A 144,179-nucleotide genomic window follows, 5' to 3' on the forward strand; every position below is an offset into this window, starting at 1 on the left:
GTGGAGGCCAATTCTGGATACACACATCCTTCCACAATGGGGACATAGGTTTCTGGGTGGGAGTTGATCATGGTGTGGATTTGCCAAGCATGCCTTCCTCTTAGCACGTTTCTCCCTTGCATCCTGAGTTTGAGTGTCTTCAAAGCCCATGACACCTTTGGTAAAGGCTGTTCTCCAACCAGAGCGCTCGCAGGCCAAAGTTTCCCAGTTGTCGGTGTTTATACTACTTTTTTAAAGATTTGCCTTGAGACAGTCTTTAAACCTCTTTTGTTGACCACCAGCATTACGCTTTCCATTTTTAAGTTTGGAATAGAGTTTGGAATAGAGTAGTTGCTTTGGAAGATGATAATCAGGCATCCGCACAACATGACCAGGCCAACAAAGTTGATGTTGAAGAATCATTGCTTCCATAGTGGTGATATTTGCTTCTTCCAGTACACTCATATTAGTTCGCCTGTCTTTCCGAGTGATGTGTAAAAATTTTTGGAGACACCATTGATGGAATCTTTCAAGGAGTTGGAGATGGCGTTTATAAGTGGTCCATGTTTCACAAACATACAGAATGCATTCCCTTCATTTGTGTGTGTGTTTAACCCATGTAAGATTTGCCTTGCAAAATTTGGAAAGGGCATAATCCAATGGGTAGCTGAATTGCAATCTATATATCGGTCCAGTACTGGCAAATTACATAAGATCATTTCAAAATGTGAACTGAATGAAGTTCTCCTTTATGTCTGTTCGTACATAAGTTTATCCACTGACAATAGGAAAACATGAATTCACTTCATGTTTAAAATGTTAAAATCTGAAGATAATTCTTAGAGCAGGCAACATATTCATAAGAGAATGATAACAGAGACTAAATATCAAGAAAATTGCTGTAGAAGTGCAAGTAGCTGTGTTGGGTGTTGTTTTTTATCTTCTCCAAAACAGTGGCGTAGCGTGGGGGTGCAGGGGGGGCCGGCCGCACCGGGCGCAACATGGGCGGGGGGCGCGCTCGCACTAGCAGCTCTCTGCCCCTACTAAAATCCACGGGTTAGGGAGCCCGCGCTCGCTCGGCTTGGCGAGGAGGTCGCGGAAGGGAGAGAGCGAAGCCTTCTGCCGCGGGCCAAAAAAGGAGAGGAAGCCGGGCGGGCGGGCTGGCTGGCGGGGGTCTGGCTGCGCCTGCTGTTGCCGTTGCCACTGCTGCCGGGCTTTGACAGCTTGGCGAAGCAGGGGGAGAGGAGCTTTGTGGTAATTGCGGCTCTCTCTCCACTGGCCTTCTGGGTAGTGAGCCGAGCCGAGCAGGGAATCTAGCGAGGGGGCGGGAAGAGACTTTCCCCCCTTTTTTCCACCTCGCCTGGTCAAAAAGGAGAGCGGAGTCTCCTCAGGGTGCCCTCAGGCAGGGCAGGGCAAGGCAAGCAGAGCGAGGAGGAGAGAGGGGGGAAGGGGGGGGAGCAGCCAGGAAACGCCGCGGTGTGGAGGGGGAATCAATTAAGGAGAGAAAGCGAAAAGCCTTGGAGAAAGGAAAAAAAGGAAAGAAAAGAGGCAGCTCCGGGAGAGTGTGGGGGAAAGAGAAGCCTCGCTACTGCTGCTGCTGCTTGGGAGAGTAAATTACTGTACTTGCCTTGCCCCGGGTTAGGGGGCGCAAATTACTTGCCTTGCCCCGGGTGCTGACAACCCACGCTACGCCGCTGCTCCAAAAGAAACTTCCCACTTAAAGTTTTAAAATGTTCTACTTGGGGGGTGTTTTTTTTTTAAAAAAAATCTTTTTTTGAATATGATTCCTTAAGATTATGAAAAGGAATATTTGATGGAAAATCAGTTGTGCATGGAAGAGGAACCTTTGTGGAGTGCTCTGTTTTACTACACAAACCATTTCTCTGGGGAGCTAGCGATGCTGAAAGAAATTGACAAGTCTGAAACAGACCAAAATGAAATAGACTAGACAGACAACCATTATTCATTCCAGAGTCACCTTTCTTTATTTATATCAAAGTCGGGCAGAGCAGTCTTAAGGTTGCAAAACAACCTGACGGGAAAGGTATAAAATTAAACATTAAGGTTCGTAGTCGTTTTCTCCTTTACTCTTTCATATCGAGAGTCTGAAACTGGAGATCTTTGTAAATTACTTATTGTTTATAGAGGGGGAGGAGGGAAGGAGTGCTTAAGCAGCATGCAAACTTGTTAGAAATGTCTAGCCCATTTCCTGAATACTCTCTTGGTGGAGAGAATGACATACACAACTTTGCAATTTATTCTTAATCCTTCTTGGAGCACATTTGAATGTGTGGCTTAATTTGAATTTCCATGCCACAGTTCTGCGATAATGCTCTGGCATTATGACAGAACCTCTCGTTGAATAATGAAAACATCTTCCGGCTTCAGACGGTCTTTCTCTTTTTCACGAAACAAGATGCATTTAACTCTGGCCCCATCTACATTACATTTAAAGCAGTATCATAATGCATTAAACTGTCTTGGTTTCCCCCTAAGAATCCTGGGAACTCTGGTTTGTTCAGAGTGTTGAGAGTTGTTAGGAGACCTCTACTAGCTTCAGACCACGATGATTCCCAGTGCGGTACAACAACCCATCTCTTCCCAGGGAACTCTGGGAATTGTAGTTCTCTGAGAGGAATAAGGGTCTCCTAGCAACTCACAGTACCCTTAACAAACTACTTTTTTATTTTGGGGCACAGCACTGGTACAAGATATAGTATTAGATGGGCCTTTTGTCTCATCCAGCATGGCTCTCCTTCTGTTCTTCTGTTCATTTTGTTATGTGTCTCTTCTTGCATTAATCAATGCAAAGCAAAGCTGCATTTTCCTGCATGAGCCATTTATTTTAAAATGTTCCAGAATTTCTTCTGTATCATAAGAGACGGGTTTTCTCTCTCACCTTCCTTCCTTCCCTCCCCCTCTCTCTAGGTTTTTTCAAGGAAACAGTTATGTCTTGAAAAATCAACAAACATTTATTATAGATTTCCTGAAAGCCTTCTTTGAGCTATCATGCAGCTCTGAACTTGACATGATGGGATTTTTATATGTGTCTAAAATGGTGAATAGAATAAGATAGAGATGGTGATTTGCAGAGAGCTACGTTTACATGAAAGAAAGCAGCCATAAATCCGGCATTCTATATCGTAGTGCTCCCTGTGACACTGGCTAAAGGAATGAGGCTACAAGCGATAATGATAACATAAGCCAAGAATGCTAGTTGTGGTCAAATGATTCACTCATCATCATTAGTTTCCATATGCAGAGCTTTAGGCCATTGTGTTCCCAGCTGGCAGCTACCAGCAACATCTGGGTTATTAACATTAGAATTGGCAATCTAGAGAATTGTTGTTTCTTCCATCACTTTCAGCTAATCCTGGGCTGAAATTAGAGCTCTTTGGAGTCCACCTGCAATAAACTCTTAACAGCTTCAAACATTTAAATGGTACAGGCTGTATAAGGTTGCATGAATAGGACATTTATTTATTTTTTAAGTGAAATGGCTTTTGAGTATTCTGGAAGCTGGCATTCTCCCCACCGGCAACTTACAGTACATTATTACATTCTTCAAAAGTGGATGTGAAGACACTTTGTGGAGGGATTGAGCAAAAGCAAGCACACAATAGTATTATCAGATGCAAATGCCCAAATCATCACATTTGGAAGACAAGTGGCTCTCTTTGCTTAAAAAAGGATAACTCTTCTGCTAGAAGTCAAGTAAGGGGTGGTTATGCTTCATCTCATAGGGCCAAACTAGTCATGACATCACAAAGTGTGTCTTTTGCATCTAACCTGCCTGTGGTGTTTTTGGTTTTTGATCAAAACCAGCAGAGGGACAGAGAGCTTTAACCCTTTCCTGAGGAAAACACCTCCTCTGAAACTGTGGAAGCAAATCTCTCATTTGGAATACCACAGAGGGACAGGCAGGCAGAGTGCAGATGCTGCCTTCAGGAGAGCAATATTCCTCAGGATTGAAAGAGTGGTTGAATTCCCTCTCTATGTCTGGTTGCCTGAGCCTGTGAATCATCAGCCCCTTTGCATTTTAAAACCAAACCTGCTTCCTATATGAGAGCAGGTGTTTGAGGTCATGAGTTAGTTTGGCCCATGGAACTGAATGCACACTTGCTTTCTCTGGCTTTTTGTTTATTTTATTGATTTTTTTAAAAACCATCCTGTTGGGGAACTGGGTTCAAATGCTTGATTCCCAGAAAGGAAGAGAGCAAGAGGAAACAGTCGCCTCTGAGACTACTTGGAATTCTGGTTTGGATGTTCCCATTCTTTCTCTCTTGCAGGTGGAAGCAAGAAGGAGGGGCTGAGTTCCTATCCTGTGAGGTTGTAAAGAAGATGAGAACTTAGCCCTCTTCCCCATCTTTAATAATAAATAAATAAATCATTTGGGGACCTGCACTGGGGGCTAGGGGTCCTTTCAGGAATTGGATTCACTGCCTCTTTTCCCATTGACATATCGGATCAAAAAGTTGTGTCTGTACATAGACACATACACTTGTCTCTGTGTTTGGTTTTTGCTACACCCCTGCACTGTGGCAGAAATACCTCCTTACAGTTCTAACAGGCTGGTGCTGAGCAATTTGAATTCAGTTCATTAGATTTCATAACAGGAGAAGGACTTTCTTTGCAAAGGAAAGAACGCAGCAGTCAATGATCATTAAATGCGTGTGGGTTTGTTTTTGATTGCTGAGAGAAAACTGTTATGATTGTGAGATGCATGCGCACCGGGGAGACTTTCAGCTGCCCTGTCAGCTGAAAACAAAGCAGTTTCCATAGCAAGGTCTGTGTCTTGGGAATAGGTTGTTGCCTAGGGAGAGTCCTGAGGGCCAGACAGAGAGTGCCAGAGGGCCTCAGGGTCCCCACCCCTGGGCTATGATAAGAGTGGCATTCTAAAGAAATTGCCTCATATCCAAAAGAAATTACAACTGAGCTGAATAAGGTACAGAAAAGTGAAACAACATGAACTCAGACCGTGCCAAAGAGGATGGAGTTTATTTATTCATTTATGGAATCATTGAATTATAGTCAGAAGGGACGCCGAGAGTCATCCAGACAAACCCCTGCAATGCAGGAATCACAGCTAAAGAATCACTGACAGATGCCCATCCAGCCTCCACTTAAAAACCTCCAGTGAAGGTCCACCACCTTCTGAGGTAGTCCATTATGTTATTTATTTCAAAGATTTCTAAACTGCTTTTCATTAAGAGCATAATATTACAGAGTAGAATATAATACAATAAACACAATATATTAAAACATGTTGTATAATTTTTTAAAAAAATTAAAACACAAAGAGCATCAAAATGCATGGATTTGCAGGGCAGCCATGTCTGTCTCTAGCAAGAAAAAGTTAACAAAGGACATGGGTGCAAAGATGCAATTTTAATTGGTGCCAAAAGCCCTCCAGAGCAGCACCTGTTGAACCTGAGAGGGGAGGGTCATCCACAACCAGAGAGCCATTACTGATAATGTCCTCTCATGTGCCATCACACAAGAAACACTTGATTGATGTGGCATAGTGAAAAGGATGTCCCCATCAGAACATAACAAAATGGAAGTACTTGTGGGAGCAGGCTATCCATCTAAAGCAGTGTTTCTCAAACTTGCGTCTCCAGCTGTTGTTGGACTACAACTCCCATCATTCCTGACCACTGATCCTGCTAGCTTGGGATGATGAGAGCTGTAGTCCAACAACAGCTGGAGACCCAAGTCTTGGAAACACTGATTTAAGGAGAAAAGACCAACAACCAAAGGACATGAAAACGTCATAAGGTAAAGGGACCCCTGACCATTAGGTCCAGTCGTGGCTGACTGTGGGGTTGCGGCGCTCATCTCACTGCTTTGGCCGAGGGAACTGGTGTACAGCTTCCATGTCATGTGGCCAGCATGACTAAGCCACTTCTGGCGAACCAGAGCAGCACACGGAAATGCCGTTTACCTTCCCGCCGGAGCGGTGCCTATTTATCTACTTGCACTTTGACGTGCTTTTGAACTGCTAGGTTGGCAGGAGCAGGGACTGAGCAACGGGAGCTCACCCCATCGCGGGGATTCGAACCACCGACGTTCTGATTGGCAAGTCCTAGGCTCTGTGGTTTAACCCACAGTGCCACCCGTGTCCCTTGAAAGCATCATAGACATTTATTAAATGATGAACAGTGTGGAAAAAGAGAAATTGTTAGCTTGAAGTGCTAGAACTTGAACTCAGAGCCATCCAATGCAACTAAAAATAAAGACCGTAGTGGGCCAGGAGATATCGCTCCTCACTCACCAATGCATCCCTAATTATATTGTACTTCTGAATGGATTTTAGTTGTAGGCCACCTTGGGGCCCAATCTTGGCCAAAAAGTAGGGTGTCAAAACCTGGAAATCATTAAAAACCCACTTATCAATCTCTCAGACACGTCCAATATTTACGCACAATGAAACACTGGCTCCCACTAGGCCAGTGTCATACTAATCAAATCCTAGCTGGCTTGTTGCTGGGAATAGACTGCATGCAGGCCAACTTTGCCAGCCTATCTCTGTTGACAATATTTGTGCTTCTGGGCATTTTTTTCACCAACTATTTATTTTTCTTTTCTTTTTTTTGTTATATTACCATATTTTCAAAAAGTAATAAATAATTAGCTAGATGATGTTTGTAACCCATTAATGTTACATGTGTATTTAGGCCCTTGGAGGGGGGGAAATATTTTTATTTCTTTGTTTGCTGTGGGTTTTCTTCAGTTGAATAATCCAATTGATATTCTGTAGTGACAAGAAGAATCTGTTCATCTGCTGGGTAATATGGAAACAAAGGCAGCTTTTTGTTAATTAGAGGGTTTTCTTTTTTTTCTTCTTTATTTGCTTCAGGGGAAAAACATGGTTTATGCAGTTGAAGTGGTAAAGGTGGAACTGTATTCTCTTTTGGAGCAGTGATTAAAGAAGGCATGCAAAAGGAGATGTTCTCTTACTGTCTATTCAATGGTATATACTTTAATAAATAATAAAATACTCAAATTTATCTCTCCAAACAGGATGGAGATATATATAATTTTTTATTAGTTTTTACAAAAAATTTCAAACGTAATTACATTTTCATAAAACAATATAATAAACACTTGGCTATATAAGCCTTAGACTTCCCTCCTCCCCGGCTGATGGTTTTCCAACTTATTCTCTAATACTGCATTTTCTTATGTTTTTATTACTTTTAGATCATAATCTTATATCATATTTTCTAAATTACACTTAATAATAAACAATGCTTTCAGCCTTACAAAGCTTCTTGTAACCCTATTAGCGATGTCAATTGTTTACAGTTGTCTTTCAAATATAACATAAATTTGTTCCAGTCTTTCAGGAATATCTGCACCTGTTGGTTCTGAATTTTCCCTGTCAATTTCACCAATTCGGCATAGTCCAGTAATTTCATCTGCCACTCTTCTTTTGTTGGTAGCTCTTCCTGCTTCCATCTTTGGGCTAATAACATTCTCGCTGCAGTTGTTGCATATAAAAACAATGTTCTATCTTGCTTATGTATTTCTCTACCTACAATACCAAATAGGAAGACTTCTGGGTTTTTTTTTAATAAACATATTTCAACATTTTTTAAAGTTCATTGTATATCATTTCCCAAAAGGCCTTCACTTCCTTACAAACCCACCACATACGATAAAAGGTACCATCGTTTCTTTACACTTCCATGTGAAGTGAAAGTCCAAACACGATTTTAAACCAAGAATAATAGCCAATTTATATTGAGCTTGAAATAGTTAACCATACAGCATCTTCAGACACCTATTGGCTTTCCTTTCCAGCTGAGGTGAGAGAACTGTGACCCTGGATGTTGTTGGACTCTCATCAGCACCAGTCAGCATAGCCAATAGGCAGGGGTGGTACAAGCTGTAGTCCAACAACATGTGGAGGACCACAGATTCCCCAATATGATATTGGTTCTCCTATGCCATGAATGTTATCAAAGCAATGCATAGTATTCAGTCCTACTTAGGGTAGGCCCATTCAAGTTAATGGACATGACTAAAGTATACTCATTAATTCCATTGAGTTTACTCTGAGTAGGACTTCATTGACTTCAACCCAATGTTCCTCAGCTTTCCGAGAGGGTCTAGTAGTGAACCAGTCATAATGCATGAAACACCCACACATAGATTTTTGACATCTCATGCAGTCAAGGTGTTCTAAAATTTGGAGCTGTGACCAACTAGTGGGACATGGTGCTTTACTGTCAGAAGTGCTGAGAGTTAAAACTGTAAAAAGGACAAGGAAGTTTTTGGCCACGCATTGGCTCTTATAAGGGGGAAGAAACTCTGTGGTGGAGCGCATGCTTAGCATCAGGGATGGGGAACCTCCAGATGTCGTTGGACTACAGTTCCTATCATCTTTGACTATGGATTAATGGGGACTGGAGTCCAACAATATCTGGAGAGCCATAGGTTCTCCACCTGCGCTTTATATGTTGGGTGTTCTAAATTCAATCCCTGCACCATCAGCATATGGACCATAGATGCTGCCTAGGCAGGTGCTGTCAACCAAAGGAGACGAAATTGGGATTGATAGACCAATTGCCTTGACTCAATACAATGTAGCTTCCATATGTTCAAATGGAGAAAATAATGGTGGAGTTCATGGCTGCCATCAATTGCACCTATACTGTGCCCTGCTACAGTGATTGATTGACCTGTTTATTTTCAGATGATATCACTCCATTGCCAAATCATCCCAAACAGGAACAAAGCAGAAATCAAGTACAACCAAGATGAGTAGTTTATTATACTTATGACTCTAGGGATTCCGATCAAAGATGTAGTGTGGAATTTAGACCAATAATATCTTTGTATTTCTTAATCCCCCCATTTGATGTTAACTGTAAAGTGACTCATATTAAAAGATCTGCAGAATGTTAGCAGAAGACATCTCAGTAATAGGTTGGAAATCTAAAGCAAATGAAGATCAATAATTCAATTAAATCTCTCACCATGGGGAACATGCATCATTTCTGCACTTTGCCTCTAAAAATTAATGATGGTTATATTAGCCCATGTAAATCAATGTAATGAGAGGGGCTCCTCCTTCCATTATGGTCAACTGGTCCCTGAAGTACCATTGCAAAAATCCCTTTTGGTTAGTATTACAAAAGGCACTAGATGTGCAAGAGTGGGAAGATGAGAATCAGAATGCAGTTATGGGGATCAGACTCCCAGGATTACTCCTAACACCAAGAAAAATCCCCATATGTTTGTATATTGTGTTTGCAAACAAGAACAGGGTGGTTTTAAAAGTGGGGTATATGTGTAAAATAATGTATTCTTAGCCACCCGGATATTGATCGCTCAACACTGTAAAGAAGAACAAATCCCAACTTAAAAAGATTGGCAACTTAAATTAATGGAATATGGTGAAATGGCTAAATTAACTGGAAGACTAAGAAATCAAAAAGACAACAAATATAAAAAAGAATGTAAAATGTTCATTGCATATTTACAAAAGCATTGTAAAAAGTTAATACAATAGCAGATTTTTAAAAAACACTTGTAATATTAAGGAGAAGGTTTAAAATTTAAAATAATTAAGGATAAAGAAATTATAGACGTGTATAATATAAGATACTATAAAAGAACCAGGGGAGGAAATGGAGGGGTTTGAGTAATCCCAAAATATGGATTGAATTTGGTGTGAAAATATTTTATTTTCCATTTTCTATTTTTATTATAAATGTATTTGTTTGTTATGGTTTATATGATGATCATGTTTAAATGTGAAAATTAATAAATTAAAAATTAAAAAAGTACTCTTTTTTGTGTGGGCCATGCAAAATAATTGTACTTAGAAACTGGATAAAGACAAATGTAAGATGGTGCTAATGACTGGAACATAGAAAGTAAGACCACTTCAAGTTCAGTTGCGTCTACTTTGACTGACAGTGCCTTTGTATAGTTTCAGGTAAAGAGAGGGCTTTTCCAGCTCATAATAATTGATCCTTTAAATGTTGTGGGGAAGCCAAACTGGGGATTCCAGGGATAGAATAAAAAAACTTATGGATACAAAGTACCGTAAGTGCTGTCATTACCACAATAAGCTTCCATCTTCATATAATTGAACTCATTCTGTTTACTACATCCATCACAGACAACCACCAGTAGAGGATCCATGGCTGCTCTCCTTATAACCATCAAAAGCAGCCAGGCTACAAAGCAATATCTTTAACTTCAGCTATTAATAATCAGCAATGGAAATTTGTATGATGTGTGTGAGAGAGGGAAAAAATCTTGATGTTCAGAGCTAAGTAAGCACACTTTGGTTTACAAAAAAAGAGCAAGTTTTCCCATTTTAACCAGACTTTTTTTGGGGATGAGATAGCAGAAAAAATACCCGAATCCTTGAAATTGAAATTTAGCATGGTCGTGGGATTTAATGTGCAGAACATTCATGTGCTAAAATTTGGGGAATTTCAGTGTGAAATTATAAAGTTGTGTCACTTTAGAAGATTTGTAGCAGAAATAAATGTTATCATTTATGCTGACAAAGTTTTTATTCAAGGAAAGAGAGTTGAACTTTGGTGTTAAACTAAATAGTGCTTGATTCCCTGAGGTATCCTGCTCAAATTGCTGATTGTATTAATTATGTGGTCATTAAAAAGAACAAAACAAAAGGAGCTTTAGGGTGCAACCTTATACTGAAGGGTTATAGCAAGGTTGGAGAACTCTTTTTGGCCTTAGTATATTAGCCAATATCTATTTATTACTAAACCAAATAAAATTTAGGCATAATCAATGGGAAATTAAACAGAGGTTGATTGGTTGGTAATAATAATAATACTAATAATAATAATATATGCTTCCCATCTAACTGGGTTGCCCCAGCCATTATGGGCATCTTCCAACACATTATAAAACCACAGCTTTAAAAAACCGCAGATTGAAAGCATTAATTACCGTACATTGATTTTGCTGTTCCCCATTTTTCAGTGATATATTAAATTTGCATTTTATCACTGTTGTGGCTGATATTTCAAATGTGTCTATAATTCACCGAATGGATGTCAGATGTAATAAAGCTAACCCCCAAATGCTTGATGTAAGTGGAGACATTTTATTTTAGGTGTATGTATTATCTGGTTTCATTGGCCTTCTTACCAATTTTCTGAGGTTTGTAAAATGGAATTTACATTTGATAAAGCTTTTCGCATGTATACACACACAGAGTGTACTTGCATTTGCTTTTGTACATGGGATTATTTTAATGGCATGGCTAAATACCCACTTCTCCATGGCACTAGCTTGAATTATTCATTTTGCGTGGACAGGCGGAGTCCCCAGATCCCGAGTGGTCCCCCCCGTCATGTGGAATAACGACTCTAGACAACGCGCTATGGGATTAAATTGGCCACAACTTTATTAAATTTCAAATGTGGGTAGACCTTGGCTCAGGCATTGGGCGTTCTCCCTCCCTAGTCCCCAGCCGGGGACCTAGGGAGCATCAGGGTTATCCAGTGTGTGTGGGGGGGATGGGCCGGCTCTGGAGAACATATGTTCAAGCAGAGATAGCCGCCCCCGTTACGCCGCCGCAGGGGAGAGCAATGACGACCTTTCGGCGTACGGCCAAAGCCTCCCTTCAAAAACCCCTTTAACGGGGAACCCTGGTATCGCCGCCGCAAAGAGGAAGATGGACTAAAGGATTCCGCCCAAGGCCTGATACCGCCAAAGTTGTGACGTTTTGCTACGGGAAAGGCGAAACCTGCCAATGCAGGGAAATTCCTTTCCGGCCCTTTAACAGCGACCTTATCGTAGCAGCGCCCGCATACCTGTGGAGAAAGGTTAACCTGCAAAACCTATGAAGAAAAGATAACCTGCAAAAGAAGGCATTAACTGAGGGTGGGTAGGGTGGGAGAAGCTCTGGAGCCAAGTGAGGACTAACAATTGAGATCCACCCTCTATTGTGTGGGCAGGTAATCCCTCCCCCTACCTGGCCTGGTTTCCCTGGCAACGCTTCCCCCAGGTGGGATTGGACAACTCACTGGGGTAGGCGGGGACCTCCAGGTATCCCACCTGAGGGAAGGCAAAGCCTATGCTGATGGGGCCACTCCAGATCCAGGGCTGCACGCGTCCCCGCAAAGGGCGCCCCCCGTTTTAAGTGGGGAGCGGTCATTGTAGGCAAACTTCACCCCACCTTTAAAAATGAGTGTGTAAGGCCCCTCATATTCCTGGAGTGTGCCACCTTACGCAGGCTTTTTGTTCGCTTATTTTGTTTATGTGTCTCCAAGGTAAACTGTTTACATGAGATTTTGCTCGGGGGTGGATTGGAGGTGATGTTAGCATAGAACCCATTAGGATGGCCAATTATGGTCCATTACTCATTTTTAGCACATACATTTTCTGACTTTTGAGCACAGAGGGTTTGTAAAAAGAGAATAAAAGCCTTCTGAATAGGTTCCTTGGTGGTACATTGTAAACTTCAATTATTTGTTCTCAGAAACTTTTCTTTAGTAGAAAGAAATGAAAATCTCTCTTAAATGGAATATGATTCAGACAGAAACCCCGACTAAAAAGGTCTTAAACATTTCCTCATTAATAACAGTAATCTGGGGTCCTAGAGTGCACTGTCACTTTAACATGTAGATTTCTTTCTCTCTCCCCCCCCCCCCATAGTCCTTCATTAGGCTGAAATTTCACATCTGCAACATGCTTTCATGAGAAGGAGGAAGAAATCATGCTGCTAACACAGAGCTGTTCCTCACAAAACAGCTGGAAGGCAGCCAGGAATTCAGCTGTAATGCTCAACCTTTACAACAACGATGGTTTTCAATAGAGATCGTGACCACTTTTAGCTTTCAAAATAGGTGAGACTTGACCAAGGGTGGGGAGCTTATGGCCTGCCAGATGTTGATGGGCAGCAATTCCCATCATCCCTGACCATTGCCCAGGCTGGCTGAGGGCAGACATCCTGCAACATCTGGAGGACTATGTCTGATGTACAGAAAGCCATGTTCACCTTAAACATGGCTCAACCGAAGAAGCAGTTGTTCCCATCATGTTGCATCTGGCTGAACTGCAACTAGCCTAGATCACATTGAACTTTGACTAAGGAGGGAGGGCACCAACAAATCACCCTAATTTGCCTTGTTATTCTGTCCACACACAGAGCCAAATCACACTCCTACTAACCACATTCTTGTTAGCAAGATGCCAAGCAGATTCTGCCCCAAATGGCAATGGCTAATAGGTCCTGGACTCCTGCATAGAAAGCTTTCACAGAATCCTAAAATTGTGGAGTTGGAAGGGACTCAGAGGACCATCCAGTCCAACCCCTTGCAACGCAGAAATCTCAACTAAAGCATCCGTGACAGATGGCCATCCAACCTCTGCTTTAAAACCTGCAATGAAAGAAAGTCCACCACCTTCTGAAGGAGTCTGTTCCAATGTCAAACTGTTCTTACTGTCATAAAGTTGTTCCTGACGTTTAGTCAGAATCTCCTTTCTTATAACCTGAATCCATTGGTTCAAGTGCTACCCTCCAGAGCAGGAAAAAACAAGCTTGCTCCATCTTCCATGTGACAGCCTTTTAGATATTTGATGATGACCATCATATTTCCTCTTAGTAACCTCTTTTCCAGGCTAAACATATGCAGATCCCTCAACTGTTCAACTGTTCTTCATAAGTCTTGGTTTCCGGACCCTTGATCATCTTGGATGCCCTCCTCTGCACATATTCCAGCTTGTCAACATCTTTCTTAAATTGTGGTGCCCAGAACTGGTCTGTGGCACCCAAGTGTAGTCTGACCAAGGCAGAATAGAGTGGTACTATTACTTCCCTTGATCTGGACACGATACTTATGTTGATGCAGCCTAGAATAGCAAATGTTTTGTTTTTTACTGCTACTGCTGCTGCATCACACTGTTAACCTATGTTAAGCTTGTAGTCTCCTAAGACCCTAGATCCTTTTCACATGTGCTACTGGTGAGCCAGGTCTCCACCATCCTATCATAGCTGTCAAGTGTCCCTTATTTGAAGGGACAGTCCCTTATCTCAGCGCCATGTCCCGCTGCTGTCCCTTATTGATATATGTCCCTTAAATGTCCCTTAAATGATGTCCCTTAAATTTCAAAGGAAGCAGCTCCTCTCCCTCCCTCCCTGCCGGCCAGGGAGGAGGGAGGCTCCAACTGTGTTGCTTGGCTGTGTTGCTCACCCAATAAGAAGTCTAAGAACAACTGGGGGGTGGAGCTTGCATGCCTTGTGTGTGGCTAGTTAATGCAAGCTGAGGGGGATTTTGAATACTGGACGCCATTTAGTTGCACGTGCTGCTGCAAACTTTGCAGTGCAAAGCCAGGCCGGGGAGCCATCTTAAGTTGAGGCTGCATAGGCCTTGTGGTGCATGTGATTCAGATTCTATTCTGTTGAACCTCTGGTTACAAGGTTGGTTGGACAGTGTTCTCGAAGCTACCAGCATGAGTTTAACCAGACTGCAGGAGGACAGGAAGACTGGAGTGCCTGGAACAGGTGAGGCTGCAGGTCCCTTATTTTGGCTGCTGGTCCCTTATTTTCAAGGCTTCTGGTCCCTTATTTTCAAATCTGTAAGTTGACAGCTATGCATCCTATATTTGTGCATAACATTTCATCTGCTGTTGATTAATTCAGTGTCAATTTCTCTTGAAATTTCAAGTCAATTATGTTTTCATTATTTTCAATAAATCAAGTACACATAAGCTTTATTTCCAGTTATCTCCAGTAGGCCAGAGACACTCATCCATCATAGCACATATTTCTCAACCTCTTGACTACTTACCTTGTGGTGATTTTGGGGGGGGGGGAAGTATCCCTTCTTTCTTTTTGCAATCTCAGGAACATTCATTGTCCTCACTACCTTTCATAGGCAATATAGAGGAGAACCAATTAACTACAAAGTGGCCACATTGCAGTATGTTCCAGATTACTCTTACTTTATTGAGTTAGCTGTTCCAGACAATTCCAGCTGCCACGCTTTATTAAGCCAAGCCCTTTTTGCAAAGGAGGGTTGGACTTCCAATGAAGGGCAACTTTTACATTAGCAGCATAAATGTGGGCAACCACAAAGATTAACTACATGGAGCATATACATGACTCTGCTTACTCTTCTTGAATCTGCCTTGTATGTAAATCCCAGTTTCAATCTCCAGCATTGCAAAGACTGGGAAAGACTTCCTGTCTGAAACTCCAGGAAACTACTGTCAATCACTGTATACAATACTAAGCTAGAGGAGCGAATGGTCTGACTCAGTATATGTTCCTAATTGTTTTGTCGACTGAAGGAAGGTCTGAATATTCACTGCCCGTTTACTGTCCCTTGTTATCTCAGTTTGCAAAGTCTAATAAACTCTGAGTCGAGGCTAGAAATCTCTGAAGACATCTGCCATTGTTTTAAATTTAGTCTTCCAACTCCCCTGCTACTGACTTTGTATATATTTTCACAAGTGGGCGAGCATGCCGTTTTCACTCACCAAAACAGCACAAGGTATCATCGACAAGAAGCCATCAGGCTGTAAGGCTGACCTTTTCTTATATTCCTGCAATGAAACTATTCATGGCTGAATGTCATTCTAGAGCATCACAGGGACTTCCTTCCATAAAAGAGTGTGTTGGTCATAAAAAGGGGGGGGGGGAGTCACAAACACACTCCATGGCCTGCAAGCATTCACAAAATCAACTCCTTACCTAAACCTTACAAAAATAAAAACCCTTCGGCTTAATCCCATACTCCCCTTTTCCACATGAGCTTCAATTTCTGGCTCCAGTGACAACCGGGAGGAAGGAGGAAGGGAGGTAGCAAGGGAGGGGACAGAGGACCTGGAACTTCCATTTAAAATGCAGACAAATCTGCCTTTTCTGCTTGATGGTCTGTAACATTTCCATGTAGTGCACTTTGTATGGCAGAATAGCTGCTAGTAATAGAATTCTCTCTCAGTGGAGGTTAATTACTTCTTGGCTGCAGCAAAATAAATTTGCTGTCAAGATCAGTGACAGGAATATGCCAGTGTCACTATTTTTACCTGTGGTTTTAATTCACTGTTAATTTCTGACACACACAAGTTTGTGTGTGTGTTTAGTGGACTGGTTTCCTAAATAGCCAGCCCTCCACTCTACCCACTAAAAGAATAGATCAGATAGACAGTAATGTAGAATGAAGACAGGTGCTAAAAGCACATTTGCCCCTCCCTTTCAAAAAGAAGATTAACAGCAGCAATTGGATATGTGTCTAACCTGAGATGAGTGCCACTGGGTTCAATGGGGCTTATGCCTAAGGAAGTAGGTCTGGGGTTTATTTACTTATTTATAGCACTTATACTCCTCCTATAATACCCACAACAACCTGGTAAGGTAGGGTGAGCTGAAGAGGCAGTGACTGACTCAAGGTCACCCCATTAGCTTCATGGCTTAGTGGGGATTTCAATCCTGGTCTCCCAAGTCCCAGCCTGACACTTTGAATAAGATTCAAAATAAAGTGTAGGAATAAATTGACAAGTTTCATGTCTGGGGAAAGCAAACCGCAGAGTTGCCTAAGGAGTCACTAGTTGGGCTCTTCTTATCATTCAGTGTATGTTGTGCTTTCTCCCATAGTATGTCTTCATGTCTGCTAATCTTTGCTGCCTTGATCTTAGCTAGCAGAGGAGGCCATTCATCACCATATTTCTGATTAAAGCTTGGAAGCCACAGCACTCTGCAGTGTACCTTGGAAGTTAGAGCTATGAAGAAAAAGCACTTTCTACTATTTTCTGGCTGCTTGTGGCTAATGTTCAGATAATTACCAGAGGAAGTGCTCTCCATTCTTTGACGGCCGAGTGCCGTGGTTCTGCTGGAGTTCCGGTCCTTCTCTCTACTCACATGTCACTTGGTCTGACTATGGATGGGCAGCCTTTTGGACCTGGGTCGCTTTGGCTTTTTAACATTCCATACCATGTCAGGCTTTCCTGGTGGCAATCTAGGCAAAAATCATGTTCTTAATGAAGATGCATTGTAGGGCGGCTTGTGCCCTGTTGTGAAAATACACAACAGTAAGATGTGGTTAGCCTCAACTGAAAACACAGCAGCGAGCGTTAAATGCCTCTGTGGACTTCATTCATTGCTATTTCATTGCAATCCTCCTGCATATAATGGCAACCCAAGGAAAATCAGCGCTATGGAGACACAGCCAAGAGACTCTTTTTAGTACAGTGGTACCTTGGTTTATGAACTTAATCCATTCCAGAAGTCCTTCTTAAAACAAAGTGTTCTTAAACCAAGGTGTGCTTTCCCATAGCAGCAGGGGACTCAATTTACACTCAACAGGAAGTGGAATACGTTCTGCTTCCAAGGCAAAGTTCACAAACCAAAATATCTACTTCCGGGTTCGCAGCATTCTTAATCCAAGTTGTTCATAAATTAAGATGTTCTTAAACCAAGGTACCAGTGTGTGTGTGTGTGTGTGTGTGTGTGTGTGTGTTGTATCACATGCCTCCGATCCCACAGAGCAGAGTTTCCCAAACTTGGGTCTCCAGCTATTTTAGAACTACAGCTCCCATCTTCCCTAGCTAGCAGGACCAGTGATCAGGGATTATGGAAACTGTGGTCCAAAAACAGCTGGAGACCCACGTTTGGGAAATTCTGCCATAGAGCATCACTGCATCAGGCATCAACATATTTTCTGGTGGTAATAATAGGAAGGAAGGAAAGAAAGAAAATGTGAAAGAAGTCCAAACTGTGCCTTGGAGCTTGAGCAACAGAAGCACCCCTTCTTCTCCCTGAAACCCTGAAAAATGTTGAACACACACCTGCAGAAACCCTCTATCTTCCATCTGGAGCAGTTGTCCACATTCAAGGATGCACTGCATCCAGGCAAAACACCCAAGGAAAGCACAAACTGGGACTACTAATGGCTATGGCCCAAGGAGGAGGAGTGTGGGTGGGAAGGGTCTGATCTGGGGAGTGTCCTAAGAGACCTGAGGCTTGAGGCCTCAGGTTCCCCATGTGTACATTAGAGCTTTGGGGTGCCTTCTGAGCAGTGAGATGGCCACTGGGCATTGCTGGGAGTGGGGAAGAATGACCCCCAAATGGTACAAAGGCACCTTCAGTGAGTTGAGGTCCAGAGTCATACCACTACTCAATTTGGGGTGATTTTCTCCCTCCACTGTAAACCCCCAATTCCCTATCTGGTGCTAGACAGGACAGTCCCCCAACTCCTTGGAGAAGTATTGAGAGGACTCAGAGAACTACAGCAGGAAGACAGTATTAGAAAGCCCATTCTCATGAACCTCATTCCGCTCATGGTCCACAGGATCCATATCACTGTTTTCTTAGAAATCTTGCAGAGTTAGTGCTACAGGCCCTTTAATAATAGACATGATATTGAAGCAGAAATTGTAAAAAAAATAAAATTAAAAAAATGGAAAAGGAATGTTGGGCAACTTTAAATCCATCTTTCAGTTTTAAGAGGAGGATCAGGCCCTGCATATTGCTGCTCCTTCATGAGGGACGCAAAGGAACAGGATCTTCCCAGTCTTGCATGGTGCTGCTTCATGGGGCAGGAAGAAGGAAAGATAGTTATCCAGTAGGTCCATTATTTTTGTGGTTTCTGCGTCTTCTGTCTCATGCCTGCCTCTCCTTCCTGCCTTTCACCCCACCCCCAGCCAGACCCAGATGGCTCTGTCCCTGAGCAAGCCAACATGCCCTTTAGCAGTCCAGAGCTGTTTCAACCAGACTTGAACAAGGCCTGGATCCCTCTAAATAGGCTCAGTTTGGCTTGGGATTTGGGCCTCAACCAAAATCAGTGCACAGCCTATGTTCTGACATCCCAGTAAGATGGGACACGTCACTGGACTCTTGATTCCCATCACTTCATTCTGGGATGATGCGGAAGTTGTAGTCCAACATTAGTGAGGGCACAAGGCACTGAACTTGCCACAAATGATCACTTACACATTCGCCAAGGACCAGTTCTAAACCGGACAGTTTTCCAGGAATGTGACACCACTTCTTCTCATGGCATTAGCTACTGATTGCAACATGTCATCACAACAACGTGCTTTCTGGTTTGGCATAAAGGCGATGAAGGCAATTACATTTTCAAGATGCTGGCATTTTTAGGTAAAACACCACCAACACCAATTGAAGAAGGTAATCAGGATTCTTGTTATAATGTAAAGTGGAAATATAAAGATGGGTTGATTATTTTGTGTTAGGACCAAGCGTTTCATTCTATCACCTGTCTTTTTTCATCACTTCCACTGTGATATTCTGGAATGGAGTGGCTGACATGTAATAGAAAGCTATGGAGGGAGCATTAATGCATTCTTTAGCTCAGGCAGTCCATGTTGTCTCAGAAGTAAATGAAAAGTCTCCCAATCTTTTCATTTACTTTGGAGACAACATGTTCTGAGAGGAAAGATTTTTGCCAGCTGTTTTAGTTTTAAATTACTGTGCCATGATTGGTTTCATTTCTAGGTCACCCATAGCAACCATAACTTGAAAGCATGAGATCAGTTCTGCTTTCATTTAGAAATCTTCCCAGTTTCCGCTTCAAACACTGTTTTATAAAGCTTCCCTCTCTGTAGTTCCTGCTTTGCAGTGTTTAGTCATCTGCTTTCCTCCTTGTATTTTAATAGTCTGTTGAAATTGTGGCTTGTCACAGTGACCTAAAGAAAATATAATACTTGACATCAGGAAATGTATAGCTGTGGGAAATTAAGTAGTTGGGAAGTTGGCTAGGACCGTTATGCTACATCTGGGCAATCAATGATGAAGAAACATTTTTATTTGTTCCTGCTGCTGTTGTTATTTTTGTACACTTTTATGCTGCTGTTTTCCTGACTTTATGTTTTATTTTTTACTTTTTATGGCATTCATTTTCTTTGTGGCATGCTGCTTTACATTTTTTTAAAAAAAATTAAGTAAATTATAGATACAATAAATTATATAAGTATATACAGTGGTACCTCAGGTTACAGACGCTTCAGGTTACAGACGCTTCAGGTTACAGACGCTTCAGGTTACAGACGCTCCAGGTTACAAACTCTGTTAACCTGGAAGTAGTATCTTGGGTTAAGAACTTTACCTCAGGATGAGAACAGAAATCGCATGGCGGCGGTGCGGTGGCAGCGGGAGGCCCCATTAGCTAAAGTGGTACCTCAGGTTAAGAACGGACCTCCAGAACAAATTAAGTCCTTAACCCGATGTACCACTGTAAATAGCAACTAGCTCAATGCACTACTAGTGGAAGCCAACATAAGGATTTCTGCTACCATAGCAGGACTCCTTCCCTGTTCTCCTACTGTGCCCACCCCAAATCTGCTCTGGGGGGTCGGGAGAACATCAGAACAGCATGAGGGATGAGGAAGAGAAAAAGTTGTTCTATTGGGTAAACAGAAATGCTTACACAGGTGGAATGATCTCCTCGGTGCCACAGTGGATACAACCCTAAATACATAAATAAAACAACATACAGTGGTACCTCGGGTTATATACGCTTCAGGTTACATACGCTTCAGGTTACAGGCTCCGCTAACCCAGAAATATTACCTCGGGTTAAGAACTTTGCTTCAGGATGAGAACAGAAATTGCATGGTGGCGGCGCAGCAGCAGTGGGAGGCCCCATTAGTTAAAGTGGTGCTTCAGGTTAAGAACAGTTTCAAGTTAAGAACGGACCTCCGGAACGAATTAAATACTTAACCCGAGGTACCACTGTACACAGAATTGGTAACTGTTTTGTTTCACCATTTGCCCCCTGTCAGTTAAGGGTAGGAGAGAGATTCTATCCATTTTAATGTGGACCCACCTAATATCCACTTCATGAAATACATGAACTGAAACCCAGCTGTCCTTCCAAATCTGCATTTTGCTCCCCCCCCAAAAAAAAAAACAACAACAACCCTGCCATAGTAGAAGCTGAGTAGTCAATCTGGAGTGGGGAAGAAGGGCTTTGCCTGCATAGAACGAATGAGCTCTCATTACTATTATAGCACCTTTACCAATGGGCAAAGGGTTATATTCTTATTTAATTTATCAGTGCTTTTTACAGATTGGAATCTAAAACTGGGAGCATAGTATGTTTCTTACCCAGTGAACTACCAACAAACATGCAGCATTCAGGAAGGAAACTTAATCATTTATCAATTAGTACAAAGGGATGCAGTGATCCAATATGCAAATACCCACATTTTTTAAAAAAATAAAATACCCCAGTACAGCTTTTATAAATCTAAGTTGAACCAGTCTTTACCAGTGAATAGTTCTGGGCAGGCAACAAAATCCCGGAACAGAGATTACTGCTGGCTGAAATTTTAGAATTATCCATTGCCTACTCTATAATTATGTTTGCTTTACTTTGGTATTACTTTGCATATACACTGAGAGCACTCACATCTCTAAATGGCATTTATTATTTCACACATACACACAAAAGCTTTTTTTTCTTGTTAAAGTTTCCATTGTGTTACAAATGCTGGAAACGTTTTCCAAAGTGTTTGCTGTGCAAAACTCTGCATGTGTTCTCTGAACGCTCCCAACTGGCTATGAATTTCCACGGTGTGACTGAACATGTCAAGGTCAGTGTCTGTCAAGTATAATTTGTTTCTTTATTGGAAACTTGAATGTGAGCTTCACTTTAATTGAGGATGTGCATTTCATGCAGCCTCCCCATCCAACAGGATGTAAAGCCGCTGTCACTTTGAGCCAAAGCAAGGAAGGTCTTCACAATAACATAAAACGGCCAATGTTCATTCGACTTCGACATAGCATTCACCATCACATCAGCAGCCGTAATAATACACCAAATCTCTTGAAAAAGCCTGTGTTGGCAATTACAGCAACCATGTATACCACAGTTCTATTGGTACTGTAAGAAGGCAGGAGGTCAGAAAACTTTAATATCATATATAGCATGTGGTGTGTGTGTGATTTTATGTATGTATATATACACAGAGAGAGAATGCGGGTGGCGCTGTGGGTTAAACCACAGAGCCTAGGGCTTGCCGATAAGAAGGTTGGCGGTTTGAATCCCCACAACGGGGTGAGCTCCCATTGCTCAGTCCCAGCTCCTGCCAACCTAGCAGTTCAAAAGCACGTCAAAGTGCAAGTAGATAAATAGGTACCACTCTGGTGGGAAGGTAAACGGTGTTTCCGTGCGCTGCTCTGGTTCTCCAGAAGCAGCTTAGTCATGCTGGCCACATGACCTGGAAGCTGTACCCCTTTACCTTTACCTATTCACACACACACACAGAGCAAAGGGATATAAATCCGACATCAGACCTGCACTTCTGTACATGTTGGCTAATTTATTTTGTATTGTATTAGTGCTTTCAATATTAACCCTACTTCAAGAGCTGGTCTAGACACATTTAAATCCCATTGAACTCACTGTTTGGAATAGACAGGTAATGGACACTTTCCAGAGAGCAGTACAGCCACGTCACTCCACATGCACAGTCTATCTGAGCTTCCTGGACCTACACAGGAACATAGGAAATTGCCTTATATTGAGTGAGAATATTGGTCCATCTAGCTTTAGTATTGGCTATGCTGATTGGCGATGATTCTACATGGTTTCAGATTTTGGGGACATTCCCAGTCCTACCTGGATATGCCAGGGATCAAACCTAAGACCTTCTACATGAGAAGGATGTGCTCTTCACAACTCAGCTGTAGCCTTTCCCAGACTTGGCATGATCTCTCCCCCCTCCCCAGTCAGTTCCAACTCCTACAGTTTCCTTTCCACACTGCTTAAGAAGATGCCTTTGGGGTGTTTCCAATTCTCACATGAACAAGCTGTTCACATTTGGGTACCTGGCAGGATGGAAAGAACTGAAAGCGGTTCAGAAGAGGACAGCAAAGATGGCCGGGAGGGGGGAAGAAGTCTTATGAGGAAAGGCAGAAGGAACTCAATATGTTTATCCTGAAGAGGACGAGGTAGGGCATGGCAGCACTCTTCAAATACAGTGGTACCTCGGGTTAAGTACTTAATTCGTTCCGGAGGTCCATTCTTAACCTGAAACTGTTCTTAACCTGAAGCACCACTTTAGCACGATTTCTGTTCTCATCCTGAAGCAAAGTTCTTAACCCGAGGAACTATTTCTGGGTTAGCGGAGTCTGTAACCTGAAACGTATGTAACCTGAAGCGTATGTAACCCAAGGTACCACTGTACCTGAAGGATCTCTCACATACAAAAGGACAAAGACTTGTATTCTCTGCTGCCATGGACTGGATCTGATAGCCTTAAATTTTGTTGAACTTTAGGAGAAACCTCTTAATGATAAGAGCTGTTTGACAATAGAACCAATTGTCTAAGAAGGTGGACTTTCCCTCCCTGGAAGTCTTTGAGAATGTACTAGTTCCAGATTGCCTGCATAAAACACAGGGTGCTCTGCATTGCCAATTATGATGTCAGGTGACATGTGGCCCATGGAAGGGGGAAAGATAAGGATCTGGCCCACCACCCAGATCCAGTTCTCCACCTATGGCCTACAATGACTTCTCTTACCCTGTGATTTCATATGGTGAATGACATTCTCATGGCACTCTAGCAGATGGACATTTGTGATCATCAAGCAGAATGAAGGTTTTATTAGAATCAAGTAAAATAAATAAATCTTGTGAAATAAATAAGATAGAATCCATTACACTTCCTATAAAAATAGAAGATCCTTGGACAGCCATGAATCGTTGCTTGCTAAATATAAATATGACGAGATTTGCACACATGTTACTACATTGAACAAGTTCTGTGCAAAAGGTGTTCTCCCTAACAGCTTGTTTGAGAGTGTGAGTTCTCTGACTGAATCATTTCATTCTGTCGTTCTTCCTCTTAAGTTCAACTGGAGGCCATTTACCCCATAAGGGAGGTTGAAATACACACCTTGAGAAGAGATATTCTAATTAAAGCAATGGAAAGATCAAAACGGAATCTGTGGCTTATGTGCCTATTTAATATTTAGTAGCTATGGCCACACATTTTCCCATTCTCATAGCATTTGGCACTGAGAAATGAAACATTAAGCTTTTCAATGCAATTTGAGTTTTTGCACAAAAGTAGCAGAATGGAAGAAACTCAAAGATGAGGCTGACGTGCCATTGCATGCTCATACAAATGTGGTTTTTTGTTTCTTTTCTTTTCCCTTTTTAAAAAATGACTTCTGAGCAGCACAAGCGCTAGCTGTAATTCATTGCCCATTGCCACTTTGTGTCACAACATTAAAGTCATTCCACTGTAGTTTCTCGGGCCCACAATGATTTTTCCAGCAACTTTGCATACGAAAAAGTATAACAAATCTGACAGGACATTTTGAAGACAAATGACTGCTTTGAACAGTTAAAAGAAAGTGAAAGAGCCTTATGCAAGGAAGCTATTCACAGCAAGTGAAGTAGTGGAATTTAAACTACTACAGGCTATTGAATCATTATAATGATGGATTGTCTGCTCTGACTACCAATAATATAACAATCTTCCTACCCAAAATAGTGTGCTTGCTATATTTAATCTATAGCTCTGACCAATGCCAATTATGAGCTCAGTTTAATTAATAGTAACGATCGACACCTCTCTGCTGCCCAAACAAGAAATTAAAACCAGACGTCATTTAAACAGTTGAAATCCTGGCCCTCTGCAAACATTTCAGATGATGCAGACATTGAGCATATGATAGTGTCTATGACCTTCAAGCATTGATCAGCTCTGTGAGAACAAAATGTGTGTTCATACATGTTGCGTGCATGTAAGGTCTCTCAGTCCCAGCACAACTGAGAAGACTTTCTGCAGGGTCTGCAATCATGCGTATGGAGCCTTTGCATATGTGATATATGCAAGTGCAGGAATGAAGCAAAACCGTAGTTTGTCAAAGCCAGAAAATGATTAACTAATAATAATAATAATAATAATAATAATAATAATAATAATATATTTATACTAAGGTTACGATATGTTCCTGTTCTCCAGGGACAGTCCCCAGATTTACAAATCAGTCCCCTGACAAAATCCATCCTCTTCAACTGAAGTTGAAAAGTGTCCCCGGATTCATTGAAAAAAAATCTGGTAACCTTAATTTATACCCCACCCATCTGGCTGGGTTTCCCCAGCCACTCTGGGCGGCTCCCAATGGAAAATTAAAAGCACAATAAAATGTCAAACATTAAAAACTTCCCTAAACAGGGCTGCCTTCAGATGTCTTCTGGAAGTCAGATACAGTAGTTGTTTATTTCCTTGACATCTGATGGGAGGGCATTCCACAGGGTGGGCGTCACTACTGAGAAGGCCCTCTGCCTAATTAAGATAATACTTAAAGCATTTTAAAGAAGTATGTCAAGGACCCAGGAGCTATTCTGGAGGCTTTCTGTCCTTTTCTTCAAGATGCACTTAAAAGGGGCTTCAGTGTCAAGCTCTTTTGCACCCTAGGCAAGGCTAACTGCTTGTACCAAACAGAATATTGCTAACTCTAATTTTCAAAAACAGATGCCTTGAAGAAGAAAAAAATGAAAAGCACAAACTTGATACTGCTAAATTTATTTTAAATTGCAAAACTAAGTAGTACAACGATTTTTGATTACCTCTCTCAAATACAGAAGAAAATGTTTTAGCACACAAATCATTTTGAATAATGTTGTGAATTGTGATGTTAAAATTTAAGTCTCTCTAGAGTTTCAATTCCAGGCACATCAACATCTCACTTTGTGTACCTTTTCCTTTGCAAATTTTGTCACCAATCCCTGTGCTGTGCTGTTGCTTCAGCATGCTCAATTGATATAGTTGCCAAGCCAACTGGTCTCTTCTGCAACATTGTTAAGTGTTTTTATATGGTTGAGCTTTAAGGACCTACCTTCACCACATGCCACTGACACTGGAAGTATGAAAAGGATCCTTAGAGCAACAACATTAGCCACATTCTCCAGGAGTTTTTGTTCCCCAAGTGAGGATTAACAAGTAAGATCCACCCTCTATTGTGTGGGCAGGTAATCCCTCCCCTTACCTGGCCTGGTTTCCCTGGCAACGCTTCCCCCAGGTGGGATTGGACAACTCACTGGGGTAGGCGGGGACCTCCAGGTATCCCACCTGAGGGAAGGCAAAGCCTATGCTGATGGGGCCACTCCAGATCCAGGGCTGCACGCGTCCACGCAAAAGGCGCCCCCCGTTTTAAGTGGGGAGCGGTCATTGTTGTAGTAAGAAGAGAAGTACTCCTTGTGGCGACATAGACTTTGAAAGTCTTCAGGATATTGCTATAAGTTCACAGCACAGATCTTCAGCATCGATATCTTTGTTTCCATCGTGCATCAATGATCTTTTTTTAAAAAAAATTCTTGCAGGTACATCTTAAGTACATCTTGAGTAGATTTTTTTGTTGATACTACACATATCATACAGGAAGCCAAATAAGGAATTATATTATTGTAGCTGTTGGAATCTCTCTTCAACAAATTGCATGGCCATATCTAAGACAGCATAGTGGAAACCTACTTTGAATTTGGGTTGTTTTTGTTTTGGATCCTGGCCTACATTTCAGCCATGCATCATTATGTACTTGATTTGAAACAAGCATTAAAGTAGATCAGAATGGACTTTGCAATCTTAGCATTCAGTCCACAAGGGGCATAGTGGCTTCTGAATAAGGAGGGGGGAGTGTTATAAGCATGAGGATTTTTATAAAAGCAAAGATCTTCTCTTCCCATGCTCTGAGCAAATGATTTCTTTGTTTCTGAGACTACCAAGATCAGTGGAATGATACACTTCTTATCTTGTAATGAATTCTAAGGAAGAACAGTCTCTGGCTCCTAAGGCAGACTTACCACTGTCAACATAGACTGCTTCTTTTGACAAGAACAAAATGACGAGCTCTTAAATAGCAGAACTGTTCTCACTGAGGAACCTTTTTATGCATACTTAGAAAACCTTCAAGGGCAGGAGGGGAGCCATATACCATAGTTAACCAGCGATACTGACATCTGTCTTTCAGAGAGAGCCAAGGGAGTCTTGAAAAGATCACAGTTGGCAAAAGTAACTGATTAAGATAAATCTATAAATTATATTGCTCGGTGTGTAAGCTTTCCTAAGATATACATCGCACACCATGTGCTTGGACAAGGAAATTAAAATAGCAGGGGAAAGAAGGGAAATGTGTACCTTTGGGGGAGGAACCCCCAGGTCTAAAACAAGACTAAACATAGCTGTTTGATTAAAAGGGAACAGTTTCCTTTGTAATAACGTTTTTGGCAATTAAAGTAAAATATGTGTGGTGCATATTTATGATGGAATGGGTCATTTCACTATTGGTGAAATCTGGTGGTCACCTTAAGTTTCAACACACTTGTACCACCATGAATATTTCACTTTGCAACAGAGTAGAGATGAGGAATCTTTGGCCCTCCAGATGTTGTTGGACTACAGCTCCCATTATTCCTGATTGCTGGCCATGCTGACTGGGGCTGATGGGAGTCAGTGTCCAACCGCATCTGGAGGCCTGCATTTACCTGACACAGAGAAATGCAAGGACTTTAAGAAAGGACAGGATAGAACACAGACTATTGATGTTATAAGCCTTGGCACACAGGATCTAGTGATGACTGATACCCTCATTTGTTCCTTTGCCTTTTTAGCTTCACCTGCTGACACATATATTTTATCTAGGAACAAGAAAAGGGTTTTGAATTTCTGGGAGCATGCCTCTGCAAAATCAACCCTCAAATCTATATCTGAAGCAGCTGTATTCAGACCAGGGCTCACTCTAGTGACACACACATCTGTGGTAGGTATGGGTACATCTATCAACTTCAGTTTCTTGCCATTTCCAATTCTACTGAGCTTAATTTTATTTCTTCATATTTGCAAACCAGTTTTGTTTTGTTTTTTAAAAAGGCCTCAAAAATTCCATATCATTTCAATGTGAATTACCCCAATGTGCACATTTTTGTATGCAATTTTGCCTAATCTACACATGTTTGCATGCATTTCCTCAGATATAATGCATTTAAATGTTATTTTCGGTACTATCTTTATGTTCCCCTAAAATGCACATTTTTTCCTGTTGTTGTTGTTGAAATGCATTTGCAAAATTCAAAGAACAAATTTTGAAGGATAGCCATGATTCCATTGTTTCAGGATCTATGAATTAGGTAAAAAGGTAAAGGTACCCCTGACCGTTAGGTCCAGTCACAGACGACCCTAGGGTTGCTTGCTCATCTCTCTCTATAGGCCAAGGGAGTCGCCGTTTGTCCGCAGACAGCTTCCAAGTCATGTGGCCAGCATGACTAAGCCGCTTCCAGAGCAGTGCACAGAAACACATTTACCTTCCCACCAGAGTGGTACCTATTTATCTACTTGCACTTGATGTGCTTTCGAACTGCTAGGTTGGCAGGAGCTGGAACCGAACAACAGGAGCTCACCCCATCACGGACATTTGAACCGCTGACTTTCCGCGTCCAGTAAGTTCATATTAAAACTCAAACTGTATGAACTTCCCCTCCCATTCCCAAATTGTGATCCCTGGGCCACATTCACATCATGCATTTCAAGCACCATGATATCGCTTTAAAAAGTCATGGTTTCCTCCAAAGAATTCTGGGAGCTGTAGTTCACGAAAGGTGCTGCAAGTTGTCAGGAGACCACTATTTTGCTCCTAGAGCAACAATTTGCAGAGTGGCTTAACACGGTGAACTCTAAGAATTGCAGGTCTGGGAGGGGTATAGGGAATCTCTTAACAACTCTCAGCACCCTTGGCAAACAACAACTCCCAGAATTATTTGGGAGAAGCTACAACTGTTCAAGTTGGTATCACAGTGCTTTAAATGTGTGGTGCGAATGTGGCCCTGGTGTGCTTCCCTGTGATGGTGGCAGGGTTCCAAGCAGTACCAGCAGGCTGAATCTACCCACCCTTTTAATTTCCCACGTTGCCTCAGAGTAAAATGCTAGTTAGGTCTTGTTCCCAGAGTGCTGGATCAGGGGAGAAGAAACCAAGGACCCTCCACTGTCTGCACCAGCTGTGGACCGTGCCAAGGTACTGCAGCCGTGGGAACTGTCCAAGGATGGCAGGTACTGATCCCAGCCTTAAGCAGACAATACTTGAATGTGATTTTCAACGACATGTTGATGCTCACAGGTTGCTTGTTCCTGCAAAGCAAACACTGTGCTGCTAATAGAATCATCCAGTTGAAGTGGTTTTAATTATATATTCTGCTGGAAATGTAGGGTACAGTGGGAGATTGTGTGTACAAACTTGTTTGCTGTTACGATTCTGCCTCCTGTATAATAATAAAACAGCGATAACCATTAGCCCGCATGAATCATCGGGTGCATTGTGTTCCATAATAGCCTGCACTCCTTGGCGCAATTAATAAGTGTGGTGGCTCAAACAGCAGATAAATAAACAGCAAAACTAAGATATTTCCATTTGTTTTGACTAAAGCAAAGAGTGTCTTCGTTCATTTAATGTGGAACGTCTTTGCTTTGGGTGGGGGAGGTAGGCTACTGCAAAAGCTGGGGAAAGGACAAATAAAATGCAGCACATACTCTTCACAGGAAAGTTACAATGGATTCACCTAGACCCACTTTCCAGAGAAAATCAAAGGTATACACAATCGTCACTCAGGAAAGCAGCAGTGAGAGGGATTAAAAACACTCGCTGTCGTGGTGTATCTATTGCCATTGTCTATCAACTACCCTGTGACAGTTAAATATTTCTCAACAAACTAAAGATTAATGGTGTGATGTTGCCTGCATTGAAGTCAATGGTGTTGATTTCCCTGGGCTGATACCTGCCATCAGCGCAGCTGAGGCTGATATTGAACAGAAGGTCAAAAGATAATAAACATTAACTTCTTCACAATAATGTGAGTTGAGTTGCTCCATCCTCCAACTCACTTTCTCACAAAGGTCTCTTTCAAATGACTCTTGAGTGAGTGTGCCAATTACTATTGTTTTATTACCTGGATTTTCTGGTTCATCCATTGAAAAGCAATCATCTGAGTGCTCCATCAGAGACAACAGTGCTGGCCCAGTTCATACATGTTTCCAGTGCAAGTGACCATTCGTAATGCCATTTGTAACCTTGGAGCTGCTCCACATGATCTGTAGCTTCTCCTCTTGCCAGTATTTTTCCTGGAGGGTCTGGTTTGCCTGCAAGCCCAAGAATCTAGCATACAGATTGGGCTGCTTAACCCATTGCAACCAATGAAATTAACTCTAGCTAATTCTGCACTGAGGGACATGGGTGGTGATGTGGGTTAAACCACGAGAGCCAGTGTGGTATAGTGGTTAAGAGCGGTAGTCTCGTAATCTGGGGAACCAGGTTCGCATCTCCGCTCCTCCACATGCAGCTGCTGGGTGACCTTGGGCCAGTCACACCTCTCTGAAGTCTCTCAGCCCCACTCACCTCACAGGGTGTTTGTTGTGGGGGAGGAAGGGAAAGGAGAATGTTAGCCGCTTTGAGACTCCTTAAAAGGGAGTGAAAGGCGGGATATCAAATCCAAACTCTTCTTCTTCTTCACAGAGCCTAGGACTTGCCAATCAGAAGGTCAGCGGTTCGAATCCCTGCAACAGGGTGAGCTCCCATTGCTCGATCCTTGCTCCTGCCAACCTAGCAGTTCGAAAGCACGTCAAAGTGCAAGTAGATAAATAGTTACCACACCGATGGGAAGGTAAACGGCATTTCCGTGCTCTGCTCTGGTTCGCCAGAAGTGGCTTAGTCATGCTGGCCACATCACCTGGAAGCTGTACACCGGCTCCCTCGGCCAGTAAAGCGAGATGAGCACCGCAACCCCAGAGTCGGCCACGACTGGACCTAATGGTCAGGGGTCCCTTTACCTTTACCTTTCCCTAATTCTGCACTAGATTGCAGTATATTCCCAGTTCATTTGCAGTTCCTGCCATGCATCTGTTTATCTAAAAATGTATGTGTACTGACTATTATTGAAAACACCTCAAGGCACAATAAAATCCATTAAGAATGCAGCATTGACAGTATGTATAAAATTTAATTTGAAAACTTGTTACCAATGGCTGGCATCAGAAGCCAGCAGAAGCCAAGCCCCTAGCATGGCCAATCTGTGCTATGCCACATCCTGCAGCCATCATTCTGTGACTCGTGCCCATGGCACTCCCTCAAAAATTCTAAATATGCCCACTGGCCCTAAAGTTTGGCAATCTCGGGACTAGACTCTGCTATGTTTTGTAAATAATAAAAGCATTGAGTATAAACATTGCTTTGTTGCTTCCAAATTAAAATCTGACTAGGTATTCTGGAATCTGTGGATCTCAGAATACTTTGTGCTATTTCTTTCAGGATTCTTCTTCCATCATCTAAGATAGCTACAAGCAAAGTTCTCTTTCTACTGAAACTCCACCTGTTGCAACACGGCCTTCCTTCTTGCCCATTTAAATCCAGTTCAATCAGTTTATTGCTGCTCTTAAATAATTACATTGTCAGTCTGCAGGGAGGGAGGAGAATGGAGAGATGGTGAAGCTTTACAGAGATGATCCCCGAAAGCAAAATGTTGTAGATGCATCTTGGTAAAGATCTGAGGAGTTCAGATAAACAATCAAGGCACATTTAGACTTTGAAGCTAATATGTGCTCATAAAGACTTTGCTGCCATAGTCACCCAAACCTTAATCACATTCCTTCATTCTTCAGTGTGTCCCATGAATTGGCTAATTATTTGAATTTTTACTCTATTCAAAGCAGTTACAGTTTCTGTAAAGAAAGGCTGAAGAGTTCACTTAATACCTGGGAGTGGGGAGACCAGCTCTTTAAAAGAACGAACGGCCATTATATGTTGTGGAGGGAAATTATAGACTCATTTGCATGCATTCCAAACAGTCACACTAATCACATTTTGAAGAGCATTTTACCATGGGCTACTAAGACATGACTCTAGCATGTGAAGAAGAGGGTAACAATGGACAATTTCCCACTGTTGGCCATTCCAATCAATGGCTTCTTTAATTAATCCTCTCATATCACAAGTGATTTTAAATTGCTGCATCTGTAATGCTGGCGGTTCTGGCTGCCTAAGCTCCAGCCATAAAGTGGAAGAGCTTCCTGAAAATGAGCAACAGTACGGACCATGACGAGAGCATGTTTATGCACATGCTCTAATTATGTTGCAGGGTTGTGGTGTAGTGGTTAGAGTTTTGGACCAGGACCTGGGGGACTGGGGTTCAAATCCTTGATTGCCATGAAACTCACAAGGTGACCATGGGCCAGTCATTGCCCCTCAGCCTAAACTACCTCACAGCATCATTGTGGGGATTAAACAAAGAGGGGCAAACTATGTATGCCCTCCTGAGTTCTTTGGAGTACAAGGTGTTGTTGTAATAGCAATAAATGTCACAGGAAGCAACCATGCATAGAGGAGGCTCCCTGCTTCAGACTTCCATAGTGGTTGCTGTGCTTCTGACTAATTTTTTCCTTCACTGTGTGAGACAGTGTGTCAGAAGCAAGCCAGCAGTAAATCACACTGTGCAAGCTGGAGTTAACTCTTTATTAGCCAAAGCATGATCAACACAGGTTTGGCAGAGTGTCTGGCATAACAAGCACAGTAGCTCATCTCTGGTAGGTCTCCCCACTCCCATGAATCAGTTGCAGAGACTGAAGGTCCCCACCTTCCCACAGCTGCCCAAGTCCCCTCCTGGATTTCCCCCAAGCAATCGGAGACTACACCTGCATGCTTGTCTTTGCTCCATCCATTTCATGCCTCTTCTGGTTCTGGGAGACTGGGGTGGGGAGCTTCTCATAGAAGGAGAGGGGAGATACCCCTGACTTCACCAGCCTGACTCATCTCTGCCTCTTGGCCTCTCTCTTATCAGCTTTCCATTTCAGCTTCTGCCTCTGGTTCTGGTCTGCTCTCTGTCATAGACTCTGCCATCTCACTAAGCCCTGTTACCCCTTCAGCTTCTGACATCTCCTCTTCCTTGTCTTCTCTCTCTTCTCCCTCTAGCCACTCAGCATTTTGCTACCACCACTCTCCAGGCTCTGAGCCTTCTTCCCTTGGTGGTTCCCCAGCTGGTTCCTCCCGCTATTCCTCTGCGTCCAACCAGGCCATGGCAATATGCCTCTGAATACCAGTTGCTCTGCATCACAGGTGAGGAGAGTGGTGTTGCACTCAAGTTCTGCTTGTGGGTTTCCCATGGGCATCTTTTTCGTCGCTGTAGGAACAAGATGCTGAACTGGTGGGGCTTTGGCCTGATCTCACAAGGGTATTGTGTTCTTAGGGTTTTAACACCCACCCATTCACCCTGAAATGTGATGTGCTGAGGAGGCAGGGCTTGGCAGCATGCCTCTACTTCATCTCTCATGTTTGTAATTCTACATATGCATAGAATTAACACCTAAATAGGTGTAGACTGCCAGAAATTAAACATTCCCATGTGTTTCTTGGAAAGACAAACTAAATGTACATAAGAGATAAACACACACACCTTTTTATTATCCCTCCAAAAGCTGTGACACTCCCACTTTGATGATTTCCAAAGGCCCCCACACTTTCCTGCTATTACCTTCAGATAATCCCTAGTAGTTATCGCCAGCCTCCCTAGTAATTATCACCAGTCTTAATACCCATCACTGTTCATGCAAATGCTTAAGAACAATTTACATGACAACATGCAAAATCTCTTCACTGGCTTTCATATTAACACTGAATGAGAATGAGGAATAAAGAGAACTGTTTTCAAGGTTCCCATGCCATCAGACCGTAAATGCAGTTACATAAAACAGGCGTTGGGGGTTTCCTCCCACAGAACAGATTTATAGCTGCACATTAAAGGAGCAAAAAATAACCAAAGTGGGCAGTGTCACCCTCGCAATCTCACTTGGGAGGCACACCTTCTGTTGAAAATCTCTTTTGCCCTGTAGAAAGGAGGTACTATAATAATAACTTTGTTGCTTTGTAAATGGAAATATGCTACAGTGGAGTACTGGGATGAGCATCGCTCGCATTTGTCTTGGGTGACTGCAAGACGCAAACTCTTTAAATCTAGAAGGAAATTGTGGGTGTATAGATGTAGTCCCGTTTTAAATGCATTTGGATTCCAGGAATATGCATCAATTTATTCCTATCATGATTAAATATATGTTATTTGTACTGCTGTTCATTCAGCTAAGCTGTAGACATTGGCCAATTGATCAAGAGACTTTCAAGTGAATACCTGCCATTCACTCCTGAAAGCAGGGGTAGGGAAATCATGGGGACTGAAAGTATATATGTATAATGTCACAATTTTGCAAGAAATTAAATGAAAGGAATTGCTTACCCTTGCATACTGAGCCAGTATTATCATTGGTAACAGGACCAATAAACCATATTTGAACAGTGAACCATACTTCCTGAGCGTTGATTTATATGAACAAATTCTCTATAATGTTTTAATTCCTCTAAATGCCCCCCCCAATTATTCAAGGCTGGAAACTAATTTTGATTCCTATACTGTGCAGGAAGGAGTGACTCTTCCTGAGAAATTAGAAGGATGGTCCTTAGATCACCAACAAGCTCTTCATTTCCCTCTTGCAATGCCAGCAAAATGCCAGCTGCAAAGGCTATTTTGAATCTAGTTGCAATTTTGGAATTAAATGCAGCGTAATTGGTTCCTTTTCCATGTCTGGTAATCCTGTTAAGACAACTCATTAGGTGCCATGGCAATTGGAAATTAGTAGGTTTCAGAACATGTACATCTCCTTTATTTACACCAATTATTTGCAAATGAGGCAGTTATTCTTTAAATGGAAAAGTAACTTCTGATAAGTTTTTTTTGTCATGATTCTAAAATATCCTGAGATTTTAAATATCTGAACTTCCTTTAGAAAACAGCCAGCTGGAAAGCATTTGAAGGTATGGAGCTGATTCATACTTGAGTTAATCGTATCCATAGGGCCATCTTTCCCATCAGTGTCTTCTCTGTATGGTTGTAGCTTTACAAACTTTAATGAGTGAGCCTTTTCTGGCCTGCAACCAAACCCCATTTTAATTGGAGATGCTAGTGAATGAAGCATTTCCTGTGTGCAGCACATGTTCTCTGCCAGTGATTTATATGCCCTTCATATACTGTGCTACAAAATCTCTGTCTTCCTCTGCAGGACATGGGATGTAAACCTGAAGGCTTTAAATGCAGCAGTTTGGGTCCAGGCCACTTAAAAGACCACCAATGGCCATATGAATCTGCCAGGGATTTGAGATAACCTGTACTGTGTCCTTGTTCATATGCCCACCAGGAAGGGACATCAGGCTGGCAGGTACAAAGGATGGTGCATTTTCTGTGGTGGCCGCAGAGCTTTGTAACTTCCTCCTCTGGGATATACAATCAGCCCTCTCCTTTGTAGAGATTAGGGGCTCTAAAATGTTTTTGTTTAGGATGGCTTTTAATGTGAAGGTGGTCCCACTGGCAGTAGCCTCTGTTTTTAGTTCTTCAGTGTGCCACAGGGAAACTGTCTCACTTCTTGAAAAGGCCGATGGACCTTGAGAAACATAAGCGTATATGAGATGCAGCATAGCAAAGCACAGAAACAGGGAAACACAAAGCATTGTGAGGCCCTTGATCTGACTTGGAGAGATAGTCAGGCTTTGACTTGGGAGTGGCCAATTTTCCTCCTCCTTCAGCCCCTGTGTAGAACCAATGTACACTCTTGTAAGAAAAATGTTACGTGGGGTCTGGAAAAACAAACTGTTATGCTAAACAGACTCCTACACCTTTGTTTGCAAAATTCATTAGCTCTGGGAAATGGGAGTTTGCTGACCACTGTACCTTGGTCTAGAACCTAGAAGTGGTCAGCAACATAAAATATTCCTAGAAGGAAGAGAGGAAGAATCACCATCAGAGTTTCATATTTGGAAGTTCCTCTGTTTTAGAGTCTCCCTCCCCTTCTCCCTTTGGTTTGCTCTGCCTTTTATTTGCTTTGGAATATTTCCCTTCACTGCACTACTCTGGTAATTGTAACACATTAGGGGCAGGGGGCATAACACATTTACCTATCTCCGCGGTTCCCTTTTCTTCTGACTTTCTGCACACAAACTGAGCACAGCAACAATTGTGTTGTGAGGACAACAGAACACCCTGGGACGCTCCTGTGTTTAACCAAGCAGGAACAACTTATTTGACATCAGCAATCAAAAACATCCAGAGCCCTGCTAGGCCCATAAGAGCTGGCTGTGTTATTTTATATTCCATGCCCCTTCAAAACATTGCATGAGAAAAGGAAAGGGACTAAGTCGAAGAGCTCTTTTTAGTTAATGAACAGACTTTGCTCTGAAAATAAGAAAGAAATGGTGCGTGTATTTGTTTAGAGGAATGATAATGGAATCGGTGTCTCATGACATGTTTACTTCTGTTCTTTAAGAGGTCCTTAAGGTATCTGGCCCATCCTCATGCACTTAACATTACTTGCATAAACTCAAATCACACCAAGGGCTGTGTGCTTGGTAACAGTTTCTTTCGACCCATTAATTTTTCTTAGAAGAACCCTGGCTTTTCTTAGCATCCATGTTAGGAACACCACAACAGAGTTTCCTTGTCCTGAAAGTTGTGTGGATTTTCTACCCATGAAAGCCTACTGAACTCACCCATGAAACACTAAGGGAGACTACTAGTGTGCAAAGCTAAGATAGGTGAACACAGTACCGCTCTCCCACTTCTGATCTCCATCAATGGGCATTCAGAGACTTACTGCCTCTGCTGCAAGAAGGAATATAGCAATCACAATCAATGAGTACTAGCCATGATGACTATATTGCTCCACTGTAAGATCCCTGGAGAGCAACAGTAGGAGAGGACTACAGCTGTCAGGTCCTCCTTGTGTCTTACAGCCTCCATAGACATATGGTTGGCCATGGTGAGAAGAGAATGCTGGACTAGATAGGCCTATGTGGTTCCATATCTTTGTTAGAAGATCAGCAATTTCACAGTTGAGTTCTTTGAGAAAGCTCATGTGGATGTCGTCCGGTGATTTGTCAGTTTTTATTTTGTCTATTAGGCCTAGAACTTTGTCTCTCATCATCACTGTTTCCCTTCCATCAGTTCCTCAGAATACCTTCCTACAATAGCTAATTCAGATACTGGTATTCTGTAGGACCCTGCAGTGTGTCTATTTGAAAACAGATGGAAGTATATGGCTGCCACGACAATGGAGGTTCAGGCAGGGTCGGCATATACCAAGATCGCAATCACCACTTCCTTCTTCATTCACCTGGGGTGGAAAAGGCAAGGACAATCTAGTCAAGGAGAGAGCCCACAATAAAACTTGGCCCACAAGACTGAACACACAGTTCCTGCTGCATATGAGCTGCACACCCAAGCCACTGAGAACCACTAACAGTAACTCCTTCAAAGATGGTATCCTAGACCCAACTTGTTAGACCCATGAAGGCACATCACATGATCCCAGAGATGGAAGGACCACATGTGCACATGTGTCATTCTGCAGGAAACCCAGTTCCTATTTACAGAAAGCAAGGCCATTCAGTTCAAGTAGTCACTTTTGTATTCTTAACTTTCTTAAATGTGGGACAAAGCCATCTGGAGCTGTAGATAAAATTGGGGGGGGGGGAACGACGACACCATACTGATGCAACTTCTCTAGAGGGCTAATGCATTGAAGATATTGATTGCCTTACTGATTTATTTAGTTGACAGACTATAGAATGAGATTCATCTATCATTATCCCAAAATCATCCATCAGCTGTTTCCTTCTCTAGGCAATGAGGAGCGATATTATCAACAATTTTATTTGCTTTGTAGGTATTCAGATTAGCAGATGAGGCAGATATGACCTATTGAGCAGCCACTTGCAAAAGAAACTTGAAATATTTCTGAAAAAGCAATGCTTCATTTTCTTGTTCTTATTTGATACAGTGTGGCTTCCCTTTGACTAACTCTGTTACCGTATGATGTCACTACTATATCTGTAATTACTATATCTGTAATGAAAAACAAGTAGTGAAACTGAGTGCCCCCCCCCCAGTCATTATGGCCATTCAGACAGCTGACATGCTGCCTCTATAGATCATTGTCTCTGTCCACAGTCTGACACTCCAATCTAAAGATGGAGAACCTTAGGCCAAAGGACCAGTTGTGACCTTCCAAGGCTCTCTTTAGGACTCTCCCCTACAGAGGGGGGAGAAATTTATTATATTTATTTTACATTATTTTATTGATTAAATTCATTTCTTAAATTCATTTCTTAAAATTATATACTGCCCTTCATCCGCAAATCTCAGGGTGTTTCACAAGATAAAAATACAGGATAAAAGCACAAATAAATATTTATTATAGAGCAAAACAAAACAATAGCCCCCCCTCCCCCCATATTTAATAGCCAAAGGCCTGGTTGAAGAGAAACGTTTTCACCTGGCACCTAAAGATGTATAATGAAGATGCCAGACAAACCTCCCTGGGGAGAGCATTCCACAAATGGGGAGCCACATTCACATTTATAGATGAGAGTGCCATATTTGCCCTATGCAAACAGAAACACAGCATCCCTTTGAATTCACTTTTCTGAATTTTGCCATTCAAATCTCCAGTCAAGCAGTGTGTTCAAATGTATATATAGAATGTGCACAACTGTACATATTAGGCTAAAGTTTGCATGTAAATGCATATATTTGTGATAATAAGAAACAAAAATGAACTATATGAGGGGGAAACTGCTTGCAAAAAATGTGCATATTTGTTAAACCAGCATACAAAATGTATTTATTAGGATAAATTTGAACTAAAACACTGAAGATGTTTGTTTGGAATAATAATAATAATAATAATAATAATAATAATAATAATAATAATAATAATAATTCTTCACAAACTGTGGCAAAAAAAGGGAGAACTGAATTTAAGACCAGAAAAAAACAAGATACTGAGAGAACCAAAAATTGACAGCTCCACCCATCCTGCCTCTCCTCACAGCATAACCCAACCTCAGATTCCCCCTGCTTTGCATTCTCCTTTAGTGTTTTTGCCTGGCTGGAATGTGCCCTCAAATTCTGATAATGCTTCTTGCTTTGCATGGTTACAGGCTGGGGGTGGGGGACAGTGCTAGTGTATGCAGAAACTAGCCTACTGCACAAAGGTAACATTTCCATTTATCATTCTTCCCACTCTTTCTTCTGACCCCACCCAGCACTGATGACTCCTCACTCCCCTGAATGTTTGCTCAGAAGGAAGCGTGGTCCTCTAGTTGAACATGGCCCTGCATTGCCGCTCTAAACAGAAGCATTGTTTATTTAACTGATTTAAAATGAGTCTCACTCTGACAAGAAAGAAATTGGTGCAAATTCGGCATTTGAGGGTGCACTTCTCTTACCAATTGCTAACTCTACCTCTCTGTTTTATGTTGAAATATGTTTTTGCACTCGTACTTACCTTCAATGTCATAAGATACCACAGATGGACTGAATTCCTTTCAATGCTATCCTGAGGATAGCATGAAATATTCTGGTGCCCACAAGAATGGAAAACACATCGCTGGCTGAATAAATCAGCTCGCATTGAGGCTACAGCGAAAAATAATGGCTCTGAAAATTAAAAAACAAGTCTTGAATTTGCTGATAATTTGGGGAAAACATCAGGAGCCAGCTTGTATGCAGCTTTATCCAACATGCTTCGCTGGTTTTTAATATGTACTGATTTTTCATTTGCCCCAAACTCAGAAATTATCTTCTGTTGCCTTGACTGAAGCCACCCACTCAATATAGAAACAGATTTAATGAAATAATAAGCATGTTGCTTATAAATTGAGAGGAACAAAGCACAGACTAAACATGCTTAATATGTATCTTCTGGACTTGTAGCAGAGACCTGAAATACCCATTGGTGGTATTAAATGAGCTTGTAAGGCTAAACAATCTGTAATATAATTAATAAACATTTAATGGCATTGATTTTTATAGGCTGGCTTATTGAACCCCTTATCAGTACAGAGCAGATGGGGCATAACTATGAGAAATTATATTTTAAACATGATTACTGTACTTGAATTATATTTGAAAAATTCTGTTCAGTGGAGCATTTATAAATACAATTTAACTTGCAGACCACCCTCTCCAACTTAAGGTATTTTTTTCCATCTTTTAGTATAATAATATTTAAATGATGCCGGTAAAGCAAATTCTACAATGCTTCTTAAAAAATGACATAAAACAAATCCTCTAGAAAACACTGCACATTATGTCATTTTGCGATACTTATGTCGTTTGATCAACACCATATTCAGCAACCAGCAAAAATGGTTAAAAATAAATAAATCCTAAGATCAGCCTTAAGAAGGTTGTAAGAAATATTTTCTTTTCCTACTGAAATGTAGGATTACACAAGCTTTTTGTCCATTGAAATATAGTCACTGGTGCATAATCTTCTAAAATGAAATATTATTGTACGGATTCTGTAAAATCGAGTTGTTGAGAGATGGTTTTGCCATATAATCTACCAGCACTGTCGGGCAAAGGTGTCCCATGCTTATTGGGCATGGAATGGGGCTTATGAAACAAGGAACCTCTGAAATTTGTAATAATCAATTCCAAGTAATATAATTACAACTGCTAAACAAATTTATACTCTTGATCATGTGGATTGATCAACTGAATAGTACAATGCACACAAATGCACATAGTTTGTTCTGTATGGAGGGTGAATTATGAGGTAAATTCAAATAATTGGGGGACTTCCACCCCTTCTGAGTTGAAATGTAATATCAATACCCACCCAAGTTGAATCAGGGCCTCCACAAATTCTCATCTCGTTCTGTCAGGGGTTTTCAGTTTTTCCACTCTACTTAACTGAACAGAATAGCTCTATATTTTTGTATGTCTCTGGGTTTCTTTAGTTCTGTGGTCTTTCAAGAAGTGAGACTATCTTAAATGCTTGTGCGGTCCTGAAGAACCCTGGATTATAATTTGTTATTAGAGCATAGCAGCAAATTATTATTTTTAAGTGAAAAGCTTAATTTCTGTTTTTGATGTGTGCCTTTTATTTTAAAAAATGTTTTAACAAAAACTGAACTCTTTAGAATAATAATTATAATAATTTATTTATTTATACCCCACCCATCTGGCTGGGCTTTCCCAGCCACTCTGGGCAGCTTCCAACAAAATATTAAAATACAGTAATGCATCAAACATTAAAAGCTTCCCTAAACTGGGCTGCCTTCAGATGTCTTCTAAAAGTCTTGTAGTTGTTGTTCTCTTTGACATCTGGTGGGAGGGTGTTCCCCAGGGAGGGTGCCACTACTGAGAAGGCCCTCTGCCTGGTTCCCTATAACTTGGCTTTTCGCAGTGAGGGAACCGCCAGAAGGCCCTCAACGCAGGACTTCAGTGTCTGGGTAGAACGATGGGGGTGGAGACACTCCTTCAGATATAGAACTCCACAGAACTCTAGACAGACTCATATTGTAAAGGTTATTAGAAGACCAGTAAGGCTTTTTACTGGAGTACCAAAATGTCTGCCTTAGAGGATACAAACAAGCACTGAATTGGATTTTATTTTATTTTATTTTATTTTATTTTATTTTATTTTATTTTATTTTATTTTATTTTATTTTATTTTATTTTATTTTATTTTATTTTATTTTATTTTATATACACCACCTGCCCATCTGCCAGAAACATTTTTGCAAAGCAAGTTTTCTTAATATAATACATGACTGTGTTATCTTCCATGATACATGCATTTCTATGCATGTTTCATGCATGCATTTTTGCACGTGTTGCTTGGCTGGGGAACTGCATTGCAAAATTCAGGGAAGTGTGAATTTCGAAGGATGGCTATATTTAAGCCATCACACATTGCTTCAGAAAGTGCAGATTAGGTAGGTTCACCATTAAATGCAAAGTGAAGCAAGTTTCTCCCCTGTCACTACCATGGTCTATGTTGTGTATTCCATGGAATGACTGTGACACCTGAGGCTGAGAAAAGCTTGGCCTTACTGTAGCTTAAACTATGGAATTCTCTCCCACAACAAGCAGCGATGGCCACCAAGTTGGATGCCTTTAAATGGGGATTAGACAGATTCATGGAGGATAAGACTATCAACATATCCTGATGGATATGTTCCAACTCCACTGTCAAAGGCAGCAGGGTCTGAATTCCACTTCCTGTGGAACCACAAGCAGAGTGTGTGCTGTTGTACTCAAATTTTGCTTGCATCCATAGGCATCCATTTGGCCACTCTGAAAACAGATTGCTGGATGGGATGGACCACTGGTATTATCTAGCAGGCTCTTTCTGTATGGCTGATTTTGACTGAACCATGCATTAGAATTCCACTAGAACTTCATTTCAACCAATTCAGAGACTTCATAAAAAAAAACAACCCTTCCAATTGTATTTCGTGTATTATGGCAGTCACTATTAAGCGAGATTAAAATGTATTTATTGTTGCCATAAAGCACTTATTATTGCATCTGAAAGAGGTTTTGCAAACTGGAGCTGTATTTTAACAAGCCACTCGATAACGTCTTTATGCTTTTGTCTCAGTCAGCCCTGCTTAAAGCCTAATGCTTTGCTAAGTGTCACAGAACTGGTGAGTGTTTCAAAACCGGCAGCTTTTAAAGAGCCCTGATGCAACAGAATGAATTCAGAAAGGGGGCTTATGTGCCTGCCTAAATTTTGACCATTCTGTATTTACCCAGGCAAATACCTTTGAAAGTCAATGGCTGAAAATCCGGAACTTTCCAAGGCCCACACTACATTGCCCAGAAACAGCTTGTTGACAAAAAGGAAATATTCACACAAGTCCAGCAGTACAAACCATTTAAATATTCAAAATTTTAAGATGCACATTATCTGGAATGCAACGTCTCTCGATTTACCCCTCAGTTTAGAACTTAGTTAAGGTGAGGATATTATCATTAAATAGCTGAGCTTTTGTATCTGTAGTTTCCTCCATGGTACTGAATATCACAGAACAGGATTTCAAAGAACCCCACATCCAAAATTCACCACCAAATCTGCCCAAAATCAGATATATTTCTGAACATTCTGCCCTGTTCCTCTGAGTGCCAGCATTTGGCCATCATTTATGGGGGAGGGCCATAGCTCAATGGTAGAGGATCTGCCTCGCACACAGAAGTTCCCAGGTTCAATTCCTGGCATCTCTAGTTAGGGCTGAAAGAGAGAGACAATACTGAGCTAGGTGGACCAATGGCCTGATGCGGTATAAGGAAGCTTGCCAGGGCTTTGGCAGGGTGCCAGGCTACTCCCTTTCCTAGATCGGGAAGAAATGGCAAAGAGCAGGGACAGAGTTTTGCAGCTACAGCCAGAGGCTGAAAACAAAGGAAGAGAGATTTCTTTAGAAAGGACATTGAGACAACAATGCCGTGAGGCGTGATGGGATCAGGAATAACCAAGATAGACAAAATATTCACCCAAGACAACATGGAACAATATGGTTAAAATAAATACCACACCTAGGAAGAAGAAAAGAGAACTTCACTTGCACACCATAAATGATTAAATGTGTCAACACGAATTGAAGTTAAAAAATATTTGTAGCTGTTGTATAAGGAATTATTCTTAAGATTGGGTTGTAATTGGATTGAATAACACTTTGGAAGCAGTATTTAAAGGGAACTATTAAACCTTGAAATCTAGCATGCAGTGGGCCACCTAAATTGTGTAATTGGCTATATGATTGATTGGTATTTGAATTGGTAATGTAATTTGGTATTGATATAATAAGGCATACATTGGATTTTTGTAATTGGAAACTAATAATAATAATAATAATAATAATAATAATAATAATTTAAAAGGAAGCTTCCTATATTCATATATCTAGCCCTGTTCAAACATTCTTCCCTCATGTGATTACAATCAGCCTGTAATCAGGGAGACTCTGTCCACACTTTTGGAAATACTGTCCAAAGCAGGGTCTCCCTGATCATGTAGCCAATATATGTGCAGCTTGAACACATGTACAGAGACAGATTTAGGGAAGCACAGCTAGTTCAGCTGCACTGGGTGCAGCACCTCAGGGGCACATCAGGGGGCACTGCAACTGCGATGCAGAATGGAAGGCGAGTGGTGAGGGCACCAAATTTATCACATAGGGCACTGCTGGAATTTGAGGCCCCAAGACCCGCAATAGACATCTGTTCAAAGAATTGTAATCTTTTTGCTTCCTGAATATTGTAAGACTGATGTGGCTTCCATCTATGGCCTTGTTTCATTCACTTTTATTCACTGACCTAGCTACTTGTAGAATACATTTTGTGCTCTGTCAGTGTTTAGTGAGATTTGTGTCAAAGATAGCATGATACTTAACACATTATCCTTTATTGTTTTAAAGTGCTAATTTAAATACATTGTTCCTTGTCTACTGTTGCCGGCAGCGTAACTTGCTTTTCTATAGTATCTGTCATTGTTCTAATTAGCAAGGCCCTAAAGCCTTTTCTATACAATTGCTTCATAACACATCTTATGCTATAACAAGACACATTTGATGTGTTTCAGTGATAACATGTAAGATAGCATCATCTTGGTTGGGGTTTTTTAAAGAAACTTACAAAGATTCATATTGTTCTGTGGTTGAGAGTGATGAGCGAAATCATGCATTTTGAAGGGTCTGCCCTAGAGGCCTTGTACATAGAGATTAACTAAATGCTCCATTATATTGTAGCTCGGGATGCAATCCCTAACACAGCACAAGATCTGCTTTATGGGAAGGCGGGAACCTTTCTTCAGCCCAAGAGCCTCATCCTCTTGTGGGTAGCCTTCCAGGGGTCACATGCCAGTGATGGATGGGAACAACTGTGGGTAAGGCAACACCTGGCACTTTCGTTATGAGTTTGCTACACTCTTATCATGCAAAATCAGTCTTATGAGCATGTAGATATGCGCGCATATAAGCACATGCACACATGTCCGTTCGGGCAAGCAAGAGGCACAATCACTGTTCAAGGACACCTTCCAGGCAAACTAAAGCACTTGAGAAAGGCATGGAACAGGCACATTCAGGAAAGAGCATGGCCTGGACAGTGTCCCGGGGGCCTGATGGAAAGGCCGCAAGGGCCACATTCAGGCCTCCAGGCTTGAGGTTCCTCATCCCTGTGTTAGAGAACTTCAGGAAGCATTGTAGAAATGTTTTATGTGTTTTATAATCAGTCACATAGCAGAGGTGTTTACAATATCCCCTTCAGCGCATGCAGTCAGTGTGGGGAGAGGGCAGTGGGCTCAACATCCAATTCCTAGAGGGAAAGAAACAAATAACGGCGCTTAGGGAAGGAAAGGGCAGACTGTGTTTTATCTCAAAATTGGTTGCAAATAAGTGAGAGCCAAGAGTGAGCTTGCTTAGAAGAGGTTGCATTTGTGTGCCTATCCAATGAACTCAAAGTGCTAGCTAAGTAGCTCCTAATGTAGACAAAGTGCAGCTGTTGAGGGCTGGAAAATTGTTGAGAGTGCATCTCTGAAAGTTTGCCTAACAAGGAGAAAGGAAATCCCTTTCTTTAACTTGTTCATTTCTTAAGATCCTTTTAAAGTTCATTCCAGTCCTTCCATTCTGAGCATTGTTTCACACCACAGATTTAAATCAATCCATCTAGACACAGAATGTTGAATCATCTTGATAATATGTGTGTACACAGAGCCCTGACTCTTTTTGGGGGGGCTGGAGGTGGGCAGTATCCTATACCAGTTTCTGGGAATCAGATGGCAAGAGTGCTGTGGCTCTCATGGCCTTCTTGGAGGCTTCCCAGAAGCATCTGGTAGCATCTGGAGGCAGCCATGGTGGGTGTGGCATCCATATGGAGCCCCTGGTCGTTTCACGAACTATTGACCCGTACACCACCAATCCGCTGCCACCAACCAGGTTCTCCCCAGTAAAACACTTAGTCTCAGTCGGGTTCTCAAGTTAACAACGAAGATTGTAGTTTATTGCAAAGACGAATAAACTTTAAATGCATTCGGAACACTGTTACACTTTACCCTCTTGGTCTTATTTTATCCTGTCTCTAACTCTTCTACCTCCCCTCACACAAGAACCACCTGTACTAACTGTCTCACTATTTCCATCTCTCTTCCAACTGTTTTCCCAACTGCTAAACCTCTGGCTAAGCCTTTTAAAAATAGGTAGGCTCCGCCTCTGGGCTTTTCTATTGGTCTACCCATTAACCCTTTCTCTCCCCCTATACAGACATTTCCAAAAGAATGGGCGAACACCACATCGGGTGACTGAAGAGGCAGTGCACAGAGGTGGAGGCCCCAGTCCAGCCACCGCTATGGGGCTGGAGCTGCCCCGTCATGGTAGTGTGACATCATGATGGCGTGACATGGTGCGCGCTGGCATTGGGTACCCATAGCATGAAGCCCAGGTCAGTGCCCCTGTCTGGACATGTTTCAGTAGCCAACATGTGCCCTCCCTGACCACTGACATTGATGGCTACAACTGATGGGAGTTGTAGGCCACAACATCTTGCCTACACTCCACTAGGGACACCAGCAGCCCTGTAAACTATATATTGCAACAACAACGAAGGCTTGGAGTATGTTGTTTCCAAGGCACCTCACATCCATAAGAACTCACTGTTGACCTGTGTATACTGAGCTGAGTTTGCATTCCAAGTCACAGAAGGACTTCTGTTTGCCACCTTCTCCTTGCTATTCCATCCCTAGTTTCTAAAAAATGACAATTTTCCTGTAACCCACATCATCACTAAGCATAACCTTGGCAACCTCAGTTGGCACACAACAACGATTTCCCTGTCCTTTTGTCCTGCTTAATGGCTTTTATTCCAGGCGACTCCTTGTCCTGGAAAGGGAGGTTAGCCTGCACAGAACCCACTGGCCTGGCATCTTCCCTTCTATACTGAAAAAAAATAGATAAACCCTACCCTTTTATAAATTTCTAAGATTCACTGACTCTAGTAGTTATGGATACCCCTGCACCCTCAAACTGTGTTGAAAAACCAGGAATAAAATCAATTGTGCCAATCAACAGACAGTATGTGGCTTCTTTTCTTTTTAAAATAATAATAATAATACTAATTGTATTTTTCTTTTAAGTACCATTTTCAAAATAAGTGTATTCAGCTTTACTGAATTCAAAATCAAATTATCTTCTAGGATTTTTGTGCCACATTATATCTCAGAGCATTTAGTGAAACGAAACCTTCAAATAAGGCTTCTTTCCTTAGCCAGTCCAACAGCAGTTCTGGGGATTGCATATCTGTGGGAAGATATTTCCTTCTAATAATAAGTGGTGTTTAAAATTGAGATCCCTTTCACCTACCACAATGACTTTTTAAAACAGTTGACTTGTGGTCTCATCTAAAGCCTTGATACCAGGACAGGAAGATATTCTGTTGGTTAAAAAACACTTACAATGTCTTTCAGAAAACTATAGGGTAGTATTCTCCAAGTTATTAGTTTTGCCAGGAAAGATTCAGTGACATTGTTGGAAAACAGATAAAAGCCTGTGATTTCGGGGGGGGGGGGGGGGGGGGTTAGGTTTCTTTTCTAAACTGTCTTCTTTACTTTGCCATTCTGAAGTTATTAACCAGTTATCCTTGGGGACCAGGAGACGGAATGATCCAATTTCCAAAAACGAGCTGTAATCACTAATGATTTCTTTTTTTAATATTCTTCCCGAAAGAGTCTGAGATCTTAGCAGAAAGAAAATGGGGGGGGGGGGTTGCTGGGTCATCAGCCTCAAGGAGGAAGAACCTCAAACACGTTACATGACAAAGACAAATGAGGTGCGGAGGAAGATGCATCATTTGGTTCTATTGAGCTGATACCTTCTAGGCAAAATGGCTTTTATCGCTAAAGGAAGGGTTTTGCACTCTCAGTTGCAGCCATTTGATGTATGTTGTACGGATTTCCGAAATGTAAAATGGGATTCAGGTCTCCTTCTATGTCTTAAAGGCCAGGAAGCAAGTTGAAAAGACTTCTTGTTCAGATTATGATAGAGAGAGTGCTTATTCCGGGGAGGGTTGCTAAAGGACTTTACTCCAACAAGTAAGTCCTGAATGATTATCTTGTCTGCGATCCCCAGCAATTGGTATTCAAAGGCACAGAGCCTCTGAAGCTGCAGGTAATATATAGCCATCATGACTAGCAGCCACTGGTAGCTTTATTCTCCATGAAAAACTAAGTTGACTTAGACTAATTGACAAGATTAACAAAAATGCCTTTCCTATTCCCAGGAATTTATTTCCTCCCATCCAAAAGACAAAAAAAAGTGCAACGGAAGAATACATTTCCCTGTCCTGAAGTATTTTTTAAAAATAAAACTAGCATTATACTGGCTGAGTGTATTATCTATGTTTTTCCATCTCAAGATGTTGTGCAGCTTCTTATTGCCACAATGCTAATTTAATTTAATTGGTTGTCGGGATGGACTGAATTGTTTTCTCCTACCAGAGAGACAACTTGTTTAGCAATGTGTAAAAGCTGCATTGTCAGTGATGCGGCTCTGCCTAACCTCCTGCTCCAAATGTAGAGTAAGGATTTCAATAACCTAGTGCTGCCTTTTGTTCACGGTATAGGGATCCTGTAAGTCCATGTGCCATGTGTCATCAGCGCATTAAGGTGCCCAAGCACAGGAATTGCTTTCTTCAAATAAGTCACTTAAATGTACTTCACATTTAGTAAGCTGTGCATTTGGAGAACTGCACCAGCAAATGGATTTAGGCAGGAATGACACAGCTGAACCACTATCTAGCAGTTCAGTGAAGTGTGGCTGCCCTCCAGGGGAGCATATGTCAACAATGCAGAGCAGCTCATGAACAGGGTGACATGAACTGCAATTACCCACACAATGGACATTACCATCAGGGACAATAACTTAATGTATGTGATTTCTGGAGTAAGCACTGGCTGAAGGAGTTTTCATTGAATGTTCATCCTTTCTCTTACATACTAATGATACTGGGGACCAATCTCTCTCTCTCTCTTTCCAACACAGTGGGAGGTTGAGGTTTGGTCTGATGACTGGCCTCTTTGGCCTCCTACTGAACCCAAAATTTCTGCATATTAACAGTCTGCTTATAGCTATATAAATGGGCAACTTTCCCCCAGCTGCTGTGATAACTATATTGCTGCGGTCCACAAGCATGTATTTGTAAACTGGGCTCTTTTCAAGCTTCATTGGAAGCTAGCGTCCATTTTCTTTTTGTAGGCATTAGGGAGGCTCGCCTCCTACTCAAAGGCATGTAAGAGCAGAAAGGGCAAGTCAAATGTCATGTATGTATGTTCAGTGCCATTTTTCTAGAATAAGAGGTGCCAGAACTTACCATGAACACCTCCCTTGTTCTCTTAGAATGGCAATGGCACCCACCTGAGAGGGGCCAGAACTGAGTTCCTGTGAGTTCACCCTGGAAAAAAAGCCATGTGTATGTTTCAAGTCTGTGGTAAAATTAAAGGCGGGCATTTTAACTGGATTGTGGTAGTCATGCACATCTCTGGTGCTGCTTCCACCTTTCCTGGGTGTGTAGTATGAAGTGAACATTAAGGACATGAGAAAACCTACACTGGCTCCCAGTACGTTTCCGAGCATAATTCAAAGTGTTGGTGCTGACCTTTAAAGCCCTAAATGGCCTCAGCCCAGTATACCTGAAGGAGCGTCTCAACCCCCATCATTCAGCCATCATCCACTGAAGTCCAGCTCCAAGGGCCTTCTGGTGGTTCCCTCACTAAGAGAATTGAGGTTACAGGGAACCAGGCAGAGGGCCTTCTCAGTAGTGGTGCCCGCCATGTGGAACACTCTCCTGCCAGATGTCAAAGAGATAAACAACTATCTGACTTTTAGAAGACATCTAAAGGCAGCCCAGTTTAGGGAAATCTTTTAATGTTTGATGTTTTATTTGTGTTTTTAATACAGTGGTACCTTGGGTTAATAACTTAATTCATTCCAGAGGTCTGTTCTTAACCTGAAACTGTTCTTAACCTGAAGGACCACTTTAGCTAATGGGGCCTCCCGCTGCTGCCGCACCGCCAGAGCACAATTTCTGTTCTCATCCTGAAGCTAAGTTCATAACCCGAGGTACTATTTCTGGGTTAGTGGAGTCTGTAACCTGAAGTGTCTGTAACCTGAAGCGTATGTAACCCGAGGTACCACTGTATTCTGTTGGGAGCCACCCAGAGTGGCTGGGGAAACCCAGCCAGATGGGCAGGGTATAAATTATTATTATTATTATTATTATTATTATTATTATTATTATTATTAGATGAGACCAGAAGCCCATCTTATCCAGCATCCTGTTTTGTACAGTGGCCCATCAAATACACGGAGGCCTACCAGCAGGTTGTCAGCAGTTTCTTTGGCTCATCTAGTCCAGCATTCTGTTCTCACAGTGACCAACCAGAGACCTGTGGGAAGTTCACAAGCAAGACCTGAATTCAACACCACTCACTCTCCCCTCCTGCAATTTCCAGTGGCGGTTATTCACAAGCACACTGTCTCCAAGTGGAGGTATCAGGGTTAGTAGCCATCAAGAAATAGCACTCCAATTCCAAATGAAAACATTCTAATCTGATGTGAGCTTTACTCTACAGAGCAAAGGAGATTCAAATCTAACTTCCTGCACCTCCAGTTGAACCTTGAGCCCAAGCTGTTTACAGCCTAATTATCCTAAAGGAATATTTCCTTTTAATTTTAAGCAGCTGCTCCTCTCCTATCTCGTCCCCAATGAAACATGAGGGTTTTATGCAAAACCTCCACTGAGCATGTGCAAGTGTGCGTTTTCTTTATCCGAATATGAATTTCTTCTAATATCTGTAACTGGCCACAGTGGAATCCCTGCACATCTTTCTCCCGGACCTGTTTAATGAAAGCTGCAGTTCCCCACTCAGATTCATTTTGGATACCCCCTATGTTTCTTCTTTAAATACCAGTGATCTAGAAACTAAATGTGCAGAAGTGGTCTCCCATAACGTTAATGCATATCTCTATTCCTTTAGTTATCACATGGGTGGCCTCATGAGTGGCATAATATGTTGGAGCACTCTCTCTCTCCTGCTGTCCTGATAAAAGTATTCGGCTCACAATGAAAATTGAGGCAATAGGCAACATTAGAGCAAGCTTGGCTCAGCTTGTTGGCAGTGACGATGAAGCATTCATTGCCACTATGGAACAGATGAAATCAAAAGCACAGGCTATTAAACTATACACTACCATTGGGGGCTGTAAGTCTTTTCTGCAAATGACACCTTTGTTATTTTCCTAAACGAGTTCATCAACGTATAGCATTCGAATGCACTAAATCACAGAGGCATTTAGGAATGGATAAACAGATGGACAAATAACAGATTTATTTTATTTTCTTCCCCTTCTCCTTTAAATGTCTTCCTTCCTCCTACTCAACAAAAGGGACATGATCCAATTCAAGAGTATCATAGTATTTCTTGCTGGTGATCCTTCTCATTATATATATATTTGTTTAGTTTTGTTTTGTGTTTTGCATCGCCCCAATTTATCACTATTGTTTGACAATCCAGCTAATCATTCTGTCGCTTGCATTTCACTTTCACCCATCCATCTGCAGATTTTAAAAGTACACATTTCCTCTGGTATTCTTCCCTCTGATTTTTAAAATACTGTTTTTCTACAAATTTCCTGACAATGCTTTAAAAAAAAGAACATCTGAATTTCTGTCACTCAGTACGATCTTTATTTTCTTGCTCTCCACTATTATTTGTTTCAAATGACTAACATTTAGGGTGAAATACTGAACTAATCACTATCTAAAAGCTGTAATAAACTCTCCAGTGGAAGTGCGTCCAGTTGTTGCTTGGTCAGCGGAAGGGTGCCTTTCTTACACCTGCTGCAGTTAGCCTTAAAATGGCAGCTTGCCATTTGCAGAACATCCTCTGTAGGTATTTTTTGCATTGCTCTTTGTTAATCAAGCCCAGTTCCATTGCTGTGGCTTACCAATGCTGCTGACCTGTTCTTTTTCCCCATAGTTAATTTTCCAGCATCAGTTACACCAATAAATCTTAACTAATGTACATTTAATAGAATATATTGCATGAAAGATGGGGAAGGAAAGAAGGCACTTTAGGGGATTCTTGGTGTAATTAAAGGCCTTTTAAAGAATTAATTGAGGAGCTAATTTAGGGAGGAATGTTCAGATGAAAAAGGTCTTGAATCTGTAATTTTGGATGCAGCATTATGCCTGAATTATGGTGGTATTAGCGGTGAACAGGGCACAGCACTGACTTTGCTAATCTCCCACCTAGTGTTTATTCCTGTACTTAAATCACCCTAGTGATGAGAATCAATGCACAAGCACCAAATGTAAGCCAGTAGTGTGTTTTAGCCATTGTGTGATACTTCCATAAGTGACCAGAAGCCATTACGCAATATCTCATGTGTATATAAGGGATAGATAGCCTTAGGCTGTGCATCAGACAGAGGAGCTGATAGTCATTCTATATTTGCCCCTTTTGGAAAAGCAAGCAACCAACAACATGGCTAGGCATGCAGGCATCTCCCATAGAGGGCTGAGACAGCAGAGAAGTACACAGCCTCCAAACAATCAAAGACAAAGCATCATGAAAGAAATCAAGACAAAAAAGTGTTTTGCTGCAAGTGTGTGTTCCCATGCAGGAGCTATACAGTAGGAGATCACACAGCCTGTAATAAAGCGTGTCCTCCCTAAAAGAGGGCATGTGTTCTGATGAGACCTGGAGACTGACCTCCTGGTTGTGGGTGGGTATATTGGACAGCCACAACACCTGATTGGTAGGTCCCTTGTTGCTGGGTTTAATCTGGCCAATGGGGAGCTGTCTAAATGAACTGAGGGAGCTATATATACCTATGCATGTGACCCAGAGCTTCATCTTTTGGCTCGTGCATTGGAACACCCGCCCACCTCTCCCTATATTTAGGGCTTGTTGCGTTTGGCCTTGCTATGCCGTCGTGTGTCGTCTCTCATTGGGACAGGGGCACGGCAGGAATTTTCCCCACTTGGCTGATTGGCTGTTGCCACTTGGGTTTCGCCTACCGCATAGCAAATCATCACAACTTGTAAGGTTGTGGATAGGTTCAGGTGATAGGGATGGGAGAACGGTCTCGCCATCCCTATGTGAAGGGTATTCCGTTAAAGGAATCCAGGGACTCAGCTTGGTTTGGTCAATTCCTGAGAGGAGGTTATGCCTGTGCCTGAGTCCAGGGGAGCATCTGGGGAGCGGACATAGTCTGTTCCTGGGCTTTCCACCTTCCTCAGGTGTTCACCCTTGGCTGACCTATGATGGAGCTCTGGGTCAGTGCTACCTGCAAGAGTGCAGGGAGCTAGTCGAACCAGAGCCTATGCAACCACTCACTTTCTGTAAACAAAAAAGTTGAGGCCTAAATTCTGCCAAAAACCAAAACTAAAATTTGAGTCAAATGTGTGTTTATTTAGGGGGGAGGTCTCTAGGTCTGAACACGCAAATAAATACCTTTTGAAAGGGGAAATCATTGCAAGGGGAGTTGTGTTGCTGTCCCTGATTATGTCACAAACAATATCCAGTCGGTGCTTTTGCCATTCAGTCTACCAGATTCCATTCAGCATTCACAAGAGTAACAAATGTGCTGCAGTGGATTTATGGGGTACTTTATACAATAAGGGCAAAGTACCAAGCTTTGGATATTCAGAAATTGTGATGCCCCACCCTCAACAAAAAGGCAGGATGTGTGGAGTGCATGTGACATATGAGATGTGGATGTGCAGGTTGGGAGAGTGTCATGTCTGAGAGAGGTCTCTGCACAGCTCACTGGGTGGTCCAACCGGGCTCAGTGTTAGGAGGGGGCTGTGGAGTGACACAGCAATGTCCCAACTCTTGCACCACCTCCTACAGCACTACAAAGAGCCAGGTTTGGGCATGCAGTCTGGGAGACACACAGCACAGTGGGGTAAATAATTCGTTTCCCAAAGTTATTTGTCTTGACTCTTCTTTGGCATATTACTAGCTACTGTATCAGGTGCTCTGGAACTTTGGGAGCTGAGACTTTCATAAGGGATAAGTCCTGTAAGTACAAACATGACAACATTGGGAGGACAGCGAGTACTCTTGCAAACAGCATCATAATGATCAACCACAGAGACTTTAGTGTGAAGATCTCGGTTGCTATGAATAGATGTTCTTCTGCATTTCTCCACAAATCATGAAGAGTTGAAATGGCAACTTCTCAGCAGTATATTCACCCTGGAAGTAGAATATTTATAAGGCAGCTGTGCTCTCCAGTTAACCAAGAACATTATGTCTGGAAACATCTGGTTCAGAGCTACACTTGAGGGATGACCTGGGAAGATTTCATTGTAGACCAACTTTTATATTTGCAATAAAATATATTTGAACAGCATAGCCCAAACACTGATAATCTATGATCTCACTCCACTGTTTTTTCCACCGATCAAGGGGTTTAGCTGGGTAGCTAATTATGAGTTTCTTGCAAAGTCTAATCCATCCTCAGAACAGATGCAGTTCATGTGCATTGCTTATTTGCTTTCCTGATTGCAACATATAATAATGCACAGCAACATGTAATAATTGGTAGCTGCCAGTGGATGCATATGATGTTCATTAGATTACAGCATTTGTTGCAGGCAATGTGTTAGGATGGTTGAACGATGGATGAAAACCACCATTTCCAGATAGGTATGTTAAAGTAAAGTCTTCTGTGATCCATAAAGGTAAAGGTAAAGGTACCCCTGCCCGTACGGGCCAGTCTTGACAGACTCTGGGGTTGTGCGCCCATCTCACTTAAGAGGCCAGGGGCCAGCGCTGTCCGGAGACACTTCTGGGTCACGTGGCCAGCATGACATCGCTGCTCTGGCGAGCCAGAGCCACACACGGAAACGCCGTTTACCTTCCCGCTGGTAAGCGGTCCCTATTTATCTGTGATCCATAGTGCTTTGTAAAATTGCATGACAAAAACACAGATGAAAAGTGAAATAACAGAATCTGACATATCCTGGCAGAGCCACTGGTTCCTGATAACACACTCTTTCTTCCATTTAGATGCTGACAGTATCTCAACAGAAACTTATTTGACAATAATGCCCTACAGAAAATTTAACTATGTAAACACTATAAAAAATGCAACAATCCAAAACCTTCTGAGATGTCTTAACCTGCATTTATCTGGATCAGCCACCCTCCGTCTATGGGCTTTGACTAAGATTTATCTGAAATCATTGGCAACCACAGTGAAAGCCCACATGCTATTTTGTATCACTTTGGTTGACTTCATTATTTATACATACATACATACATACATACATACATACATACATACATACCCCGTCTATCTAGATGGGTTTCCCCAGCCACTCTGGGCGGCTCTCAACAGAAAATTAAAAGCACAATAAACCGTCAAACATTAAAAACTTCCCTAAACAGGGCTTCCTTCAGATGTCTTCTAAAAGTCAGAGAGTTGTTTATTTCTTTGACATCTGATGGGAGAGTGTACCACAGGGCAACAATATTGTGCTAACACACAATTTGTATGATTTCTGTATAGCTTGGGAAATACAAGATTTTCTTTTTCCAAAACATGGAGAACAAACCATTGTATGTTTCTCCTTTCAAGCTGCCCTGGGTGCAACCTGAAACCTGCAAAGCATCTAACAGGCCCTGATCAGAATGCGTATAACCTCCTTTGCCATTTTATCTGAAAACTTCAATAAAATGCAAATTCCAGCCATAGCTTCCAAATTAGCCAATCCCCACTCCCTGTTTTTTTTTAACCATCTATCCTAATGAAGAGTTCTGAATTCTTGCACTCTATTTTGTCAATATTGTGGTTGGCCTAAAAAAAGTATTGTCCTAATGTGAATTTTGGGGAAGGTCCCTCCCCCCTTTAATGGGCTATCATGGGTACCTTTGCTTGTTGCTTCTTTTTTAGTTAAAGGTCAGTGTCTCCTTTTCTGGAGATTTAAAGTACCTGCTACACTTCACTGAATGTTACTGAATGGAGTGGGTAAAAATAGAAAAAAAGAATCTTAGCATGCATGATTTAAGAAAGGGGCCATTTAGGTATCCTGTTACTTCCAAGATGTTTGGCAATTAGCAATTCGATTCAGGATTTTGCAAAATTATTTTTATCTTGATAAGCTCAAGGAAATAGGACTATATCAGAATGCATTCATTGCAACAGCTGGACATGTTATCAACACTCCCCCCTTGTTATTCTGAATGAAAAATTGGAAAGAGTGCTTCCATTTATATCCCATAAGTAATGTTGCATATATAAAGACACACAAACGCACACACCCCGCAATCTTTGCAATTCACCCACATCTAAGCTAAAAATACTCTGAAGTCATGCTGCTCTTTTAAATCATACTGCGAAACTGGATGACCTCCTATGGAGATTTCTCTTTAACAGAAGTAATTATAGTCTTCCAGCTGCCCTTTGACTCTCAGTGGACCAAGGGCAGTCCTTCTTGGAAATGAGCTTAATTAATTCTCCGCAACTGGTATATATTCTTTCAGCCATGAGGTGGCAGCTTGTTTCCACAGGAATTCACTCCTTAGCTTTGAGTTGATCCGCTTCTATTGCCCAGGTTGCTCCTGTTTCAGAAGCCTGAGCCCACTGAGCCACATGGGTGAAATGTGGCGTGAGGCAGGAGCTGCAACAAAATGTTGCAGTGGACAATATGTTCCTGTTTGGGATTCCAGCCATTCCATTCCATTTCCCAGTCCACATTTTTCCATTTCCCCCACCACAACAGCCAATCAGCATTCCATGCCCACTGAGCGTGCTCAGTACCCATGAGAATGTTTGGAGAGATGGCTGTATCCCCAAAGCCCAAGGATACACCGTCCTTGTATGTGGGTGGTGCTCTTTTGGCTCTCCACATGGATCAGCCATCAGAGAACTGAGGGGGGAAAACAGTATTAGCATATATGAGTTTGACAACATGTGAGCCTTCTTTTTGGAAACCTACACAAACGTCTAACAATATAAGAAGTGAAGTTTACAGAGGCATGGTCCTCCTGTATACAGGTGGGGGTTATGGAAGCAGCTAATCACACTCTCACCAGCAGGAAATGAGAAGCTTCATGGATGAGGAGCAAACAGATAGCCCATTTGAAGGAAGCCCTCCATGATGAAGCAGTTCATATACAACCACAGCAGCACAGTTTCAAGCATCACACAGGCTTTGCTTTGTGTAGGGAAACCTGTCAATGTCAATTTGTCGTTTTTCCATTGTTAACATCTCCACATTTCAGCATCACTTCAATAATGTCTTTTCAAAGTCCGCATGGAAATTTGTCAGTGTTTTGGTACAAATATACATAGCTTTGTATGCAGTCTTGCCCAATATGCACATTTTTGCAAAGCCATTTTCCCTAATGTAAAGCATGTTGGTACGTTATCTTCCCTAACATATGCATTTGTAGACACAGTTTATTTTACAATATGCATCTTTGTACGTATTACTTGGTACAGATTAATTGCTGAATCTAAAGAAGAGTGCATTTCAAAGGATGTCTGTGTTTCAGTTCATGTATTGATTCAGGAAGTGCAAATTAACCTTTAATGTGAACTGCATCAAATTATCCTCCCATCCCTGGCTGTGTTGCTGGTGTTTTGCATTAAGGATCAACGACATGGTTTAGGCCAACAGTAATCCTGCCATGCTACCAAGATAGTATATGATCCAGAACCCTCTTCAGGCATTCAAAAGAATTGGGTGGGGGAATGAAACTGAACTGGATGGGTGTGTATATGTTGGCCCCAATCCAAATGCTGTCCATGGCCCTTGCTCTTCCAACCTTTGTGAATGTCTGAAGGGAGAGTCTAACTTCGTTCCATTGAATGTCACTGGAGTCCTCCCTTCAGGTATTCCAGCTATGTAGGACTTTCAACTGAGGAGTAAAACCATTGATATTAGAAACTGAAGTCCCATAAAATAAATGCACATACACATATACATCCACCTTTAAATTTTAAAGGGACCATAATTTTCCTTTGCAACAGCAGCCCCTACTGGAGCTTCCCTGGTACTGCATGTTTGGAAACGCTGCTTGCAAACCCTGCTGCAGGGTTTTGCAAAGACCTCATCTACCCCTTACCCGTAAAACAGTAGGGGGCCAATTATTGCCACATTTCAGTGCGTGTCTAAAGGAAGTTCTTAATTAAACCCTCCACCTCTAGTTTTACACAATTTATCAGTGAAACAGCACTTCTTATCAGTGAAGCAGTACAAAGGGCCTGAAAACAATACAGTGGCCATGTTTAAACCCTGGCCAACCTCAAAGACCCTCTCCAGTCTTGTATGCACAAACTCCTTGATGGTTCAAGTATCTGCAAAACCGGTCTGAAAGGTGTTTATTAAAAGCAGGGCAGACCTGAAAAAACAGGGCAATGGGATCTGTGAATAAACTCTGGTTCCAGAGTGTTTACCATTTGTAAAGAATGTAAAGACAGGCCCCAAAGGGACATTATCAGGTATATTGATGGACAGGCGTTAAGTCATGTCTTTGGATTATTTACTAGGCAACTTTTGGTGATGGCCTTGTGGGTGGTCTTTCTGTCAAAGTGAGGGCAGTGAGGTTTCTGGGGCTTTAAAAGATGTTACATACTTTTCTTTGGGGCTCATCCTCACCTCCTTGCAAAGTAGGGAAGGAGAGACCCTGTTGCAGCAGACCAATAAAGATCAACAGCTTGTCTTGCTTTCATGGTATTCTCCATTTGTATCTCTAACAGATAGCGGACCTCAAGGGATCCTAAGGACTCAGCTACATTGGCAAAAAAAAAAAAGCCCTTTATATGTGTTGTTTATGCATTCTAACACTGTGACACCAGGTGGCACTGTGGAGTTCTGTTTTTTGCTAACCCGATTTCTCATACAAAGTTTGTGATGCATTTAACTCAGGCTTCCTCAAACTCGGCCCTCCAGATGTTTTGAGACTACAATTCCCATAATCTCTGACCACTGGTCCTGCTAGCTAGGTATCATGGGAGTCATAGGCCAAAAACATCTGGAGGGCTCAGTTTGAGGAAACCTGGTTTAACTGAAACACTTCTTTGATTTGTCTAGATCCAGCCTATGTCCACCAACTTCAACTGAACACGGTGTAAATTCCCTTTTTATAAATACACATGAAGATCAGAAGAGGAGTGGCATTCACCAGAAATGGGGAGGGGGACTAAGACCCGCGAGACCAGGGTTCAATTTCCCACTCAACCACAAAGTTCACTGGGTGACCTTGGGCCAGTCACTGCTTCTCAGCCCAGCCTACCTCACAGAGTTGTTGTGGGGAATAAATGGCAGAGGGAGGGGACACCAGGTAAACCACCTTGAGTTCTTTGAAGAAAAAGAAGGGATATAAATGCAATGAATAAATAAAAATACTGATCAGGATTTTAGTAGTAAATTTAGCCTAGGAAACTTCACTTAAAAATGAACAAACCAGGAGTTTTAATGATGGCTAAATAGCAGCTAAGCTTCCTGGAGTAGGTATTTGCCTGATCCTCAGTTTGGTGATGTCTGTAATCAGACTTCTGCTCCCATGCAGAATAATTAACGGAACAGAAAGCCAAAAAAAAAAAAAAAAAGAAGAAGAAGAAGAAGAAGAAGAAGAAGAAGAAGAAGAAGAAGAAGAAAATGTCCCCAGCCCTATTAAATTTCCACTGAATTAGCCCCTCAGAAAGGAAGCTGTCTTGCAAAATGACTGCCTTTTACAGATTAAAAAAAGCAACTGGCTATGTCAAGGACAGTGGAAAGGAAGCAGGGTTCAGTAACAAGAATTCCAGCTCAAAAGGGGTTATCTTGTGCCAGTTCTCTGATGGAGAATTTATCCACGCAAAGGTCAGGCACTCATTAAACCTTATCTGATGCCAAAGTTATATATTATGGTTTATTGCCTCGAGTACCAATTAATAAAGAATTAAAGAAATGAAGAAACCAGTGATTCATACCTTTTGTAGGGGGGGAAAGCTCATGCTTCAGCATAATGCTAAAATATTAATAGTAATTTTAGTCGTGTAGTATTTTATTAGGCACTTAACTCTGTAGGTTTTATCGAAAGATATATGGGATTCATTTTTAACAAAATGCAGAGATTTGGGGGAAGGGAGGTACATTGACTCAAAATCTAATAAGAGGAGATTCCAGAGATATTTTGAGGGGGGGGGAGCTTAAACATTATCATTGATTATTAATAAAGAATTGCTTAATAATAATAATGGGCTTAAGAAGGGACCGTTACAAAGGGCTGGAAAATTCCACAATGATTTTTAGGGCAACAGTGTTCTTAGAAGGAAGCTCACAGCTCTAGGAGTCATATACACTGGTACTACAAAAATAAAAAATGTATAGCACATATCTGGTGTAAGGTAATTTACTGTACAACTTTCAAACATTTCTGCTTTCCTTTCAGGTGATTTCAAGTGATAGCAAAGTCCCATCTGTGGTGATTGATCTGTAAAAGCTCATTTCCATGGGCAAGTAATAACTTGCCATTGCAGCCACAAAGTGATAAACCTGCGTGTGTGAAAGCTCACCTTTATAGGCACTCATATTCCTCTCGGATGTTCGCTGTCAGTAGCATGTGCTGCAAGCCACAACCTTACAATCTGAACTACTGTCTGGTAAAATATATATATTGTAGTGCTAGCAGGGACTAGATGGTTTGCTTTATTTTAGTATTTGCTAAGCTTCCCCCCTGAGTCCAGTTGGTTTGTGGCTGTGGAAGGCTCTATGGGGTGGGGAGGAATTGGGGGTCGAGGAGGATCATTTGGGGGGAAGTGAGAAATGTTCCTATTTTCATCTGAGGAATGTTAGAGGGTATATTACCATAATGCCATAGTTGGTGGTAGGAGAAGGTAGAAGAAACACCAGAGCAGGGAACAGCCAATGTCTGATTTTGCCAGCTAGAGAGACCAGCATTGGGAAGTCCAGAAAAGTGTGTATTTCAAAGGCTGGCTGTATTTTGATCTGAATTGTTTTGGAAAATTTGAATTCAGTAGGCTCACCTTTAAATGCAAAGGCTCACCTTTAAATGCAAAGGTGTATTTTTCGTTCTATAAGACGCACCAGACCACAAGATGCACCTAGTTTTTGGAGGAGGAAAACAAGAAGAAATCTATTCTGAATCTCAGAAGCCAGAACAGCAAGAGGGATCGCTGCGCAGTGAAAGCAGCAATCACTCTTGCTGTTCTGGCTTCTGTGATAGCTGCGTAGCCTGCATTCGCTCCATAAGACGCACACACATTTCCCCTTACTTTTTAGGAGGGAAAAAGTGAGTCTTACAGAGCAAAAAATACAGTAAATTGAATTTCTCCCCCATCACTAGAAGTATATCAGTAAGGGCTTCCGATAACCAAGTCTTTGAGAATAACAATAACTAAAATGCTTCCCCTCCCTCGAAATTAGGCTGCTGAAATGAACAAGATTGGAGGGGGGACAAGGAGGGAGAAAATGGGAGGACTGTGAACTCAGTACTGGTACTTAAAACAAATTCCAGGGCTGAGTAGGTCTTCAGCCTCAGAGGCACCCAGTTACTTAATTCCTTAATAAATATCTGGCCTCCCTGAACCACTATTTTGAAGCTAGTTCTGGTTGGTGGACCTTGGGGTTCAATGTAGATCCTGGAAGCTTGAAGTCAGCCCATCAGTGATGGTGCTTTAGAGAACCATTTCTTTCAAGTAATGATAAGCTCACTATCTGTAAACAAAAAAAGTTTGCTTGAGATCAGAGTTTACTACGCATTATCATTGACTGAAATCACAGGGTCAGATCTCTAGTGGCTCTGAGGACAGGATCCCAACTCTGTTGGAGAAAAAGCCAGAATGTGCTCTCTTCCTTTCATCATGATTCTAAACACATCTACTTGAACTCTAGCTCTGGAGACGTCAGGGAGAATTAGGGTCAATTCAAATATGCTTAAATCAATGGGACTTAGAAGTGCTTAACCCGTGCCCCAGGTTTGCATTTAATTGGATGTATATATTTATTATTTAAATCTTATTTATTCCACCTTATCACTGTGCTGGAGGTGGCAAAAGGATTTAGCCAAATCTACCCACCGGGAAAATAATTTCCAGAAGGAGAGCTGACAGTGAGATCTACACTTTCATGAATGCTTGGTCCGCAACACATTTGTGTTTTAAGATGCCAGGGCACTTGATCATATTATTATTATTATTATTATTATTATTATTATTATTATTATTATTATTTGCAGGGGACAAATGCATTTTAAAGGGAAGAACTTGTTAAAGGCTAGCCTCTGACAAAAGTGAAAGCCACCGCTCGCTTTCCATTTCCACCATGAGTGTGCTATTTAATGAGGTCTAGCAGATTTTCGAACACTTCCTCCATCTGTAGGAGGAAAATACACAGAAGCATCTGCCAGGCTTTAAACTCCCTTCAAATGCTAGAGCCGAACCAATGTCAAATCAAATCTCTCACACAAACGGAAACATAGCTGGGGGTGTTGTGTTTGGCAGAGCCCTTCTGCTGCTGATCTTTTCATTTTCGTTTTAGTTTCTGTGTCCCTATGTTCACCTGGCATCCTTAGAAATAATTAGTAGGAAGATTCTTCCCAACAGATTGTGCGGGCATGTGTGTGTGTCTGTGTGCGTCCTTGCATGTTTGTGTACACCTTTTAGGCATTGCACTTGAGCTTCTTTGTGTAGCGATCACTGCATCACTAGTCTCAGGAAGGAAAATAAGGAGCAAAACATGCAGCAATTTATTCCAAACATGGTCCAATGAGGGTTTCAGAAGGAACTAGGCTGCAAGCTGGTCATCAAGGCAAGCTTCACCTTGCATGCTTTTAAAAATTATTTCCAGAGTCTGGCCTCTTCTAGGGGACCGATTGGAATTTTCCTTCCCTTGGCTGTTACAAAAAAAAGGCTAGTTTTATCCCCACATTGTTTAAAGAAGCCAATCCAATAAATGTCACCACCATCACTGCTGTCCCCTTCTATAGCTTCGAGCTAATCTATAAAGTGATGTGCTTTATCTGCCTTACTAAACCAGAAACCTGTGGAGCTGAAAACAGCTAAGTCCAGATCAGTTTACTTTCTGGACTTCAGAGATTAAGACTCTGAATGGAGGGAGCTGGTAAATGCTCTGTGTGTGCGTTTTCCGTGTACACGTCCCTCCCCACCTTCCAAGACAAAACAAGAGTCCTCCAGTAGCTCAGCCTAACCTAGGGTGTTGAGCCCCACGCGGTTGTGAAAGCAGCGACCGGATTTTTGTTCTTGTCCCTCGTTCGGATATAATTCCCTGCGCATTCAGAGGATTACATACTGTTTATGCATCCGGCAGTCTCACTGAGTCCTGTTTCTTTACAGTACTTACTCCTGCTGCTCAAAGGAAAATAGGCTCTAACAATCCTCTGTCGGTGCCAAAGCTGCTGCACTGAATGAACACATGCTGCCCGCAGTCCTCTGATTGATCCCTGTGATCCCTCTATCCAACTGGAGTTCAAAAGAATTCTACAGCTCAAAGGACTAAAAATTGGTATTCGTTTAAGATTTGCTGGCAAACCAAAGCTTCCTTATGTATCCGCAGATGCTATCCTGCCTTTTTTTTTTTATAATGATTTTTATTAGTTTTCCAACACAAATAAAAACAAACAACACACTCACATGCACAAACAAAAACATATAAACATGTATAATTTCATAATCCTGTTTTCATACCCCTTGTTTCTCCGACTTCCCCATACCTCCCTTTTGCTGCATCCTTATTTTTAAGGGACGCAGGTGGCGCTGTGGGTTAAAGCCTCAGCGCCTAGGGCTTGCCGATCGAAAGGTCGGCGGTTCGAATCCCTGTGGCGGGGTGCGCTCCCGCTGCTCGGTCCCAGCGCCTGCCAACCTAGCAGTTCGAAAGCACCTCCGGGTGCAAGTAGATAAATAGGGACCGCTTACCAGCGGGAAGGTAAACGGCGTTTCCGTGTGTGGCTCTGGCTCTGGCTCTGGCTCTGGCCAGAGCAGCGATGTCACGCTGGCCACGTGACCCGGAAGTGTCTCCGGACAGCACTGGCCCCTGGCCTCTTAAGTGAAATGGGCGCACAACCCCAGAGTCTGTCAAGACTGGCCCGTACGGGCAGGGGTACCTTTACCTTTACCTTATTTTTAACTTTTTTTAGCAATTCTCCAATAATTAATTATTTAATTCACTTTCATTACATTCCTTTTTCTTTGACTTATTAGTTACAGCTGCAATTCTCTATTTCTTATTCCCTGACATCTAATACTCCTCAATTTTACTTAAAGTTAAAAGACAGTCCTTGTGGAAACTCCCACCTAAAAGATGAGATTTTTCTTCAGCAGGAGGACCAAGTCTTTGTAGAGGGTTCTCACCCCCAAAATATATTTAGGGATGTCTTTAAAAATTTGTACTTGACAATTTTGGATCTCCAAGGCCTTTTGATAGTGCAAGTTCAGTAATTTGTCTCTTTCTTCCTTGGATCTCAGTGTGATTAAACAATCCCTTGGCTTCTTTCCTTGCCTCCTGCCCAGCCGAAAGGCTGCTGTTATTTCAAATTCATCTTCCTCCAAATCTTCTAACCAAAATTCCGAAAAGTTCTGTGTAAGGAAGTCCACAAGGTTGTCGCCCTCGTTCTCAGGAACCAGTCTCAATTTCAGATTTTTCTCCTTCCTCTGTAGTTCCAGCAAAGAGAGGGCTGCATCATGTTCATTCACTTTTTCTGTAATCGGTGCAAGCTTTTCCCTTGTCTCCTCTGCTGTCTTTTTTGCACTTTCAGCTATCTTCCGTGTTTCAGAATTCTCTTGAATCAGCTTATTAATAGAATCTGTATTAGATGCTACGCTTGCCGTGTTCAAGTCCAGTCTTGCTGTCAGTTCTGTCAATTTTTTAGAATTTTCCGTGGACTGCTTTGTCAGTGCTTCTAGAGATTGATTTATTTTGAGCAGTGCCTGTGTCATTGATTCCATAGATGCTGTTGGTATTTTTTCCTGTGCAGCTGGTAATGTGCTTGTTATTGAGGCCCTCTTCTTTTGTGACTGTTTTACTTTAGATCTAGTTACTATCTCATCTGCTGGGCCACTCATATCCTCAAGGTCGTTCTCACAGGAAAAACTTGCAAGTGGAAAATCCCACTGTTTCTTTTTCACTGTAACAGTTTCTCTTTAAGCCCTCTAGAGGGAGCATTCAATTGTATCCAAATGAAAAGAACAAAAGGGAAACATAGAGCTATGAACCAAGAGTTCGAAAGTCCACAATAAAAGTTTCTGTCGCGTTTTCTTTCCCTTCAAAAGTTCAACAAAGTAATCCCAACTGGAGCCCAGTAACTTTGTCTCAGACAAAACCCCAACTTCATAGATACACTTTGTATCCAGTCTCTACTGACAGCTCACTTTCCCGGTACCTTGCTCAGGCAGTTCGGCCAGGGGATTTGGCAGTGAAAGATCTCCTTTTTTTCCGTTAAATTCAAGCAGGTTAGCAGTGTCCAATTTTCCTCCCCCCTTTTCCCTGCTTATTGGGGGGGGGAGTTAAAGTCCGATGTCAGTTAGTCAGTTTAAAAGATTAGTTTCTTTCAAATGCAGCTTTGCTTTTTCATTGCTTTACTTTTCATGCAGTTCGGGGAGGCAGACTTCCTTAATTTATGCCTTTCCCGTTTTCAGCCAAATTTCAGGGTTTAAATTTTAATGTCCCATTCAGTCCCTCAGTCTTACTCACGGGTGTTGCGGTCAGATCTTTGTTTCAGGAAGGAATCGGCGCTCTCCGTTCATGGCGACGCGGCTTCGCTCCACGGGCTGGGTTGCGGCTCTCAGCACCGCGCTCACTCCCGATGCCATTCCGGAGCCTTTAAAAAGGCTCTTTCACAGTACCGGGGGGCGCAAAGGGTGCCAACCGAGTCTCCTTGTTCACAGGGTTCCGCGCCTGTGATTTTAGGGGTCCCCCGCTCGCCGTAGCGGGACAGACCCGAACTCGCGGAGCAGTCCTCCTTCGGAGCTCGAAGAAAGGACCACCATTAAACGCTGGCGCCGACCGGAAGTCGATGCTATCCTGCCTTTCAAGGCTGAACTCAAACTTTGGGTCACTTTTTGAAAAGTGGCAGTAATAATGATTTTCTTTATTATTATTATTATTCAAGAAATGCCCATTTGTTTCTCTTTCTCCCTATAATTCTTTTGTTTCTTAAATCTGGCTCACCCAAAGTAAACTAAAAACACGGGATAAAAAAAATGGGGCATGAAAATATTCGATCGACTAGTCTACATTCAAAGTGAGCAAAGGAATACTGGGTTGTATTTAACTAACTCCTACTGAAATTAATGAACCTAAAATAGTCATATCTAGTCTTATTATTAAAGTATTATTGATTAAACTTATTAGTCACTAGGCACAAATAGGTCTGTTCTGATTAGGACTAGCGTTGAATATCACCCAAGATGATATTTGGTGTTCAAAGCAAAAAATTGAGTTGGTATTTTTTTTAAGGGGGGGCAGGGAGATTGTGATTCATTTTAAATCAGCAGAAGGAGAAGCATGAAGGTCTGAAAACATTGTATTAAAAGGATTACAAAGATCTTCAAGGTTGGGTTACTGCAATGCACTTTTCGCTTGTGCCTGATCTGGAAGCTGCTTATAACAGAGATCTCTACTGGTTGCCTATTTTCTTCTGGGCCGAGTTCAAGGTGTTTCTATTAGTTTACAAAGCCTGTAATGGCTTGGGATCCGTTTTCTTGAAAGATCACCTTACTTGAGAGATCACCTCGCATATGCGCACTCAACCACATTGGTCTGTGGAACTGGTGCTATTGCAGGTGCCACATAATATGCATTCCACACAAGTCTTTGAGTGTTGCATCATCCAGGCACTGTGGAACTCCCTGCCTATTGACATCAGGCAGGCTGTCTTTTCGGCGCCTTCTTAAAACATGTTTCTTTAGGCAGGTCTACCCAGGCATGTAAAATTACGCATGGGTTGCTTTCTTTCGCTACTGTTGATTTTTGACCCATGTTCAAATAAGCTCAATACCTTTTAAAAACTTTTTAAAAATTTAGAATGTTAGTTTTCTTTTACAGTGTTGTAAACTGCCTAGAGTTGTGTGTTTCTTTAAAAAGCAGTGTATAAAAGTCATTAAATGTATAAATTAAATAAAGGATATTGCCTTGCTGGACAAATTAGGGTACACAAGCTGTCAAAGTCAATTCATTTAAATATTTATATTATTGTTAGTAAAGGCATCAGGTCTACTTCCTCTGGAAGTGATGATGATGATGATGATGATGATGATGGTGATGATTATCGGTATATTTAAACCCCGTCCATCTGGGGAAAGCTTACAGTACATATAAAAACATAGTAAAACTTCAAACATTAAAGGGCTGCCTTCAGATGTTTTCTAAAAGTCAGATAGTTGTTCATTTCCTTAACATCTGATGGGAGGGTGTTCCACAGAGAGGGTGCCATTGTTTATAAGGCCCTCAATTAATGTATACCTTTAAAATATGCTACTGAGTCACAGCCCTTCCCCATACTTGCATGGAAACAGGTAATGCACATATTCCTAGCTGGAAAGTAAAGGTAACATCTTAGTTGCACAAGTAATTGTGTTCAGCTTTTAACTCATAGGAAATGGCTCAAAATATATTTCAATTCGTTTCTCACTGAGGAATTTTGGAGGGGTGAGAGTTCCTTAAGACCTCAGTGCTTGCCAACGATCCAGAAATTTGTACTTGTGTAAAATCTGGGTTTTTTATCTTTATCTTTTCTCTATTTCATTTGATAGCTGAAGACTAAAACCTGAAGTCTAGAACTGAAATGGTCTGCCTGATATACTAACAGTTGTAGCTTGTGCTTTACAATTTTAGGTTGTTACATTTTATTCTTGTCCCTATCAAGGTCGCCATTGGTTTTAAACAGAAATTAGAACATGTAAAGAACAGAAGTGACCTACGCCAATACAGTGGTACCTCGGGTTAAGTACTTAATTCATTCCGGAGGTCCGTTCTTAACCTGAAACTGTTCTTAACCTGAAGCACCACTTTAGCTAATGGGGCCTCCCTCTGCCACCGTGCCGCCACCACACGATTTCTGTTCTCATCCTGAAGCAAAGTTCTTAACCCGAGGTACTATTTCTGGGTTAGCGGAGTCTGTAACCTGAAGCATATGTAACCTGAAGCGTATGTAACCCGAGGTACCACTATAGTTCACAACCTTGCAATCATCCTGATATTCTGGAAGTGTAACTTCCATCAGCTCCAACCAGCATGGCCGATGGGTGATGTTAGTTACATTCCAGAACATCTGGAAGGAACCCGGTTGACTATCCCTGGTCTACAAAATCCACCCACACCTTTTCCCCATCTAACAAAGGAAAAGGAAGAATAAAGTTGCAGGTTGCTTGCAGCCAGATATAGTGGAAAAGATAAATGGGAAGGCTGCAAGCAGAAGAAATAGAAGAAAGGGGGAAATGGTGTACAAAGGGTGTACAAAGGGGAAATGCAACCGTAGAATCTTCAAGGTATCCCAGAGCATCTCAAAAAGATAGAAAAAGGCATGTTGCAGAGTTGAAGTTGTAAAGTGTAGAGGTGTGAGAGTTGGAATGCCAATTATACGTGATTTTTGTATTAGTACAAAAGAGCATCATTGCTAACCCAGTGGTCCAACAAGAGAGAAACATGGGACTTCCAATATTGCAAGATGATCCTTTTGATCTCCAAAGCAACACTCAACATACAAAGCATCTTACGTTTGGGAAATACTCAAAGAACAGTTATATATGCCAGGAATATAATATTAAAATGAAGGTTCAGTGAAAATGAGAAGGTAAGATTAATCCTAGTTCCTGAAGCATACAAAAGGCAAAGGACCCCTGGATGGTTCAGTCCACCCAAAGGCGACTATGGGATTGCAGCGCTCATCTCGCTTTCAGGCTGAGGGAGGTGGCGTTTATCCACAGACAGCTTTCCAGGTCATGTGGCCAGCATGACTAAACCGCTTCTGGTGCAACGGGACACTGTGACAGAAGCCAGAGTGCATGGAAATGCCATTTACCTTCCTGCCACAGCAGTAGCTATTTGTCTACTTGCACTGGCATGCTTTTGAACTGCTAGGTTGGCAGGAGCTGGGACAGAGCAATGGGAGCTCACTCCGTCGTGGGGATTTGAACCACCAACCTTCCAATTGGCTAGCCCAAGAGGCTCAGTGGTGAGATAGATGATAGATAGAAATGGAAACAGAAATTGCCAATGTTTGTTTATTTGTCTCATGTCCAGAACAGAAATCAAGCCAGGGAGTATGATTGGCGTTTACTATAATTACATGAATGACATAGTTTCAGCGAGATGAATAACAGCAGAACAGAAACAGCGCTGCATGTGATGAATGGAGGGCAGAGCAAAAAATGATGCCTTCTTATATTCCTACCAGATATGGCTTGTAGAAAGTAAGAAAGGACACCCAAAATGCCTCTCAGCAGCCTCAAGAGTAAAATAAGCCCATAAAAAAACCCACCACAATTTTTTCTCTCCACTTTTATTTTTCAAATGCATTACCCCCCTCCCCCCCCACATACCTCTTTAATTGATGGAGAATGGTCAGAGATAAAGAAACACAGTATAAATGTTTGGCAGAATACTACTTCAAATAGTGTTACGCTTCAGAGTTTCGAAAACCTGGTTGTAGAGCCATTTTAAAAATGCACTTTCCAGTCTCTAATATCAACCTCTCTTTATGTAAATTGTGGAATATTGGAGAATAGTGTCTTTGTTGTAAGGATTGATCAATCAAATGAGTTTGCTGTCAATGATCAAGTTCTTTGCCCAAAGCGAATATTCCTAGAGACCAATGAAATAACTTTGCTTCCTGCATTTACAATTTTATTGTTTTTTCAATAATAGGCAAGGAAGCAGCATCTCATGTGCTCTTATGCTGGGTCTCTGGTGCACTTTTTTCTTGATGCTTAGTAATACTAAAAAAGCATGCCTTTAGAATGCCTGGCAATAACCATAATATTCTGAAATGCTACCACCTTGTGGTCAGTTGAATACAAGTGGAACAACTGGGGGAATTGCTTCTGTGTACAACTTTCCCATTTATTATAATTATCAAAATAGTGAGCTCATGTTCTGTAGATAGTCTATATGTCACAAATACATTGATTAGATTGTCCTCCAGTCTTAAATACTCCATACAGCAGTGAGGTTTACTGAGATATACAAGATGTTCTTCCACATCATACAAGTATGGTTGAGGGAAGGGAGGGGTGAATCTCTCAGCTTTGGTTTCTCTCAATTTCTTATTTTTCCAATCTTAAACTCGGCTCTCCACATTTCCACAGCAGGTTGCATTTTTAATTTTTTTATTTTAAAAAAGCCATTGTGGAAATTCACCAGCATTTTAGTGAGAATTTCCCCTAACACAACATTTTATGAAGGCAATTTTGCCTAATCTACACATTTTTGAAATTCCATGTTATCTAATAGTTCTTGTATGCTGATGTCAACTCCACTGATATATGCATCTTTATGCACACTTGAATCTATGCATTTTTGTACACATTATTTGAGTTGAGAAAAGCACAGCAAAAATGGGAGAGGTGTGAATTTCAAAAGATGGTTGTGTTTTGCTTCACGTATTGTTTTGGAAATTGTAAATTCGGCCGATTCTCCTTCAAACGTGAACTTAGTTGAAATTCTCACCCTTCTCTAGTTGAGGAGCTAACAGTCTCCTGAAAGCCCTATGACTGCCCTAGGTATGGGGCTTCCATACCTGAGAATGCACCTGAAATTCAAACTAAGTTGACTTCCGGGACGCCGCGGCCGCAGAAAAGGAGTGTGAGATAACTCCTCTGGGGGAGTCTCGAACAGCATGGAGATTTAGAGGGGTCGCGAAGGCTACGTGAACCCTGAAACCACAGGAGGGAATCCTGCGGGACAAGGTACCCTGCGACGCTGCCTGTGCTCGCCTGTGTTGCCGGTGTTTAACAAGGCTGGAGCTGCAGTGTAAAGGGGAGGCAACAGACTCCATGCTGTGAAGCCTCAAGCTCCGAGGGAAAGCGGCGGACCTCCAACAACAGCGGAGAAGCTGGGAAGTAGCTATAAATCACTGTGGAAAAAGCAGTGGGGATAAAGAAATATTGGAAATTACTTAGATAAGATTAAAGGAACGTTTTGATAAGAACCCAGCGGAGAAGAAATAATTGGTGAAAAGGAGGAGGAGTCCATTCCTGGCGGTAAGGTGAAAAGAAAGTATAGCGAGACGCTGGCAGAGAGGAAACAAAAGAGGAAAAGAGGAAACAAGCTGCCAGTGAGTGTGTGGTGGAAAGACCTCAGACACAAAGTATAAAGTGTCAGAGGCAAGGTAACAGTTGAACTACTATATCGACTAGGGAGAGGGGGAAAAGACTTTTCTGTTTCATCGGGACGGAGAGCGCTTTAACCAGCACGGGTTTCGGTGGAGGACTTTTGCTTTTAAACCTCAGGATTGGGGAGAATTGGGACTTAAACGGAGTGTGGAATATAGGTGCCTTAGCAGCGCTCTGTGTTTAAAGACAGGGACTGTGAGACTGTGTTTAAAGTTTGTTTAAAGTTTGCTTAAAGATGGTGAGACTGTGAAAGGACTGCCATATTGAGTGAGTTAAAGGGGACCCGCCTTCTTCATCCCCAACCGGATACGTTCTTGAGCTTCAGAGACAGCTGTGATTCTCTTGATTCTTCGGGATTTAAAGAGGCATACACCCCGGGATGCAAAGTTAAAGAATACGTTTTCGCAGGACCTTGCTCATGAGTTTGAGAACCCCCTGAATCTGGAAGTGTTTCTGGAGGTTCAGGTGTTTACTACATTTAATTATAAGACTCTGAGGATTTAAATACGTGTCTGAATTTAGGTAAGTTAAAACTGTATTATTAATATCTGATCTTAATTAAGGGTTAATTTTTGTGCTGTACCAATTTAGTCAATTTTGGACTCTTGTTGTAATATCTGAGAGACGTTAACCTTGTTAACCTTGTTACCTCTATATCTTACCCACATAGTATATTACATTATACAGTATACTAGGAAGAACTAAACTTAAATATACAAATGCCGAACGGTTCTAAGAAGGGGGTGGCAACACCAGCGGAAAGGAGGCCTTCAAAACAAGAAGAGGGGAAGGAGGCAAGAGATATTAGAGATTATGACAGCTTGATGGCCGAAATAAGAAAAGAATTTAAAAATAATGAACAGTATATTGAGAGAAAATTGATGGAGGTACAAGATACTCTAGACAAAAAATTGGAGGAAGTGGTAGGGGAACTGAAAGGGAAAGTTAAGGATCTCTCGGTAAAAGCTAAGGTTTTGGAGGATTCAGTGAAAAGGGTTCAAAAGGACATGAAAGACAGTAGGAAAGAGATGGACAGGATTAGATTAGAAGTTAAAGAAATAGGAGCAACACAGGAAGAGTTGTTGGACAACATGGCTATGACGCAGATGCGTCAAAATCAATCTAACCTAAAACTTACAGGAATACCAGAGGATTTAAATGAGAATATTAGAGCTAAAGTGGTGAAAGAGCTGGCAATATGGCTAGATAGAAAAGAAGAAGAGATAAACCATTGCCTGGTAAACATATTTCGAATAAGAACAAAATCGGCCAAGGCCAGAGGGAAAAAATTGCCAGGAGATGTAATAGCCATGTTTAACTCATTGGAGATAAGAAACGAAATTTTGAAACAGAACTATGTCAAAAGGTTATATATTGAAGAAAACCCAATTATTATTTACAAAGAGATTCCTTCGAGATTTCTTCGAAAGAGGGACCCATATAAAAAATTAACAAATCAACTGAAGAAAAATGGGATCTTGTATAGATGGGAGTTTCCGGAAGGTATTTCATTCTATTTCAAAGAAAAAAAGTTTAAACTGTCCACTATCTCAGAACTTCAAAAATTTGCAAGGAGATACGAGAAGGACCTGGGGAAAATGATGGGGGAGGAGGAGGTAGAGAACCAGCAAGGAGAAGAAAAAGGAGGGAGTGAAGAAGAAGAAAGAGAGGAGAGCTCAATAGGAGAAAGAGAAGAACTAGAGGAAGGAGACAAAGAACACTAAATTGTACACAGGTTTAATAAGTTAATTAAATAGTATATAACAGATGGCATTAAAAATACTAAACTGGAATGTGAATGGATTGAACAATAAAAATAAAAGGAATCAGATTACACACATATTACTGAAAAAGAACTGTGACTTAATATGTCTCCAAGAGACGCACATAATAAATAAGCATAAGAGATTACTAAGCAATAAGAGATTGGGAATAGATTTTGTGACATCAGATAGAGTGAAGAAAAGAGGGGTGGTAATATACATAAAGGAAAAATATGATCCACAATTATTATACAAAAATGACCAAGGGAGAGTAGTCATTGTTCAAATGGTGTTTCAGGGAGAAAAAATAATTGTTGTGGGAATATATGCCCCAAATGATAAAAAATCAGCCTTTTATTTGGAATTAGGAGACAAATTGATGGAATGGATGGACCAAAAAATGATATTGATGGGTGACTTTAACGGGGTGGTGTCCCCAAACCTAGATAAGTCAACAAAAAAACAGGAGAAGAAGGAAGGTAAATCATGGGAAAGGAATAAAAATCTCCTTGAAAGAAAGACCCCATGGTGGATCTCACCAATTGAGGCTTTAACGGTGAAGAAAACAAACATGGAGGAAAAAAACGCCACCTATGAGGAAATGTTAAGAAAAACAGACCAAGGGCCAAGACTTAGACCTTATGAAGAGATAAAAAAACTATTCACTGGGTGGTAGCAATACCACCAGGTGAATGATTTGCTAAAAGAGGACAAGAAGAAGTTGGGTTTTGATGACAAAAAATCAAAATTCAATGTAGAAGTAATAGAAGGTAAAAACAAAACCCTATCTAGAATTTATGACATACTTTTAGAGTGGTATACAAAGGACGAGGAGGTGAAGGAGGCAATGATTAAATGGGCAATTGACTTTGGTTATAATATCGATTTTGAAAGGTGGCTGGAAGTGTGGAATTGTAATATAAAGTTTACAGCATGTATGTCTCTGAGAGAAAATGTTTGGAAGATGCTATATAGGTGGTACCACACCCCTGTGAAGTTGGCCAAAATGTATAGACTAAAAGATAAGAAATGCTGGAAATGTGGGGAGGTGGAGGGTGACCTATATCATCTATGGTGGACATGCAAAAAGGTGAAAGGCTTTTGGGAATCGGTTTACAATGAGCTTAAAAGAATATTTAAATACACTTTTCCCAAAAGACCCGAAGCCTTTTTGCTGGGAATGACGGGTAAAGATATTAAGAAAGAAGATAGAACGATATTCCTCTATGCCACCACAGCAGCGAGAATTTTATTGGCACAATATTGGAAAGTGGAAACTATCCCCAATATAAATGATTGGCAAATTAAAATGATAAATTATGCTGAGCTTGATAAATTAACAGGTAAATTAAGAGACCACGATGAACAGAAATCTCTGAAAAATTGGAGTAAATACTGGAACTATATTGGAATAAATGCTTAATGTGATTGGCGGGGTCAGAACAATACTACCAGCGTGTGAATTTAGGCCTATAAATTAAAAATCAAATACGTAATGGAAGCAGATATTCGATACTTACCAAAAGGATGGAAGGAAGTCCAGGAGGTGGTTTTTGTGTGTGTGTGTGGGTTTTTTTATTTGTTTTTTAATCGTTTACTGTTTTGTGAAACAGCCAGATTAATCTATCTTTGTATAGTTAGAGAGAGGAAAAACTTGGCTTGTATATCCTGACGCTTTTTTTTTTTTTTGTTATAATTTTTTCTTTTGTATCTGTTTGTATGTTTGTTATGTGTATAACCTCAATAAAAATGTATTTGGGAAATTCAAACTAAGTTAGGAAGCTATGTATATTATGGTGATGATTCCTCATATGTCACACAGTGATTAAGTTAAAAAGAACCATCATGCCTGAAGACTTACTATCTAAAGAACATAATAAGAAAAGGGGAAGGACAAAAAGGAGGCAGAGGAAGCAGAGAATCAGGGTCAAAAGAGAGATACATTTTCAGAAATGAGATTTGGGTACAGTCAGATCTGGACCAGGTGCAGCGAATGTATGGCTAAATTAGGCCTTTGGCTAATTAAGCAATCTATGGCCTCTTAAATTGGTAGAGAGTATCATTTTTGTTTGTTACTGTGTTATTTTTTGTGTGTTTTTATATTGTGAACCACTCTGTGATCCTTGGATGGACAGTATAGAAATCAACAACAACAACAACAACAACAACAACAACAACAACAACAACAACAACATATTGCCCTCCAGATCATGCTCATTGAAACTGATGGGAGTTGGAGTCCCAGAAGATCTAGGAGAATCACTGTGGCTTACCAGGAGGCAAATGGGGAGATGCGAAATAGTAGGGAGGTCTGTATGGTGCAAACACATCAGCAGAGTCAATCCTTCACCCTCCTGGTAAACCACCTTCCACGAAGCTAGTTTAACAGCCTCATTCTATGTGACAAGCCACGTCTGTTTAGGAATATGGCCCCCATTTACTATGGAACTACATCTTTAAAAGAACAGAAGTATTTATTTTTCACATCTGTAAAAGCTGGCTATAGATTTACTGGGTTTCCTTTTTTAAAATAAATTTTCTTTGACCACTTCTCTTCCTGAATCTGAAGAATTCATTTCATTTCAAGAAATACAGAAGCTGCTCTTTTCCCCTAATCCTCTACTCTTCATTGTAGGAAAAGAGTAATTTGGAGACCTAAGAACTGATGGTGTATCAGTGTTTTTGGAACAATATCTCCTTTGCTACTGTTTCTTCACTCAGTCTAGCAGATCATTGATTTCTGTACAGGGCCCATTGGAGGGGAAAAAAATCCAATATTCTATTAGACAAAGAAGGGGAACAGTGAGTCTGCTTCCCAGCTGAATTTGTGAGACAGTGTGTGGAAAAAGGTATTGCTTTTCCCTCCCCACCTATGCTGGGTTTGCTCTGGAAACAAGCACAAAAATGAGAGAGCCACAGCAAAGAGGAAACGCAGAGTAACACAAAGCAAAAGAACGTCCATGTGTGCACTGCTGTTCATGGGAGCATTTCTCACTAAGGCAGGAGGCAGTATGTGCAGAAGGTTCCTCAAGGTATGTGTTGAGGAATAATCAGAAGTGTCTACTTGTATGAAGCTCTGTATAAAGATCAGTATGTGATCTGTTGCTGCTTGGTCACAGATAAAGGGCTTCTTTCAGGAATATACCAGGAACTACAAGACTGCAGTGCATCTTCATATTTTAATTGCATATTACTTTTATTAATATTATTACTACTACTATTAATAGGCTTCCATAGGCAGGGTTATATCAAAAGGCCCAGTGTCCACACCTATACTCCCTTTCTTCCTGTGCACAAAGTACAACTCCTGGATTGTTCAATTTACAGTTTTTTTATTAGGAGAGTGTTGCTAGATCACACGCTATCTGCCCCCTCCGATATGCTCCAGCAGTTTCTTTTGGGCCATCAGCTGGGTACAGTTTGAGGCCTCGCACCTCCTCTCGTGGCCTGCCAGCGCTTTCTGCTTGCCAAACTTTGGCTCAACTGAATTCTCATTCGGCATCTCTCTGCCTCACCCCTTCCCTCCCCCCTCAGTTATAACATACAAGGAACTGTCCCCAGCAGCACCTCTCCTCAGCTGTTCCTCATCTCTCAGGCTGCCTCACTTTGCATAATAAGTGGGTCAATCCTGCTCCTGCAACACTTTCCTCATTTAAATCATTTGTCCTTAAGGCAAAACACAGATACCCGTGTGCAGTGTTATTTTATTTTTTTCTAGAAAAAGAGGTGCCAGAACTCTTTTCTAGAAAAAGAGGTGCCTCCCTCTATCTCTTATAATAGCAATGGTATCCACCTCAGAGATGCCGGAACTGAGTTCTGGTGAGTTCTGGCTGAAAAAACCCCTCCCTGTGTAATTTATCCCATGGACAGGAAACCTCTCTTCTTCTTTTTTAAGCCTGGGTGCCATGTTCCCGTCTAGACAAACTTCTGTGAGCCACATGCCAGTGCTGAGCAGGACCAGAGGCAAAATGATGCAGAGCCATTAATGCAAATGTTACCTTTGTATAATAGGCTAGTTTCTACACATGTTCAAACACTTCTCTTTGTTCTCACACAAGAAGTATTATCAGAGTTCAAAGACACATTCCACACATTTGGAAAACTCTGGGTATGGAAAGCAGGACTAGTGAGGGGCATGGCCTAAGAAAGGGTGTGGTCCTAGGAAGAGTTCCAGTGCCAGATAGTGAGGCCTGAAGAACAATATTTAGGCCCTCGGCCTAAAAACCCTTGTTTTATTCCATAGTAAATAGCGGGGGGGGGGGGGCTAATTGGTTGAGGAAAACATTTTAAAAATTCCAGCTTGGAATTTTATTGAAGAGGGAATGACAAAATCCCCTCCCTTTGTGCTATTGCCCCAATCGGTATCGTATATATTCCTGTTCATGGATCTCCCATTATGCATCATTGTTATCAAGAGATGCTTTGTGAAATGATTAGGGGATCAAATCTGAAAGAATCAGCCCCATTTCCCCCCATGACGCGATTTCTACTCGGTAGCCTTCTCCAACAGGTGTAAGCTCTTAGCACAAAAATGGACTCATTTGCTCCTGCCTAATCTTTGGAAAGCTGTGGGGTAGCTGTGTCACTTATCAAATTTACATTGAAAGTGGATAAATTGTTTTGAAAGTGTATCCCAGTGTGAAGCCATCTCTAGCTCCGCTTCGACTTTTGAAATGCCAAACATGGTTTATAAAAATGGTGTGTATTTTGGGTATGTTCGATAAGATTCATACACCCACAAGCATATTCACAAAAGGAACAGTGTTAGGGGAAAATCCCCTTTACAACTTTCCGGCAAGAATTCTAAGCATATTCATGGTGTGCATGCTATTATACCTACATTCTTTCAAAGGAAACAGTAATTTTTATAAATCTATGTTTGTTATTCAAGCAAGCAGCAATAGTTGCATTTTTTATATCTATTTACACACACACGTGTGCTAAATTGCAGCACAATTATACGCAACTCTGCTTGGAACCTGCCATTAGGAAGGTATAAAGTTAGACATGCCATTGAGTTTCCATGCCCAATTCATGGTGCTAGAACTATCATAAAGGTAAAGGTAAAGGTACCCCTGCCCGTACGGGCCAGTCTTGACAGACTCTGGGGTTGTGCGCCCATCTCACTTAAGAGGCCAGGGGCCAGCGCTGTCCGGAGACACTTCCGGGTCACGTGGCCAGCGTGACATCGCTGCTCTGGTGAGCCAGAGCCGCACACGGAAACGCCGTTTACCTTCCCGCCGGTAAGCGGTCCCTATTTATCTACTTGCACCCGGAGGTGCTTTCGAACTGCTAGGTTGGCAGGCGAGAACTATCATACAAAGCTCCAAATTGTTTGGGAGCCAAGTATCTAAAAGACTGCCTCCCAAATATTAATTGTCTTGGGCCCTACCATCAGGAGGACCTGTTGGTGGTGCCAACCACTGAGTGCTGCCTGGTTGGCACTGACCTATGATCATTCTCCGTCTGTGGAATGCCCTTCCTCATGAGATATGTCTGTCTCCCTCATTATGAACATTCAGGAGGCATTTTAAAATATATCTCTTCACCCAGGCATTTGATGTCTGAAAGATACTGATCCTGGAAGCCTTGAAATTATTTGTTAAGAGAATATGTGTCTGTACTTAAAAGTGGGTTTTTTTAGATGTTCTTGATGCTTTAGATGTTCTTAATATTTTTATTTTATTATTGATTGCATTGTTTTGCTACTTTGCAACCCTGGGCTCCATTGGGATGAATGGTGGGATAGAAATAATGGTAATAATACATTCTATACATGGCTGTTTTCAGGAGTGTCTAGTGCAGTGGTGGGGAAGCCATGGAACCACCCTCCTGAGTTTTTTGCCTTTCGTGTTTAGAAGGCCAGTTTCTTTCTTACGCCAATTATTTTTATTGATTTTCCAATATAAACCCAGTTACACAAATTAGTTCCAAATTAATACATTTTTGTTAAGAGGCTTCCCGCACACCAGTCTTGATGGATCTTTATGATCTAATATTACTGCGTTTCATATTCTTGTTTATTTCGATTACATTCAATTTTTCAAAATTATCTCATAATTAACAACTGTAGTCTTAATGTTTCCTATTTGTATTATTATTATTATATTATTTAACTTCCAAAAAAAAGGCTTCAAGTGAGGAACCATAGCTTTTTCCTTTTCATCTTTCATGCGCCACATCCAAAAGTCAGTTGTTAGTCTCTTGGACTTACATGTCTCTCTGATGATTTTCCTTTTTTCCTGTGGCATTTGGGGCTATCTCCTTACTCCCACTGTTTTTGTATTCCAGCTTGATTGGGGCAGAACTGAAGCTTCAAGGTTAAACCCTCTTCTTTCTCTGGCTCAGTTCCTTCCCATAATACTCAAGCAGTTCCAAAGCAACAACAGCAGATCCCTCCCTTCCATTGGCATTGAGAATTGACAAATTCCAGAGAAGAAGAAGAAGAGGAGGAGGAGGAGGAGGAGGAGTTTGGATTTTATATCCCGCTTTATCACTACCCAAAGGAGTCTCAAGCGGCCAACAATCTCCTTTCCCTTTCTCCCCCACAACAAACACTCTGTGAGGTGAGTGGGGCTGAGAGACTTCAGAGAAGTGTGACTAGCTCAAGGTCACCCAGCAGCTGCATGGGGAGGAGTGGAGACGTGAACCCGGTTCACCAGATTACGAGTCTACCGCTCTTAACCACTACACCACACTGGCTCTCCAGAGATTCACCATTTCTTCCTCTGGCTGGGAAGGAAGGGTAAGGGCGGTGCCATTCCTCTTCTGACATCCAAAAAGCCCTCACGCCGCTTTCCTTTCGCGGCTACCATAGCATTTTACTCAAAAAAGAAAGAAAGAAAGAAAGAAAGAAAGAAAGAAAGAAAGAAAGAAAGAATCTCAACATATCTCCATGATCTCTTTCAGTCTTTTAGTCCTATTTAGGGGGGTAGGCTCTAACTCCCAGAGACATCCTTCCAACCATGCTCCCCACCCCCTTTACTCTTTACAAGCCATACACAGCTATACATCTTCTTTAAAATCTCAATGTTACATCGTACATCAAACCATCCTCACTTGTATATCTTAAAATTCAACATTAGGAGAGGGTGGCCGAATCCTAAATGGAAAAACTTCCATAAAATATAACAGAGAGCCCCCCCTCTCTTGCATCCACCTCCAACACAAGATAGAATCTTCTTCCAATTTAAAACCTCAGTTCCATGCAGCTGATTGTTATCTATCTCTGGTGCATGCCTATTCTGAATACCAGTTAAAACCCAACTATAAGGAGAGCAGAGACATCACCTTGCCAACAAAGGTCCATATAGTTAAAGCTATGGTTTTCCCAGTAGTGATGTATGGAAGTGAGAGCTGGACCATAAAGAAGGCTGATCGCCGAAGAATTGATGCTTTTGAATTATGGTGCTGGAGGAGACTCTTGAGAGTCCCATGGACTGCAACAAGATCAAACCTATGCATTCTTAAGGAAATCAGGCCTGAGTGCTCACTGGAAAGACAGATCGTGAAGCTGAGACTCCAATACTTTGGCCACCTCATGAGAAGAGAAAACTCCCTAGAAAAGACCCTGATGTTGGGAAAGATTGAGGGCACAAGGAGAAGGTGATGACAGAGAACGAGATGGTTGGACAGTGTTCTCGAAGCTACCAGCATGACTTTGACCAAACTGCGGGAGGCAGTGGAAGACAGAAGTGCCTGGCGTGCTCTGGTCCATGGGGTCACGAAGAGTCGGACACGACTAAATGACTAAACAACAACAATAACGAGAGCCTCTGCATCTAATGGCAATTTGGGGGGTTTCACATCAGGCAAAGTGTGAGCACCCAGTGCCTCTGCCTGCTGATCTGTGCAGGGGCGAGCCATCAAGGCATAGAAGGCTAGTTTCAAGATTATTGTACTAGTGTACAAAGCCCTGGACAACTTAGGCCCCAGGATACCTTAAGGTCCGCCTTACTCCAATATGTCTCAAGTCAATCATGGGGATTATCTGGGAAAGTACCAGTAAGGGTCTATCATGGACCAGAAGCACAACACATTTCCACAAAGAGTTGTGCTTCCCTGCTATGTTTCAGATGCCTGAACAAAACAGTTTTATTTCAGGAGGCCTTTGTGCCATGAATGTTGTTCTAATGTTTTATATCTGATCTTTTCATCTATGTTTTAATTATTTTTTAATATTGTATGGGGGCTTTTTGTAAGCCATTTTGGGATGCACAGTGAAAGAAATGGGATATACATTTCTGCCATAAATAAATATCCACACATGGCGAGAGCAACATTTACTAGTAATTGGACACAAAATTTTTCAGACACCATGCACATGCTTTCATTTTTCCAACTGTTTCTTATTTAAACTGTTCAAAGCCTGCCTCTTCTACTGCATCAATCAATATGCATCCCCTTCTCACCCTCACTTGCTCAAAGTCTATGTAACATTTAGAGCAATGCAGCATTGATGTTCATGGACTGTTAAACAGGTACTCCATGTTTAAAGTGGGGACACACTATTGTCTCATAATAGGTTCCTAAAAGCGAGAAGGGAGGAAATAATCCAGGCTCTCGCAGTATGTTAAATGCAATTTCAGGCAACATAAGCATACAGATCAAGCATGAACACATTGTAAGGCTGTCTTTTTAAAATACCGATTCTCTGTCTCCAGTTGAATTCTTGCCACCTTCAGCGTCACTTTTAACCGTTTGCCATCCATTTCCCCCTCTATTATCAGCAATGCAAACACATTAAGCACACTTCCAGAATGGGAGCTTTTGCACAGGAAGACAAGGTTGGCGTGGTGGTGGGAGGGAAGAACCCACCTTTCTTCCCTGCCAGCCATTTCCCATCTGAAGCTGAATTATTTTTGGAATACAAGAAAATTAATTTTCAAAGAGAAATTGAAAAGAAGTCTGTGGTTCGTGTCTGTCTGTGTGTGTTTAAGCTCTCTCTACAAAATATGAATTTTGAATTATCACCATCATTTACAGGAAGCATGTAATTTTCCCCACTGTGATGGCCATTATGATGATTCCCTTTAAAAGCTTGGGACAAGCCGTGCATCGTCTGCTGCTGATTCAACTCAGCTTATACCCAGTGAACTGTTTACCTTCCATGAATTGCCTTCAGTCCTATTCATTAGAGGTCCATATTTATCAGACGCCTCCCTGACCTTCTTTATTTCCCTCCTTGCCCCTTCCTTTAACAATGGCCTCTTGCCCAATGAAGTCTCAGTTGGCCTGCTCCTCTGTCACTGTGTGACTTTCTCTGAGCCAGATCCATAGGAGGGCAAGACCCCTGAACCTTTCATGCTTGTGTAAATGAGGATGTGACAGAGGAAGCTGCTTTTGTCACTGTTGGCAGGAGCACAGAATACTGTCTTGCACAGATCAGACTGTTTGTCAATCTTGCCCAGCATTTGCGTGTTGAGTCCCACAGTGCCACCCCCCAATAATTCACACTTCACACTTCGATTTTTGTTTAAGGTTTTTGGCATAAATTTTGGCCACAACTTTATTCAAATACAAAAAATGTGAGTGGTTGCTTAGGCATTGGTTATGACTATCTGTCCTTGCCCCCCAAGGACAGAGCTGGCACTTCTGGACACCAATGGAAGCCAGCGTGGGAAACAAGTATTGGGTGAGAAATGAAGCTGGGAATCAGACCCACACTTCTCACCCTCATGTTCCTGTGGGGCTTGCACGGCCCAAGTCTGGCTCCACGGACAAGGATGAAAAGAATGGCAAGCCCCTGGATTCCTTTAACGGAATTCCCTTTCTGCATCATTTGGAGGGATAGGCACTTACCCCTCCAAGCACCAATTTAACCAATGCCTAACCGCCAACCTTACAAGTTGTGACGATTTGCTACACAGTAGGCAAAAACCAGGGACGCAGGTGGCGCTGTGGGTTAAAGCCTCAGCGCCTAGGGCTTGCCGATCGAAAGGTCGGCGGTTCGAATCCCTGCGGCGAGGTGCGCTCCCGCTGCTCGGTCCCAGCGCCTGCCAACCTAGCAGTTCGAAAGCACCTCCGGGTGCAAGTAGATAAATAGGGACCGCTTACCAGCGGGAAGGTAAACGGCGTTTCCGTGTGCGGCTCCGGCTCGCCAGAGCAGCGATGTCACGCTGGCCACGTGACCCAGAAGTGTCTCCGGACAGCGCTGGCCCCTGGCCTCTTAAGTGAGATGGGCGCACAACCCCAGAGTCTGTCAAGACTGGCCCGTACGGGCAGGGGTACCTTTACCTTTACCTTTAGGCAAAAACCAAATGGCACCAGCCAATCAGCCAAATGGCAAAATTCCTACCAGGCCCCCGCTCAAAGGCGACCCCATGACAGGCATAGCAAGGTCAAGTGAACCAAAAAACCACCCTATAAAAGGGAGGGGGGCGGGTGATCCGGTGCAAAACGGCCAAGAGGACGTCCCATCGTCTGGCCCCTATATTTAAAGCCTCTGACCCCCCCTCCGAATTGGCAACAATCAAAACTCCCCAGCAACCCAATTAACCCCTTAAAGGCTTGGGTTCCACCAAATCTGCCTAGTCATGACACAGTGGCCTGTTCCCCCAACCGCAACACGTGCTCTCTGTTAGGGAGAACACGCTTTGTCAATTCTGAGGTTTCCCATGCCTGTTCTATATCTGGCACTATGGGGAGCCTAAAAGGCAGAATCCTGATCAGACATGCCCAATGTGAGCTAGCCAGTGGGGATGCAGGAACTATACATCTAAAGCTTGAAGTCTCGCCTGCTTCTAATGGTCTCCAGTATTTGGTACCACCCATCCACTTGGTAGCAGTGGGAAACAAGCAGACTATAGGCAGTGCTATTTTTCTAGAAAAAGAGATGCCGGAACTCACCATGACTTCTCCTTCCATACAGGAGGGAGGTGCACATCTGTAGCTTGCTCTGTGTGTGTAGGCTTCCACGTGATGTGGAACTTTGATTGCATAGCGCGTCTACGTCATAGGGGATGCACAGAGAGTACTCACCACTACAGATGTGCTCCCAATGACACATGGCTGTCAGGGGGCTGGGAATGTTAGGAGTGGTGACAGCAGGCTTGCCCATACTTTCTCTTTCCAACATTGTATGGCGGATGGCACATGGAGGCAGCTTATGTCTTTACGAATACATGATATTCCATGGGTTGCATTTAACTGTGCCTACGCATGGTCAGAACAGTGTCCCACCTCTGCCTCCTGCATCTCCTCCATGCACCCTCAATTATTCTCCAGAGCAGTTGAGCAGGGAGGCCTGAGAAAAGAAGTTGTTCCGCTGTACAAGCAGAAGTCCACTCATCCAATGTCTACATACATAGAGAAATAGTACACATGTTTACTTGGAAATAAGCCCCACTTAGTCCCAGAAAAGTATGCACAAAATTGCAAGACTTATGCACCTGTTGTTTCAAAGCAGAGGCAGCTGCATCACCCCACCTTGCCATGAGACCAAAACCTAGCTTCATTCTCATAGTTCCCAAATTATCTTCCAAATGATCACACGTGTTTCACACAGCACGTCCCTAGAATTTCCCCAAGTGTATAACAATAACAATATTTATTTATTTATATCGCGCCCTCCCCAGCCGAAGCCAGGCTCAGGACGGCTAACAACAATAAAAGTAACACAGCATTCTAAAATCAATTAATTTTAAAATCAATTCAAAATCAAATTAATGGCAACCACTGGGTATATAGCAATTTGAAGTCTTTGCCTGTACACCAGGTCATCTTTCCCCCCAAATCAGAGAATTCCTGCACTCCCTGCCATTCATAATGTCAGGTAGCTCATTTAGTACTTCCCAGCTTGAAGCCCAAAGGACCATTTTGCCATTATAAATTAAAAATGATGTGATTTGAAATTAGGTAGGCTATAGATTCCTATGTGCAGTCATTCCTATAAATTGTTGAATTACTTTCTTCAGAGGAATGCCATTTGCTTCAGCAGGACAGAATGGGGGAAAGCATCAAATTTTAAGGACTCTTGAGCCCTACCAAACCTACCACTTCCCCACACACCATGAACCACATGTGATTAACCTCTGACCATATTTAGCCCTCTTCAGGCATTATGAACATGTGAAGGGTAGTCTTGGGGGTGGGCATGCTAGTTCCACCCCATGTCACCATTCCTGTCACCACTCCAACTCATAAATGATTACTGTCTGGAGTTGGGAGCCTCCTGTGCTCACAAAGACTCTTTGCATGTTTAGAACACTGGAAAATGAAGGCTAAAAAACAACAAGCATCCTCCACAAATCCTGGTGAGTCCCAATGTTTAGAAGAATTTCCTCAAAGAGTTGAAGGACATCTGGAATGGTGATGAAGACAGGGCTAGTGCATAACTGCATAGTCCCGCACCTCCTAGCATTTGCTTAACACTTAATCTTAAGGCCTGAAGGTGTAGGTAAAAGAGGGGCAGTCTAGGTGTTATCAATCCAACATGGAAGCCATTCATAGCCACCATGTAACAGCTGTTCCATGGGGCGTTTGCAGTGTATCACTGCTTTGGGTGAACAGCTGAAGCTACTGTTAGCAGACCTTGCAGCTTAGGTGAATTGGATTGAAAAGATTACTTACAGTTTCTGGACTTCAAGGGCTTTACTAATGCAGGAACTATTTACAGGTCAGTAGAGTTGAATGAGAGAAATAGCAGACATATTGTCTCAACAAGTTGAGAGAGAACAAAAAACAAAATGACTTAGCTTTTTTTGGGGGGGTGGCATTAACTAAAACAGAGACTATAATCAGGGGACAACTAGATTATTAGACAGAAGTGTCCTTGTGTGGTATAAATTAAAACATGCATCAACTAACAGCTCATGAGAAGGGAATGCATTTGCTTTTCTCCAAAGGCTACCACCTTTAGAGTTCTGGAAACTAAATGGACAAAAACCCCAGTCTAAGAATTCATTTGAAAGCAGAGTGTTCACAATTTATTTTTTTCTAGAATTTTTAAAAATCTTTCTAAAATATATTTCCATTATTACTTTTATTAATTATTCATTATCTCTGTGTCTCTTAATTATGGCTGAGATCAATTCAAGTACTCCAAGAAGCTTCATGCCCATGGGAAAGTCTCAAAGCCCAGAGAGCTGTTGCCGGGGTAGAAAATATTGAACTGGGTAGACTGGTCTGACTCAGTATCAGACAGCTTCCTATTTGCCTGTAACCCACACCTGGATGTACAGCTCAGTACAATGATGAGACTCTGTGCATTCCTGAGGTGCATGGAGGCTGTTGCTAAATGCCAAACAGCCCTTTCAGCCTCAGTTTGCATTGCTGTTAGAACAAATAGAGTAAATGCCAAACTGAGACATAACTTTATAAATCAGTTTTGAGAATAACAGTGTGTGTGTTTGTGTGTTGCAGAACCATGACAGAGAAGCACGCAGACCAATGTAAAGTTTGAGAACTACAGGAAGAATTCATGATGCTAATTAGAGTTCTCATTAGATCCCCATAATGAGAAATGTGCGAAACAGTTCCTTTTATTTCTCCAGGGACAAATGGAGCTGATGAAGGAAAGTGGCGGACAGAAAGGAGGGTGAGGAGAGGGCTCTGCATCAGATCACTCACTGAAACAGAAATACAGGGGAGGAAAATAAGTTAGCGTTGTGTGCTTTGTCTAGGTTGTGACATAAAGCTGATGTTTATGCACCCTCTTATTCTTAACACAGGTGTGTTTATGCGCAATGTCAGAAATAGAAATTGGTGAAGTGATCTTTAGCTATATTACTTCTCTCTGGACAACTTAGTGGTTTCTCCACCCCAGAGACTCAGACCGGGGGTGGGGGAGTCTGGAAAAGAGCTGCCCCAAACCTGTGGAACTCCACAGAGGTTGAAGCTGGGACCGTCTGCACATGAAGTAGAAAATCTGCCACTGAGCTACAGGCTTTCTGTTTTGCAGCAAACAGGTTGTGCACAGCACCTAAAAAAAGTGCTGTCATCGTGTGATGTTCCTGGGGTCCCAGGTGGTCACAAAGGTCAGTCACTCAGCTATATTGTTGGCTGTGTTTCCAGAGACTTCCCTTTAAATAAATGCTTCTACCATATATTGACTTATAGGGAGCAGTAGAACTCTCCTTTACTCAAGAACATCTACTCAAGACACATTGGCTTACCCCACAAGTGTCCTGAAAAAAATGGGACATCCCATTTCTTATTATGAGAGAATGACGGCCATTTTGATTGCTGTGATCTCATGTGATTTTATGGCATGATTTTTCCATAGAAAAAGCTCTTTTGGGGGGCCGCAATCTTGGTTTCAAAGTGTTGGAGGGTATGCATTGGATGAGATATATTCTTAGAATTCAATGACATCCAAACACAGGAAGCTCACATATAAATGTAAAATTTATTTCAGGAACGAAACCCCCAGAATAATGAATCATTGTGTACACAATATTCATGCTTCTAATGTCCTACATTGACATAACTGTTTTCCTTAACTGCTGCAAATGTTTCCTTACCTTCTTTTCTTAAGAAGGGTCACATGATCTCTGTTCTGTATTTGCCAGGAATTGATATTTCATTATGACAGCACCTAAGCTTTGGAACTCCCTGCCGATTGACCAACAGGGAGGGAGAGAACCATGTACAGACCCTTTTGCTCCTTGGAGGAAAGTGGAATATAAAAGTAATAAATAAATGTGTGTGGTGGGGGAGCACCTCATTCAGGCAAAACACACCCACATTTGTATAACAAAATTACCATAAACTCCTCTCTTAGTTAACAATAGAGAGGAAGTTAAGACTAAGCACTTCCCCGATATTCTGTGGAAGTCCCACTGCTTCTGGTCACTTTTGTTAACAAGCCCATATACTTCCTGCCAAGAGTCCTGTTGAGACTAAAGTAGAAGAACTTAGGAAGAAGTTTCTTAATTGATCTTTGTAAATTATCTAGATTAATGGCAGTAACTGGACTAATTGAACTTTTGGATTGTAAAATCATTTACTATGGCTGTTCAATAAATCCCCTGATAACCGGCCAGAATGAGAGGATATATAAAGCCCTGAAAGGAGCTTTTGAAATAGTTGAGTTGAAAGTGGGAGAGAGTCTTTTATAGGGAGCTGGGCAGATGATTAACAGAACAAAGGGACTATCTTCACCCAGAGAGCTATATTTTAGAACTGTGTGGGGAAACAGGCACATCACATTTGTATGACAAAGGCAAAGGTTTATCAGTATTTAAAAATGAATTATATACAACTAATGCCAATGCGTGGTGAAACTAGAGTGATTATGAAAAAAGGGGCACATAGAAAAAGAAAGAAAAGTGGGGGGACCAGAGAGTATAAAAAGTCTGAAGAATAAAAGCCTGAAGTTCAACCACTAGATTAAAACAAAAAGTAGAAGAAAAGGGTAAAAGAGCAATCAAAATAATAAAGCAGCACTTAACTGTTTTCTTTGTGAAAAGTAACTGAAGGCAGAACCACAGATTTGGAGAGGTTCAAAATGTGTGTTTTAAAGAATTAGTATAGGAACTGAATGGCTTATCGTACTGGTGGAATGTTTTCAATATTTAAATCCCACAGTGGATACATATGTAATATTCCATAGCCTGGCTTCCAAAACAAAGCTCTTATAAACACTCTGAAGAAACAGAGGAAATGGCCTTACACTGATTCAGACCACTAGCCAATCTAGAAAAAAGAAAAAGGGGGGGAGGTAAAGGACCCCTGGATGGTTAAGTCCGGTCAAAGGTGACTATGGGGTACAACACTCATCTTTCTTCAGGAGCCAGCATTTGTTCACAGACAGCTTTTCAAGTCATGTGGCCAGCATGACTAAACTGCTTCTGGTGCAACTAAACACCATGATGGAAACCAGAGTGCATAGAAATGTCATTTACCTTCCCGCCACAGTGGTACCTATTTATCTACTTACACTGGCATGCTTTTGAACGGCTAGGTTGGCAGAAGCTGGGACAGAGCAATAGTTTAGACCCACATCCCGATAGCCTATCCCGCTCAGCATTTCCTACACTGACTGGTAGTGGTTCTGCAGGATTCCAGGCAGAGGTCTCTCCCAGCCTTGCCTGGAGATGCCAGGGACTAATCTGTATGTAAGCTAAATGCTTCAGCCCTCCCCTTTCTTTTCTGATGACTATACTTGCTCATCCAAAACACAGATACTGGCCAATGCAAGAGAGCCACATCCCTGCCGTTGTTCATAGAGGAACAATGTGGAAACGGAAAGATCAGATGGGAATAACCACAAATAAAATTATGTCTGGTATGTTAAATCTATTCCTCTCCCTTCCCTAACTGCAACTCCCCAAACTGGCCTTTGGTGCCACCTCTGTTATTTCCATGCGATGCAATCCACACTCACATTCTGCAGTGTCTTCCTCCATTCCTAGGATACCACCATAGTTGTGAGAGAGAGACAAAGAGAGAGCATGTAAGTGAAATTGGTGCACAATGTGGAGAAGCATTTGCTCACACTGGCACAGGGCTTCCTTGCAGCTTCTAGCTCAGTCTGCAATGGTCCTGTGATCATGTGATGCCATGTGGTCACATAGCAGTCCAGGAAGACCTGCAAATTTCTCTGCAGTGCTGTGAGCATGTGTAGGGTTCCCCCTAAAGATTTTCACAGTCAAGGAGAGCCTCTTTTGCCGTCTCATTAAGCTCAAAAGGCAAATGCTATCGCAGAGACACCCTCAACAAGGCTCTGCAAGACTCTTGCTCCCCACAAAAGAGCAGAAACAAAATCCTAGTACCTTAGAGCATGAGTACCTATCTCTTCTACTCAATAAATAATCTATTTTTTAAAAAAAAATAGTCGAAAAGCTGTTTTCTCATCAACAGTTATGTGCTAGAAGCTCAAATACATTCATATCAAGTACCCAGAGAATGGAGCTGCACATCAGGTGTGGGGCCAGTGGAATGAATTCTCATGATTTGGGATGATTTGTTTCTCAGCTGAGTGGAAGTTTTTGCAGAAAGACCTTGGGGTGAAGAGCGCTTTATAGCTAATGTGACTGGTCCCAAAATGGCACTTTATCTCACAAAAAAAGGGTTTCTTTGAGAACAAGGCTATTCACTTTCACAGAGCAAAGTTAATGCCTTTTGCCAGTGTTAGAAAGCAGCCAGAGTTGTGTGACTGATTGATTGCCATCATTTTATTGGGATGGGGTTTAAATCATTGGTAGTTTACTGATAAAGAAAGAAACAGGGAATGAGCTTTTCTTCTTAACTGAGCAAACTGTTCTGATCCTAGGAAGTTCGATTTACTTGTCAAACTCTGTGCGACGTATATCGATTCTATATAGGCGATACAGGTTTTGACAAGTAAATCGAACTTCCTAGGATCAGGATATTATATATTATAGAGCGTGCTATCTCTGATACTCTTGCAAAATGGTTAGTCATCATATATCATGCCCCACTGTTCATATTGACTGTGGCATACAAATTCTTAACTTATTTTTTTACTTCCAGTGCATCTTCTTTATATTAACTGACAGTCCCCCCAATATCTTACTCCAGAGAAAGAGAACCCTAATGCATGCCCTCTGCCGCTTCAAAAATAAACACGAGAGGGTGTATGTATAATCCTGTTATTCATCTTTAAAGCTTTGCTTTTATGCTGCCCGTGTCAGAATAAAGTGTATGGGGGAGCTGTATGTATTTTCTGATTAGTACAGTTTGGGCTTGGGAAAGGTTACTTAAGAAACATTAAACATTAGACGGACTGAAAAGCTGTTCCTAATTCCCTTCAGAACCTCTTGCTATAGCAACCAGGAGAGATAAAGATGAAAAGAATTACTTGTTCCTTGCTTTCCGCACTCCTGCCCTGTAGGCAGACTACTTTTAACCACTTTCAATTAAAGTACCTTGGCAGTTATTTGAAAACTTAGGCTTAAATGACATTTGACAGAGGCAGGCACATTTGCTTAACCTGGATCTACCCCAGTCATAAGGTGTGTGGTGAGGACTGATTTACAGAATAAAGGGGGCATGTGAACACTGTCTTCTCTCCTATGGATTCCCTTCTCCCACATCCTATCTCCCCCAAACATTTTTGTCATTTGCAATATTGGGACCCATATAGCCTCAAATATTTCACCAGTGAAGATAGGGGCATGGTTGTAAAGGTCCTATTCTCATGCCAAATTACTCTGTAGAAACGGATGAAGAACCTTCAACATATGACTAAATGCTACAGTCATTTGCTTTGCTATCAACAATCCTCCATGGATTTAAAACCCAATGAGACAGTGAATCTTTAGGGAAACTGTGCTAGAAAAAGAATGCTGTACACAAATCCCACCCCTCATCCCAGGCAAAAAGAAAATTCAGTCTTGTTTATAGGCACTGCGTTGCTTGAGGCATTTCAGAGATTTCCTAACAAGTTCAAGGGGGCTAACTTTTTGTTGCTGCAACAGCCCAGGTATTTTGTTCCAGCTAGTTATTTGACATCACCTTGGGGACGGCAACAGAGTTCTCCTTGCTGGCTGGCTTCTGCCAATTTCCTCCCACAATGCTCTGGGAGTACACACATTCTGGGGCTTTCTGAGAATTAAAAAGGTAGGCCCCACTGGCAGCCACCACCACCCATGAACAGACAGGAAAACATAAGTGGTGTCCAAACTTTTTTCAAAGAGGAGCAGATCTGATGAAGTGAAGGGCCGACCAAAGGGCCAACCAAAGTTGTTGAGGAAGTGAAGGGCCGTGGGGGCCGACCAAAGGGCCAACCAAAGTTGTTGAGGAAGTGAAGGGCCGTGGGGACCAACCAAAGGGCCAACCAAAGTTGCTGAGGAAGTGAAGGGCCATGGGGACCAACCAAAGGGCCAACCAAAGTTGTTGAGATTTTTTTAGGATTTTACCCCAGGAAATAAACTGCCACAGGGGCTCAATTAAACCGACCAGCAGGCTTGATTAGCTCCCCAAAACAGACTTTAGACATGCTGGAACTACATCCAGGTCACTGTGGAGAAAAATGGCAGCTGACAGCTTCCAAAAAGAGCTCTGCTGTCACCATTGCCACAGATGAAAAATGTGATGCTGTCACCACTAAGAATTGGGGCCCTGAACCTCTGAAGATTTTTTGTTTCCACTGCAGAACTGCCTCCTAGATTTGCCCCCTCTCATGTCTCTAGATCAGGCATGTGTGGGGTACTTGTGGCCCTTCAGAAATTGTTTAATGGTCAAGGATGACAAGTGAAACTGAACGTTGTAAGATTCAGGACTTCTTCACACACAGCATAGATAAGCTATGGATCTTTGCCAACTTGGACGGCTTTAAAAGAGGATTAGAGAAATTCATGTAGGATGAGGCTATCCATGACTGCTAGCCATTATGGCTGTTCTCTGCCACCATGGTTGGAGGCAGAAAAGGCTTCTGAATACCTGTTGCTAGAAGCTAGACAAAGGGAGAGTGCTCTTGTGGCCATGTTCTGCTTTAGGGTTTCCCATAGGCACCTGGTTGTCTGTGGGAAGAGGATACTGGATTAGATGGGCCATTAGCCTGATCCAACAGGCACTTTTTATGTTCTTATGTGTAAGAACCAGAAAAAAAGCTGGTAAATAGAGAGAGCTGGAGCATATGGGCATAGGATGGGGTTTGGGAGAAAGGAGATGATCTGCAGGAGACCTCAGCTCATCTGCACAAACCCTTTTGACTCTTAAAATATAGGATTCGAGAAGACCCTTTTGCCACTGTTATATGTAGTTTTAGCCTTAAAGGAATTGAAAGGGAAAGCGCATGGGGGGCACTATTTGGTGTTACAAAAGGACAAACCAGAAACATTTTTCACCTTTTCTGCTGTCACCTTTCCTTATATTTTATTTTGTATCCATTAGGATTTGGGTGTTTAGCAGGTTGGTTACAGTAGCTAAGTGTTAATTGGTTCCTTGGCATGCCGAGATGGAACCTGATTAATTAGGAGAGGAAGTACCAATCCCAAAGCAGCAAGACGTGCCCATCAGTGTTGATGCCTTCAGCTTTGGTATATAATGAGACTTCTCGCTGCAGGCAAAGGGGAGACCGCATGCTTCCTTGTCTCTGGCATGGAGCAGAATTAAGCCTGAACTCTGTAGCAGACCCCTGCTTATCAGTAACCTTGCTATTACTCTGTCGACCCTGATGTGCATAAGCAATATTTTCATCCACTTCCCAGGAGAATTATCTAGCTGTTGAAGTAGAAAATGAATATTTTACAGTTCACTTGTCTGATCAATTACCTACAAGCTGCTGCAGTATTTTATAGCCAGTGGGAGAGCTGTATAGGTGATGATAGGGAAATCTGGAGGGAATCTCAGCCAACTATTTTTTTTATTTCTATTTTTTATTTCTATTTTTTTTTAAAAAAAGAAATAAAACTGTGAATGAAGCTCCAGTTTTGTTCATGAGGGTCTAGCCAGAAATTACAGTGTAACCAATTAAAGTGCGGAAATCGCAATCAGACAAATGTGAATTCCAGAGGTGAGCATGTTTGATTGCTTGATTGAGGGATAATGAAGTGCAGAATGGTTCAAACCTAACTTCTTCTCAATAAAACATCTCCCATGATGCTTTTATTTGCAGATTTTAGTTAATTTAGAAATGATCATATTGGTAGACACTTTGGAAGTTGAAGGGAACTATGTAAATTAAATTGCTGACACTCACCCCCAGTGAAAGTGCTTCGTTTAGACCCTTTTAGATATTGGTGGAAGAGCCACTAAAGTGACATTATTGGGAATTGATTTGAACAAACCACATGGCACTTTTAAAATATTGCCTGGTTCATCGTGATAAATTAGTGAAATCTCACACAAACTGGTTTGAGATTGTTTGTAATTTCATGTGCAGGCTCAGCTAGGTACAGTATGTTCATTTGGAAGTAATGGGTTCATTCATTGGGGTTTACTTTCATGTAATTCTGCCCACCATTAAAACATTAGTACTTACGAAAGAAGAGGTTGTAGTATCAAATTGAAAGCCTACAAAAATCTGAAATAAAGTCTTCTTTTGAATAATACTGAGAATATACCAGAATGTTTAGAGGACTTTTTTTAAAAAAATATCAGTCCATATTTTATAGAATTCCAGAAAATGGAGTTGCTCCAACTCAGATTTTACTTATGGCTCAGTCCCTCTACAGCAGAGGTGGCTAATGTGGTACCTTCCAGAAGTTGTTGGATTCTAACCCCCATCAACCCCAGCCAGCATGGCCAATTGTCAGGGATAATGGGAGTTGTAATCTGTCAATATCTGGAGGGTGCCATGTCAGCTACCTCTACTCTATAGCCTAAGCCTGGTCAGGCAGCCTTGAGAGATTCTGATAGGCCTCATTCTAAATACCATTTTTGTGCTATCTCACTAAAGCTGGACTCTTGCCTTGAGCATTTCTCCTCCTTTCCCAAGGTTCATGAAGTGTCTTCTATACTCCACCAGTTTTGAAAACCTGATCGGCTGATGACAATGTAATAAAGAACAAAAATGGGCATGGGGAACCTGTGCCCCTTCAGATCCTGTAGGACTTCAGCTCCCATCAACTACAGTGGTACCTCTGGTTATGAACTTAATTCGTTTTGGAGGTCCTTTCTTAACCTGAAACTGTTCTTAACCTGAGGTACCACTTTAGCTAATGGGGCCTCCCACTGCCACTGCACCACCGCCATGCAATTTCTGTTCTCATCCTGAGGTAAAGTTCTTAACCCGAGGTACTACTTCTGGGTTAGCGGAGTCTGTAACCTGAAGTGTTTGTAACCTGAGGTGTTTGTAACCTGAGGTACCACTGTATTGGCTATGGTGGCGGGGCTGATAGGAGTTTGAACCAACAAATGGAAGCCTACAATTTCTCCATACCTGTTAGAGCCTTTATTACATTGTCATCTACTGCCCAGTTTTTCGGAAGCTATAGAAAAACTTAGATACTTCATGTATACTGAGGCAAAGGCAGATAACTGCTGTACAACAACACAGCTTCAAGTAAAAAATGAAAAACAATGCAACCAAAACCTTCCTTAACCCCCCATGGGTTAAAATCCTGACTAAAGACTCAACAGCTCCATCCTGAGTAGTTATGCTGTATAATGAGCAGTGCCACTTCTCATTCATTGCACCTACCCTGAACTCAGCATGAGACATAACACAAGTTTCCCAGGCAATTCAACTGGAGTGATAAACACTGCTCTAGCTAATCTAATTCTAGTTATGCTGTTTACCTCCTTGCCATTTACTTTCTTACCACTCCCCAGAGTCTCATCTCCACAGCAGAAAGCATTTCATGAAGACTGTAATAATTATCTTTAAGCTCCTGGCATCCAGACAATGGGAAATGGAGGAAAACAGTGAAGAAAACAAGTCCCCTTTATCTAGTGCCTTAGGAGGGAAGAATGACAAGTGTACATCCTCATCTCTGCTTCTAGCAATGATAGTCTGTCGTAATTTGAGATCTCCTTCAGCAGCTACAGATATAAAATACTGAAGCATTGTTAGTTGCTAAAATATCTGATCTACAGTTTTTTAGGGGGAGGAGGGAAGAGTCCAATACTGGAATAAACCAGAGTTCACAGTCAAGGTCTGCATTCACATGACATTGTTTCCCCACTATTTCCCAGTTATTTTTCACATTGTATTTGAGATTTCACACCATGTAAAAGGCACTTTCTGAAATACAGTATAGCAGAATATAGCACACGTTTAGCACTCAGTTTTATGTTATTTGCTTCTAGAAAGAAAAATGGTTTGCAAATAGTGGGGCAATGAATGGATGCCACCTGTTCGGTTTCATTATTGTTCCGTGGTTCAGCTCGGCTCTGCATTTCACTCCACCTGTCTTCCCATTTAATTTACAAAATTCATTTTGGAATTTCTGCATGTGCAATTGTATCAGGATTCCCTTTCTAAATGTGGTGTTTTGCTCAATGTGCAACATGCATTTGTGCACAGTGGTAACCTCTAAGTAGGGGGGAGGAAATGCACAGACCCCAAAGTGCAGCAAACTGTACACACTTGGTGATCTGAACAAAAGCTGGAAATGGAAAACACTAATGTGCTGGTCTATGCAATTTGGAAGCCCCCCAAATCCATAGCAAAAGACAGAAGAGAATAATTCTGTAAACGCTTTTCATCTTTACTACTTCTGAATCTACTTTAAACTAATTAATTTTGGCATAGAAAGTCTCTGAGGAATCTGCAATTCTTGATCAATATTTGCTGGTGATTTTTTGGGGGGTGGGATGGGGTGGGGAGAAATAACATTTACTTAGTAACAGTAGAGACTTTATACCATATGCTGTCCCAATTGAAAGTACTGTGCAAGAATGTTTGCCCGGGGAGTGGGGGATATTCAAAAGAATGTTGACTGTGGAAAATGAGCAAAGCAGAACTGATAATTCCAAGGTAGGCTCCATTCACAGTCGGAATGGTAAGACAGTCTTAGTAATATGCTCAGTAATACCTCCTGTATTTGCACTTTTCTCTTCTCTTCCCCAGGTTTGCCATGACTGGTTCTTCTGCGAGCTCTGTATCTCCATCAACCATGTGCTCATTTTGACTCCTGCCAGACTTAATGGGAATTACAGATTAGAGCGAAGCGTGGATGCAGCTTTTTCTTCTTTGACTTTTTAAGATCCTCTAATCCACCCTGAGCCTATGGCAAAGGACAGCGTGTACTCATAATTAACAGGAGGCTCTGTCATTGGATCTGCTGAGGCAGCAGACAAATGCACTGGAGTGTCATTATCCTGTAGACCCACAGTGACCAGGACACTGACTCAAAGGCTACCGTCACGTTGGATTCTTGACTCTGAGCCTGGTGTCCAAAAGACCACTGAATCTTTGACTGGTGAGCAAGAGTCCCCTGTTCCATATCCTACACCACCAGGGCATTTAAAACCAGGATCCTCATGGATACCTTCCCCAATGACTGAGGAACCAAACTACCTCTTCAGTGCAATAGCACAGAGAGCACACCAAGCAGGAGGCTACTGAGTACAAGAGAACTGCCTGTTTTCAGGGCAGGGTGTGAGTAGGTGTGTGGGTGTGTTTAAGGGTACTAGTTCCCAGTAATAAGGTGGAGCCTTGGACAGATGGGCTGGAAACAGAGTCTCAAAAGGCTTCAGTGCACTCCCAGCCCATGTCAGAGCAGGTTGCTCTACTGGGAGCTGTCCATGGTTCTTCAGCATTTGACCTGCCTTGCTATCTGTGTCCTCTACTGGGAGCTGTCCATTTTATTGCAGCAACTGACCTGCATTGAAACTTTTGCCTCTTTTTTTTTTTTTTTTTTTGCAAGAAGGGTTAAAACCATGCAGGAAAAAAAGAAAAGACATTCTGAGTACAGCAAGTCCTATGGTTCACACCAGATAATGAGAGATGGCAAAATGTTTTGCTGCTCTGTCATCAAAAGCAACGAAACGGTACCAGATATCCTGTAGTGTCCATAGAGATGAGAAGTCTACTTAGGATTAAGCCCTCTCACCTCGGATCAGTTTGGTTATCTGTAGCCCTCTTCAGGTCCCCAAAAGAAAGCGTGAGGGTTCCAACTTAACTGCACATTTGATGGTTAGGAGAAAAGCTGGTGAGTGTGAGGACCCTGAGGTGGGGCTTGTATGCATGACTCCTCCCCCTCCCCACTTTAAGCCCCATATATTTGAAGCCGTGAAGAGGACTTGCATCACACTGCTAAGGGATGTAGAATTTACTGCACACCAGTTGTATGGTGAAAAGTATGCTAAAATGGTTGCCTTTACCAGTAGAATAGATCCATCACTAAAATGTGCACCTGGGTGAGTTTCCCTCTTGAGAAATATTTCTAACTTTGCAGAAATGCATATTTTAATCTGAATCCCATTTCAGATGAAATTCAGTTTGCAACCCCATTAAGGCCACTCTATGTGCTGTCACATTCACAGTTGGATGCAAGGCGTCCAGACTGCAGTCTTTAAAGCAGTTATTCTGAGTAAATAAAACTTCCTCTCTAGCCCACTGAACAATATTACTCACACCTCCATATTATCACGTGAACCATTTTGTCTTCCTTATAATCAAGCTGCTGTTAATATATATGGTGACACGGATACCGGTGTAAAGAATGAATAAGGTTATGAGCAGTTACCAAACAGTTTTCAAAGCATCCTCTTTTTTCTTTTCTTTTCTTTTTTAAACCAACAACCAAATTAATTCTGCTGATGGATTTTTCTTATTTATGTCTTTCCTTGCCGCCTTGGGCTATAATTAGTCACTGAAAATGGTCTTTCTTTGCTTCGATGATACTGTACACTCCAGTCATAGTTCTTGTTCCTTATTAGAGAAAACTCCTCAGCAGATATAATCTCTGCAACCTAATGACCACAGACCCATTTAGAAGCATCTTGAATGCTATCCCTCTTAACAAGGCCATAACGAAGGCAGAGGTGCCAAATTATTAGTTGTCAGACACTTAACAGTACCTGTAAAACTAAGGCAAGGGGAAACATGTGTCTCTGGAATTTTTCTAACTACTTGCAATGCAATAAACAGAACATAATATTTTATTTTAATAAGCTCTTGCTTTTCCGAAGCAGTTATAAAACTAATAAGCTATGAAGCAAGATAAGCAATCAAAGCCAGACACTCCAACAGGCTTTAATTTAACACTGTGGGTTCCCTTTCCTCAGCAGTTGGCGGGGGGGGGGGAGGAGGCTGTGTCCATTACAATTATGTCATATTTCAGGCATAGCCAACAAGGTGCTACAGAGATATCATCTTCCCCAGAATGGTCAGAAATGCTAGCAGTCACTGGAATAATGCAGCCAGAACCCAGAGAGAAAGGAAATCCTGATAACGCTTTATTGAGGAAGCTGAACAAAAACAGTGTATAATTTGAGGGGAAATAAACAGAGATGTTTTGTCTTTCCTACCTCAGGCCTTACGCGTAGCCGAGAGACATTCAACCAAACTTACAGAGGAAATCTCCTTCAGAACTATGCACCCAATCAGGGCACCATGCTACCTCGGTGAACACTATGCTGGTTGCTAAGCAACACCTTCTCTTCTTCCACTATGGCTCTAGGTTAGAAGACTTACCGGTAACATAATTAACCCTTAAGTTACATACTGAGTGATCCCTGCTATTACAGTGGTGCCCCGCAAGACGAATGCCTTGCAAGACGAAAAACTCGCTAGACGAAAGTTTTCCGTTTTTTTTAAGAAAAGAGGAGTGGTGATATATGTAAAGGAGAGCCTGTCACCAAAATTTCTATTTAAAGATGAGCAAGGAAGAATTTTGGCAACTGAGATACAAAACCAGGGAGAAAAGTTTTTGATATTAGGAATTTATGCACCAAACGAGGGGAAATCGGAATTTTATAAGAAGCTGCATGAGATAATGCTGGACTATCTGGACTATGACAACATCATTATGATAAATCAGGAACTGGAGTGGAAAGTTAAGTTAATGAAACAAAGATCATTTGACTCGGCAAATAAATGTGGAAAACTGCTAGCATGGCAGTTGAAAAAGAGACAAAAATTAAACACGATCACTAACCTAGAGACTGAAGGAAGAAATATTCAGAACCCTGTGGAGATTAGGAACTGCTTCCAGAGATACTTTAAACAACTATATACTCAAGGGCCGCAAAACGAGGCTGAGATAAGAACAATTTTTGATAAAGAATGGACTACCAAGGTTGTCTCGAGAAAATAGATCAATCCTGAATTGTAAAATAACACAACAAGAGATTGAAGTTGCCATTCAGAATATGCAATTGGGCAAACCCCCAGGGCCAGATGGGCTTACCTCCAAATATTATAAGACATTGAAAGACTATTTGATACATCCACTAATGGAGGTTTGCAATGAGATTATGGAGGGGAAGAAAGCACCGGAAACGTGGAAAGAAGCCTTCATCACATTGATACCTAAATCAGAATTGGAAAAGACACAACTTAAGAACTACCGCCCCATTTCCCTTCTAAATGTGGATTACAAAATTTTTGCAGACATTTTAGCAAACAGATTTAAAAAGGTTTTAAGCGAAGTGATCCATAAAGATCAGGCAGGCTTTCTCCCAGGAAGACATTTGTTTGCTAACACAAGGAATATTATTGACATTTTGGAACTTTTGCAAACAAATATTAATACAAGAGCAGTGTTAATATTTATAGATGCGGAGAAGGCCTTTGATAACATTTCTTGGAAGTTTATGAAGAAAAACCTGGAAGGGATGGGAGTGGGACGGGGATTTGAAAATGGGATAGATGCAATCTATTCAGAACAAAAGGCTAAATTGATAGTTAACAATGTGGTGACAGAAGAGTTTAAAATTGAAAAAGGAACACGACAAGGTTGCCCTATTTCCCCTCTGTTATTTATTTCGGTCCTGGAGGTGCTCTTGAATATGATTAGAGGGGACCGGTTGGTGGAAGGAATTCAGGTCGGAGCGAAACAGTACAAACTTAAGGCTTTTGCAGATGACCTAGTTTTGACCCTACAGGAGCCAGAATCTAGTACGAAAAGGGCATTACAATTGATCCAAGAGTTTGGTCGGGTGGCGGGATTCAAACTAAATAAACAAAAAACTAAGGTACTGGAAAAAAATTTGACAGCCTCAGAGTCAGAAAAGTTTCAGAAAGAGACAGAGTTAAATGTGGTTAAAAAAGTAAAATACCTAGGGGTGAACATAACAGCTAAGAATTTGAGTTTATTTAAGGACAATTATGAAAAGTGCTGGTCAGAAATTAAGAGGGACTTAGAAAGTTGGTCAAGACTGAAACTTTCCTTGTTGGGCCGAATTGCTGCTATAAAAATGAATGTATTGCCAAGGATGCTGTTTCTTTTCCAGACTTGTGGATAAAATGGAGTGTTTCGGGAGGTGGCAAAGAGATATCTCTAAATTTGTCTGGCAGGGCAAAAAACCCAGAATTAAGTTTAAAATATTAACTGATGCTAAAGAAAGAGGGGGGTTTGCCCTGCCAGACTTAAGGTTGTATTATGAATCAGCAGCTTTTTGCTGGCTGAAAGATTGGCTGCTTCTTGAAAACACTGACGTTTTAGATTTGGAAGGATTTAACAATGCTTTTGGATGGCATGCATATTTGTGGTATGACAAGGTTAAGATTCACAAGAATTTCAAGAACCATATTGTAAGGAAAGCAGTGTTTAATGTCTGGACAAAATATAAAGACTTATTAGAAAACAAGACCCCAAGGTGGTTATCACCTATGGAAGCTAAGGCTGTGAAAAGACCCAATATGGAGGTCGAATGGCCGAAATATTGGGAAATATTAGAAAGAGATGGAGACAATTGGAGATTGCAGAGTTTGGAGAAACTAAAAGATAAAGTGCGAGATTGGTTACATTATGCTCAGATTAAAGAGGCTTTTAAATTGGATAAAAAGTTAGGATTCCAGGTGGAAAAATCGAAATTGGAAACAGAACTGTTAGAACCTAAGACTAAATTACTTTCAAGAATGTATAACTTGCTGCTGAGGTGGAATACACAGGATGAAATGGTTAAATCAGCTATGATAAAGTGGGCACAGGATATTGGGTATAATATCATGTTTGCTGACTGGGAAAAGTTATGGACCACCGGTATGAAGTGTACAGCATGTAATGCCTTGAAAGAAAACATTGTGTGGCTATTCCCTCCCCCCCACAGGTGGAATAAATGAAGACAACGGACACAGAGTTTTAGGTTAATGGGCGAAAATGGCCACAACTTTATTGATTACAGGAAAGAAGGGTATTGGCTTTAGGCATTGGCCCTAACCGACTATCCGGTCTGACCGGGAAGGGTTAAACACCAACAGGGGGAGCCACCCGAGATGCATATCCCTAGGCGCTCCCCGAGGGGTTACCGCTCGGGGGCGCGCTTTAGGCCCTAGCCTCCGTAGGTTTCGGACGAGGCGTTGCCCCTCGGAGTCCTTTAACGAACTACCCTTCAAGCATTGGGGGAGGTGGTGGCGTTCCTCCCCCCCAACCTCATCTGCATGATAATACCCCGGCCAATGCCTACTGCCAAAACCGAGGGAGTTGTGACGATTTGCTACGAGGTAGGCGAAAAAACCAAGTGGCTCACAAAACCAGCCAATTAGCCAAATGCAAAAACTCCTACCAGGCCCCTTGTGGCGACCAGCCGAAGCCCATAGCAAGATCAGTGGCAAAACCTAAAGGGCGGGTGGGTGGGAAACCGCGTCGTCTCCAGGGAAGAAAGGGGGCGAGCCAGGGGCTGCCCTGACCTTAAGTGGCCCTACGAAGGCCCGCCCCTGCCGCCAGCCAATTGGCTGGCGCCACAGGGTATGCTAATTGGGTGAATCCCTGTCTCCCGCGAGGCTGACGCCAGCCTCGCGAGAGCGAGTGTGGGCGGGGTCGTGATCCCACAACCCCCCCTCCTCCTGAAGATCGGAAGGGGCATTATGAAAATGATGTATAGGTGGTACATGACCCCAGTCAAGCTGGCAAAAATATATCACCTGTCAGATAATAAGTGTTGGAAATGTAAGGAAACTGAAGGAACGTTCTTCCACCTCTGGTGGACTTGCCCCAGGGTTAAGGCCTTCTGGGAAATGATATATAATGAGCTGAAAAAGGTATTTAAGTATACCTTCCCTAAAAAACCAGAGGCCTTCCTTTTGGGCATTGCTGGCCAGAGGGTGTTGAAGAATGACCGAACATTATTTATGTATGCAACAACAGCAGCAAGGATACTTGTCGCCAAATATTGGAAAACTCAAGATTTGCCCACGCTGGAAGAATGGCAGATGCAACTGATGGACTACATGGAGCCAGCAGAAATGACCGGCAGAATCCGAGACCTGGGAGAGGAAGCAGTGGAAGAGGATTGGAAGAAATTTAAGGACTATCTACAAAAACACTGTAAACTATATGAGTGCTAAGAAGGATGAGAGATTTGAAAATAACAGGGCACCATAAAGTTAGTTGAAAAGATTATGAGAATGAGTGAATTTTATGAGAAAAATAAACTTTGAATAAATATCATGTCAAAATTAGGTATTTAAGACTTAAGATAAAAATATTCAAAGTTAGGGACAAAATATTGGAAATGTGTATAATAAGAATGGAAATAAGGTGATAAGTTGCTGGCTAAAGTTTTATAAATTTGGAACATAGGAGCGAGAGATGTGAGGAAGTCCAAAAAATGAAAAGAATATGGTTATTATAAGATGTTAAATTTTATGTCTGGTTTTTTTCTTTTTTTTTGCTTTGTTTGTTCTCTGTTTATTCTTTTTTTTTTTTTTTTCTTTACTGTATTAACAAAACTCTTAATAAAAAAATATTTAAAAAAAGAAGAAGAAAGTTTTCCGTTTTTTGAGGTGCTTCACAAGATGAATTTCCCTATGGGCTTGCTTCGCAAGATGAAACGTCTTGCGAGTTCTTGCGAGTTTGTTTCCTTTTTCTTAAAGCTGCTAAGCCGTTAATAGCCGCTAAGCCGCTAATGGCCGTGCTTCGCAAGACGAAAAAGACCACAAGACGAAGAGACTCGCGGAACGGATTAATTTCGTCTTGCGAGGCACCACTGTACACTTCCAACAAGGAATGAAGAGAGTTGTAGTTGGAAAACATGTGGTAGGAACCAAGTTGGTTACTCCTGCCAGCTTTACATTTTAATTTTTATTTTAAGAAACACCTAGTTCTTTTTCATTTTTTGTAACTTCGTCACAGTGTGGTAATGCTCTCCTAATCCATGGTTTTCTAAGGGTGCAGTTTGCATGGCCACTAACAGGTGGTGCTGCGAACTACAGTGTGATGACAAAGTGGGTTCTCAGAGCTGCTGGGCCATTGCAGAAGCGTCAGAGGACAAGGAGGAGGGAACCAGAGACAAAAGACAATTACCTAGGCTGGCGTGTGAGAGGGTGGCCCATGCCAGCAAGTGAGCAACTGGGTAGCCCAGACAGGCAGGAGACCTAGGCCAGTAAGTGGAGGTTTGGTGAGGACTAAAGGGATCCCCTTCATGGATCTCCTTCATGGATCACTGCCTTGCCGTGGCAAAGGGGCTTGAATAACTCAGAGAAGCTATGAGCTATGCCGTGCAGGGCCACCCAAGATGGACAGGTCATAGTGGAGAGTTTTGACCAAGCCACTCCAGTATCCCTGCCAAGAAAACTCCATGGACAAAGGCAACTCCATGGGGTCACGAAGAGTCGGACACGACTAAACGACTAAACAACAACAAAGGGATGAAAGTAAGGTGGTTTGGGTGAGGTGCAGCTTTGGTGAGAGGTAAAGGGAGAAGGAAGCGGTAGCTTTGTGTTCTCCTTTCAAAGCTGCTTTTAGTTATATTTAAAGAAGACAGAAAACATTTAGCTGCATGTATCACCGCATTTGGTTCTCACCCATGCAAAGCAAATCTTAGGCCCCGTTTTTGAAAGCTCAGGTCCATAGGTTTACTTGCTAACACAGAGGATGGTTAATAGGTCACAGATTTATTGCCTTGCCAAGGATTTCTTTGAGAGATATTAATGTAATGGAAGGTGAGAGACAGAGGGCACCCAGGACTTCACATAGCATCTTTAGATGATCAGCCTGATGAAAAGACATAACATAGCTAACACAGGAAATGCCCTACAGTCTTCAATCTGTGGAAAACAGTACAATTTTTATTTTTTATTTTAAAGGCAAGTGGGACATTGCTTGTGTTGTACTGCTAGAGGGAAAACATCATAAATCAAAGGAGTTGAAACAGTTACCATGTAAGCGATATATTGGACATTACATAGAGGGTTGCCTATAGTTCTGTCACTATATTTTAGGAATGGATCTAGCTGAATTGGAGAAGATGCAAAACTGTGAAGCAGAGATAGGGTTGAGTTTGATCCAAACTTAGCCATGCTTCTAGTAGACCCATTGAAATCAACAGGGTTTAAGTTGATTAAAGCTATAGTAGTTCTCCTGCAAGCATAGAGTTTACCATTTTAGTCTGAGTACAATACAAATCACTGGGGGGGGGGAAATACTGAGGCCCGGAAAAGACTCAATATGGAGGTCAAATGGCCGAAGTATTGGGAAATATTAGAAAAAGATGGAGATAATTGGAAATTGCAGAGTCAGGAGAAAATGAAAGACAAAGTGCGAGATTGGTTACATTATGCTCAGATTAAAGAAGTTTTTAAACTTGATAAAAAGTTAGGATTCCAGGTGGAAAAATCGAAGTTAGAAACGGAACTGTTAGAGCCTAAGACTAAGGTACTCTCAAGAATGTATAACTTGCTGTTAAAATGGAACACACAAGATGAAATGGTTAAATCGGCTATGATAAAGTGGGCACAGAACATTGGGTATAATATTATGTTTGAGGACTGGGAAAAGTTATGGACCATTGGGCTGAATTTCACTGTATGTAATGCTTTGAAAGAAAATGTAATGAAAATGATATATAGATGGTACATGACCCCAGTCAAACTTGCAAAAATATACCACTTGTCTGATAATAAGTGTTGGAAATGCAGGGAAAGTGAAGGAACGTTCTTTCACCTCTGGTGGACTTGCCCTAGGGTTAAGGCCTTCTGGGAAATGATATACAATGAGCTGAAAAAGGTATTTAAGTATACCTTCCCTAAGAAACCAGAGGCCTTCCTTTTGGGCATCGTTGACCAGAGGGTGCTAAGGAATGACCGAACATTTTTTATGTATGCAACAATAGCAGCAAGGATACTCGTTGCGAAGCATTGGAAAACCCAAGATCTACCCACACTGGAAGAATGGCAGATGCAACTGATAGACTATATGGAACTGGCTGAGATGACTGGCAGAATTCGAGACCTGGGAGAGGAGACGGTGGAAGAAGATTGGAAGAAATTTAAGGACTATTTGCAAAAATATTGTAAACTGTATGAATGTTAAGGAGGATGCTTGATCACAAACAACTTGGCACCATTGAATTAGATAAACTGAACTATGAAGATAAGCTAAATTTAGGAAAAAATCAACTTTTAGATAATGATTAGGCTAAACTAAAAAGTTTTAAAAAGTCAAATGAATATATCTAAAATTTAAGATATAACATTGGAAAATTAGATAAGGTGGGGACAAGGTGATAAATTGCTGAATTAACTTTTATATTTTGGAATGTAGGAGAGGGAGATGTGAGGAAGTCCAAAAAGGATAAGAAAATATGTTATGAAATGTGATGTTTTTTGTATGTTTTGTTTATTATGTTATAATTTTTTTAAAAAAAAAACTATTAATAAATATTATATATAAACAAAACAAAAAAAAAAACAAAATGAAAGATTCCCCTGCCCAACTCTTAACTCCTTCCTTTCTTGAATTCTGGCTCTTTTCCCAGTCAGCTTGGTTTCATTTCTTTGGGGGCAGGGGGGCGTTGTGCATTATTTTGGACATCCAAGGCCACAATGCCACCTGGAAGCTTATGGGATCCCTGGTCTGCCTTGAGACGCAAGGCTAACAGCTCAATATGACTCAGAAAGGTGAGTTTCCCTAAATCAGCTTGATCCACCTTATAATTTGAGATATAAACAAAGCCTATGCATACTCCTAGTATTTTGTAAAAAGTCAAGTTGCTGCTGGGAAGCTACACACATAGAGACAAACACACAAGTCCTTTCCTTTTATTTACACTGTGGAGAGGGGCTTCTTATTCACTCCAGTGGGAAGTATCCACACACATTTCCAAAGCAAATAGCAGGGGCTTGGGCCCCAGTCTGAATTGGTTTTGATCCCTTGTCTTCACTGTTGCCCACGTCTGAATCAACACCTCACCTCCATAGCTGCAATTTGTATCACCAAAGAAGGATCCATTCACTTAAATGCTGGCAAATTGCATGAAGGATCCAGTTCAGATTGAAATGACAGTGGTGATCATCCCAATCCCATGTCATGGTATAGATTTGATTCAGGCCCTCAGCACCTGCAGTTTATCACATGTCCATGCTTTTGGGGGGAGGGAAGATAAGCCAGCATAGAGGAGGGGGGTGGCCAAAGCTAATGGTGGAGAGATTTGTTTTATAGTTTTATCACCTTCCTGTCTTCATTGGCTTTCAGCATTGTAATCTGTACTGGATTTTTAATTTTTGTAAACGACTGATAGATCTTTGTAGGAAACAACACATGAAATGAGAGTTCTGATGCTGATGCTGACGCTAATTTGTACCTACTATACTTTTTAGTAAATTAAAGGACTTATTGGCTGTAGACTGATTTCCCTCCCTCCCCATCCCCCCCAATACTATTCTTTTATTTGGTTATAGAAATATGTGTATGAAGTTTAGTCTGACACTCAAACAACTTACCACAGTGCTCCAAAGGACATTGATCTGAAAGGCAGCTTTCAAAGTGGTTGTTTAGATGAATGGAAAATTCATGTCAACTGTTCCGAACTGAACATCTCCACAAGTACTGCACCATGATCTGATAATACAAGTATTTTTATATTAGCTCCTGAATATGTCAAATTGGTAATTCCACTACTTACTGTAGGTCCAGTTTCAAGCAAAGCAGCACCAAGCAGCCCTATGATATAGGACACTCCATATTCTGCTCTTTATAAAAAAATCAGTTGGAATTATGCCTCATGCATGGAAACTCATGCATGAAGCTTCCTGTTGAAAATGCTAAATGTCCCAAAATAATGTGGTGAGGCTAGTAAATAGGGACAGATGTTCTCATCTTCATGGCTATCCATTTATTGGCCCAGTTCAAAGCACTGTTACTAATCTTTAAAGACCTAAATGGCTTTGGACCATATATATGTCTACTTGAGCTTTAGGTCTTTATTGGAGGCTCTTATGCAATAAAGACCTCAAGGCTCAAGTAGACCTATATATTCCCTCTCAAGAAGCCTAGAGCATTGGGGCGGGTGGTTATTAAGAAAGTCTTTTCAGTGTTGGCACCCCAGTTATGGAATCCCTTCCCTAACCACACTTGATTGGCACCTACACAAATATTCTTTTGGCTCCAGATTATTATTCTTTTAGAACTCTGTCCCTGCCACTCCCATGGAACAGACAATGTCTGTTAAGTATTAAATAGCACTTTGTTGATTTCTAGGGAGGAAACTGGATGGGTTGGGTCTCTCTGGTTGCAATTAATCTTTCTTTCTGTTTAAACTGAATATTGTTTCTCCTTGGTTAAAACCACTCGTTGTTGATTGGGCAGTCAAAAAAAAGAGACCCTAAATTAAATAAATAAATTAGGAAGCACCAGAGATTCAGCTTAGCAACAGAGAGAGCGAATGGGAGCTGCAAAATGCATCGTGGGCTAATTTGTTAGCCCTTGCCAGCTATTATTTCCAGACAAACTGGAGAATTTGGGGGACAAAATGGGGATGAGCAACTGAGATAGTTGTTTGTACGTTCTTCCAGGACGACAAAGTGGTTGGAAATTTCTGCTGGATCCCTAAACTACACCTTACAGATTAGGGATAGGCCACATGGTGCCATCCAGAAGTTGATGGACTACAGCTCCCATGAGACACAGCTAGCATGGCTGATGGTAAGGGATGATGGGAGTTGTAGTCCAACAACCTATAGTGTACAGACTATCCCTTCTATAGATAAAAGGATGTAGCAGTGGACAATCCTTATCTTTTTATCTTCCCCAAACTGTATAAATTGCCTCCCATCACTGCTCGCTTACGATGGATAGATCTGGGCTTATGTTCTGGCATAATTCGTAAGACACAGGGAGCCAGAGCTTTTCCTTGAGAATTTTTTTTTTGCTTCCTAATTTCCACTATGCATTTAAAGAGGCTTTATTTTTTTACTGCCTTGTCAATTATACATATGGACTTTCAGCCCTCATTGCCTCATTTATGGGATGGAATCCAATCCAAACAAACATTTAAGATTAAAAGGCAATTGGCAGGTTATTGTCTATCTCTCCAATTTATTTAGTCCCCCCAATAAACATCGCTCAAAACATCAGAGCGTTTCTTGGATCCAGAATCTACCAAGCCGCTGCTACAACTTTAATAACACATTTGGGACAAAATAAGGCTGCTTTTCTTTTCAAAACAGAAGCACTTGAAATTTAGAAAATGCACAATTTCACAAGGGACTGACATATTTTTAAAAGCATGTATACTATTGTCTATTTTTATAATTATCTATACACCCACAGGCCTCACAAGTAATTGGGAAATCTGACCTGACAGGTACTTTAAAGTTTGTTTGGCACACACAGAAATTACCAGGAAGGAATGAGCATGGATGTGCTAGTATTCTTTCATCATCATTTTCCTGCAGAACATGATACAGAAACATAAAAACTAGAGATGAAAGGGGAGTTCTGAGTACAGATGCCTAAAAAAAAATTCACCCTGATGCTCCTTCCTCTCCCCCTTCTCCCATCCCCATGTGGATAATGGGAATCCTTTCTAGCTAGCTATTACGCCCTGTTAAATAATAGGTATTTGACATTTTCTGAAGTTACCAGCATTGACACAATAATATTATAGAGGGAAGGTACAGCTGATTAAATATCACAGAGAGCAGGGGAGGGAAGGAGAGACACACACACATGAGGGACGCTTCAAAAGTTTCATTTCTGTTAATTCTGGTGTGATCTGACCTGATCCACACCTTCTGGATGGATAATCTGTGAATCAGAATGCAATTATCTTTCAGATTTCTCACTTCTCCATATCTTACAATACAGTTCTCAGCTCAAATATGTACCAAGATCGGTAAAGAAGAAATGGACTTTATGATAATCATATTTAGAAATGAGTTCGTTGAGATAAAAATATATTTTAAGACATATTTTGGGGGGAAATGAAATGAAAATACATATTTAAATATTAGAGAACAGATTTTGTTCTGGGTATTTTTTAAAAAACCTGCAAATGAATGCAGACAGATTGGACATATGCATGGAAACATATGGAACTGACAGAAATAGCTTGATCTACCTATCCCTAACCTTGAACCAAATTTTGCATTGCCTTAAAAGGTCTCTAAGTATTTAAGGCTGGTTTGACCTTCAGCAAGTTGCCTTAAACCACCGACTCCCTGACATACTGCTTCTTATCCTGTTGAATATCCCCTGGAATTTGTATGTTGTCATGTTTGGCAAAATCACAAATAATTTCAACCAAGACATCGTCAAGAAACCGTAACGTCTACCATTGCATCTCACATTGAGAGGCAATAGAGCCTTTACTGTGTCAAGCCTGTCAGTGTGGAAGTTGTTTCCTTTAGATAGCTATCTCTGTTCCAATCTTCTCTCAAAATACAAATTTTCCCCCTCTCTGGTACTTTTAGACAAGTCATTGCTGTTCCATGTTGGTATATCTCCTTTCTTTCTTTCTTTCTTTCTTTCTTTCTTTCTTTCTTTCTTGGTATAACTGAGTGTTTAACATGGCGAGTACCTTGCGAACAAAACCAGGGAAATGAACATGCAACAACTGGAAACAATATATTACAGTATAACCTTGCCTCTTAACCAGAGCATGTCTGGGCATGCATTCCCGACCTCACCATCTCTCTATTTTCAATTTTTATTGCTCAGCTAACACTCAGTATTTTGTATTTTGTAGCCATGTAGCAAGTTAAGTATATCCATTAAGGGTTGCAATCAGGGGGAGTTTCCTCCTTAGACTTCTCTTATACACACACACACACACACACACACACACATTTATGCAAACTATGGAGCTTTCTGAAGCATGTTGTGTTTCCAGAATGCCTGTTTCAATCCTGTTGGCACTCTATTTGAGTTGGCTATTAGAGTGATGATTCAGTATTCTGTAGCCATGCAGCACGCTTAGTCCTCATTAGGCTGTTTTTTTGTTTGTTTGTTTTTCTTGCAGGTGGAGGTTGTTCCCTTAGGTATTTTTTTGTAAATGACATTTTTTCACTTCTACAAATCATGGGCTTTCCCCAAGAACACTTATACCTTCCTCTTCTCTTCAGTGTATCTGTTCCAGTCCTTCTGACACGCCCCACTTGAGTTGGCTATTAGAGTGATGATGCAGGAGTCCAATTAGCTGTTTTGTATGTTGGGCTACCGTGCATGCAAATGATGTTCAAGACCGAAGACTTAGGGAATAAAAATTGGTGCTTTGATTAAACAAGAATGCTTTATTCTTGCAGCCTCATCAGTGTGGTCATTACAGTTGGAGGAATTGTAAATCTTCTTTCAGTCCATCAGCATTAGCATTAGGTTATACTCATTTAAGATAGAGTTTAAGTAAATCTCCAATCTATGGAATCCACTTTTTAAGCATTTTTTCCCTTCTACTCATACCATGTCAGCATAAGTTACAAATTCGAGTTGGCTAAAATAAGCAACTTTTGGAAGAAATGACTACTTAGTATGAATAGCTCATGAGACTGAATGACACTGTCATCATAGTTTGGCAATGGCTACAGTTTTGAGCAACTATTGGTGCCCTAGAAAAATGGTCCTAGCAGCAATAAAAGCCATGTGCTGTATTCAAACACAGTAGCAATTTAAATTTTATATCACATAGAACCATAATTATTGATGGATAACTTGTCATGGTCACCTCACATATGGTTTAAGCTCTATGGCCTAAGAGGGTTTTCCCCCTGGTTTGGATTTCAACCTGAGCCAGAGAAGAAAATCCATCCACTTGCTTCCAGACCCCTCTCCTCTCACATCCCACTTATCTCACTTACTGCCAGGGCTACTGCTTCTTCTTCTTCTTCTTCCAGCCCAAACTCAATGGAACTCGGAAAGTCTGCTTTGCAATGGTTCCAGTCCTACTTGGATGGTTGTTTTCAGAGGGTGATGCTTAGGGAGTGCTCATCAGTCCAGTGGAGCCTTCAATGTTGGGCTCCTCAGGATTCAATTTTATCCCCTATGCTGTTTAACATGAAACCATTGAGCGGAGTCATCTGGAGTTTTGGAGTACATTGTCAGCAATATACTGATGACACACAGCTCTGCTTCTTTACATCTGCAGGTGTGCCAGTGCATGTGATGGACCAATGTCTTGCTAACTGGACAAGACAGCATGAGCATGCAACGCCATTCCTGTCCCAACTGCACTGACTGCTAATTAGTTTCTTGGCCCAATTCAAAGCCCTGGTTTTGACCTATAAAGCCTTAAATGGCTCAGGACTGCAATACCTCAAAGACCATCTGGAGCTTTCAATCATCATCTGAAGCTCTTCTTTGCCTACTCAACATGAGGTCCAGAGTGATGCAACACAAGAGTAGGCCTTTTCTGTGGTGACTCCCCACTTGTGGAATGCTCTTCTCCCAGAGGTTCATCTGGTGCCTTCCTTATATATCTTTAGGCACCAGGCAAAAACGCTCCTCTTCAAGCAGGCCTTTGACAGATTACTATTCTATGACTTTTAAAATGTGTTTGTGGAAGAGGGTTATTGATTTTGTTTGTTGCTATGTGTAATGGTTCTAGGGGTTGCTCGTGCGTAAATCGGCGCCACGCTTGGCTGAGTTACCTGGGTGAACCCTTTCTGTCCGGACAGCCACTCACCCGTGGCTGTCTCAATCGCCGGCAGAATCCATCAGTGGGGCGTTTCTTGAACTTCTTCCAGCAAAGAAGCTCTTTGACGCCTAGTCTCTGCCTACTCTCCCTGCGCGGAAGCCTTCTGCGCAGGGAGGGTGTGGGCAGTGGAGGACCCATGCTCTCCCCGCTGGTCTCCGGTGAGGAGTCATGGAGCCACCTCGCCGATTCCCCCATCTGCCCCCCCTTCTCCACTAGTGTTACGCTGATTTCCTTCCCCAGAAGATGGGCTGCTTCTCTCCCTGCCGGTACGCTCTCCGGAATCCCTCTGGAGCCCTCCCTCTCCCTCTGGCTCCGATGGCAGTTCCCTGACACTATGTTATGTATTTGTGTGTTTTTATGCTGTAAACTGCCCTGTGATCCTCAGATAAAGGGTGATATAGAAAGTGAATGTAATAATAATAATAATAATAATAATAATAATAATATACATGTCACAAGAAAAACAAGAACAGAGCATGACAATTGAACAAAATAAGGCAAATAGAGAGTAGTAAATCATGAGGGGGGAAATGATAAGTGATGGACTACATAAAATGCATACTTCAAAAGACAATGTCCAGCTTCTCGAAACATAGAGTAATGCAAAATAAATATATAGCTCAACCCCAGAATTATCAACAGACACAACATACTGATATGACGGTCAACATTTCTTGTCTTGTTAAAAGGAAACATCTATACTCCCTCAGTGAGAGGATAAGAAATGCACCAGCTATTGAATTTACTGCAAACCAACCACTCAAACTATAATGAAAGATAAAAAGTCTGAAGGTACAGAGCTTGCATATTGTGTAAAACAGAAAACAGACCTCCACAAACAAAAAACTGGGAGAAGAAAATGTAGAATGAGAGAGGGAAGATTTCTTCACAGTGCTGATGCTGAGTAAAAGAGGATTTGCAGTGAAAATTTTGAAAAAGCACAAGTGGCATTATTTTTAAGGCTGCAATCCTATGTGTATTTACCCGGGAGTTAACACCACTGAGCTCAATAGCTAGAAATTTTCCCTAATAGAATGCACTTTTGTATTGTATTTTCACTAATATACACATTTCTAAACTTATTATGTGCATGCTTTACCCCCAGCATATGTATTTTGGTACCTATTACTTGGCTGTAGGTCTAGATTGAAAGTTTAGAGTGCAAATTTGAACAAGAAAATGGTTGTGCCTTGGTTTGCATGTTGTTTTGAAAAATGTGGATTTGGTAAGTTTGTCTTTAAATGAGAAGCAAATTAAATTTCTCCCCCATCCCTAATGTCAGGGGTGGGTGCCAGGAGTAGGTCAGTAATAACTCACATGGCGTTAGTGAAGTTAACTCTTTTACTGAAAGAAGAAACAGCTCAGGAGGCCTAGTAAGCACAGCGACTCTTCCCAGTAGATCATGCCCTAATGAGGCAATCCTAAGGACTGGAAGTCCCTGACTTCCCACAGTTGCCTAAGCCGCCTCCTCCTCCACCCCAATGCCCACTTCCCAATACATGCCACCTGAGGCAGATGCCTCACACTGCCCAATGGCAGTGCCTGTCCTCCTAGAGAAATGCAACAATGACAAGAGTGAAGAAGGAGATGCTTGGACTGTGCTGGTCCTTTCTTCAAAATAAAGGGATGAGGAGAAGCTCACATAGTTCTCTGGAGGCCTAAGATAGCACAGCCTCTTGCATGCACAAAGGAAATTATTTCTGCATATAGCATATCCCTCACCAGACCGGGGCTCTGACATTTGCTTGGCTTGGCATTTCTATCTAAAGGCTGTTCTGGCTTATGTTTTGTTTTGTTTTGTTTTGTTCTGCAAAAGGAGCTTATGTTCTTTTTTGAGGTAAGCACCTTGCAAAAGACATAAAGTATTGCATAGGAATGTGTTCAAGAGAAAATAATTTATCCTCAGTTATCACAGTGTGGCACAAAGAGGATGATATATCGCTTGTATTATTTATAAAGTCATGTACATAGAATTTCTCACAAATGGGTAATTCCATGCTCCCCCCCCCCTCTTTACAGTGACTTCTATGTTTTACTTTCTTCAGTTATAGCTAAATTTTTATTCTAGCAGTAGATAAATCTCTTCTTCCAAAGTAGGAATTGTGTCACAGTCCCTTCTCCAATCTTTTTTGAGAGAAGACAGATGTTACAATTACAATATATCCCTCGGTTACTTAGCATGTCATATTCACTGGGAAAGGTTTCTGTGTTTTACTATGAAGAGTCCTGGCAGTATTTCCCCCCTTGTATATTGCCTCGGGCTTCTCAAAACTGCCTCCCAGCATGTTGACAGAATTGTGGTTTCCAGAAAGATTCACCAAAACATTTCCACTTACTTGCGAACATAGTAATATGTAAAGGAATAATGGAGGTTCCCTACTGGTGGTCAATATTATTTACACAACAGAATTATTTCTTTCTTCAAATGTGAGAGACTTTCCCAAGGTGAAGTACTGCACCAATAGTAGAGCAGCAATGTTTATTTTATAAAGCAGTTGGGGGAAAACAGCACAGTTATGTAATATCAAGGCATTGAGTCCCTACCATTAGACAGAGTGATGCAGCCACTTCAGGTTGCTAATTTTGCATGTCAAGAAAAAGCAGCAAATTATTAGATATTTGATTTGTTTTTCTTGATTTTTTTTTTTTTACTCCCAAGAAGAGGCACTTCTGAGATTTTTCTGCCTCAGAGGCCAAACTGACTTCACAGCTTTGGGTATTAGGTGCCTTGACCTGGGTTAGATTTTGCTGCTTTGCCTCAGGCAGCTAAATGCCATGGGCCAGCCCTGTATGTGTACAATTCACACAAATGCAAACAAGGGACAAACAATGATTTCCTCTTCTTTGCCTTAAACACAAAATAAATAGAAGTATGTATGTAGAACACTAACAACAGCGGTGGGCAGGGCTGAGCATATTTGGATTCTCTCCTGTTTTCCTAACGTCACACCTCACTGTCAGTTCCTATGAGGGACAGAGCAGTGGGGAGTTTGGCACAGTGCAGGTGCAGCCAATAGGATGCTCCGAATGCTGTGCTGCTCACTGTCTAGCCTTTCCCCTTTGGTAACCAGCAGCATCACACAGCATTGAGAAGTCAGGAGAGCAACACAGCCCCACCAACACAACCCCACTGGCCACTAACTGAAACTAAGAAGACACCAATAGAATGCCATTATTACTGTGTGACTGGTGGTTACTGACTAGTGACTCCTCCCTTTGTGGCTGGCATTGTGAGTATAGTGTATAATTGTGGTGGCATTGGTTCCTCTGGCAAACTCATAGGCAGGAGTTACAAATTTTAGGAACACATGAAGTTGCTTGTGTCAAGTCAGATAAGCGGTCCATCTAGCTCACTTTTGTCAACACCAGCCAACCTGGTGCCCTCCGTATGTTTCGGACTACAGTTACACGTATTAATTAATTTATCCCCTCCCCCCTTTTTAATGCACACAGATCCTATCCTGCAAAAAGCAGAATGATAAAATGTGGGAGTTCGTGTTCATGTCCAATGGGACTCTTGAGCGTGCTTAATGCTTCATCTTATTGCTTGCAATTTATTGTTTGTTTTTCATGTAATTCTTTTATCGCTAGAAACCTGCTCCTTCTCCCCCGCACCTGCCCGCCACGTCAACACTTCTGGCAAAAGAGTAGTTATTTTCCTTGACACTTCCTCTCTAAGAGCATGATTGCTGTTTTTTTTTTGTAGCCTTTGTCTATACAGCTCATCACCAGCCAAGTTCTGTTCATCAGGGCAAACTCATCCTCCCAACCACAACCTTTAAGAAGAGCCTCCTACACTCTCTCTGATTATTTTCTTCCCGCTGCTCTTTAGAATCATTTTTAACCCCTTAAGGAGGCACTCCTATGCTCACATACTTCTGAGTAGACATAACTTCCTGGTAGCTACAGATACTCCTCATTGTATCCATTCCTTCTCAGGCACCGTGTTCTTTCAGAAACCACACCCTGCAGGGTCTAAAATGATATTCATTACCACTCAATCTTTCAGGTTAATTATAATGACAATAGATGCACCAAAAGCTGTTTTTCAAAGCATTCAGCCACCATATTTCCTTGAAGTGAATGGAACATGCTTCTCTGTACTTTCAGCACTACATCATAACATACCTTCCAACATTTCTCCTCTGAAAATAAAGATGTCCTATTATTATTATTATTATTATTATTATTATTATTATTATTATTATATCCCACCCATCTGACTGGGTTGCCCCAGCCACTCTGGGCAGCTTCCAACATATATAAAAACATAATAAAACATTAAACATTTTAAAACTTCCCTATACAGGGCTGCCTTCAGATGTCTTCTAAAGGTTGTATCTCCTTGGCTTGGCTTGGGGGTTGCATAACTCTATACCCTCCAACATTTCTACAATGAAAATAGGGACTTCCTAAGGAAAAGTGGGACATTCCAGGCTCAAATCAGAAACTGGGATGGCTTCTGTAAATCCAGAAGTGTACCTGGAAAATAGGGACATTTGGAAGGTCTGGCATAACTTTTGTTAGCATTCGTGGAAGTTATGTGCAGCCACACATCCCACTTAAGTCTTAAGATGCCTAAAAAATAGCTCAAAGCATTTCATCAGTAGCAGCAGCAGCAGGGAAAGATAAATGAGTAAACTGCCCATAATCCTACACACAGTTCTTCTTTTTGCAAACATACAGTGACACAATGGCTTCACAAACTTTTCCAATATAACAACGTTAGCAATTTATTGGTAGGCCAGCATACAGCTCGTCATCTCTTATGCATGCGACTTTTTATTATTTATAAATAGGAACATAGGAAGCTACCTTATACCAAGTCAAGCCACTGGTACATCTTGCCTGATACCGCTGATGGTGAATGACAGCAGGTAGGAGTTCTCCCCAGCATCAAACCTTGGGGAAAAGGCTGTAGCTCAGTGGAAGAGCATCCCAGGATGGACTTGGAGGGACTCTGTGCCAATATCAAACATCTTTCTTACTGAGCCTTGCTTGCTAGTTTCATCCACCTAGGTCCTGGGTCTTCAGGGATACAAGCTGCACTCTTTTATTTGCTTTTCATGGATAATAATAACAAAGAAGCCCCTAGGTCATTTATTAGAGGGATCCCACTAGGAGAAAGTCATCCTAGGACAGCTAGAGGAACAGATCAACATGGGCTATGAATCCCAAACAAGCATGTTGGTTAAGCTGCATGATTTGGCATAAGTAAACCAAGAATAAACTTCTCCTTTGTGTGAGATCCAATGGCACTTCAGTACCCAAAGCATTTTATCTCAGGGTTAAAGGCTGGAGTCAATTGGAGTATTTCTCTTGGCTGTATGTAATTTCGGTGTGACACACAGGCACAAATACAGGTCTCAACTGGAAAATAAAAAGATGGGTACATTTAAAAAAAAGCTGAATAGGAACGCACCCAACAATCACCAGGAGAAGAAAAATGATGCCATCTCTTCCCCCAGCAAAAAAAAGAATGACTAATCAGAGTCCAGAAATGGCAAAGATGAAGAGATTGAGTATCAGTCACTGTGGAGTCAGGTAGCATGGGGAGGGAGTCAAGTTTCATTTTACAAGAAACTGCGGGGAGTGCTAACAGGGAGATGGATCAAATGGAAAGCAATGATAAGGAGGAATTACAAAAAAGAGGGCAGAGAGATCAACACAAGCCACTCTTCAGATACCGAACTCAACACACTGAGAGGCAAGTTAATTTTATGGAGCTTTTTCTTAACAGTTTTATTGACCTCAACTGAAAAATATCTCAGCAACAATGATGGAGCTCTTGGCATTTCCCAAAGCATTTTTTGAAATGTATCACAAAACAAGACTACAACAGACGATACTGCACTGGTACTTTACCTAGCAAAAGGTCAAAACTCTTTTTCAAGCTTCTAATCTATCTTGTGTCAATTTAGATTGGTACAGTGGACTGATTGCTTAAAGATATCCAATTCCTCAGCAGCCTTTCCAGAGCAGAACACTTTTTCACTCCAAAAAGGAATTCAAAGAAAACAGGAATATTGGCAGGACCCATAGCTCTGCAAGGTTAATGCAGAGAGCACATTATTTATCTTTGTATATCCATATCTCAGTCCAGATCAGGAATGGGGAGACTGTACGCTGTTGGACTCCAACTCCTGTCAGCCCCAACCAACATGGTCAAGGAACAGGGATGATGGGAGTTGTAGTTTAACACCTGGAAGCACACAGGCTCCTGACCCTGATATATAACCCTCTAAATTATAGATCTCCCTGATCCGCAGTTATCACGCAACTTACATTGGCAATTGGTTGTACCTTTGAAGGTTGAGCAGGTTCATAAGGAAGCAGGCTACTACCAAAGAATGGGGGCAGGGAGAATATATTTTAACAACACTGTCATAATTTATGGGGAAAGGAAGCAGATATACCTCATCAGCATAAGCTTAGTAATTTCAGAAGTTGCTGAAATAAGGCTTCCTGAAGAATTCAGTCTTTGTGAATTCTGTTATGAACTGGCCTGATCCAGACCACTGGAGTATCTGAATGCAGCTACCTACTGGGTTTTCTCCAAATGCAGCGATGCTGATCTTGGCATAGGCTGCCTATCAGACTGTGTGTTTAAAGTGTGTTTTTTTGGATAAAATATTTTATAAATGCACATTTTAAGATAGAATGCATTTTTTAAAATATGCATTTAAATGTGAATTTTCCATGTTTTTTTAATTTAAAAAAATGTTTTTATACATGAACAGAAGTACAATGGGATCTGCTTATGAGTAATCACATGTGAAAATGATACAGACTGGGAAAAGACTGATTTGCCCATCTTTTGCTAACCTTATGCAGTGCTTGTTTTCTCTTGTTTTCTGTATGTGTGATTCTAAGAAGGAATTTTGGTAGTTATAGATAGCATGGTGGAGTGACAGTGCATAACCTTGAGTTCCTAATAGGTGACTTGAAGCTGCTTACTGGAAGGAAGTGGGGGAGGAGGGAGGAGGTCAGCACGGTGCAAACTCTGTGGTGAAACCAATTTAGTACTCTTGCCAGTTTGCACTGCACCAATACCACCCCATATCATCTCCCACAAGGCAAGTATCAGCAACTCAGGTGTCTGGAGGTTGAGTAAGTACTGCGCTCCCACCATACCACCTGCTACTGGATTTTCCTACATATTCACTAGGAACAGACGCCAGTCAGATTTTAATTCAGCAGAAATCCAAATCAGAATAGCCTGAAGACTTGTACGGTTAACTTTGGAAAGAAAAAGTGAGGAGCCCTTTTTCACTAGTTAAGTTTCCAGCAGCAGAAACAGTTAAAATACTGTCAGACAAGCAGTCTTGTAATATTTCTCATTAGGAAAAGTCATTGTTCTGCTAGTTCATCACCATTTCTGAAGCTCCGCTGTGGAAAGGCTTGGTGGGAAGAGTAAAAATATTACAATGGGCATAAGTAAAATTGCACAGCATGGGGAAAAGGGAAAGAATTGATTCAGTGCTGAAGACTTTTTGCTCTAGCTGACTGGCTATATTTTGAGATTAGCTTGCAACACACTGCAATACAAGGGTGGGTCCTATTTTCTTTGTTGTAAATCCAGACTAACTCGAATCGATAATTGTGAAGTCAATAAAGATATTGCAGATTTACACCAGTGTAAGCTAGGACACAATCTGGCCTAAAGTAATTCCTTCTGTCTTCCATGTAGTAAATCTCTTCTCAGTGCTCCTGTCCTTTCGCTTATCCTTAAGTTTTCCAGGAAATTCAGTGGGTTTGCATAAATGTAATTCAGGTTAAGACTGCTGCCTTAGTTCTGGGTCTTAATTCTGAAGGCCCATGTTGAATATATTTAGGACAGACAAGAAAACCTGCTTTTACACACACACACACACACACACACACACACACACACACCTTCCTTGTAACAGGATCACAAGGGAAAATGCTTGTGTGAACAAGGTGGTTAACATCTGCAGCCCCATCTGTTATTGTAATAAGCTGAACCAGTTCTAACAGTGACCTCTTGTACAGTATATGTGTTCCTTGGCTCTTTTCTCTTGGAATAATATGTATTGTAAAACCAATCATTTCCAGGAGCAGTTGGTACGGCTGGGTGATTTGTGTACTTGTCTCCCATAGTGTCCACCAGAGCTATTTTTGTAGGAAAAGAGATCCCAGAACCCACCATGAACCCTTGTTCTCTTTGTAATGGCAATGGCACCCAGCTGAGAGGTGCCGGAACTGACTTTCAGTGATTTCCAGTTGGAAAAAAAGCTCTGGTGTCCACACTAGTCACTCACAGCACAGTTTGGTGCCTGACCACCTCTACATTCTGGGGTCTATGTTGACAGACATGGTGGAGAAGACTGGCAGTTTCCCGATTCAAATCCAAGGAACCCAGAAGGGAAACCAGCTACGTAGCTTGCAAAAAAATTCCACTGAGGATTCTTTAAAACATGTTTACCCAACAGGCCACATATTTTACTTTCAAAGAAGGAAGGACAGTCCTGTTGAAAAGAAAGCCTTTTGGGGAGAGAGGGGGAGGGGAGGGAGAGAGAGAACTATGTTATAGCAGTAAGCTTTTGTCCTAGATATGTTCACCGAAAAGGTCCCTGAATGCTATTCTGTTCCAATTGGATTCAATGGCAAAATGCCCACTGGCTTCAATAGAAACTGGAAGCACGGGCAGCCAACTGACTCCCATTACCTTTCCCAGAATAAAATAAAATAAAAAATCAAATACAACCCAGAACAGCTGTGAAGAAGGAAGTGGCTAAATGCACCCAGTTTTATGAGTATGGGTGGATTAAGTGGCACTCGGAGCTGGTTGTTCCACTGTCTGTCCACTAGAAGAGACCAAAATATGCCCCTCCACACACACACACATTGACCAAACCCTCAGACACTCTTCACTTCCAGCTCTGTTACCTGTGGGCCTTCCAGACTTAGGTTTTATTTCAGGTGTATTCCACAACATGTCCTTGCTTAGCACAATAATAGTACATTGTTGGTGGACTTTTTTTTGCTTTACTAGGTACTGCAAGGCTTCCAACACATGATTGCTGTCCAGAGAGGCTATAGCCCAACGAAAGCAGGACAACAACAACAACAACAACAACAACAACAACAACAGAACATTTGTGGTATAAAAGATTATGGGACTTCAGCAGTAAATTACGTATATCCACTGACTGGAAATGAAGCGGTGTGACCACCCCAAAGCTTTGGCAGGCACAAACAGGACTGACAGCAGGATCGTGTATGCTCACCCCAATAGCACCATGATCATAAATGATCATGAAGAAGCACATCTGGAGCGACCCTTTGTCTCTTTGGGGCAACCTAGCAATTGAGGAGGTGAGCAAAATAGTTAGCGGCCATATGATGACTAAAGTTAAATATCACTTTTTTAACAGATAGCAAAAGGCATTCAGGTAATTTTAGCCTCTGAATAGTCTTATTCATTTAGATGGTAATGAGTATTAGTTCAATGAATATCTGTTCACTTACATCAGAATGGGGTAATCCAGCCTGTCTGTGATTGTGGCCTCTCTTGCACGTTCATCTGAGTGGGACACATCTGAGTGGGACACAAATGCCTGCCTTGGCAGAAGAGCCAGGGATGAATTATTGATAAAACAAACACCAAACACAGAGAAGAAATCAATGCTGACCACTAATAATTGACCCCATACCAGCCCCACCTGCACAAGCTATGTGGAATGTAAGTTAAGTGGTCAGTGTGCAAGATAACCAGTCATTGTGCACATTAACCAAGCCAGTTATCCTTTATGGACAATAACAGTTATCCTGTTATTGACTGTACTTCCACACTGCAATTGTCACTAGCTGTTGCTGCTGTTCCTCTTGGCTTGCTTGCCAGGCACAGAATTAATAAGCAAGTGGGCAATGGCATACCCTCAACTGTTCTGATAAAGCTGGGACATCCTTTTTTTGTGTGTGAGAACACGGCACTGTGATCTCGCCCTGAAAAAAACACTTTTTGGGGGGCCACGATCTTGTGTGGGTCGTGTGATTCACACAGAAGTGAAGCCCTGGAAGATTGTGTCCCAGTTCTTCACTTTGGCATGTTGGAGGGTACCCCATGACATTGACTGCTTTTCCTTACCATCACCACCATTGTATGGACCCAAGTCAAAGGTGGGCTACCAAGAAGGTTAATGTGGTGAAATGGATTATTTAGACCAGGTAGACCAGATCACTGGGTCCCTTGCTGACATAGGAAGTCTTAGCAGATGTCTCACCATGCTGAACTTTGATGCCACCCATCTCTGGGCTCCATATTTGCTAGCCTATATGGAAGACAGTTATTTCAATCAGTATGCTCTTTGATTTCTTAGATGGCAAAGCTCTTCTCTTGCCTTATTTGGAATTGTTATATCTATCAACTGGGTGATAGAGAGTTAACATCCTCAGTGCTACGCCTGTGCGATGGCCTTTGCTTTTCCATTTTAAAAAAGACTTCATTCTGACTGAATTGGTTCTCAGAACACTGACAGAACCATGTCTTGGTAGCTTTCTCTTAAAGTGAAGCTTTTGATTAGTCACTTGTCAAATCTGTAACATCTAGTCAAACCTAGCACTCAAAAGTGGCCTTTTAGTTGGATGTCAAAATGAAAAGTTTAAATGTTTGCCTCCATCCAAATAGCTTTATGTATATGCAGGTAGGTGTGTGTGTGTGTGTGTGTGCGTGTATTTAGTTGAGATTTCTGCCAAACATTTCACTCTGGCTACTATTCAGAAATTGCCAGGAACTGGAGAGAATCAAAACATCTCTCCCTTAAATCTTGGTACAACAGAGTTTGGCAACTGGTCTTGGATGAAAATTTGACCCAGGAGAGGAGAAGGACAAAGCTGGTGGGGGATCAAATTTGGTCTCCTTTTATTCAATTTGTTAACAAAAGTGACCTGATTGAGAGCTCCACCTACCCAGGTTTTTCTCTCTCTTTTGGTAAGAGACTCTGCCCTCCCCTACTATCTCTTCTGATGCCCCAGCCACGCTAGAGGTACTCTGAAATTTTTGTTGTTGTTTTTCATTTCCTCTGCTTGTGAAGAATAACACCTTTGTTGCAAACTGTTCGGTTTATTGAAAACGACAATATATACATATATTAAAATACGATGTAGGTAGTTTTATTTTCTTTGTGTGGGGTGTATGTATGAGATCCAAGTTTCAGATCTATATGTTAATGTCTTGTATAGCAGCAGATAGGGATGGGGAGAAATTTGTTCAGTCTAATACGTGCTTCCCAAACCTATAAGCAAAACAAAGCACAGCTCTGTTTCAAAATTTGCACTTTTCTGAATTTTGTGAAGCACAACAAATGAACACATAAAAAATACATATGTTGCTGAGAGAGGTGTACAGAGTTGTTGCTTTATAACCCACCCATCGGGCTGAGTTTCCCCAGCCAATCTGTTTTAAGTTCTACTTTGCTGGTTTACACTCACCCACTTCCCTGCCTTGATGCCTGGCAGTGGTGGCAAGGGGAGATCGGGAAAGAGGTCTCTTCACTGCCTTCTTGCATCTAGCATTCTGTTCCAGCTGCATGCCAGCCATCAGGAACATGGGGAAATGTAGTTTTCCTAGCACTACTGCCAAACTATGTTTCAACTGAGTGCATGGAGGGCACAATGAAGGCAGGAATAGACATGTGCCTACTCAGTTTACTAAAAATAATTTTTAAAAGTTGTATCAATGGCAAAACCAAATTAGACAGATGGTTCCCTCTGGTTTTGTCCCTTGAAGAATGCCGATTCCACTGTATGAGCTTTCCCTCCAAGCTATAATTTCATATATAAGAGCCAGCTATAAGGAGGCACATGTTTCAGCTCTGACTCCAATTCCTTAGACAAGGCCAGTGAATAGAAAGTGCTGTGCTGTGAAAACTATGCAGGCAGAGCTGAGCTTCACATTCATATGATGACATCCGGGTTTATTTATAGAAGTTGGCTTTGGAGAAGGTGCACTGGAGGGGCTACATCATGTTTGGAAGCCTTCTTTGAACCTGAGGTAATAATGAGCCTGAAAATGCCTTCTTCTCATCTCACTCTATGAGTAAGGAAGGAATTCAAAGTGATTCAGTGTCCCATTTCTGTCCTGTCTGGCAAAGAAGTGATGAAAAGATTGCAGACGGACACTGGACTGAATTTTGGCTCAAAGCATAGAGGGAAACAATGAACATGGAGGGTTATCTGTTTGGCTTTCTTTGATAGGAAACATACTAGAGCATTTGTAGAGAACCTTTGACCATCCAGATGTTACTGAACTACAGCTCCCATCATGCTTGGCCATGGGCCACACTATTGGGGATGATGGAACTTGTAGTCCAGCAACACCCAGAGGACCAAATATTCCCCACATTGGTTCTAGAACCATGGGGGGAGGAATTACATAAAAATAGAATATACAAGTGCACACATTTTCGCATACCACTCCTTCTAATAGTGAACTCAAGTAGTGAGCAACTACTGTTTTGTAGCCAAATTGGGCCCACACTGAATCAAGAGGAGAAGGCTGTCTTATCTGGGAGAAGCCCAAGGTTTGCAGAAATGCAAATAATATTAATAATAATAATAATAATTGGAAAAAAGAAAACTAAGGAGACAATCCCCACCAATAATAATAATAATAATAATAATAATAATAATAATAATAATAATAATTTATTTCTACCCCGCCCATCTGGCTGGGTTTCCCCAGCCACTCTGGGCAGCTTCCAACAGAATATTAAAATACAATAGTCTATTAAACATTAAAAGCTTCCCTAAACAGGGCTGCCTTCAGATGTCTTCTAAATGTTAGATAGTTGTTTTCTTCTTTGACATCGGATGGGAGGGCGTTCCACAGGGCAGACGCCAGTACCGAGAAGGCCCTCTGCCTGGTTCCCTGTAACTTCACTTCTCACAGTGAGGGAAGGCCCTCGGCGCTGGACCTCAGTGTCCGGGCTGAACGATGCCCCAAACAGCATTCTCAGCAGCTGCTTAAAGCAAAACAGCTGGAAAGGAAAAATGGAATCCAGGAAGAAGGAAAAGAAGAGAAAAATGCCCTGCTTGAAGGAGATGTCTGGCTGGAACCATGAAAAGGAGCACTTCTTTTTAGCGGCAGAATACACAATGCAACATATTGTTGTAATTCCCATGTGTTTATTTCTATGTGTGACTCTATTGTCAATGTTTTATTTAAGTATAAGCATTAATGTTCTTCAGTTGTTTAGTTGGCCTTCTCAAGCAGCCACAAGAGTAGAGGAATCTGGAAAATCCATACTTTTTGCTTACTCTCTTTCATTTTAATCTACTTTAAATAACTTTAGCCGGAATAAATATGTAAATGTGTGGTTTTTAAAGATCATAGGGAGAGGATTCTTAAAAGAAAGAAAGAAAGAAAGGGGAAAGAAAGAGAATATGAATTGCCTGATTATCAGTGCAAAGCAGAAAGATTACCAATGCATTTAGTGAGCTTTAGTTTGGCATCAACAGACATTATAATGATTCTGATTGGTATGCATACAATCCAGTAGATGTGTTTCTTGCTGCTATTTGAGAGGTCTTTTCTGAAAACTACCTGCACTTATTAAATACATCTATTGCAGCTGGCCCACAGCTCTGTAGCTAGGCAAAATGCCATGCTAGCAGATGGACATGAAAATGGGCAGGCAGGAGAACCAATGTTTGCATCAAATCCCAGTGTTATGGTCCAAATTCTATTCTGTCCAAGAATATTGACGTTGAAGGCTGCACTCTGAATTTTTGCCCTTGGTAACAAGGGCATGCCATTTGTAAACATGCCAGCTGAAAGTAGGAGATGAATATTCTCAATCACTGCAGCCATTACAAATGTACTTCTGTCCCTGAATGAGGGAAAAAATGCAAATAACAGTGAACAAATCTGGCTGATTTTCTTTTGTCAGAGTTCTAAGTGGCAAGACGTATCGGAGACAGTCTGGCCTCTATGCATTCAAGGGCCAGGTTTGGTTCTTAGTTATCTAGAGTATTGGTATTTCTTTTTAGGGAAAAAAACCACAATTCTGACAGTAGGAAAATTTGGCCACCCTGCTGCCAAATTTTAAAACACCTTTTAAATGTGTTTGTGGAAGGGGTGGAGTGAGGGGTGAGGGGGAGTAAGGACCGCCTTTCACCATATAAACCAGCCAGGACTCTGTGTTCATCATCTGAGGCTCTTCTTTGTGAGCCTTTTCTGTGTGGCTCCCCATTTATACAATGCTCTCCCGAAGGAGGTCCGTCTGGCGCCTTCATTTTATGTCTTTAGGCACTAGGCAAAAGCGTTCCTCTACAACCAGGTCTTTGGCTGATTAATATTCTACAGTCTTTTAAATATGTTTGTGGGGGAGGTGGGTTATTTTGTTGTTTTTATTTTAGCTGTTAACAGTGTTTGTGCTTTTACCTTCTATTTTTATCTTGTGAACCGCCCTGAAATCTTGTGATGAAGAGTGTTATATAAATCTGAATGAATGAAGTGAAGTTTTTAATGTTTAATGCTGTATTGTGTTTTTAATATTCAGTTGGGAGCCGCCCAGAGTGGCTGGGGAAACCCAGACAGATGGGTGGGGTATAAATAAATTATTATTATTATTATTATTATTATTATTATTATTATTATTATCATCATCATCATGTGTGTTTTATCTAGTATTTTTATGCTGTGAACCACCCTGAAAACTGGTGGGTAATACATTAAAACCACCACAACTTTCTCTTAGGAAGCTCAGAAAACTGAACCAGTTACAAAACGAACTGTTGGAAGGAGCTCGTCCATCATTACAAACAGCACAATCTCACTTTGCTTTTGAGATTTTAGCACTGTAAACTGATGGCTTGCTTTTTAAAACTGGAAGGAATGAATACATGCTTCCTATCTAAGCTTTGAGACTTGGGCTGCAATCTTACAAAGGCTTCTTTAGGGGTAAGCCACAATGAGACTTGCAACAGAGTATACATGGATAGCATCAGGCTGCATGTCTGCTTTTCAATAATAGGGATTTTTTTAAAGTCTTTTTTTAAAAAAAACTAACAGTCTCTTAATTTTTCTTTAAATGAGTTATGGGTTCCCTTTCTAGAATGCTAGATTTGGATCGGATAAAAGATTACTCAGATGCCTTAATAAATCAAGAAATGCCTTTCCAGGGTTCCATATGTCTTTTGGCCTATGAATCTTTTAAAAGGTTATATATTACATCTCCATGGAGTCTTTCGCCCTCCCCATACATCTCTTCCAAATGTCTTCTCAATGAGTTGATTCATTCTCAGCACCTGGTGTCAACACCCCTAAATAAAAACTGCAAAATATATTTGCAAATGGCACTAGCTTCTCTGTTTATGGGGGAGGGTGGGTGTGAATGCTACAGAGCAGGCATCCCCAAACTTTGGCCTTCCAGATGTTTTGGACTACAATTCCCATCATCCCTGACCACTGGTCCTGTTAGCTAGGGATCATGGGAGTTGTAGGCCAATACATCTGGAGAGCCACAGGTTGGGGGTGCCTGCTACAGAGCATTAAGAACTACTTCCTTACCAAAGGCTCCCATATCTCTTCTGTGCCTTAACTTAGAAACTTGTTTGCAGTGGAATGGCTACAGTGCCACTGCTAGAAGCTTCATGGGTCACCATCAGTGTGGATAGACAAATCTGTCACTTTTCTTTCTCATCCCAGTCTTAAGTTCAGTTCTCTACTTTTCCACATCAGTTTTTGAAAGTTTTCTTTTTAACATCCTCATGAAAATTGATCAGCATTTGAGTGCATTTTTCCCTAATACACACATTTTTGTATGCAGTTTCCCCAAATATATAATTTTCATTAACATATGCATTTTTATGCATGTTTAACTCTAGTGCATGCATTTTTGCACACATAGCTTGGCTGCAGAACTACACTGAAAAATTCAGAGAAGTGCAAAAATTGACAGATTGCTGTGATTTTGTTTGGGTATTGCTTTGGAAAGTGCAAATTGTGTAGGTGCACTTCTGCATGTGAACTGAACTGAATTTATTCCTGATCCCTACTTGTGAGAGGGCCTTCTCAGCACTAGCACCCCAGTTATGGGAAACCATTATCTCTGACCTTCAGATGACCTTTTTGAAATCAAAAGGTGACCTTCCTCAGTCTTGTCAGGCAGAGCTGTGGAGCCAGCCTCTTACCACCACCATCACTGCAGTTTACAATAAGTATCCACAATAATATGTTGCATTATTATATTTAGATATGTAGATATATACGCACACATATACACACAAGTGTGTGTATATATATATACACACGCACGCACAGAGAGAGAGAGAGAGCTTGAAAGTCAAAGCAGTTATGCTAGAGTACTTGAATTCCCAACTACCAGATACTATTGATTTCAGAGGAGGGTGAACTTTACAACTTGATCTCAAAACTTGCTACATCTGGCAATAAATGTCTACATATTCAGGTAGCCATTTACGCATCACCAAAAAAGACAGTGCCCATTTTAAATAATATTTGCTCACTTCATTTTCTACAACTGAAATTCTCTTAATAAAATATTAATAAAATAAAATATTAATATACTACTAACAACAACAATAACAACAACAGACTTTGGAGCATCACAGAAGTGTTCAACCTCTTTCCCGCCATCCATTTTTCTACTCCACTCAAGCTAATTCCCCCTACATAGGTACATCTATACATACATAAACAACCCTAGATGCATGTTTACCTTCATTTGCAGGTAAGGAACCATTGCAGGTGAGGAACAGTTTTCAACTCCAGGGCTGCATTGCCCCATAGAGAACCTACACACACACCTCTCCATCCAGCAAAAAATAGAAATGATCACAGTTCAAGAATGCAATCTAGCCAGGCAAAAGCATCCACAGAGCAGAATCAGGGAAAAGGAGGGCTAAAAAGAGAGTTGCGGAGGGCTGCATTTGGCCCCTGGGCCTGAGGTTCTCCATCCCTTCACTGCGTGCTTCTTGAACCTCACAGAGGGAAACAAACTTACAGCGGACATCCCTTCCCTTCACTGCTCAGAATGTCCCCAACTCATCTGTTTTGGGGTTTGTTTTTTTAAGGCTGTTGGGGCTTCCTTAGAATGTTTGCTTCTCCTCCAAGTTATAGCTTCATTCAGTGGCTTGGGGCAAGGCATTCTTCTTCCCAGCTATGTTTTACTGTGAGGCCAAACAAGTTACAATAATGGAACGCCCTCTTCCCAGTCCCCTCTTCTTGGGGAAGATGGCAAGCTCAATAAGCTACACACACCAAAAGCAGCACACAATGACATTGGGTGAGGTACAGAGGAACTATTCCCCAGCAATTTCAGTGCCAGTCAGGCACAATGGATCTCTTAGACTCCTGCTGATGCTCAGATGTGAAAAAGCATCCCGTTGGCTGCTTTGGTGGTTCCAGTAATAAATAACACTTAAAAGACTGGGAAATAGTACAAACCATCTTCAAATGTGAGAACACCTTATAAAGTGTTCCCAGGAGATGTAGTGTGATTTTATTTGACATTTATTTAAAGATCAGCTCCTCCAAATGACCAATCATTTCCAGTCAGTAGGCTTGTTAGCTATACGAGATTTCTTGTTGCCATTTCCTGAGTTTTAAATAGCCTGCATGACTTGAAAATAAAAACCAGTTCTCTTCAGTAATGGGTATCTTTTTCCTGCATGGAAGAGTCCATAAAATGATTCCCTTGACCAGATGTGCATTCAGACTCATTTGCTCCAATCCAGTGGCTCTGATGCACATGTACACACAGCACAGCACTTGCGGGCAAGGACTGTCCCATACACTTCATCGTCAGGGATTTGCATGCATTGACAGCAAAATAAATATGGGAGCTACGGCAGAACTTTGCATGAGCAGTGGAACACTTAATTGCTCCAAAGCTCAACAGGCATCAGGACTATTAATTCACCCCCCCCCCTCATATGTTTAGTGAACTTGTGATGAAGGAAACTTCTAGCCACACTCTTGAAGTCAGTTTGGCCACTGGCCAACTCTACAACATCCACACACATAATGTTGATGGGCTATGAGCATATACATGCATAGGGCTCCTCCATTTGATTTGAGACCCTGGGGTAGGGGGGGGGATTCCTGATCACATAGAACAGTGTTTCCCAAACTTGGGTCTCCACCTGTTTTTTAAGACTACAATTCCCATCATCCCTGACCACTGGTATTGCTAGCTAAGGAAGATGGGTGTTGTAGTCCAAAAACAGCTGGAGCAAAGTTTGAGAAACACTGACATAGAGGAACTATCTGCAGTTACAAACATATATGTGTAGCGTCCCTTAATGTTAATTGAGTGACAGTCAGGAGGCATGGGTAATGGGCATGCTCTCTCCCTCTTATGAAGTCACTGGATTCTTTGCCATTTAGGGATGGGGAACCTCCTATGGCTACTCAGATGTTGCTAGATTCCAGCTCCCATCAGACCAAGCCAGTATGGGCAATAAATAGGTGAAGTTACAGCTGCTTTGCTTTTTTGCCCTAAGAGATCACATCTTTGAGGGATGGGGAAAGTATGGCACATCAGAAGAATTCATAAGAATTGCAATTGTTCGATCTTCTTGGTCCTTTCTGGTCCTATGGCTGAGACAAGCAATGGCAACATGAAGACAGAAGACAGAGGATACTGAAAAGTCTAAGTCTGAGGACACAGTGACAGGTATTTATTGCTTGGATAGAATGTGGAAATCACAGAAGGTTATGGTCAGGTCTGGTCCATTAGCCAATGTGAACCATCCAAGGAAGAGCCCTTCTTCAGAGTGAGGCACCGAGTGATGAGGTGGTTCTTGAGAGTTCCTGTGCCACCACAGCTTTGCAGCTTTGACAAAGAGCTGTTTAAATCTTAGACGCTATCTGCTGCCACCACAATATAGTCAGTGGTGCTTCAGTGAGGCCATTTCACTTCAGTCCCCCCAATGCCCCAGTCTGAGGAAGGACCCTGCGGAAACTCTAGGACAGGAAGGAGGAAGACAAGGAGGGGGGGCAGAGACAGTTTCTGGGCCAATGTGTTTTCAGCCACCATCAACAATGACTTTTCCAAAAAGTTTAGATTTACCTCAAAAGGTTTGCTCACCTGCTTTAGGCAAATAAGGTATGTCCTCTAAGCAATTATGCCCCCATCCTGGAAAAAAATACATGCAGGTATTTTAAAAGGGTGGGGGGAATTAAGGTTACTCTTGAGCTGATCTTATCGTTTCCAGCCTCCCTTTACTGATTTCCTAGCAGCTGTGATTCTTCCCCCCTTCTTGTATCCAGTGCCAAGTGGGAGGGGGTACAGAATCCATTCCAATGTCAACAGCACCTCCTGGAGCACAAACCATAGATTTGACATGTTGCTATGTACTTCCCATGACAACCATGTTATGCATATTAGCGGGAGGTTTGGCAGCCGGCAAAATGGAAAGCAATAAAAGAGGAAAGCATTCCAAATCCAATTTGGAAAGAGGACAAGTCCAGGTTTACTCATGCTTAACACAGCCCCAGCCAGATAGCTTTATCTTTAAAAAGCAAAGCAAACAGGCAGGCAAATAACCTTATTTATTACAGAGGGCACTGTTTTTTTATTTTGTTTTTTTAAAAAAAAAATGTTTCAGTGCGATGTGGGGAGAAGATGGGGGGGGAGAGATGAAGAGATTGTGTTTGAACGTGGAACGGCTGTAACTGTTAATTAAAATTAAATAATATTGGGAGAGTTTCGTATTATTCTTCCCAGTGTTATATATGGTCCAACCAGACCAGCAGATAGCCCTGAGCTGGCAAACACGAGGGAAAAGGACTCAGTTCTGGACAAAAAGAGAAAGACAGAATAGAAAACAAGGCACTGAAAGCATGCAGCGAGAGACAAGGCATTCCTCAATAGTCCATACTTTATATGTGTGGCTATTTTGCACAGAGGTGTATACAGGATGCAATAATCAGCCACCATCATGCACAAGGGCAATGGAAGGCAAATGGTACTGAAGAGAAACACAACAGAGGACATTTCTGTGGAAGGCATCCATTTTGCCTAAGTCTGCTCAGGGGAAAAAAGTGACTATGCAAAAAGAATTTATGTCCATTTTTTAAGAAAGGAAAACTTTCCTGAAACTTCTATGCAATTTATGATTCATTCAGTCCTCATGGGCATCACACACAGAGAGAAGCAAATTTGACTGAAATCGATAGATCTCTAAAAGATATGGGGAAGTGTAAGTACCTAAAATGTGAGAGAAGCATTTGTACTGCAACACACTTGTCAATTAAAACACTGGGGTGGGTGGTGGGTGGATTGAGTCATTAAAAAGGCAAAGACAAACACCATGCAATTGTTTTTAGCATAGTAGCGCTACAATCCTAAACTCCAGAGGTGGGGAACCTTACATATCTCCAGCCTTTCTATCCAACCCTTAGGACACTCCTCAAGACATGCACCAGGCCACAAACCTCCTCAGCCCTGCTCTGTGTCATCCTCATTTTATTTTTGCCTTGCTAGAATATGTCCTTGAGCAGTGATAATGCCTCTTGCTTGCCTGGATGGAGAGAGCAGAGAGCTGGATTTTGAAACCTCTGGTTTTTGTGCGGCTGGAACGTAGCCTTTCATACCACAATACAAGTTACCTCTGCTTCACCCACATTTGGGCCTCTGGTTCCACCCACCACTAGGGACTAGCAGATATGTCAGTTTTGGTTTCTTTAAGTGTCTCATTTTTCCTGTCTCCATTCTTCGCATTTCCACACCAGGGTGGGGTTGTTGTTGTTTTTTTTTGGGGGGGGGGGGGTGGTAGCTTCACCTTTAAGTGCAAACTGAATCAAATTTCTCCCCCTTTCTCTAACCACCACTGGCACATGGCTCCCCCAGAATGTTGTCCAGGAGGGAATGCAGGCTGAAAAAGTTTCTCCAGATGGCTCAGTCGGTAGAGTATCAGACTCATAATTTCAGGGTGGTGGTTTTGAGCCCCACATTGGGCAAAATAATCCTGCATTGTAGAGGGTTGGGCTCAATGACCTTCATGGTCCCTTCTAATTGTACAATTATATGATTCTATGATTTCTGATATGCACACCTATTAGGGAGTATGGCCCATTGAACTATTCAACTATTGTGTCCCACCAAAGCCCACACAATAGGGCTTTCCCACTTCTCCTCTCACCATGTGCCTCTACACCCTAAAAAAATGCCTTGGGGGGATTGGGAGAAGTTCTGAACTAGCACATGGGCTGTGGGGAGGAGAACAGAAGTGCCTGCATTGATGGATCAATCTGCTCAGTGCTTCATAAAATTGCTGCAAATGGCACTTACTTCTGAGTAGATACAAAGAGCATTGCTCTGCCAATACCAAAAAGAGAAATATAAGTGCAAAGATTTTTTATCTTCATTATGTTTTCAAGTGACAAAATAATAATCTGATGTCTTCATTGGATGTTCAAAGGAATGTTAGTAAGTACCTTAGACATAATATGTTCCTAGTTATTCAATTAAACTACTCATAGCACTATAATACCCAACACAATAATCTTGAAAGTTTGCCACTGGATTAACAATAGTATTTAGAGAGGGAGAAAGGGAGGGATGAAGTATTAGAATCTGATACTCATACTAATTCATTGGCAACTATTAAAACAGAACTACAGCTGGAGTAGAATGTCTGTCTTATCAGTTTTGAATGACATAAGCATTCCTCTTTGCATAGGAGGTTAAGCTGTTGAATTCTGGCAGATTTGTAGGTGAAAAACGTCTTTAAACAGTAGATAAAGCAAATTAAACTAATCTATGTGCAAGAGAGAAAGATGTTCTTGGAACCCGCAGAGATAAAATTGGTCCAATAGCTGTCATTCAGTGATATGAGTCAATGGGAATTTCCTCCATCTTTTCTGCTCCTGTAACCTGGAGTCCACTATTTTTGTAACACTTCTAAGCATTTTTACAATGAATACAATGAATACTCAACACATTCACTGCACTACTTAATGTGTCAAAACCGTGCGAGCACTCTCAATGACAGACTTTTTGCCATACAGGATCTCTGAGTTTTCATTTGTCTACTAATTGGAAAAAAAAGGTGCATTGGGAGATACAGCTGAAAAAAGCACTCTGCCAGGAATTTGTGTGTGTGTGTGTGTGTGCGCGCGCGCGTGTGTGTGCTCCATTCCGTGGAGGTTTTTCTACATCGTTTTCAGCTATGTAGCTTGACTCTCTTCAATATATTGAGAAAGGAGATATTGTAGCTGTAGGCTAGGTACAAAGTTTATACTCAGCTCTGCAGGCCTCTTGAGAATGTACTCAGCCAAGTGCTAGCTTACATGCAGGGCACACAATCCAACAACTCACAGCTGAAAGCAGGGACATTCTTCTGTACTTGCATCAATTCTGTCTGGTCTGGTCCATGGCATTTTGCTGCCTGCAGCGATGATAAGGTGGTGCCCTCCCATTTCCCTAAGGCAGGACTGCAGCTCAGTGGCAGAGCATCTCCAGGTAGGTCTGGGAGAGGACCATGTCTGAAATCCTGGAGAGCTGCTGCTGGACAGTGTAGAAAATACAGAACTAGATGGACCACTGGGTTTGGCTCTATATAACAAAATAGCTCAGTTGGTTAGAGCATGGTGCTGATAATGCCAAGGTCACAGGTTCGATCCCCGTATCGGACAGCTGCATATTCCTGCATTGCAGAGAGTTGGACTACATGCTCCTCAGGGTCCCTTCCAACTCTACAATTCTATGATTCTAAGGCAGCTCCCTAATTGTCATGGGTCGTAGGTGGCTGCAGTCAAGACCTGACACGCCAGGACCAGGGTATGGATGCTAACAATTGTAGCAGTTCAATGGAAGATGGAAACTTGATGAGGCTGGAACACAGGAACAGCAGAAGGAACTGGAGGAAGGACAGGCGCACTGGAGCAGGAACTGGCAACAGCAGGGTATAAACCACGTTGCTGTGGCAAAGAACCAGGGCAAAATGCTGGCCCTATATACTCATCTTGGGTTTGCCTCCAGGTGCTCCACATCTCCTGATCTGGCCACACCTGCCAGGCCGCACCTGACTCCCCCAGCAAGGGCCCCCAGCAAGGGCCTGGTTCTCCTCACTGCACTCAGGGCCTGGCCCCTGCCAATACTCATGGTACTCCTTTCACTAAGTTCCTATAACAAAGCTTCCCAGGCTGAGAGTTGAAGGGCATGCTGTAGGACACACACAACTCTGTCCCTGCCAACACAACACTGAAATTGCCAACCCCACTGTATCAGCCACTTGAAGCAGCCACCTCATTCTGCCTAATAGTAGGGCTGGCTCTGGTTTCTATTTTCAAAACTAGAATAACTGCACAAGTTCATATACAGCTCACTGCACCTTCTCTATGTTTCACTAGCCTCTCTTATACTAGGCTTCCTATGCTATGCAGGATATGAGAGTAAACTAACCATAACTTTCCTTTTAGGTTCCAACCCTATGCACACTTAGATGTCTCTACAGGTGCTTCTAGCATGTATTAGTTTTGCATGTGTTCAGTCAGTCATACATCCATTCTGCTGCCCCATTCCTGTGATTAAAAAAAAAACAGCATGGAAATTTGCATTTGTGCACATGCTTTAACCTAAAACATGCATGTTTCTATGGATTTTGTTATATTGTTTAATGGATAACTATAGTGCAAAATTCAGAGAACTGTGATTCGGGAGTTGTGGAGCAGGCTGCTGAACTTACAAATGTGAACCAAACAAAAGCTTCCAGCATTCCTCCTTGGAAGAAAGCCCCACTGATCATAGTGAGACTTGTGTACAGGATCTCATCACCTACATGCTTAACAGAAGGCTTAAACTCACACAGGGCATGGTTGTGGTACTTACTACAGAATAGCTCAAAATTCAGACACAGACGGAAAAGAAGTTCACAAAAGTGTGTGCAAGGCATAATAATAAAAAAAAGTCCTTAAAGCAGGAGGGCAGATCATGATTTACCAGGGACATAGATAAGAACATAAGATATGTCCTTAATTAAAGGGGGTAGTTGGGACACATGTTGTATGATCCATATGAAGAGGAAACATAGGGATGTCAATTGGCTCTCCAAAGAGAACTACAGAGCAGAGCAGATCATGGAGAGAGCTATCGACCTACCCCTACTTAGGAGTGTAGCTCAGCCACTTCACTCTGCTTGTCATTATTCTGTTTATATGATCATCACAAGCATTATTACTGCAGGTACATTGTGCTCTTCTGCTGCAAAAGCAAGTCTCAGAATGACTTACAACATACAGGATGGCATGGGAGGAGGTGGTCTTCAAGTATCCTGACCAGGGCCGGATTTAGGTTTGATGAGGCCCTAAGCTACTGAAGGTAATGGGGCCCTTTATATGCCCAGCTGTCCTTTGTCAGCAACAAATTGTCACTGTTTTTTGTGCTGAATATATGCCATGCAACCAGTCCATGCAGAATGTAGGCACCCTATATATAGAAATGAGCAAACCAGTGATATTTTAGGGAGCAGGCTAGCAGGCGGGGCCCATTACTTACATCACAGGAACCTACACAACACAAAACACTGTTGCTGTATATAGGTTTACTTTATTTGTTTTTTATCTTATATTTTGGAAATGTACATCCAGGGTTTTTTTTCCTTTAATTTTTTTGGGGGGCCCCAAGAGAGAGGGGCTCTAAGCTATAGCTTGTTTAGCTTATACGTAAATCCGGCACTGATACTGACCTTAAGTCACTGAGCATTTTAAATTTTTGACTTGTTTCAGGATAGGGTTGCCATATGTCCTGAATTTCCCAGACATAGCCAGGATTCGGCCATCGGAAATAGTGTCCAGGTGGAATCCTGAAGGGCTGATTAACCCCACAAGTGTCGCACCCATTTCTTTCTCCTCCCTGCACTCCCCACTGCAAATAGCTGTCATATTCCATAGATTAGGAATGCTGAACCTATTTATAAACCAGATTTATGCTTTTGCCAAATAGTATCTACCTTATTATACATGGGCCTTTTCACCAATGGATGTTAATTATCTTGTATTTCAGAGCCTTTTTCAAGCATGCTGTGGACCAATATCGAGAGTTCATGATTTCATAAATTTTCAAGGGCTGATGATATGATGCAGTAGTTGTGCTGACCCACATGCACAATTTAAACCACTTAATGTATGTTTTTAGAGTGAGCGAAAGGCTATATGTTCATTAGTGTGGCATTACTGTCAATAACAGTGGAGAGTCATTATCAGCAAATGACACAAATATGGGAGGAACAGAGGGTGTTCCCCCCAAAAAAAATCCAACCCTGAACCATTCTCTTACTGAGATGATACCAATGCTTATTGTTCAGCAACACTGCACTATAATCTGAGTTTAATTGATGGCATTTTTAGTCAATGTGGTTTGCAGGCTCTGATCAATAAAACTCCTTCTTGCAGTTTGCATTGGCCAGAAATATATTATCTAAAAGACTGTAATTTGCAAGAAACCCTTATACTGAATGTCACAAAACAAAACGCCAATAACAGCACATTAAAAGAGGAGGGCAGCATATAATGCCAATAGAAACATAACAAAACAATGTGCATTAAAAAAGTAAAATTAAAACTAAGGGTGTGCATGTACCCATCAATGTTTCCCAGATGAAAACGGATACAAAAATGAAAACCCCCAATTTTCATTTTTTTTAAATAAAATTTTTATTAATTTCCAAATTTTTAACATACACAAAAACAACATAAAAACAAACACAAAAAGTCATATTTTCTTTACCTTATTTCCATAAACCTCTTTTCCCGGACTTCCCCATACCTTCCCCTTTTTGCATCCTTAATTTTAAACAATTATTCAGCAACCCTTCTTAGCCAATTAAATATAAATTCATTCTCCTTTTCAATTCCACCCTAAAATCAAACACAGTTTACCGCTGCAATTCTACGTCTTCCTTTCCCTCAGCATTTTAGCACTCCTCAATTTTATATTAATTCTTAAGATACGTCTTAAACTTCTTCCAGTCTTCTTCCACAGTCTCTTTCTCTTGGTCGCGGATTCTGCCGGTCAACCCCCAATTTTCATTCCAAGGATATCTTTGTGAATTCCCCCTCACATATTCTTATTCTCAGTGCTATTTTTCTAGAAAAAGAGGTGCCGGAACTCATCGTGAATGCCTCCCTTGTTCTCTTATAATGGTAATGGAGCCCAACTGAGAGGTACCGAAACTGAGTTCCATCAAGTTCCAGCTCAAAAAAAAGCCCTGCTTATTCTTATTCGTGTTCTGCCACAACACTTCCCCAGTAAGGACCACTTTGTGTGGACTGTGCAAGGTCCCAGGCAGAGGAAGCCAGGTCTTGCAGGACTTCCCATTGGCCCACGTGGACACATGAGACTTCCTGGGAGCTTGTGTGGTCTTGTGAGGTCTCTCAGAGATTGGTATGGCACTACATATAGAAGCATTGCTGATCACAAGACCCAGTCTTAATCCAAACCCCAACCGTCTCCATTAAAGGGTTATGCTGAGGACTTTGTTGGTTGCTGGATTGCCAGGTCCAGAAACGAATTTTACTCCCAAACACAATTAGCTACTGGTCACAAGGTGCCCACCTTTCTCTCAACAAGAACAATTTGCTATTGTTAGGGCTGTCACAACAGTGGAAGACGAATGGCATTGGGCAGGACTACCAACTTATGGTGCTCCAGCAGATGGGCTGGGTATGTCTTCAAACAGAAGGTGGAGCTGTTCAGATCAGGATCCTTGCCTTCTGCAATGCCAGACCCATCCATCTGCTGCAATCAATAAAGTTGTGGCCTAACTTTAACCCATACAATGGTCTTGTCTGAATGCCTTCTCTTTTCCACAACACATGTTGCTGGTCACACTCTGGACCTTGTTTTCTCAACAGGGAAGAAAGAGGGTGATCTGAACATAGGAGGATATTGACACCAGCCCCTTGTCATGGTTCTATCACTTTCTGTTGAGTTATAGGCTTTGAGTACCTTTCCCCCTCTGCAGAGGTGGGGGATCTATTGAGATAGTCTGCCCTTGGAGGATGATGGATCCAATGGGTTTTCAGAAGGCTCTGGGTTTCCCCCCCCCCCCAGATGATATGACTGGTTCTTCTGTTGAGGCCCTGGCCAACCATCCTACTTGCTCAGGCCCATGTATTATTTTTGCCAAGCAGGTGAAACTAGGGCTATACCTAAAAGATGAGGAATGGAATCCATCTGGGGAAATATTTAGGAGCATTTTCCAGTGTCAAATTCCAACCCCCCCCCAAAAAAAAAGTCTCTTGGGTACACATTGACAATGTATATATTCTCTCTAGAGTTCAAGCGTCCGAAGAATAAAAGCAAGGTCCTAGTGATGCATTTTGTTACGATTGTACTGTACAAAATAAAGCTTAAAAAACACAAGGCATTAAATAAGACTATATTTCTAACACCCTATTATGTGAGCTGGAACGTTATAATTATCTGTCAGGTCTGACAAAAGCTAGTAAATCTGCAGGTCATACTGTAATCAGCCAAACAGCAATGTCAGGATTTTGTAACGTCTCCCCTACCCAAGAGCAATATACCCATAGAAACGGAATGGGCAGCAAAACCAGCCCAGATGTTCATTCTCATTTCAAAATTATTGCTTCTCCCTAATCATTTTAATAGATTCACTTGCATATGCATTATACATATTGAAAAGTTTCAGAGGTTTATTTCAGGGATGCCACAAAATTTTGCAGTGTTTGCTGTTTGGGACGAAACCAACAGCATCACCTCCCATGAAACCATTCCAGCATAAAATTCTGCACAATTAATGTGACAACCCTGACTTATCACCACATACTTCCTATTTCCCTTTCATGATCTAAATATCCCCCACATACACACATACACATTGGTCCATAATACCAACCACTTTGCCTTCAGCGGGTGGAACATATTGTCTCCTGCACCATTAGCTCCACTATTCTGCATGGTGCCTATGTTTTGCCCCAACCCTAATTTTCTATAGGTATGAAAAAATAATGGGTTTATTTTATGTGTTTTCTGCAAGGAGTCAAAAGTGGAGTCAAAGGCTCTCGCCAGTTTCACCCTCACAGTAAATCTCTGAAATGAGGCTAGGCTGAGAGAAAGTGACAAGCTTGAGGCTGCCCAGTATGTTTCATGGCTTCGTTGGGATTTGAACTTGGGTTTCCTTTGTCCTCGGCCACATTCACAATGACTACCCCAGGGATAGAGAAACTGTGCTCCCCTAGATGTTTGTACACTCCAACCTCCCATCAGTCCCAGCTAGCATGTGCAGTGGTCAGTGATGATGGGAATTTCAACCCAATGACATCTAGAAGGCCACAATCCCTGCCCTGTTCCATACCAGCCTTTGAAAGGACCACACTGGTCCAGAAAATAAGTGATGAATTCTTTTCTCTGTTGCCTTTCTCCTTACTTCACTTGTACTTATGTGATTTTTTAATGTACCAGTATTTGTGTTCATATTTTCAGCTGTCCCCATCCCCAGTACTAGAAGTGTAACAGCAGAGATCATTCAGTGTGTAACTTAAGGTTTAATGCTGTTATCAGTAAGTGGAGATGTTGCTTTGCAACCAGGCAGAGTGGCATGATCTTCACTGAGGTAGCGTGTGCTCTGAGTAGCTGCATAGTTCTGAGGGAGCTTTCCTCTGTATGCTTGGCTGAATGTCTCCCTGCTATAGCCAAGGCCTAGGTTAGACAAAACCTCACTATTTATTTCTCCTCAAATTATACACTCGTTTGTTCAGCTTCCTCATTAAAATGTTATCAAGACTCTTCTCTTTGGACTCCACCTGTGTTATTTAAGTGACTTTACTAACACAGAAGTAATTTAGAGAAAAGCATATGGACACTTCTAAATCAGCAAATTGGCTTCCTTTGCATGAGCTAAGGATTTGGCCCATCTGGTCCATGGCCAGACACGTAATTGTATCATTTTCTCACCCCCAGACTCTGGTTTGCCCATGAAAATAATAATAATAACAACAACAACAACAACAACAATCAGCAATGGACTCAAGATTTTTGTGACTCAGCCCTGAAATACTGATTTATCTGAACAGCCATATTGGGTGACATTAGCCTTGGCATGCTAATGTGTTTGTGATGCTCTGCCAGTGTTGTTGAGGATTCTTCTCTTAATTTCTAAGTGGGAGGGGGAAAATAATGACCAAAGTGCTCTCGTTAAGCTGCCAAGAGAGCGCTGAAGCTGTTCAAAATGTCACCGTCCTGCTGTCTACTTACCTTGGAGACTATTTAACGCGACAAGGAAGGGAGAGTAATAGGATGTTGCATTAATCATCCTTGCCCTTACTCAACCATGAGAAGATCTGAAACACCTGAAAAGAAATGAGTCGTCCCAACTGAGCAGTACCGCTGCTCAACCAGCATCAGTAAGGCAAGAATCCAAAGCAGGCCGATCTGAAAATAAGAAGGGAAAGGCTGGCAATTAAACATTGACTTAGCATGGCAGGAAAAAGAAAACCTGGTGCAATTGAATCAGGATTTTGCAACACACATGTCTTGTTCAAAACCAGAGAGCTCTTTGCCTCTCAGTATGCAAACAGGCCTGCAGGAGAACTTAATTAAGTTGAAATATCACGAAATCTTGTATCCTTCTGTCTCCAGGCCCCTACAGTCTCCTCAGTAGCAGTGAATATGTTCTACTATTTGCCTGACGCACACAAGTATCAAGCCGTGAGAGGTTTTGCTACATGATAAAGCCATTGGGAGGTATTTTTGCAGAAAGGAGGTAGCAGCCATTCTACTTTCTTACAAGTATATGGCTGACAGGGAAGGGAAGAAATGAAAAGGAAGCTAATGGCTATTTTAATCTAAACTCGGCAACAACCAAATCAAAATATATATTAAATTGCATTTATTTAAGCGTATATATTATGTTACTGTTTGTTTTTCAGCCACTACAAAAAGTTAAAAAACCTATTTGATGCACTGGCCTAAAAAAATTTGACCACACTTACAACCAGAGTATAAAATCAATTTTCTGTACTCTCATTTATCTCACTACTGATGCTTGCTTGCTCTCTAATGGAATGGCACTTCAGGAGAGGTAGTTATTTTACTTCTGAGTGGCATTACAGAAGCCTTAAATGGTCTGAAGTGATGGCATGTGGCCTTCAGGAATATTTAAATTCTGCTTTTCTCTGAGGTTGGGCTCCTGCTCTCTGTCTTCATTGGGAGGGAGCAGTTGCTGGGGTCAAAAACAGAGAAGTAGGTCTAGGCCAAAGCCTAATGCTTAAGGATAAGGGTGGCCATGGGTCCTACTTTACAGAGGGCGGTACTCTGAAAGCCTGTCAGAGGGCAGTTCTGTTCTTGAAATGCTCTTCTGTTTGAAGCCTTTCGGGACTAAATCCACTTTAAAGGTAAAAGAACCATAAGAAGGAAGAGCAGAGGCTCGAAATCACCCAATAAGTGGATATCAGACTGAACACAATTGCATACCTTCCAACATCTTGGGAGGGCAAATCAGGACACAACCTCTCCAACCCCACACCATCACACCACCGGCCACCTTTCCCCACCACTGTCATACACACATGCACATGCACACATGCCACACACATACACGTACTTCTTGAAGCAGCGCCGGAGGAATAGGAGAGTGCAGCACTAAAAAACCTCAGTCTTTTGGTTCTACCCTCTTTGGTTCCTGGGCAAGTGTGGCATCAGCTTCCAGAAGTACATTGGGGGCCATGGTGTTGGCAGTGGCAGTGGAGGTGGCAGAAGCACTGGAGAGATGGAAGCAGAGGAATCCAAAACGGGACATCCAGGATTGGCACCAGAATCTGGGGTGGCTTCTGTAAATCCTGGGTGTCCCACTCAAAATGGAGCAGTTTCACCATGTGCAGTGGTCAGATGTTTCATATTTATGTTTGAATTATAGCACCTGTACATATAACTTACTTAGTGTCAGATTTACGTGTAAGCTAAACCGGGTATAGCTTAGGGCCCCACTCTCTTGGGGGTCCCCAAAAAATTCAAAGAAAATAAAACTGGATGTACATTTCCAAAATATAAGATAAAAAATAAAAATAAAACCTACATACAGCAACAGTGTTTTGTGTTGCATAGGCTCCTATGATGTAAGTAATGGGCCCCGCCTGCTAGCCTGCTACCTAAAATATCACTGGTTTGCTCATTTCTATATATAGGGTGCCTACTGTACATTCTGCATGTGCACATGGCTTTAGATACCTATTAGGTCCATAAATTACCATATAGCATATATTCAAAACAAAAAACAGTGACAATGTGTTGTTGACAAAGGACAGCTGGACATGTAAAGGGCCCCATTACCTTCAGTAGCTTAGGGCCTCATCAAACCTAAATCCGGCCCTGAACTTACTACGTAAGATTCTTATGTAAATGTGTTTCCTCTTCTGCCTAGTTTTTGTGTGTGTGTGTTTTGTTTGTTTGTTTGTTTTGGAGGGGGGAGTGATGGATTTCCTCTCTTTATTAGTGATATGTACCGTAAGTGGTCACTCTCCTTGCAGAAGGCTTCAGACCTTGATTCCATAAACGCTCAAGGGACTTGAGCCTGGGTCTCGTGAGACCTCTGTCAAGAGACAGGGCCATGTCATGGTAGGCAAAGGCAAATTCTCCTGCTCCTTGCCAAAGCACTTTTCCTGCTTGCGAGCTTACCACAAACATCAGATTGGGCATTGTGATAACAAGATCCTGTACTAGATAGCCTTTGGTCGGATCAAGCAAGGCTCGCCTTAGGTTCTTACGCATGGAGCATAGTGCAGCAAATTGTGAGCCCCTTCAAATAAATATCTGCACTGTTGTGGTGCAATCCCTCTCCTTTGGCAAGCACTTTGTCAAGAGTGCAGTAGGATGGATGCACAGAAAGGTTTGTTTATCTAGGTGAATACTGCTCTT

This window comes from Podarcis cretensis (assembly GCF_951804945.1).
Source record: "Podarcis cretensis genome assembly, chromosome: 12".
In the NCBI taxonomy this organism is placed as follows: domain Eukaryota; kingdom Metazoa; phylum Chordata; class Lepidosauria; order Squamata; family Lacertidae; genus Podarcis; species Podarcis cretensis.